The 144,179-nt window shown below is 43.0% G+C and overlaps 4 protein-coding genes across 6 annotated transcripts in view; 2 read left to right on the top strand and 2 right to left on the bottom strand.

Moving 5' to 3' along the window:
• Positions 1 to 46,501: 46,501 nt before the first annotated feature.
• Positions 46,502 to 82,495, bottom strand: mrpl23 (mitochondrial ribosomal protein L23). The gene is made up of 5 exons (XM_070830747.1): positions 82,361 to 82,495; positions 80,902 to 81,024; positions 71,860 to 71,942; positions 64,456 to 64,529; positions 46,502 to 47,577 (listed from the first exon to the last, which is right to left on the bottom strand). The coding sequence occupies exons 1-5, from the start codon at positions 82,378 to 82,380 to the stop codon at positions 47,413 to 47,415; spliced, it is 465 nt and encodes a 154-aa protein (XP_070686848.1). The 5' UTR covers positions 82,381 to 82,495; the 3' UTR covers positions 46,502 to 47,412.
• A 6,931-nt stretch (positions 82,496 to 89,426) lies between these two features.
• On the top strand, positions 89,427 to 108,502 carry LOC139201926 (SITS-binding protein). The gene is made up of 10 exons (XM_070831374.1): positions 89,427 to 89,897; positions 91,427 to 91,598; positions 100,901 to 101,108; positions 101,310 to 101,460; positions 103,803 to 104,000; positions 104,097 to 104,365; positions 104,485 to 104,621; positions 105,796 to 105,917; positions 107,845 to 108,024; positions 108,209 to 108,502. The coding sequence occupies exons 1-10, from the start codon at positions 89,427 to 89,429 to the stop codon at positions 108,380 to 108,382; spliced, it is 2,082 nt and encodes a 693-aa protein (XP_070687475.1). The 3' UTR covers positions 108,383 to 108,502.
• Positions 108,503 to 113,928: 5,426 nt separating this feature from the next.
• On the bottom strand, positions 113,929 to 134,053 carry cpt1ab (carnitine palmitoyltransferase 1Ab (liver)). 3 transcript variants are annotated; one of them, XM_070831343.1, is made up of 19 exons: positions 133,980 to 134,053; positions 127,622 to 127,786; positions 127,021 to 127,163; positions 125,937 to 126,108; positions 125,180 to 125,281; positions 124,870 to 125,007; positions 124,658 to 124,735; positions 123,498 to 123,605; positions 122,721 to 122,808; positions 120,469 to 120,664; positions 119,479 to 119,667; positions 119,278 to 119,383; positions 118,893 to 119,009; positions 117,974 to 118,138; positions 117,285 to 117,416; positions 116,997 to 117,149; positions 116,242 to 116,355; positions 115,985 to 116,077; positions 113,929 to 115,891 (listed from the first exon to the last, which is right to left on the bottom strand). In XM_070831343.1, the coding sequence occupies exons 2-19, from the start codon at positions 127,760 to 127,762 to the stop codon at positions 115,808 to 115,810; spliced, it is 2,319 nt and encodes a 772-aa protein (XP_070687444.1). In that variant the 5' UTR covers positions 127,763 to 127,786; positions 133,980 to 134,053; the 3' UTR covers positions 113,929 to 115,807. The 3 variants fall into 3 exon arrangements, with proteins under 3 accessions (XP_070687444.1, XP_070687443.1, XP_070687445.1); XM_070831342.1 differs by lacking the exon at positions 133,980 to 134,053 and adding an exon at positions 131,322 to 131,421; XM_070831344.1 differs by lacking the exons at positions 122,721 to 122,808; positions 133,980 to 134,053 and adding exons at positions 122,158 to 122,242; positions 131,322 to 131,421.
• A 183-nt stretch (positions 134,054 to 134,236) lies between these two features.
• Positions 134,237 to 144,179, top strand: part of LOC139200852 (USP6 N-terminal-like protein) — a 21,405-nt gene continuing 11,462 nt past the window's right edge. Inside the window, exon 1 of the mRNA XM_070829987.1 lies at positions 134,237 to 134,414. The gene's annotated coding sequence lies outside the window, so the exon portion shown is untranslated. The remainder of the gene's footprint in view (positions 134,415 to 144,179) is intronic.

The raw sequence follows: 144,179 nt of genomic DNA, 5'->3' as shown, positions 1-144,179 counted from the left end.
GGTGATTCACGAGCTGTCGAAGGAAACAATAGAAAGAGAGAAAGGTATGAATGGTGAATGGGGAGGTCCATGCTGCGGATGCCCACAGGAACCCAGGAGGTGCATTCCCATTCACCTTGTCGAGTGTGCGCTCATTTAAGTGTCTGTCTGATGTTATGTCACAAAAATGTGACGTACACGCAGCTGTATTGGCAGCAGCGCTATCGCAACCTGCTGCACTAAAGGGAAACAACAGCCTCTTTGTGAACATGTGTGTTTATGCGAGGTAGAGAGAGAGAATTTTGGCAGGCCTCATTACCATACAGCCCGTCTCTAATCCTGTCCTTCCTCTCTCCACCTATAATATGGCTGCATATCCGTTAGCCAGGCTACAGACGGAGAGGAATCCGCAGCGGAGGAGAGGGCGATCAGAGGGCGCGTAATTGAAAACACACAGAGACCACTGACTCAGAGAGCACAGCTACCAAGGGAAGGTGCAGTGTGTGTGCCCGTGTGCTTGTGTGTGTGTGTGTGTGTGTCGAATGCATTGAGTGAGAAAGCCCTGATGAACAAAGGTTTGAATTGCGAAAGAGATAAACTCACTCTGCGTGACATCTGACGAAATACTTTCATTGTTTCTCCTGCCGAAAACAAGTATCAAGTATCATGACCGGGAGGGCAAAGAGACACTGTTCTGAGACCTGCCTCATTAACTTACCTCGAGGTGCGCTCACTGAGAAAAATACACTCCAACAAGTCAATTCACATGATATGAGGCCCATAAGTCTGAGACATTTAGCAGTGAACAAACTGCCACTGGGTTGACACAGTTCCAGCTGCTGCAAACCAATTTTTACTCATTTTCGTGACATGATTGGAATCTCACTTGTGGTGTGTTTTGTTTTGAGACATCCTCTGAGAAAATTCTTTAATTTTCTAAAAACATTACTGAAACTGACAAAAAACTGGAAGTAATTATCTCAACTTGCTGAATAAAATTTGACTTGTTTCAGAAAAATTTGATTCTGAGAATAAGCTGGATATGTGTGTGTGTGTGTGTGTGTGTGGACATGTGTATTTGCATTTCCTGCGTTTCAGCGTCTTTTAACGCCACTTCACCCACGGCAAGAAGAGAAGAGTATTTGAAGACTGTTTATTCCCCTGAAAGGATAAAACAATGTAACCTTGTGCACTACTACTTGGAAGCATCCTGAGGCCTCTTGGAAAGATTTACTACTCAGAGAAAATGCGATTGATACCAGGGAGAACTTGAGGTTTTTTTCACCGAGGTCTGAAATATGCTCCCGGCATTCAAGCCACGAGGATGAAAAGCTATCGGACCAAGGAGCTAATTTAAATCGAAAAATCTGTGGCTATATGGTTGAATTCTATACTCCCCGTATCACATTTCAAATGACTCCAGTGCTTGAGTGCAATTCAGCGTTTGGATTGTTTGATTGTTTGGGGCTGTCTGGGCTCTCAGTCATGTGGCAGTGCTCCTCGGGACACAGGCCAAACTCATAGCATATGTTGGAAGGGTATGACAGGAGTTCAGTGAGTATGTGTTTTTGAAGTGTACACACACAGACACCCACACACTGAGAAATGGCCTTTGTTTGAACGATATGTATTTGGCAAGCATTCACACACATTCATGAATAATGAATGTGTGTGTGTTAGCGTCTACACAATGACACGCGCGCACTCACGCACACACACACACACACTCACTTTCACACACTTTGCCTCTTTGTCTGTGTGCTTTACACATACCTAAGCACACACCGAATTCAGCAAATAAACACAAACACTGAAGGCAATTTGTCTCGATTTTTGAGCTTGCCTCTTTGAATCTTCAAATAGAAAGGTCAAAGATTTTCGATACGTTGATCAAGGCGCTGATATCGTCTATCTGCATCATTTGCGCGAGCGGGGTTATGGATGTGTGTGTTTGTCTGTGTGTGGGTTTCCATCCCACATTGTTGCAGATTTCTGCCAAAGGCAGACTTCTGCCAAACACACGGCCATGTAAGGTAATTCACCCATCTTGGATGTGTGTTTTTGTGAACATTAATATCTCAGACATCTGTGCACGTCTGTGGTTCTGAGTTGGCAACCTCTCCAAAGTTTGCTGTGGACCCTGCGACATGATCAAAAACATATTTGTGCCAACCTTATCTTAAGAGCGGCTTTTATCCGCCATGCTGACTGCTGCTCTGGTATTTTTCTGTTTCTCATTCTTTCTCTCCCTCCCTCCTTCCTCCTCTTTTCCCTCCATCACCAGTCTCAAGGATTTCCTCTATTATTCACTTGTTTTCCCCCCCTTTACCCTGCTTTCCCTCTTGCTCTCTCTCTCTCTCTCTCCCTTTCTTCTTCTTGCACCCTATTTTGATTCAGGATGTGCCAGTTTGGGTGGTGAGGATGGAGCTCCCCAGACCCTGGAGGGGTATTGGAGCCGTAGGAACACTGGTCTCCGCCTCTCCATGCGTCGGCATTGTGAGCGTGGGCTAATTGTTAGAGTGAGGCCTCAAAGAGAGAGGACAAAAGGTCACGGTGGGTCACTTTGGCGTCCTAACATGAAAGGAGCTCCCAGTTTCAATGAGGATTAACCAAAAATTCCATTGACTGCAACACTATGGGAGCTGCCAGCATCTTATACATGTGAATTTCCCACCCATACGAAAGTGCCTTCTCTCCTCTCCTCTCCTCTTCTCTCCTTCTCTCTCTTCTCCTTCCCTTTCCTCTCCTCTCCTCCTCTCCTCTCTTCTCCTCTCTTCTCCTCTCCTTTCCTCCCTGGCACTCATGCAGTCACACACACACACGCACGCAGACAAACACACAATGCACACATCATTCAGTAGGGAGTTAAATGAGTTCAGTGTCGGCAGCACTAACGGTCAAACCCTGCCCCTTGACCCCATGGGTGCCTTTCATTGAGTCTGTGTGTGTGTTTGTGTGTGTGCGTGTGTTTGTTTGTGAGCGCGTGTGAGGGAATTAAAGTGTCTGTGTGTCCAAAGACAGATTAAGGGCCCCACGGCAGAGCTCATTTAGAGGTTAATGTGTCAGTGAATGAACTGAACGTGCATAGCTCAATGGTGCTATGAGGTGAGATCCCCAGGACACTGGCATGCCGTACCTCCGAAACGAGGCCGCTCGCTTGGGACGGAGTGGAGCATTACACCCTCGTGTGCACTGTCATGGAGGATGATAAACTGGGATCAAAATTCAGGCTTTTGTCTTGCACCAGATGATTACACTAAGGGTGAAGAATGGAGAGAATGGGATGGGTGAATAAAAGGGTGACAGGATGAAAGGGTTACTGAGCGGTGGCTGTGCCCTCTGTGTAAATGTACACTCATCTCTGTTCTTTACATGGTGCAGAGGCTGATAGCGGGGTGCTGCTTGACTGGATTGGTACCCCTTTCAAGTCATGGGCAGCGCTTAATAGCTACATTCCTGCCTGGCAGTAAAGCTTTATGTGCCCATACATCCAGTGGGTCATTATGACAGAGGCAAGGTCCTTATTATCCTCCATGTCATAATATCCCAACATGAACTTCAAACACGTTCCTCTGACTCGATGGGTCGATCATGCAGAGCTGAACCCTATTCAGGCCCATTCCTTGAGCCCTATTGTTTATGACATGTTTTTACATAGTTGGTGTAAAGGTTCTAGCACCTGATAGAGTGCTGACTAATGACAAATCCTCCAATCAAGAACAAAGAGGCTGCACCGTTATCTCTTCCTCCGCTGTGGTTTGATGTTCACTTTAAAACAAAACTCACATCGGGGTGATGGGTTTTTGGAAAGGCGCAATATGGATTTTTGAGCCTTTGTAATCCCAGAAGAAGAATCATGTGTTTAAATGTTATTCAGACGAAATTGGGTCATAATGTCGTCTTTATCTGATAATGAGTGATTCATACCTTAATTATATCTTCACATCATTTTTAACATTTGGTTCCATTATGTAAGAGAGAGGAGGAACCCCAAGGGGCCTCTCAAACATTCAGAAGTGCTGTGCTCACAATGAATACAGACTTCACAGACGTTTGGTTCTTGTGACAGTAATAGATTGTTTTCCTCTAAATTTCCATGTAAATCAGAATAAAATCTGGAAATTCTTCGCTAAGCCTGTTGACCTAAAGGCTCCGGGGACGTCTGCTCACATATGTATCACTGATTAATCCTGCAGACCTTCCCAAAAAATGTGAGGCAGAGGAAAAAAGAAAACACCGACTATCAAAAGAAAAACAAAGGTTTCCCATTATCATCCTCTGTGTGGCAGGCCAATGGTAGAAGTTCTGGGAAGTAGGAATTGCAGTAAAGCCAGTAGTCATGATTCAGTGGCCAACACCACATCAGATACAGAAGCATAAGTGGCCACTGAGTAATCATTACTATCACACATGCTCTACGCGCAAGCAGCCATGATAATGAAGATGATAAAGAGGATTAATTTTGATGCCAAAAGCTGTTGTTCATACAAAGCAGAGAGCCAACATGCAGAGTCACAGAAATTGGGGGAAATGTGTTCCCTCTGATACAGTGATGGACAGGAGTGATACTATGCCCCCTTTGTGCACTCCCAGGCCGTGTCGGGTGCAGAGATAGGGAATGGGGCCCTGTGAATCCATGGCACAAGGGAAGGCAGGCACAGAGGGTGAAAAGAAGGGGGCGGACCTGAGCGCCAGCATATGTTACTCATCAACAGAGAGAGCATGGTGATAATCAGAGCTGAGCTTTGATTACTGACTTTCTTACATTGTAGTCTGTGAATTATGTATCATTATGTACATTCTGTGTGTTGGGATAGGTGGCTTGGGTGGCTATGGATGCATGACTGTGCCATTCGTGCCCACACTTTTGTTCTTGATCATCATAGGAATGGCGCCCTCATGACACTCTCATTGTCAGCTATGCAAAACTACTATGCATTTCCAGTCTCTATTTTCCATAATAGACAATCTGCGGCCTTTTGTGATCCTTGTTGCTGCCTTTAGATTTCTTTATTTACTAACTCTTCAATCTGTCCACACTGTTTTGCAATTCAATTACCACAGATTTCACTGAATATAGGAACAGATGAGTCGTTGACAGTAATACAGAGGCACTCAATTGTTAAGAAATAGACTAAAGGTTTGGCAGAATATTTGTGAGGATTTCAAATGTTTTTTTTAAAATGACTTTGAATGCTTCCACGTCAAATGTTGTGAGCAAAGATTTTACTGAGCGAACACATGACGAAGATCAAGTGAGAGCATGACAGAATAACACAAGTTGAAAGAAAGAATGGCAAAGACAGACAGACATGCACATACAGTACACGCGCGCACACACATACAAACACACACACACACACACACACACACACACACACACACACACACACACCGATCCCCAAAAGGACAAACAGCTTTTGTTTCTGTCATGCGAGGCTCGGAGAGGCAGAGAGTGAGGCTTTATTGGAAAAAGGGCTGTGGTGTTTTCCCCTCCAAAATCACTAGGGCTCATTAGAGAAGACATTTCAGAGCTGGAAAGGACCACATGACACATCACACTTCAGACAGCTGACCTATTTACGGGGTGACTTGTAGCATATCTATAAAACACATTACAGCCCCGTCACCAGGGACCGGTCCATACAACTGGGGGAAAATATGAACTAATCATCTTCTGAGGTTACATACAGGGAAGGGAGGAGGGGGATGATTTAGCTGTCAAAGAGAGAATAACAGGAGCACCGCTCACACACATCAAACACACTTCGAACTCAAGTGACGCACACATTCACACCCACTCAGACAAACACACACTGTTATATTGTCACTGCGTATACTCCCTGTACTGAATGATTGATATATCCATATACTGTACTTTATATGTAAGTCTGTATGAGTGTGCAGGCTCCTGTTAACAGTCTCAACACCACAAGCTTCCAGTCAGCTCAGATGGCTTCCATGTGTTGTGTATCAGTGGTGAGAATTACCTTTTCCATGGTAGAGGAAGGGCAACCCGACGCAGTGGCATCCCCCAAAATGTCTCCTTCTGCGAAAAGCCACCATAGAAAAAGAAACCATAAACCATTCAGTTAGATGAGGTCATCCATTTTTAGAATGGGTTACCCCAGTGGGAAACACAATATTGCTGCGGATTATACAACACTGTCAGCATTTCTGCAATCATACTAAACAGCATTGCTAAAAATCAACTGTTTCTCTTGGGTTGTCACTTGGATTTGACGCTGCCCTGCGGTAACAAAAACACCTTTTCAAAGTACATTTCAGAAAATTGGAAAATATTCACTCACTGAACTGATATTCTGCTTTATCAACAAATCCCCAAAATGAACAGTTTCTTCATACTTTCTGACTTCCTACTGCCTTGCTGTCAACCACAGGCCCTTTGGTTCCTACTGACCACGCAGAGATATTTGGAAACTGGTCACAAATATAAACTTTTCTTTTGTAAAGGCCCAAAACATTGATAATAATGATTTCCTAAAAGAGCTGGGCACTGCAGTTTTTAGCAAACGTTACTCAAACAGGAGTAAATATTGCATTTCTTGGGGACTATTTTCAGCGGTGGATCAACACAAATTTGGTACACTTGTATGCACAGTATGTATGCGAACAGGATAGTGCTGGATGTGGGATTGACTCAACATAAACTACAGTGACCATGTCCATCATAACAAAGGAATAAGTAACACTAGTGCAGCTGCGGCACAGAGGAATACATATATCATGCTTTGGATTCGCACAGAACACCTGATAAAAGGATGAATTTAATGCTGATCAAGGTCAATATAGCAGAAACATAAGACTCTTTCAAATATAATTCCTGGTAAATTACTGGGATAACCTTTTACTATTCACACATACAGCTACATTCTGGAAAATTTCCGTCTTGCGCTTTTTCTCACATGCCATGTCAATGCCAGGATAGATGGGGCAAGAAATGTTCCAGCAGATGGCGGTAATGCAACACTTGTAGGTGCCAACCGCCATAAAACCACAGAAGAAGAAGAAGATGTGGGGGTGGGGGTGGGGGGGCAAAGCTGGAAGTATGTGTAAGACATCTTGTTTTCAGGACCGTGGCAGGTGAGGAGCTGTTTTTTTTTTCCAGTTCCAATATTCTTGTAATGTATTTAATATTCAACAAATTTGTGAGGCGAGTAATGGTTAAAACAGAGGGCCTGTATCCCTTGTTAGTTATCAAGTCATCCACAAAAGCCTTGGCAAGGCAGCTGTAAACAAGTCAAATACGTCATCAGTGGAGTCTTGTGACTGGTGTGCTGCACTCCATGTGAAGGGTCTCTCATCAGACAAACATAACCTCTCACATGCTCATCCCTGCAATGTTACTGCTTTCATTCTTAACACTGCCCTACCCGCAATTTCCCTGAAACGTTGCTTGGTATTGAGGTGGGAAACTGGCAGTACAGATTGCCATGAATATCGATCCCAGCTCCCATTCATGTGTTATCCCATGCAGGAAAAGTTGGTGAAGATTTCAGGGATAGACTTTTGGATTATATATATAATATATCACACTCGTGCTTTAACAGCTACTGCTGAGTTTGTGTCTCAGTGGCCTACAAGGGTGAAGTCGAACTGCACAGGTCCCATGTGTGAATATGTGTAACAGTGTAAATATGAGGCAGGGTGTTGCTGATAAAGGCTATGCGTGATCAGCCAACCTTTTCTCAGACAAAAGTTTTTTACTGTCATCTTTGATCAGGGACAGAAAATATTTGCCTACCCTCTACATATGTTCCCACAGCACAGAAGCAAGTACTATATGTTCCTATATATTTCCTTGTATCAGCAGTGAAACTCCATCCCTTCCTCCTGTCTCATTCCCACCTATCCAGTTCAGTCCAGTTGTGTTTTGAAAGGGTGGTTATATTCACTGTTATTGTATGATTTCACAGAACCTCTCCTCCCAGCCTTTGAAGTGGGGAAGAGCTGACCGAAGCTGAGTGATCCCTGCTGTAAGCCCCAGTCTGGGCAAGACCTGAGTCAGTCCCACCACCAGGACTCTTCCCTCTCTCTCATACCCATCCACATTCTTCCTGCTCCTTCATGCAACTGGAACAAATTTATGTCAGCTCAACAGATTTTCAGGGCACTTTTGAGGTGCACACAAGACTGCCGGCCTGTTGAAGTTGACCTGAGGGTATTTGTCCTGGTTGAGGCCTTTGAAAATAAACAAGAGGACAGAGGAGCTTAGTCTTGTGAAGCGGTGAGATTTCAGGGGCAGAGGAAAACAACAATTACCCAAGGCGTTATGGACATTAAGCGCTGAATGAGAGCTGTCCAGAGGTAGGGCTCTCTGAGTAAATAAGCACAGTGGGGATACTATCTGCCGTACTGTGGACATCGATGAAAGGGAGTAATAGAAAAACATAAATAAATTCTATCTGACTCTGCACTGACCTTCTTTGTCAAAGTGCTACCGCTGGGTTGGAGGTGTTGGGTTTCCATCAGCTAGGTTCTCTCTGTGTACTCCATTTTCACACCATAATTAAGGCCTCGTACTCTCATATAAAGCCTCAATAGTACAACAAAGGCCTCTTTCCCAGTCAAAAATGACCTGAGGTAGCCGAAAAACAATAGTGCATGTGTTTATAAGACAGTGCAGCTGCTAGGGGATGGTGTAGCAGTTCAACAATGTGCAACAGGATTGCAAAACGCTGTGTTTACTCCTCTTCCGCCCACTCATCGTGGCTGTTTAATTCCTCTACTCTTTCGAGGATTTGGCAACAGGGCCAGTGGACCCTCCAGTCTAACCTTGAACGGTCCAATGACCTTCGACTGATGAGCTCCCGCAGGCTTTAGATCCGCTGCAAGATAAAGTGCTCTTATGCATATTCATCTCCTCTCTTTTACTCCCTTTTCCACTGTTTATCCGACATCAGAGCTGACTGGAGCGCTCTCTGTTAACATATACGTATTCAGAATGACGATGATGTATTCCCTGCGAGTGATTTGAGTTCATTTATGAAAGAGTGACATGTGAAAAAACCTTAGTGAATAGGAAACAATTAGTCCAAAGCTGTGTTTTTGTTGGTCCTAATTAACACCACAGTTGATTACTTCACAAAGGTCTGTTTACTGTAAAAGACAAAAAAGCTGTTATTCACCCCTTGGTGCCCCAATGACCTTGTAAACAAACAAGAATTACAAAAGCTCTGGCAACCTTTAATTTCATGCCCGCCAACACAAGATGCCTTACATCAAAGCGATGCTGACAAAGTTTAGCAATTTTTCACAATATTTGACAATCACCACTCACTACGCATTTTCTGTTTTCTCCTATGAGCGCCAAACGCAAATGATGCCCATTGGCATTCAGCTGCCCTCCCTCTGCGTCCTGTTTGGTGTTGCAGGGCTTGCAAACAATTGTTGTGATTCTAGGAACTGGGGGATATCAGTGCAGACCAATTGGCCCTGCACAGACACGCACATTTAGCACAGCAAGGAAGAGCCTCTGCCTTGTTGCTCCTATAATGTCGTGGCTCACTGGGTCATCGGGAGTTCCTAATGACTCACACTAATACATCCTCTATCCGTGTATGTTCCATCTGTTTTTGCTGTGACGGAGTCTCTTCTCTCTGTTTGTGCCATCGATTGTGCCAGCGTTGATAGGGGATGCTTGTGAATAATTACCAACAGCTCCATTTGTATGAGAATGTTTTTTTTAAAATCAGTGGACTGAAGACTGGCTGCACTTACTGACCAGGGGATATTAAGTTATTAAGCTATTTTCAAATATGGCCCTAGAATTTAATAGAAATTTTCAACATTTACAGCTGTTTACACATCTGATAAATCTGATAAAGAATTTACGACAAATTGCACATGACTCATTTTCGAGTAACACAAATTGAACATGAGTCATGTGCATCAATAAGAGTTTTATATGAAAACTCTGACTCACAGGCGGCCTATATTCATTGTGGGTATTTAGTTTATTGTAATTTATTTGGCAATATGACAAGAGATATTTCTACTGTGGTCCTTGGTGTAAAGATTGCAAAGATGCAGGCATCCAGATGGCATCATACTACCAACAAACCTTATCATCAGTCAATAAAATCACTACAGTCATTGTCCAGAAAAAAACATTTAATTGGGATGTAAGCTCACAATTTCATCTCCCTTTGTGCAATCATGGTGTGCGTGTACGTGTACGTGTACATGTACGTATTATTTCAATGTGTAAAAGTGACTGATTCCAATTCGGGACCAATAGTTTATGATTAATACGATGATGATTGATAGATAGCTGGTTTCAGTGAATGGTAAACATCCTATATTTGCTATGAAAGCCTGTAGTTACTTCTTGGTGAGCAAGTAAGTTTCTGAAATTCTGTATTGTCAGTGGTGTTGGCAAGTTTTGAAACAATAATGTCAAAATACTGTAGTTTGCTGGTATGCAATGTGTTCACTTGGCTCTGTCTCTCATGATCTACTGCTCTCTCTTTCTTTCTTTGTTTCTTTTCTGTATTGGAATAAAATCAGCTTTTCTGCTCACTGGCCGTCCAACTTCTGCTGCTACTTCAGAGGAGTGAAATCCAAGTGAAGCAACTCATCTTGGGCCACACGCATTCCCACATATGTACTAAGACCTGCTCTTAAATATATAGATAACCAGTCATACATAGGTAGACACTGACTTGGACGCACACACACTCAGAGGAACCCGCTCACCTTAGCTGGCAGGACTGTGAGTTCCCCTCCAGAGCACGCACATTGTTGGCTGGTGGAGGAGCTGAGGAGGAAGGGCAGACGTGCTCTGGCCCCATCTTCAGTCTCCTTCAATATTTCATAAGGAACCTTTCTCCTGTCCCCTGGAGCCCAGCGGCCCTTCCCCTGCATGCAGCTTCAATTCTTTATTCCTCCACTGCAAACAGCTGTCACTTGTCTCCAGACAGGAAATAAAGGAAGTTCCAAAAACCCTTTTGCATACTTTTACAAAACTATTTGCCATGATCATTCATTTCCTCTGGGCTTCCCACAGAGTTACGCTTTGTGCCGCCTTGGGAGTCGGATAAACTGGTCAGATTCATGTTTGGCCTTCTAGCAATGAATGCTGTGGTCAGTAAACACACACAGTTTGCCTGGTAGCTCCATGCAATCTGGATTCATACCATTCCAGGCTAATGGGTGACGTGACTCAGACATGGGATATGATGCACCTCTCTGCACCATACTGAATCAGAAACAACACGTAAACCTGCGTGAAGGAGACGCTAGTTGAGAGCAATCGCGTCATTCGATTGCATCTAGTCTCGCAGTATTCAGACAGTATTTTATATTTGTGTGAACAGAATCTCTAAGCCCCATCTCTAAATGCTGTAGGTCTCTTAGAGGCAGGAAAAGTCTGAATAGACTCTGGGAAAAGCCGGAGTCACAGTCACTGGGTAAAAGGAGCTAACATTAGCTATCTGGCTGTGCAGCCAGCACTATGCTGGGAAATATGAATAGACATATAAAGACACATTAAATACAGATTGAAAAACCTACCAGGAAAAGTCAGGGTCCAGACAGAATACTCCCACATAGTATAGTGTCTTTCTTTGTTGTGGTAATTTATGAGTTTTCCCCCCTTTCTGTGATTGTAATGATGTCAACCAGCTCCATCTTGAAGAGTGACCATGTCAGGAACAGCGCCACGTCTCAAAGCCGACAAAGCAGAGGCCACCACAGGTAAGTCAAAACTCAATATGTTTCTCTGCAGAAAGTTTAGCTCTTATCTCAACTTCTACTTTGTGGAAGTTTGAAGAATTACCGTTCCAAAAGGAAATTATACTGCAAAAAGCACATTTGCTGCTTTATTTACTGCTTTTCTTCACCCAGGCTTCCTCCCCTTTGACCAGCTCTGTGTTTTTTCTTTGGCTCCAGGACCTTAGCAGGCAGCAGTGGCTGTTAAAACCAAATCCAGGCTTCAAAGTGTTCTTATAAAAACCTGTTGGTGTTACAGATACTGACATCATGTCTCTCTACAGAGTTATTTATTTTAATCTGTTGGTTTGAACAGGGTGTTGTCCTCTGGTTATTATTTTATTGTTAATAATTTAGAAAATATGTTTTAAACTTTTCAACATTATACTTCAGTCTCATATTAAACCACAAAGCTGAATTATAAGATATTGTCGATAATCCAAGAAAAAAATCTATACTAGTCTTGTTTTGGATGTGAATATGTAAGTGATTATGAAGGAAACATTTTGCACAATCACAGTCTTATATAAACTATGCTCTTGGTTTAAAGGATCACAGTGACTCAGCAGTTATTGCTGTTTCCTCTCTGGAAAGGTCCTGTGTTTGAATTCCTGACTGTTTCTCTGTGGAGGGTCTGCATGCAGATCAGGTGGACTGGAGAGTCTGCAGTTCTGTCTTTGAGTTAGACATGTGATGGACCGGCAGCCTGGTTCTCTGCTTCTTACCTAATACATGCTGAGACTGGCTCCAGCTTGGTGGACTGACCCAGCCCCACGTATCGCGCATTCTGTGAAATAGAATTTATTTCATTCTCTGACCAAGTGAGAGAACATAGTATTTATGGCGTACTTATGACAAACATCTAATGGTTTGAAATTGCTGTATGGTTTTGGCAGCAGGAAGAAAGCTTTATGACACCCGTGTTGAAGTAAAATGTCAGCAGACATATTTCATTTGATGCAAAAACAACCTCCATGGGCCTCTGTCTAATTATTCAGAGGACTTTTACAAGCCTTCATAAGTATGTTTGTGTTTCTGACGACGGGGAGTCAAGTTTTGGATAGTGTGTGTCAGACGGGGATTTAGGAGCAGATTTGCAGTAAAACCTTTGGGTTAAAACTGCAGAAACAGTCAAAAACAAACTCTGAAATAAAGCATATAAAGTGTTACCACTAACTTCATCCTTTACATATCCAGCAGAGTCAGAGCATCATTAGTACCCAGTCGAGTCAAGTCCAGCAGCTCTTCACCTTTAACCTCTAGTTTGGTCTCAACCACCAACTGCTCAACTTTCTTCATCAGCCACCACTTAACTTCAACTGTCTCTGTTTTTTACAGCTATAATATTAAAACATTCTGTGCATTTGCAGAATGATTAAAGGTTGACTTTTCATTTTTCACATTCATATATTTCCTGCTTACATGTTACCAGATTAGAAATAACAATCATTGTTTTATTTGTCATCGTACTGTGTTTTGTGATGCGAACAGTGACATTTTGAAAATTGATGTTGAAATATTTAACATCAAACTTTAACATCTTTCGCTGTTTTCTTTGTAAGACAGATCTTTCCACATTTGTGCTTTACACAAAACATAATGCACATCATCAGGAAGTGCTCCTTAGGTCTATCAGATGGAGTCAGTCTGTGTATTTGTCATCGTTATATTTCGGTGGCCTGTCTCCTCCAGGCTTCCTCTCCTTTGAGGCGGAGGGGGATGAGACACAGATACGCCGCCCCATAGAGGACCTGATGATCACAGAGATGAAGGGGTGAGAGACAATCAAAGATAAGAGAATAAAAGAGATGAAAAGATGAAAGGAGGTAATCGCTGCGTCACCAGCTGAATCGCACATTAGATGAGACCACATTCTCAGAAACGCCCAGCGTTATTAGGAGCGTGCTTCTCCCATCCAACTTTTCCCTCTGCACTTGGCGCCGCTCGCTTTATGCATCCCTGCACTCTTGGTGTGACCAACACATTTCCATGAGCTTCACACAGACCAAGTCACAGTATAAGAAGCACACTTGTGGCTGCTGGAGTATTCTGTGACGTAGATGACAGTAGAGGCGCATATATTATGCTGTCTCTGTCTGTCAGTCGGTCATCATGCTCCTCTCTCCCCACTCCAGACGCTCCAGGCTGAAGAGCTCTGTCACACTCAGTGTGGAGCAACAGGCGTAATGGTTTTAAGTTAGCATCTGTGGTTACAATCTATCTGGAATTTGAACTTATGCAGTGACAAGGTCACAAGATAAGATGTAGTGCGCTTGTAAATAACAAATACCATTGGTCTCAAGATGAGGGATGAGGTGACTGGTGACTGTGCGGCCAAGGAGGGGAAGCGATGGTTCAATGTCAAATCACAGCAAACAGGCCTCCTTTCTGGAGTAAACCTCCAGCCCCTCGGTGCGGAAACATGAGTCTGCTTCTGCTGAGACACGCCAGATTCACAGAAATCCTCACCGAGCGAAGGGACGCTAAAGGAGAGTGAGGTGAAAAAACAAGCAGGGAGTGAGAAAAAAGTGCAGGAATAAAATGGATAAAGAAGTGTTAGGGGAGAGGGATTGATTTCATAAACCCTTTACCCCCTACCCCATCACCCCGAGCAACCCTTCAAGGTTAGGCCTGTCCATCTGGCATGCTGACTATATAGGCCAGAAGGAAGGAAACGGCAGGGGAAGGAGGATGAGAGCAAGATACCTTCCCCGCTCAGCTATTATTCTTTGTTAACCAGTTTTTAGCACTGCTCAGCCTCTCTGGTGGTTTTCATTAAGAAAGGAATCACCTTGGTTTTGCCAGGACCCTTAATCAAAACCAGACGTGTTGGAGTTTTTAATTGAAGCAAGATGGACCTCCACGTTGTACACAACTGGCTTAATGTGACAACTTATCCCATCACTACAACAGTGTTTCCCAACGGACCCGGGAGAAAAACATCCCCTCACTGAGGGAAATCTTGGTTTTTTTTTTAATATCCCTCTGATTTCAGCGCATCAGCCTCTCCTTCTGCGTTACATTATTTGCATTGCGTTCGAGCCTTGTCTCTTCTTCGGCAGCTAATGTTATGTCCATTAGTACAGTACCATGGCGGCATGTGTCTGGTTCTGGCTGTTTTTGAAGCCTGAGCAGAGTGGGGCTTGGCAGTGGGAGAGTGAGGAACACATTGTGTGACTGTGTGTCCAGTGCTAGCCAGCTCTCTGGGCAGGGGATCTTGCTTTTAGCTGAAAGAAAACAAGAGTCTGAATGAAAACGACAAGCTCAGAGCTGAGGATGTTTTTTTAGCTACAGCCAAAGCACCAGTTCCAGTTCTTGCTGTAACCCTGCCATAAAGATAGTGTTTCATTCAGCTTTCAGTCTTTATATAACCAAGGCCACTACTGAGTTTTTTTCCCTTTCTCTCACATGTTGACAGTTCAGTTGAACCAAAAAATTGCACAGGGACAGATAATCTACCTGCTTCCTTCTCTTTCCCTGCCCCCTTTCCCTAATCCCCTGAGAGTGTTTGGATTACTTTGAAAAACAATATTAATAATTTGGAAATGTGGCTCCTCCGGCTCCTGCTGTGGGCTTTTCTTTCTTTGCTCATTTCCTTCCCAAAGCTCCCTTGATGTGGGGCTTGTTGTGCTGTTTTCAGAGGAGTGTGAGACCTCTGCGAGTTATTACCCAGGCCCCTCAACATACACCCTCGCTAACCTCTGAGACCAACACACACCGACGACTACATACACCTGGCTGGCAATGAATTATCTTTGGACACTGGGTCCAGCAGGATGATGGTAAAGTTGTCAAATGAAACGTCCCACTTTTTTTTTGTTTTTTTTGTGCTACGTTAGGTTAAAACACATGTGGGACTGTTTGACGAGATAGGATAGGATAGAGATGTTATGAATGAAGTTGGTCTGATATGTAAATCCAGTGGGCGTGTGTATGTGTGCCGAATGTGCGTAAACGAACGCAAGTAACATGTCATCAGCCACAAAACGTTTCCCACCCAGGCAGATTTACACGGGGCAAGTCAATGAACTGTCTAGCATTCAGAAACCAAAGTCACCAAAACCATGACCACAGGCATGAGCAGTATCCTCTGAGGCATGGATACAAGCGGGAGGAAGTGAAAGAGACTCCATATCAATGCATATTCAACGTAATTACCGATCGTAAATCAAAGAGGCAGCTCGCCTTGTCATCAAATAGCGGTCTTTCATCTGCTTGCATCAGATGTGCAGCATTCAATTTCTCCTACTATCCATCACTCCTTAATGTTTTACCCTTTTATGCTTCCTGATACACGTCCATCTATACATCTATCTTTTTATGCGCCCCTCCTTCCCCGCTCTGCCCAGTCTCTTCCCACTCTATGTGCTGCAGTGCAGCTGTGTGTGAGCAGTGATGGAGGGGGAGATGTAAAGATGGACGGAGGCCCAGAAGAGAGGGGCAGGGAACTGGCTGATTATTAATAAGACAGAGAGAGACGTAAGGGCTTCAACATGTCCCATAGCATTTCAAGCGGGGCAGAGTAAGTCGCAGAAGCCAATTAAGTCAGCCACAAGGAGAGAGTGTTTGCCTTTACAGATTGTTATTCTAACCACCCACCCCCGCTAGCATCCTCAGACCCTCCTCACTCTCCTTTGTACACACCATCCCGCTCCCCGCCTAAATTATTTTCCCCTAAACAGGTCGGCTACTGTGTGAGACATGAAACAAGAATGTTATTTTCGAGAAAAGGTTTTACCCAGAGGACTGAAAGCCGCACATTTTGGGAAATATTTGATAATATACCGTCATGTTTTATGATGATTAGCATAGCATGCAAGAAGACAATCATTCAAGGCTAAAGGACTTGAAGTAGTAAAAGGCAGCTGAAATATTGCAAACTCTCACTCAGTGAGTCATTCAAAACAGACAAGTACTCCACATGCTTGTACCACACACACAGTCTCTCACACACAGCCTCTGGTCCAACAGATGACAACAGCCACTTTTCTCCCCTTGATGTGTATGTGATGTGTATAACTGTGTGTGTGTGTGTGTGTGCACGCGCGCATGTGTGGCGCTTCAAAACATCCTTTTACTGGTTCCTTCAGGGATGGGAGGGAAGGGCTATGACACAGACAGTGATGAGAGGAAAGGAGGGGTCCCGCCATAACTCCCCAACATCATCCAGCAGTCTGCCCTGATATGGCACCGTGGGACCTTTCAGCACCAAGGAGCTGCATCCACAGTGATAAGTGCATAACAGACATGAGCAGTTTGATGTGCATCCAGATTCATCTGCAGTCTAGTGAGATTTTGATCAAAACAGGGAGTGGTGGAGAAGAGTTGTTGATGGCCTGGCCTCCCTGTGAAGCAGATAGGTCCAACACAAATAAATCCTAATATAATCCTAGTTGTGGTTAGACACAGCATGAAGAGACTTTTGATCTACCCCTGAAATAAAACACTACTGTACATCTGCCTCAGCGAATGATCAAACCCTGTGATGTTGACTAAATGCCAAAAATATCACGCTGACCACAAAAACGCCTTGTCAGTTTTTGGATCTTATGTTATCCATAGTGGAAGAAGCAGACAGGACAGTCTGTGGATGAACAACCTCTCATGACATGAAACACCCGCTTAAATGTAGTGAATATGTTAGCCTAGATTCCTTCTGCGGCTAGAGAGACCCTTGCTAACTCGGAGCTGTTAAAACAAACAGGGAGGTCCCTGAGCACAGCGCTTTGGACAAAGGTTAAAGCAATATCCCCCAGCACTATTCATTTCAGAGAATCCATCCCACTCACCGGCTTTGATCCTCTCTCTAACTCTCTGCCCCTCTTTTTCTCTTTCTTACCCTGAGCTGGTGAGGAGGTGGTTGTGTGTGTCTATGTGTGTGCGAGGAGAAGCAGAGTTCATTGCGAATCCTTGAAAACATCGTTTCACCGAATTCAACCGCCATCAGCGCCCAAACAGCACCGCGGGATCTTTCAGTGCAGAGAAAAGCCCAGAGCTGAACCTGCAATGATAAGTGCAAAATAGGCGTGAGCAGTTTGATCTGCACCCAGATTCGAGGGCGTACGTGTACTCATATGCCTGCGTGTGTGTGTGAAGTTCAGCTGCTGAAGGCCCCAAAGGAAAGCCTATCCCTCAGGCTGTTTACCTCCACCAGAGCTGTTTACTTGACCCCTGATGATTTAGATGCATAACCAAATAAAAACAGCCAGGGAAGTTCAAACAGCCAGTGACGCATAAAGGGTGCACGAGGTGGGACAGCACTGTGCTCGATGATGGCTCACAGCTGGACCTCCCCACGTCACCTACAGCATTAGAGATGAACTAAGTAGACCAGCTACTCATAATCTTATATCAAGCCCTTTTTCAAACACTTAAGAACTACTTGAACCTTTTATAAATCTTCATAACACATAATTCTTAATGTTTTCCATCAAAGTCGGTGGGTGCCGGCCAAAAAGTTAATTTCATTGAAGTTCAGCGATCATGGGAGTAGACTATGATTCATACATTTGCAAAGAGGAGCCTTTTGTAAACTAGCGCAATCTTCCGTTATGTGTGTACATATAATCATGTATACCACCCCAGGGGCGGATTTCATCATATTTCAACATTGTGAACATTTGGCCATTTGTACAATGTTGTTTATGTTTTGACAGGAGGAGCATTGTTGTGTAGCAACGGATCCATTTACATAATTTGTCGATGTTGTAAGCACTTACATAATGCCCCCATTCATTTGGATTGAACTGCAGCTCCCTTCAAGGCCCCTGGACCTGCAGACTACAGAACACACACCCATATGCTCTTACAGGTCTGTGGCCTCGTGCAATTTCTCACATATTAATCTCACATGCGGATACTTAGATGTACAGAGGAGCGGGATGCAAAATCTTAATTTTGAGAAAAGAGGAACAGAAGAAAAGAAAAGGACAGAGGACAGAAAAAGAAAAAAGATGTATGTTTGTATATGTTTTCTAAACAAAATAGTTGCAGTAGATGGCTTTAAGACATTTCTAATTCATTTAGAAATGGAAATGACTCTGGAGTTGTCCTATAGATGGACACATCTTTAGATGTGCATAAAACATGTAGACTCATGTTGCTGAACTTAGCCGAGGGAGCATATGCCAACACGTAATTTAGTTGTGGTGACTACTGCAGCAAGGGAAATATCTGCGAGAGTATAGTTTAGGTCATGTTCTCACATAGGATGATGTCATCCCTTTTAAACGAGCAGGCTTCACTTTGCACAGGTCACTTACACATTTGACCGCACACCCACACATACCCACATACCCAGTCATGTTGGGGCATGAGTCCTTTATGGGCACATGCGCAGATTTACGTGCATGTAAACATACAAACACACACAAAAGCAGACGTCTTAAGCCTGACTTATCCATCTCTCTGTTAAAATGGCTTTTGGGTATGAAGGTTATTTGTGGTCAGCGTAGGATTTTGCTAAATGCAGTAGCACCACAGCAACACTAGGTGGATGCGTTGTGCATTATCAGACCACGATGTGCATTTAATATCTACACAAAATAATTGTGATGACACTGGTCGGCGAGAGCGGGGAAATCCGATGCGTACGAGGCCGCAGGTACAACATTGAATCTCTACCAGCTGATAATCAAACAGCAGCGTGCCGTGGAGGTGCTGAGGTAAAGCTTTTCAATCTCTCCCCAGATTTCAGGGGTTGGCAGAGAAAGTACATCAATTTTTCCATTTGGATTCAGCAACAAGAAGCCACGTGAAATGTGTTTATTAGGCTGTATTGTTCATGAAGCTGTTGTTACACGTGGCATTTTCTTTTTACATGCCGCGCAGAACCATTGATTGAGGCCGCCATGAGTGGCTTTGGGCGCCTCGTGTGCCAAATTGAAATGGAGTGGAAACCACGCCCACTGTGCCCTAAGATAGAGAGCAGCAGTGGGAACAGTGGGTTTGCTCTGGAAATTCCACTGAATCACAACATACAAATTTGTCCAGCCGCTGAAAGAGAGACAAACAACAAGCTATAGATTCTTTATTTACTACGTCTGTTGTAAATAAATGTTTTCCTTCACTGGAAGTACTGGAGGGCGACGATCAAGGTGAGGACAGGTTATGCACTGCAAATGGCATCACTACGGTAGATAATTTTGTGTACTTTTACAACAAGAAGCAGAGGATTAGTAAACTCTTATTCACAGTAGAACCATCTTGGTGAAAACGCACAGCAGCCTAACTCATCCCAAATTTTGTGGTTTCAACACAGTGTCTCCTGCTGCCACTGTGTAGTTATATCTTTGAGGAGGTGAACGACATCAGCTGCGGCAGTACTTCACACGTCGCCTCTGCATCACCCTGACACAAATGTATAAATCCGTCCCAGGCTGTGGTAAGCTGCTTGAAATAGACGAATGAAAGAAAAGAAACAAGGAGGAGAAGAATAAAACCAGGAGGAGATGACAAACACATAGTTACAGATGCATTTACCAGCCCGAGGTAGCTCTGCTTCACTCTGATAGTATCCCACCATCAGGAACAAAGCACCATCAAAAATTATCAGCCAACCGTAGCAGGTGGCTAAATTTGGACATGCATGCGGTGGACACTGTGACGGTGAGAACCATCTTCACTGAGACACCAGGTAGAGGAGACGAGCAGTGAACAGCGTGAATATGATGCAGTTACGACAAACAAAAACACCCACACGATACAGCAGGTGATGAAAATGATGTGAATATTGATATATCGTCAACACTCTGCTGAGCCTAATGTGGTGCGTGAAATATGAGGAGGCTGGAAGAGCCACTAAAACGGTTTTGAGTTTTAAGTGTGTTGAGCTCCGTTCCATGCAGTGACCTTACAGCTGAATCCTGTGTAAAATCTGTCTGACATCACTCACCGAGGCTTTTCCATCTTACAATCTGAGCACTGTTTTATTTGGAGAATGTGATAGTCTCGCACTCTATTTTACATCCACACACTCACTCCTTTATACCATAATGTGCAATCACACAAACACATGCACACTCGCGCACGTACTCACACATAGGAAGTGTTCTCAGACAGGGCGAGTGAGTGATATTCCTGGTGTGGTTGAAGGGTGGAGTGGGAAACAGTGGACCAAACCTGGTTTAAAGTTAGAATCATGTTGCCATATGAAAATGATCTCATTTCTAAATTGAGGGAAACCCTGATGGATACTTTGGAACACAATACAGTGGCAGGGCACCCCAATGTCTCTGTCATGCATGATAATAATCTCATAACACTGAGTGATATGATTTTACAAAGACTTGGCACAGAGGGATGCCACATGATGTCAGCTTATGACTCCATGGCTCCTTTTTGGTGCCAGTGAGTCCTAATCACATGACATTGATGGATCTAAGCAAGGATTTCATTGCAAGGCTCCTATCAGAACACATATGTCTTACTACGCGTACAGTATGGATGTCTCGTGGCTGTTTTTACTCAGACTATATGATGAAGGAAGGAACATCTTTGTAATGGCTGTCATGGAATAAACCAAGAGTAATCAAGCAGATTACTTGGCTCTATATTGTCTTGGCCTTGCCAGCAGTGCGGCTTTTGTGCTGGTAAATATTTGCTGTGAGTTGAGTAGCATGGCATCGGCACATCACAGGGACATTCTGTGTTTCCCAAACATTAGGCCGGTGACGTCAGGAGGCCCTAATGATGTTTAACAAGCCCACCCAGTCCAGCATCACCCCATAAACAACCCTGATATACCCTAGTCCCCTGTCCAACTACTTTGGAGCACAATAGAACCCAACACCCACTTAACCCCGCCGTCCTCCACGTTACTTTAAGGTAACAAAAACAGACACCCGGCTCTGCGCAGCCTTTTGTAACCTCATTCTGACGTTCCCACCTTCACCAGGTTGCAGGCGAGGGTCTGTTCAGTGTTGGCCTACTGAGGGACATGGCTCAGCTGTTTTGATGAGGGGAGACTCTGTTTTGATAATTACAGAAGAAGAAAAACAACGGACTGAAAAATCCATAACATCACCACTGCAAAAGTGAGAAAAAGACAAAGCGGACACACCTTCGAGGAGAAAGACCTGAGTGGAGGCAAATAGGAAGAGGAGGAGGAGGAGGATGGAAAAGTGACAGTAAAAAGTCATAATTTGTGACTGATTAGCAACCGTTTCCAATTAGAACAGCAGAGGACAGGAAAACCAGAGGGAGGGAGGGACGGGGTCGGTGGGGTTCATTTCCATCCGGCAAGCCTCAGACACACACACACACACTCACAAACAAGAACTTGCATGGAGCAGAGTTTTCCAGCAGGAGCCCAATTTGTGTTTGGGCTCACTTACACTATTATATTGGTCCAGTATGATCTCAGCTCAGACTGAGGCTAAATGTCTGTGTCTGTCTGTTTGTAGGTGGGATTTTGTGTTTGTGTGTGTGTCTCCGTGTGTGTGTGTGTGAGAGCGAATGTGCCTGCATTTATGCACATGTGTGCATGCATGCATGCAAAATGTGCATGTGCGATATCCACGTTTGGATGTGCGGTGGCGGGCATGCATATATGTGAGTGAGTGTATGTGTGTTTGTGTGTGAGTGCGTGGGGCTGCCAGTGTGTCTGACAGGAGAGCAGAGGTCATGCTAAGGTTGGGATGAAGTCAGAATGTAATTATGCTTCAATGAACCAAAGGGGAAGTAATAAAGACCAGCTGCATGTTGTGTGACTCTTAAAGTTCCACTTAAAGCAAGCTGCACATTCTCCCTGCTCTCCCGCGCTGTGCTGAGAAGGGGAATACGTGGTATGTTAATGCTCTTGCCTCGAAAAAGGGATCCAAGGAGAGTTTAGAAAAATACACACATGCACGCACGCACGCACGCACACACACACACACACACACACACACACACAGACATTATTAAAAAGCACAGCGTCAGCAGCAAATAAAGAGATAATAAAAATGGGCAAAATATTTCCTCTCACATTCTAATGGGCGGGGTTGCCAAGGTGACCTGGCGTGCAGCCAGGGACGGAGATGGTCACTGAGTGCATATATGGGAGGAAAAGAGGGTAGGAAGGGAGGGCGACACACCAGGTGGTTTCACTCGGGTGATCCAGACCTGACTGCCTGTGTCAAAAAAAGAAGGGAAGGGGAAGAAAAAACATCAACTGGCCCGTCAAAAACAAGAGGGGAAAGAAGGGAGAACTTTATCTTCCCCTGAATGAGCCTCCCTCTTTTCTCTCTCCCTCCTGTGAATTTTCCCTCTCTTTTCTCTCCCTCTCTGTTTCACTTACATCCCAAATCTTTCTTGTTCTTCCTTTCTTTTTTTATTTTTCCCTCTCTCATCACCCTCTCCCCATCTGTCTCACTCAGACATGTTTTTGAGGGCCTGCCATCCATAGATACCGTATCCACCAACAGTAGCCCGCCAGTGCCTAGCGGAGAGCCCCTGGGGAAGGTGGGGAGCTGGGGGAGGGCCTCCGGGGAAGGCCTGCTGGATACGGGTTGATACGGGTGAGTTGCAGGGGAGGTCATGAGCCCTCCTACCTGATAACCACAGCAGCTCGATCTGGAGTCGCAGGGAGGCAGAGGCAAAGTAGCCCGTGCCCAGTACAACAACAGAGACACAAATGGGTCAGGAGCACCTGAAATTCCATTGTTGTTGATGGGTGTTTATCTCCCATTAAAATCTGTTGCATATCACTTCATATAGCTGGAATATACGGAAATTTTAATGAAATCATATTAAAGTGAATTGCTGTAAGAACTTTTATATATATCGTTCTCAATAAATTGTTACAAGTTGTTTGTTTGTTGTTTCAAGTTCAACAAAAGTCATGACGTGTGCAAACCTATTATTTTTTAACATAAAGTAACCCCATAAAGAGAGAAACCGGCTTCTACAGAGTTCATACACATGCTTACATTGTTTTGTGAGATCTTCTCGTAATAAGTGGCTTATGGGGTCCCATGAAAGTCTTTATGAGTTATTGAGAACATATATGAAAGCAAGCGAGAAGCACAGCTTGGCTCTTACCGCTCAGCTTGCTGGGGGAAAAAATGCCTGGATTCCACGAGCTTCCCGGGAAAAACAAGCAAGACTTTATCAGGGAAAGAACAAGTCACTGCGTCCTGATGTGGCAACTGGAGGCTGCTGTCAGAAGGGAGCTACGTTAACAGATACTCAGCAGTCACCAGTCATCCCTGAAACATGTGGTTCTTGTAAAAACAACCCCCCCCCCCCACACACACACACACACACACACACACACACACACACACACACACACACACACCATATGAACCCCTGCCACACTGCCCAATCAACAGGGAGCGAGAGATGTGTTTTTTCCTAAGGGTGTCCCCCATGGGTATGATGTACACGAGAGCGAGGGTGTGTGTCTGTGTGTGTGCACGAGTAAGACAGGGGCTGTTCATTATTTCGGTGTCAACGTCCACACTACAACAGTGCAACTGGTATTAATTTAGACGAGACTTAGTCAGTAAGTGGTGCTGTTTTTCAGACTTTGGGTTTTGTGCCAGTCAACTTGTTCAACTTAGCTATTAAATGGAAAAGTCTTAACATTGACATTATTGTTTTCATTTTTTTCAGGCATTTTCCTTTTGTTCTAGATCCTTTACAGAAAGACAGGGGTGACTGGAAATGAGGGGATTGCATGCAACAAAGGTCCTACAATGGACTCCCAGCCAACAGACCCACCGGGACGTTAACTCAATAAACATTTTCACTTTCTTGTCTTCTAGCTGATGCTCTTATAAAACTGGGATCTCAGAGTGATTGAAAAAGAATGAACTGCAAAAAATTCCTCTAATCATCTGGATCAAAAAATGTCAAGTCTGCTCCACAATGAGAAAGATCTTTAACCAGATTCCCATGTTGTGGCTCTATTTAAATATTCTCTCTGAGTAGTAAGTAACTGGTAACTCCAGCTATAACTAAGAAGTAAATATTTACGCTTTAAATGTAGAGGAGTACACGTATGAAGTAGCAGAAAATATTCAAGAAGTACTGGTGGTAAATAGTAATCTAGCCAATCTTATCTGCAGCATTGGCACATCATAAATTGTATTTAGTTTTTTGAATTTATTTCACACTGACTTGTAATGTAATACAAGTCTATTCTGCCAATAGGGGTGTCAAATGATATTTTTTCATCTAATTTGGAGGACTTGTTGCAATGTGCTGCTACCATGTAGGAGTCCCAACTTGAACAAATGATTAAAAACATTTTCATTGCGCAACAGATAGATTGTTAAAAGAGTTGTTGATGATTCTTTAAATAACGTTCAGATGAGCAACAGGTTTTATTGTTTTTCAGGGATCGCCTGTTTTTTATTTTTCAGAAAACCGGATGCTTCGTTCTGTGACTCAAAAAGTGATGGTAATAAATAAAGAGGGCGCAGTGGGAAATTATAGCATCATGATCTGGAGAAAAGATGCCTCAACTATAAATGTGTTCTGGTGATACACGTTTTGAGGACAGAAGGACACAATTTAATATATTTATGTGAAACAGAGATTTTATCTTAAGATCAGATGTCCAACGTGGTTACAAAGAAAATATTGACCGAATGCACTTTTCTGACCGTTATTTCGTGTAGTAAAATACCTCTGACAAACCTGAAAACTGGCCAAGCTAAATAATCCACCAAAGCCAATCGATTGTTTGACTTGGTCAAGTTTGTGTATTATCATCTTTTCATTGTGCTTAAATGTTTTCAGTGTGGAATTACTTTTTTAATCTATAATTTAATCAAATATTTTGCTGGACAAACTGTACAATGACCTGAGGAAATGGATATGGATAAAAGTAAATAGACGGGTATTGATATTCTCCGTTGCAGAAATTAGGTTTCAGTTCCTGCTTGAGGATCGGGTGTGACTCCGTGGTGCTGAATATATTTCAAAGGTTATTCCAAATATTAGGACGGAGAATTTGTCAAGGCCGGGGGAAGGTAACCAGGTCGCTGTGAGGAAGTGGAAGCTGACTGTTCAATAGTGGCAACATGAACTCAGCAACACTCGTGTCTGTGAGTTTCCATTGAACCTATGACACTGCTCTGAACACAGCAGCGTGCCAGAGAGTCACAAAAATACATTTCAAACTTAGTCTTGGCAGCGATGTTTCATTTCACAGCATTTGCCTGTCTAAGCACATGACAATCCAGAGCTGTGAACTAATAAACACATCCTTTTGGAAAACTCAACACCTCTCCTCACAATAGATCTATATTAGAAAAAAAAAACAATCCTGGAAAGTCAAACAACAGACTGGAGCAAAAAACACACAGCTCCTGAAAAACACATCAGGCTAAAAAAAAAAAATCACTGGACAAAAACACATCCTGTCTCATATTTAAACCTCTCTGACCCAGCAGCTGATAAAAGTACATCCCGAAAAACAGGCAGGTTGGTGTCAGGGTTGGCATCCTGGAGAGCGTGCCCAGGGAGGGAGAGGGGGGGGGACGGACGCAGCTGGGTCCAAAGTTGGCCTCTGACCCCTGGGCCACCCTTTTCTAAAGAGATGTCTGCAAAGCGGAAATCCTCTTCAATGGCCTCGGGAAATCAGACCGTCTGAGGAAAAAAAAACAAAGCACGTGACCTAAGCCTGTGTTCAAGAAGAGCTCTTTCAGACTAATAATGGCTGTGTGGCAATATGCATACACTTCCCCATTCATTTCAACGAGATATCTGTATTGGCATAGCTGAGGTGCAGCCGCTGGGGACTCTCAGCAAAAACGCACTGAGGGAGGAGACGCTAAGAAGCTCATCCTGCTCCCTGGTGCAATGTGACATCATCAAGTAGAGTCCTGCATCAGTAAGTGCACATACCAGGAAAAATACCTGGGAGAGTTTTTTTCAACTGAGTGGCCAATGCATTGTCCATGCTTGTTTTGAGAGAGAGGACGCATGCTCCTGATGATGAAACATGTCAGGACACACCAAGGTTGGACTGACGGAGGGTCAGACAGGCAGCCAGGTACATAAGAAACCACAGACACAAAACATCTGTAGGATGGATTGCCCCAAACTGAGGCTACAAGTCCTTTTTGAACTTTCACCCAGATGCAGGGGGTGCGTATTAAACATAAAGTATACACAACTGATGCTGTCCTTATCTGTGCACTTTCCATTTGCTCTATATCACACAAACACATTCACTCTCATATACAAACAAATTAAAGCATACAGAAAAGCTAATAATCCCGGTCCTCTTCCACCTAATGGGCCACATTAATCAAGTGTACACTGTATAAAACATTGTGCCGTTAAGAAAATCAGGGCCAAAAAACTTATTTAACAAATGGAGCATGTGCAAATTGTTTTCATCAACCTCTCAATTCGATGCAACCTTGCTGCTGAAATGTGTTTCACTGCATACATTAAAAATGCTCTCTGTATAAATTTGTTAGTATTTTACATGATAAATGGAAGCCCCCTGAGTGGTGGTCCATACTATAGTCCAGTTAAGATGAGGATACAGAGTGATGGAGGCCTAAAACCAAACACCGAAACCCCGGCGAGTCCCCCAACTCCACTATAAACCCTGTCAAAGATCTGTTTGAGGAGTTGTGTGTGTGTACATGTGTGTGTCCCACCCCACATTTTGGAAAGCTCTGCCAAACACAGATCCATGTAAGGTCATTAGCCCACCTCGGACGTCTCTGCTTTGTGTCTTAATGGCAACTTCCCAAACACTCAGCTCCTCTCTGCCAGGGCTTCCCACAACTCACACGAACACACTGTCTCATGTAGACACACACACGTTACACACACACACAGACACACAGACACACACGCGTAAAAACAGAACACAACTTGGCTGCCATAGTATAGGAGGCCTGGAGGAGCCCAGACATCAGTCTATAAATAGTGGTTGGTCTGATTGTGCGGTGCCCAGGTTGAGGAAAAGTTATTTAAACTGACTTTATCTATTTGTTGGCATTATTCCTTCTTCTCTTGCCTCGATTGTTTCAAATCCAGTATTTCCTTTATAGCTGGGTTATTTTTGTATCAATATAGAATCAAATGAGCATGGTATGTGACCCTTGCCCAGCTTGTTGATTTGTTTTTTTGCAGCCCCAACATGTGTCAGCTAAACCCTCCTGCAGACCTAAGATGGACAGAGGTCTGCTGCAGGTCTGATGCTACTTGACTCTCACATTAATGGGTTCTTCGGTAGGAGTAGCCATTTAAGAGCCTCATGTGAGGCACACAAGAAGAACACTTATGTAACCATTGCTTACCAGAAATATTAGGGATAGGAATTCATTTAATAATATTGACGCTTAAACATTATTTAACTGAATCCCTGAGGAGAGGGAGTGTACGTATCGGAAGGACATGAAACTAAACTTAACTTTATTTGTTAATCACATATTTGTATGTAATTCTATAAGTTGGCAGCGATGTGTATTGAAACAAACTCCAGATGTGTTTAATGGTGACCAGAGGTGTGTCATATAAATGAGTCCAATGCAGAATAGGCATGCGTTTTGTAAATTCACCACCCTGCCATCTGAACAAACCCACGGCACACTACTTGTAAGTTAGCAGCGAGCTTACGATAAGAGTCAAGTATCTCGCAGCGAGAGACTCAGAAATTCTAAAGAGTTGGTGGAGACCAAAAAAGAGCAAAAAGGGCAGTGAATACTCAACTTACATTGGTCAGGTGCCCAGAAACCTGACTGCAATAGGATGACAATGTTTGCAATGTCTTGGCAACTTTCAGTGCCTGTTAGTGCTAATGATTGTCTTGGGTTTTGATTTAAATGGACATATCGTTTCCAGGTCAGTTCTTATTTCTGTTGCTAGACAATAGATTTGAAAAAAAAAATGATATGATGGTATTATGCTAAGTAAAGTAAAACTCTTCTTGATTCCATATGTTTATTTATGTAGCCTACAGCTTAACATTGTTTCACATGCACTCAGTAGGTGCACATCGCGTTAATGCCCTGCACTCTTGTGGCCTGAAGCAACATAACACCTCCTAGCATCACTCTTTTTAGTGGACAACAGTTGGTCACTGCCTTTACAACCAGAAGTTCAGAAGTTCAGCTGTTCATTGTCGTCATTGTGTATAGTTTGAAATACAGCAACGCTAGCCTTGAGAATATTCAGATCCCTCTGTTTGTTTATTAGACTTTCTCCTTTTGAGGCTTTGAGAAGTGCAATAAATGGGGAAGTTATTGGCACTAAAGGCGCATGCTGGACAAAGAAGTTGACCATCTTGCCTTTGTTGCCTTCTCAACTTGCCATTTTGGTCTTCAGATCTATTTTTCAAGAATACACAACCTCAGGGAATACATGAACGATGTGATACTGGACTGACCAATGTAGGCCAGACCAGTCAGTTCCCTCATCTGGTCCAAAACAGCCACAAATACTCAGAGGAGTCCAATAAAAAAAAAAAAAAAAAGAAACAGGACAAGTGTTTGGACAGTCTTTGTGTGTGGCTTAAGGTCTCTGTGTGTGTCCTCACAGTAATCGGGTCCTGTAATACATACTATTGTACTGCTCCTCTTGTAATGTAGTAGGAGCTGGCCACGTCACTATCGATAAGACAATCTGCTCTGAATAACAGTGATAGCAGGAGATGAGATCACTTTCTGTGGTGGGTGTGGGAAGGTTGTGTTCTTCCTTGACATTAGACTATCGAGACAGGAGCCTGCTGTTCCTAAAATTCCTCAATGTTCACACCTCAGTCCACAACATTTCACTGCCGTAGCTCAGACCAAATAGCATCATGCATGTACTGAATCCTCGCTGTGTGGTGTGGGAGCGACTGTTTCTGTTTCAGAAATTATTATGGCCTGAACCATACATGCTTCCTCAGTGGGAGATTATCCTTGATATAGAAAATCAACCCGTTAATCCACGAGTCTTAACAACATACCTATGCAATGAAACCAAATGGCAAAGTTGTTTTTGAGTGTTGCTGTATCAGAGTGCAGTTCTACACTCATCACCTGCAGTGAATTTATTAGACCCCTCCATGGATGAGATCAGCGTGTTTAAGGCAAGGGATATGTCGGGTATTTTAGTAACTGAAATACACACACAGATGTACAGTCACACACACAATCATTTCCATGCACGCTTCCACAGACATACACAGCATGGACACACAGAAAAACACACACACACACACACAGTATGACTCAGGCCAGCAGAATGTGTTTGCTGCCTGCTCAGCTCTCATCTAGAAGCTCCAGACATGAGATAACGTGGATCCAATGATGACTGTCTGTCTGACCAAAAGAAAACGGCCCCCTGGGCTCAGCCCCGTTACCTACTCCGTGGCACACACATACACACAAGTGGCACAAACACAGCAGTAGACAAACAACCCCCAGCCAGCTACATGGCATAGTCCATCTACTGTAATACCAAACAATCACATTAGGCGGCCTGTGGTTGATCCGTTGCATATGGTCGAGAGGAAATTTACACACAGCGTCCATTCATTTACTTAGCTGTTTATCTATGATTAATCAGGGTACTACATCCTGTCACCCGCCTACAAAACAAGTCATATATCTGCAGGCTAATGGTCCGGCACAGCATTGTGTAATGTTTAATGTCTGCTCCAATGGATTTATACATGTATAGATGGAGGACTTTAAAATGGGAAAGGCATATGAAAGTGGATCCCATGAAGAGCACTGGAAATTTGGACAACATGGAGGATGTCTGTTGCCAAGAAAAAGCCTCAGTTTCATGTAAACGACACTTAGGACTTGCATGTCAAGATATTTGGGGATCCTTTGCATGTGATGCTTCAGCTTTTGCCACAGAACAGAAACCCTTCTAAGATCTCAGAGATCTGCCTCGCCTGAGGCACACATATATACAGAAAGTGCTTTTGATGGCAGTGCATTTCAAGCCATAGCTACAGTATATACTGTAAAACTACACACAAGCACCTATGTTCCTAAATCACACGGATACTGTACAAACCTTACGTATGCAAGTATCCCATTACAGATATATCCATGTTATTTCACCCTTTTGCCATTTTCCTCCCCGGCCAAATGCAACACAGTTTGGAAACTCAACATGGATCGGTTCCCATCATTGCCATAGTTGCCATTTTCATAGCCTTAGATTTTTCCAGAGTGGAGAACTTCTGTTTGTTTTTACTGCTACTGTCAAACATTCAGCTGCCCTGCAACCTGATTCATACTGCCGAACCTGACAGAGCTCCTTTGTATCATAAAACTGGCGCACCAACTGTACATAGTACATACTTCACACACACACTCACACACGAATACACACCTTTACCCGAATTTATGAAAATATCCCCTCCCATGCATTATTAACAAAGCCATCTCCTCAAACATACACACACACATATACACTCATATACACTCATAAGCGCACACACTCCTGACCGTAAGAAGGCAAGCTGGTACTGGTACTTTACATCAGAATTTCTTCCAGTCCGCCTTGTCGGGAAATAATAAGTAGCATTTAACAGGCACAAAAGGAAATAGAGAGAGAGAGAGAGAGAGAGAGAGAGAGAGAGAGAGCAGCCACCGTGTCCACTCACACAAAGAGTGTGTTTGAGCGCCAGCGTTGCAGATGGAGCAAGTGAGTGCGCAATAACAACGCTGATGACTGATATTTCTTTAACACGGGAGCCTATTCCTCCTCATGGAAAAGAGCAGAAGAGGAGGAGGAGGTGGTGAGGTGGCTGGGGAGAAAAAACACTGTATTCACCTGATGCCAGACCATAACATCATGACCCAATCCCTGTTATATTTACTGGTGGGGAACACTCGGTGGTGCAGGAAGCAGCTATAACATTGTTTTTCCCTCCTGTTAAAAAGCCTGTGTTCTAGTAAAACTTTGGGGGGCTCAAACCCACAGCTCCCCTCAATTTGCTTCCAGGGGGAAAGCTGAGTCACCTGAGCCTGCCTCTGCCCTCCAGCTCTCTCCATCTATCTCTCCATTTTTCTTTTCCTTCTCCTTTCTTCTCTCCATCTCTTCTCTCTGCCTTTGGAGGTAACCACAGAGTACAGAAAAGCTGAGCCAAAAGACATTTTTATTGCAAATGTACTAACTGTAATTGATCCGTAATGTAGCCCGCAGGAGAATCTGCTTTCACACTCTGCAATGCCATTAAATGGGCCAGATATGTATAAAGTGGATATATACATTGAAATACAAGCCAGGGTCCATTATAATTTTGCCTAGATAGTGCTGTTATGTAAGAAGGTTGAAAGATTTGGAGACTGACAGAGAGCGAGGTCAAAGAAATACAATAGAGTCCCTCTTTTATGAGTCATTTAGTGGGTCATGGGCTGCCTTCTCAAGATGTCATCAACACAACAGAGGGATCTTTCACACACACGCAAAGAGATATTATGTTACAGGAACAACAACTGAGAACAGAAGGGGAAAGGAGGAAAAAAAAACAGGCCACGATCATAACAAGGCCAAGGCAAGATGGATCTGTTGTTGTCTGGATGAGGACATCGCAGAGCAAACTTTTTAATTACAAATAGATTAGACCACTGTGATGTTGTTGTGTGGTCTCTGTGTAAACTGCCTCAATATTTTGTTTTGAGACTTGTGTGGATTCCTTCCCTTTTGTTTGTCTTCAGGAGACCCAGGAATCTCTGACTGCGATGAGGGCCAGCACCACTTTGTATACAGGAAAGAGAGAGAAAGCACCACTTTGTATACAGGAAAGACAGAGAGAGAGAGAGAGAGAGACAGAGAGACAGAGAGACGGAGTGAGGGAGAGGGAAGGTGGGCCAGTGCGAAGGCCCGAGTGTAAAGGCATCCTAAACTGCACTTTTGAGCAGCGCGACTTGCCAGGATGCTACACTAACTGTACAGTTATGCATTGAGCAAGGCGCCAATAGCAGTTCCAGTCACTTCAGAACCACAGATGAAGTGTCAGACTGGAACCACGGCATGCAGCATTAACAGGGCATCCACCCCCCTCCCTTGGACTGCCTCTGACTCGGGTCCAGCTCCCAAGGCTGTGGGCTGATGTTGTTATTGTTGTTTTTCGTGCTGAGAACAGGAGTCTCAGCCAAAATGGACTCCTGTTACAATAACAAGACCTGGAGGGCCCCTGCTCTCCTCTACACAGGGCTTTATTGGTACAGGGGAGCACCAACAACAATGTCTGTGGACAATCAGCAACCAATTTGCTGAGGGGCGGGATGGGAGATCGGCCAGTTCTTTACCTTTGTCTTTCCTCAGTCACTGTTAGACAATCATCTCTGCTCACTTCCTCTTGTGTGTCATCCACCAGCTCATGGGGCCATATGGAGACGTTACAGGCTGTCTAACATGTACAGCACGCAAGAACATTCTCGCCTATCTCAGCCATCAACATGGATGAAAGGAAACACACACAGAATAGGCAGACACACATATAAAAGAAATACATTGACATATACATATACATTGGGGGTACATACACCACATACTTAACATACATCCTCAGAGCATAAAGGTATCATGATGTGCAAAGTTCACAGTTTGATTCCTTGGATCAATGGAATATAAAAAAGCAAATCATCATGAACATTTGTTTCTTTTAAACTTACATGAATGCATGTAACAACCAATGTAAAACTTCACAATCTGCACGGCATATGGTGCCCTTTATCTTTAGACCCTCAACTCGGATAAGAAAAAAAAAAGCTTTTAAAAAAACCCTTTTCGAATCCTTAAAAAAGAAACCTCAAGAAGAGTGACAGTACAGATCCTTCGTCCAGGACTGACAGACATGCAATAGTTGTTATTGTGACAGAATGGACCAGCATACAGTGACAATGGAGGCATTCACTGTGGAGAAATCAAATGACAATACTCTGGCGGTCATTCAACTTAAATTTTGTGTTTTCATTTTTGCATGTCCGCAGTGATACTTCTGTGGAGCTGGTCGTTGTTTTCGTCCCGTCTGAATCTGCTTAAACGCCACTGAGAAAGTGACCTGCCTCGCTCTAAACTCAGTATGTCCTATGTATGGGCAGCAAAAGGGAGTTTTCTTGTGATCCACTACTCATGTCAAGTGCTATATATGATTTTTTTAATATAGAAATCACAATCTGAATGGAACGTCCATTGAATCCCCTTTTGAGTTTGCCATACCAATGATGTCAGGTTTTGCGTATGACAACAGCCTACATATCGCAAATGCAGGTGCAGATTTTAGAATGTATGGTGCTTACACGCCAAATACACCTATCTGTACGCAGGCAAACACTCAATATTTAAGGACTCTGCTTGGGATCGGGAGCAAAACGTGTGATCAGCTGATGTGCATCACATGACACGACACTGTGTGTCAGGTTGGTCACCTGTTACTGTGATTGTTTGTTTCATGAGATGTAGTAAACTTCTAGCACCAAATGCGTTGGTAGACGTACATGCGCCTACACCGCTAACAGAGGCACAGGTACCAAAAGGCTCTTGAAGACAGTTACAGTGCCACAAACATCTAATTGATGGCCTTGTACTGCAACATGTTATTTTGAGTATAAATAACTGTTAGGATAACTACAGTAAGTGCAAGCTTTCCTGAAACATTGTTGACAAAGGGGTTACTGATGCCGAGGTTGGGGATTAAGGCGGCAGTGGAAGCCCTCAGACCCCGCTATGCCCCCACATACTGGGGAAAGCCCACTCATTCCATCAAAACTATTTACATAACTCCATGGAGAAAATTGGCCCGTAGCAGTTAGCTTTTCCATGTGCGCCACACAGTAGAGATGCTGTTACGATAATTGTCCTCTAACACGAGCAGAGGGCATATACGGTACAGTATTTACAGTAAGAAAATAAAGACAGGAGGGATGGAGAGGGGGAGAGGGGAAAAAGGGAGAGAGAGGGAAAGTGAAAGAAAGAAAGAGAGAGAGAGAGAGAGAGAGAGAGAAAACTGCTGATCAGGAAAGAGAGTGGGGTTCCACGGATATTCCCCCAACACAAACACATCCAGTGTTGATTTTTGTCATTTTCTTGGCTCTGTGAAGCACAGTAGTTGGCAGAACAGTAAGCTCTCTGATGGTTTGTATGACTGCCTGTCATGGTCTTAGAGGTGGCTTCCCGCTGCCTCAGCGTATGCCCCTTCCCTCCCTCCGCGGTGACCCTCGCCTCTCTTCCGTACTTTTCCTCGTTCACTCGTCTGCCATTCCCTCTCTGTCTCTCCTCTCCAACCCAGTTTAAAAAAAACAAATTAATCTGGGCCCAGTTGTGCTGCCTGCTACACCTACTGCCCAGCTGGCATCCATTGTTTGCAATTAGTTCCAAGGCATGTGTTTGACAGCATGCGTTACTTGTATACGTGCAAACTTGCTTGTACATTTTTGCAAGCATGCACATGTGTGTCAGGGTGCAAATGTGTGCACACATCCCAGCATAAACACATTTTTTTTTTTTGTGTGTGTGCACATTTTATGATCAGCAGAAAATTAGGCAGCCTGGGAAAACCATGGAAGGACACAGGTCTGAGCAGGTCCAATTATTAAGAACAATCCATCAATATGCAGAGCAAGTCCTGGAGCAGGCTCAGCAGAAAAACATGGCAAAAAAAAGTGAAAGCAGGAAAAAAAATGCGGTTCTTACGAGGAGGGAGAGAAAAATCTGTCTTTACAATCCCCCTGTTTCGGCTTGCCAACTTTCTGCTGGCTGTTGGTAGTGCGGAAATGAGAGCGTGCTAGATTCTCCCCTCCCGAGAATAACACAAACCCCTCAAAGCTCAAATCAAACACACAATCCACGTCACAGGAAACCATTTTGAAGCGTAAAACCTCCCAATGGGAGCTCCATTTGAATGCTGCGGGTATGCGCTGCCTTGCTCGCCCCCTGTGCCTCCCCCTTTCTCCCCTCCCGCTCTCTCAAGGCTTCAACCACAACCTAACCCGAACCACACCACCTCTCAGACGACAAGACTCCCTTTCTCTCACTCCCTGTCCATTTCCCCCTTTATTCCTTCCTTTCCTTTTTTTTCTTTGTTGTTCTTCTTTGCCCCCCTCTCTCTCTCCCCCTCTCTCTTCTCTCTCTCTCTCTCTTTCTCTCTTCCCCTCTCTCTCCGTGTCTGAGGAGTCTATCATCAGTCCTAATTTCATCATAAACAATAACTATGTGATAGATAGATAGATAGATAGATAGATAGATAGATAGATAGATAGATAGATAGATAGATAGATAGATAGATAGATAGATAGATAGATAGATAGATAGATAGATAGATAGATAGATAGATAGATAGACACAGTTTAATCAGGTTAGGGGTCATGAGCCAGCCCTCTCTGTTCAAGTACTCAAGTGACCTCTCCTGCCACCAATATCCCACGCCCACCCCCCTCCATCTCAAACCTCAACCACAACCTCTCGTACCCCCATCCTGCTCTCCTCGCTTGTCTGAACCACCTCTTCCCCTCTCCCCTCACCCCTTTTCCTCCTCTTTGCCTGGCAATTGAAACGCAGAGGTCAGGAGGGCATATGGGAGGCAATCACAGTAGTTTGTTTTGGCTCTCTCACCCCCACACCAAGTCCTTGGCTGTGCAAAAGCAATGCCGCCACCTTGCCTGCTTGCTGCCTGGGAAACAAACACATCCTTAATCACCCAGGGCCTGTATCCGCCAAGGCCACACTAGTTGAGCTCTGTCTGACAAGCTCAGGCCAAAAAAGTTGGACTCCATCTGATGAACTCAGGCCATACAAGTCAAGCTCTGTCTACTGAACCCAGGCCACATTAGTGGCAGCCAGACAGTCAAATCCAGGTCGCACTAGTTGAGTACCCTTTGCTGAAACAGAGCCAGCGAGGACATACTCTTCAAGCTCAGTGTCTGCTCAGCCCAGGCCACTCAAATCAAGCCCTGATGGTCAAACCCAGGCCAGGGAAGGCAAACTCCGTCAAGTGAATCCAGGCCACAAAAGTCCAACCGCGCTGCTTGAAATCAAACCAGAAAAGGTTGATCTATCTTTGGCTGGGTGAGCAGTTCTGTCATTATGTGTTGGCTAACAGAAGGATTCTATGACGTAAGCACTGCGCAGCTGAGAGCTGGCAGTAAAACGAGATGTAACACAGCAGAGAGGACGCTTTAAATAAGAGCCAGTGGCGGGCAGCCATTTAGACCAAAGATGAGTTAGACGAGTTGTCTTACGCCATCCAGCCATCCCTCCTAATCCTCAAAACCAAAACCTATAGCCACTAAATCTCACTCTATTTTTCTCTCTGTCCATCTGTCTCTCACCAGTTCACCCTCTCAAATATGTTCCTAACTGCTCTTCCCAACCGTTAACTGCTTTACCGCACATTCACCCTTCTCTCACACGTACATCAGTCACGAACATCCTCAATGTGAGTGACCAGGATCAACAAACTGAACGTAGTCAAGTCTGAGAATGTGTTTGTGTAACTGTGTTTGTGTATAAACAATAGGGGTACTAAAACCCAGGCAGACAATGAGAGCTAAGGCGGGGCCTCAGATTAGTGTTATAGTCTAAACCACAGCATTCTCAGACCTTAAAGAATCTCCCTTTTGGGATATCTTATTAGCACGTACTGTGTTAGCCCTATACACACACACACGTACACACACACCATCACCACCACACCCATCATGATACGCTCTGTCTCCATCAGGACGTCAGACAATTAACCTCGAGCTTCCACTCCATGGATGATATAAAGAGATTAGTGACCCTGCTTTGATTGTGCGTAGTCAGAAGAGACTTGTGTTAAAGTACATAAGATTTCATTGCTTGGAGGAAATGAATCCACTCAATCTCTGAGGCTCATTGTTCCCATGGTCTCTCCTCTCCTCTGTTCTCCTCTGAACCGTGTATCAAGTCGGAGTGACCTGCGGGCAGACGCAGAGCACTGATAGACCCACTGATCCCCATCCAGCCCACCGTGCAGCCAGGCGGCAGCTGGAGCGCTGAGCAGGTACACGAAGCGCTGAGACCAGCCGGGACTTCCAGGAAGTTCAGCATCAGGGATCAGTCTGTGTTATTGACTTGGCACAGCCTCTAACCAGTGTGATTCCACCAGTAAGAGTTTTAATGACTGCACAAGTGCACATATGTGTATGTGTGCAGATCGGGGCTCTGTAATCCAGATGGGTGGCCAGGCCCCAGTTGATTTCTGTTATTCTGTTATGACAGTTGAACCCATTTGACCCATTCAAGCCTTCTCCTTCTCTCTGTGAAACACAGGAATACAGCATGCGTCACACCAACTCTTCACACTTTGCTCTTCTGACATACATATCGCTATTATTACGTTGTTTAAAATGCAAATGTATGTGTTGAACAGCTGGCAGGGACGGGGACCACCCAGCCAGTGGAGGAGCATTGTGTTGACAGCAGACGAGCTGAAATGGAGTGTCACGAGAAATTCTTCCCCTCTTTCAGACAGACGGCTGTGCGTAAGCCTCACAAACACTACGCCACAAAAAAACAATGCCTGATAGCCCCTCCCCCTCTTGGTCACCACAAACAAATCTTTGAGCGCAAACACAGATCAAAGACGCTGCCACAGCCCGTTTAGTGATGGAGGCTGGCATGTGCCATCTTCTATTGTCAGGGCTTCTAATTGATCCTAATTGATGTTGTGGTATGCGAAGAGGGGAAGGATATCAGGAGGAGCACAAAAGTTGGAAAACAGCATTCAGCTTTTATTAAGCACCAGTGCTGCTGGAGAAGCCAGAATAAGACATGGCCGGCTTTCTTGACTGATCCTCTGTGTCCCACTGAAAACCAGCGGACGAGCATGGAAGCAATAAAATGCTTCACGCAAACCAGACAAGGACAAGATGTTGACAAATTCTACAAACAAACAGTGGTGGAAGAACAGTTCAGAGCTGTAATTAAATTAGAAATACCACAATAAAAATTACCAGTTAGTGGTTATTATACAGTATATAGAAATGGAATGTGTATAGATAGATAGATAGATAGACAGACACAGTTTAATCAGGTTAGGGGTCATGAGCCAGCCCTCTCTGTTGAAGTACTCAAGTGACCTCTCCTGCCACCAATATCCCACGCCCACCTCCCTCCATCTCAAACCTCAACCACAACCTCTCGTACCCCCATCCTGCTCTCCTCGCTTGTCTGAACCACCAGTATACAGAAAGGTCCCATTCAGGTTATTATTTTATTATACAATTAATCATCACTGAAGATATTATTTAAGTATTAAGTATATTAAGTATAAGTATTTTAATGTTGCAGCAGGTTGAGCTGAAACTAGGTAACTACTTTACATCCTGCTGGTTACTTTAATTTAATACAATGCATCAAATGTAGTAGAATTACTATGCATATTATATGTAAGATTGTTTATCTGCAAAGCAACTAACAACTAGCTGTTAAATAAATGTTGCTGTGTAAAAATACAATCATGAAAACATGCAATACCTGAGCAGTGGTGGAGGGTAACTGAGTACTATGTTTTTTCTGCTGCATTTTTAGTGGCCAATAATACTTATACTATATTTATCTGTTGTAGTGCACAGTTGCAGATACCACTTATCTTAATATACACTGTTGCCCATGGAATAATTGTTCAATACCCCCAATTTTGTTAAAGCCTGAATACACAGTTTGCAGAGGTTAATTGTGGTTTAAGTTTCACTGTGATATGTTTGGAAGAGTTTGATCAATAAAGTTGAGAAGATATACACTTTATTTATCAAGAATAAATCACATTGTCACAATCATTTCATGAGAAGAGGTAAAAAACATTTTATTCCAACTTTATGGGCAACAGTGTATGATGTATTGACAACCAAATGGTATATTAGTGTTAAAATGTGTCCCTTTTGACGTGCATTAATGCATCAGTAATAATAATCCAAAAATAAAACATATATTACAATACATATTAACTTTATACTATAAATACGTAATTACTTTTGATGGCTTGACATTTTCAACCATATTTCTGCATGTTTACTTAAGTATCTAAATCTAGTAGCTAATCAGCTGTGTAATTTTCTAAACTCTAATAGTCTATTTGAGGATTTTCAGTCAGGTTTTAGAGCGAACCACAGCACAGAGACAGCACTGGTGAAGGTTACAAACGACCTCCTTATGGCATCAGACAGAGGACTTCTCTCTGTCCTGGTCTTGTTAGACCTGAGTGCCGCTTTCGACACCATTGACCATCACATCCTGTTACAGAGACTGGAACAGTTCATTGGTATAAAAGGAACTGCATTAAGCTGGTTTAAGTCCCATTTATTAGATCGATTTCAGTTTGTACACGTTAACAATGAATCCTCTGTCCACACTAAGGTTAGACATGGAGTTCCACAAGGTTCAGTGCTTGGACCAATACTCTTTATCTTATATATGCTTCCTCTTGGTAATATTATCAGGAAGCACTCCATTAATTTCCACTGTTATGCAGATGATACACAATTATATTTATCAATAAAGCCAGATGAACCCAATCAGTTGGCTAAACTTCAAACCTGCCTTAAGGACATAAACTCCTGGATGAGCAGCAACTAAATTCAGATAAAACTGAAGTTATTTTGCTTGGCCCCAGACACCTCAGAGACAGCTTTTCTACTAACATAACTGCTCAGCTCCACTGTGAGGAATCTGGGAGTCTTATTTGATCAGGATTTGTCCTTTAACTCCCACATTAAACAGATTTCTAGAACTGCCTTTTTCCATCTACGTAATATTGCTAAAATCAGGCCCATCATATCCACAGATGATGCAGAAAAATTAGTACATGCATTTGTCACTTCTAGGTTGGACTATTGTAACTCATTATTATCAGGCTGCCCCAATAAGTCGTTAAAGGCTCTCCAGCTGGTCCAGAACGCTGCTGCTTGTGTTCTGACGAGAACTAAAAGAAGAGACCACATTTCTCCTGTACTGGCTTCTCTCCATTGGCTTCCAGTAACATCTAGAATAGAGTTTAAAATCCTTCTCCTCACCTACAAGGCTCTTAAGGGTCAGGCCCCATCATATCTTAAAGAGCTTATAGTACCCTACTACCCCACTAGAGCACTGCGCTCCCAGAATGCAGGTCTACTGGTGGTTCCTAAAGTCTCCAAAAGTAGTGCAGGAGTCAGAGCCTTCAGCTATCAGGCTCCTCTCCTGTGGAACCTCCTTCCAGTTTGGGTTCGGGGGGCAGACACCCTCTCTACATTTAAGAGTAGACTAAAAACCTTCCTTTTTGACAAAGCATATATTTAAGGGCTGGCTCAGGCCTTAGACCAGCCCCTAGTTATGCTGCTATAGGCTCAGACTGCCAGGGGACTCCTATGGTGCACTGAGCTCCTCAATTCTCTCTCCTCCTCTTCCTCTCCATCATTATGTCCCATGTCAGCCAAATGTCTGCCTCTAACTTGCTATCTTCCCCGGAGCCTTTCTGTGCTTTCTCATCCCTCAGGTTTCTATGGATCCTGGTCCTGGTCCTGGTGATGTGGTTCTCTGCTTCATGAATCACTGCTGCGGATCGTCGGACACTTTTCAATAGTATCATACTGCTAATCTTTTAGTCATGTTGCTATTGCTAGTGCTATAGTCACTGTTAGTACGTTGGTTGCTGTTTGTGTTGTCTCTCTCTCTCTCTCTGTCTCTCTGTCTCTCTCTCTGTCGAACCTCCTCCCAACACGGACCCCTACAGAAGCCGCCCACATTGAGCCTGGGTCTGTTCGAGGTTTCTTCCCATTAAAGGGGAGTTTTTCCTTGCCACTGTTGCTCAATATAACATCTGATGCTTGCTCATGTGGGAATTCTTGAATCCTTAATTTTGAATTCATGAATCGTTGGGTTCTCCCCATGCTAGCGTGGGTTCTCTCCGGGTACTCCGGCTTCCTCCCACAATCCAAAGACATGCACATTAGGTTAATTGGTAACTCTAAATTGCCCGTAGGTGTGAGTGTGAGAGTGTGTCTGTCTGTCTCTGTCTCTGTATGTGGCCCTGCGATTGGCTGGCGACCAGTCCAGGGTGTCCAGGGTGCCTCTCGCCCGAAGTCAGCTGGGATAGGCTCCAGCTCCACCCGCGACCCTGACGGATAAGCGGTATAGAAAATGGATGGATGGATGGATGGATGGATGGATGGAATCGTTGGGTCTCTCTCTAATTAAAGAGTTTGGTCTAGACCTGCTCTTTATGTAAAGCGTCTTGAGATAACGCTGTTGTGAATTGGCGCTATATAAATGAAGATTGAGATTGATTGATAGTACCTTCTTCCACCACTGTTAAGGACGTCAAAACTGCATAAGCCCTTCAATCATAAATGAGATGACAATTGATTAATCAACTTCAATTCTGAGAAGCTTCTTCAACAAATGTGGAAATGTACATTGAATGCCGTAAATTATCACAGCAGTAGAATAAAACCCCATCCTTTACAAGCCTGACAGGCAGAGTTTAGTTTGTTCACAAAAAGCTGAAAAATGCGCAGAAATCCGTGCATGTTTTACATATACAGACATAGAAGACCATCTATTGCACATTCATGCCATTAGAAAATATTGATTATTTGTAATCTAAGCAACAATAAACAGCTGGTCTGCTGGTTTCCTATAGCATCCTCCTTCAGTTGTTGCTCCTGGCTCTAAGCCAACAAGTGCATTGATGTGAGTACAGTATGACCATGTATATTCTGTACATTGAGGGGCCACATCAGGGTACATTTTATGTATGTGTGAGTGGTTCACAATGAGCCATGAACATGAGCATCAAGCGCGCATGTGTGTGTGTGTGTGTGTGTGTGTGTGTGTGTGTGTGTGCCTGTAGTAACTTCTTGGAAAAACGGAAGATCTTAACATTTCTTTTTTTATAAGGGTGTATACGGTACATGGACTCACACTGAAACAGACACACATGTACACACACACTTATGGGGTGACAGAGTGCACTGGCTGAGCTCAGATGAACCAATGGCAACCTGGGGAAGGAGGAATGTGTATGGCGCTGGTCCAAGAGAGGCCGTCAGAATCCTCCGCAGGCAACCCCGGTTGTCTTAGTGAACACAAGTGTGAGTGTGTGGGAGTGTTTGCGTCTGCACAAGAGGCTGGTAGGGGTAGTAACTGTGCAACCATATGAGTGTACGTATTTTACAGACAGTTGGCGATGAACCGTGCAAATATATGCAACAAAACCTTCAATATAAGCTTTCTTTTGTTATTAGTTGAACTATATAAAGCTGTCTCTCTCTTCTTGGCATACAGTCATGCACAACCATCCCTCCCAGGGTGGGCCCAATGACCACATAATGATGAGATAGAGCATAACGTAACCTTATCAGCAGCGTTACTGTGAGAGGCTTGATCTAAATTCCTTAATAGCTACAGGAGCATCTGTAAGTGAAGAGCTCCCTTGCAAGTGGGCAGTTACTACAGGCAGCAAGGAGGAGATCTGGCCCAGAGGGAGGCTATAGAGAGTCAGGGAGGACACTCGCTGTACTGCCACTCATCCAACTAATCCCAAAAATACAGCATGATGTCATGCGGATTGCAAGCGTGGACTGCAGTAGCAGAAACAGGGTCATGTGTGCACTTGACTAATGCACAACCCAACAAGAGAAGAAAAAAAAGGAAGAGAGAGGAGAGAGGAGTAAGGAGGGAAAAAGGAGGAGAGTGAAGGGCTGTTTAAAATATTCAACCCCCCTTCCATTAACTAACGTGTAGGGATGGGAACACTGTACATCTCACGAGAGAGAGAAAAAAGGAGGGAGAGGGAGTTAGAGAGAGAGAGAGATGGTGCACTGTGGGAGTAGACCTCTTTCATCCAGTAGCCCTTGAATCCAGCTCAGCATTTTCTCAGTGATGTCATCTCTTTTCCACTCTCACTTCACCCCCTTCACTTTCTCCCTCACCTCCATCTGCTCTCTCACTCCATCCTTCCTGGGCTTTCTGCGTCTCACACGCACATGCTCGCACTCCCTCCCTCTGCACTTACGCGACGTGTGGTGCATTACAATATACGATGCATCTTGTTCAGCACACATAGATCCCTATAAATCTGGAGCTGCCTACAGTCATCCCGAGTTCAGCTGGAATAGGATGTGCGGGGGTCGCTCGTTTCGCCGCATACCTCTCCACCCCTCCATCCTCCCGTTCCCTTGCACTATGGCCACACAGCATCATCTGACAGGCAGGGAGAACACTGTGTTAACAAACAGGGAAATGGCTGCCAGCTGCATGGACAGGGCCGGACAGGGGGGAGCACATTGTGCATGCAGCTTTTTATTGGGTATGAAGAGAAGGGAGAGGCATGGGGAGAACATGGGAGAGAGGAGGATGATTGGAGGAGTGAATGTGGCATTAAAAGAAAAAAAAAAAAATTCTTTGAAGCTATTTAGCAGTCATTATTTTTTACAGCAGTGGAGTTTTTTCAGATTATTTACAGTGTAGACAGGTTTGGCCAAAGTGAAGAAAAATGAAAAAGAAAAACTGCATGAGGGGAAAATTTTAAAACACCCTGACGAGTCTGCACTCAGCTTTGAGTCTTTAGGTTTGAGCTCTCTGCAGGAGGGAGAGAGAACGATCGGACCAGTCTGTGCCAGCAGGGACTGGTCCGATCTGCTCTTACAGGAGCTCCAAACACCTACTCACATAAAGTGCAGCTCCTCCGTCAACAAATTCATTGTATCACTGACATTATTCATCTATTTCCTCATAGTCTAATGTTTAGTTTAATCTTTTATCAATCATCACACGTTGCTTTACATTTACAGTATTTTTATTCACAAGTAATTAAAAGTGCTTTTCCAAGTACATCCACTCTAAGGATTTAAGACCATGTAATTAAAAGGGACTTTAGTCGAATGTCTATCTACCCCCTCATGTCCCATCACCAAATACAAAAAGTGTTTTTTCCTTCTCCAGCTCCAAAATACTGGATCAAGTGTCTGGCTCTGCATTTTCTGGATCTAATGTGAAGCACTGCAACATGAGAAAACACCTGACGGTCCTCAAAGTCTGAGTCTTAGTTCATATTTTGCAGCCAGGATGATGCATCATGGTCTGTCTCCAGAGCTCACTTAATGGCAACACACTCACCACAACACCAGACTACCTCACCTTATAATTAAGGAGCTTCCTGCTGCCATCGCTGAAGACAATGAGGCCGTGGCATGGCTCCAGGCTCCAGCCTCCAGCCTCCAGCCTCCAGCCTCCAGCGCCGCTGGTCATCTGAAATACACGACTCCTGGTGATTTTTAAAAGAACACCTGGAAACGACAGAAACAACTGCAGCTATTCGTCACACATTAACTGTTCGTGTCTCCCAACTCTCCAGGAACTCAAAACTATATAAATGGCATTCATCGCGCCTCAGAGGTTTTAATGTAAATGTTGCATTTTGAGGTCGACCCCTTTTCTCGACTGAAAAGAGTAACAATCATCTGTTTTATTCACGTCCAAACACTGCATATTTTTTTGGCCGGCCCCTTCACAGATGTTATCACTTAAAAATGAAAGTCTATCCTTCTTTAGCTCATGTGGCATTTTTATTGATTAGAATAATGTCCCAAATTATCTTGTCAGCAAAATTGTCATCAGGGGGCAAAAACAAAATCATATCGTCATTTTATTTCCAGCAGAATATAAATGATTGAGAAACACATTACTTCCCTAAACGTATGAATCACTCAGAAGCCAGTCTGACAAGAGGATATCATGTTACAGGGTATGTCTCGATCTCTCCGACTATGACTGTCTGTGACTTCATTTGTTTCACTTGTCTCCTCCCCCCCCCACCCCCCCATGAATTTCTGTCATGTTTTTCTCTTCTTTTTTTTATCAGCTAATAAGTCGTTCCTGTTTACTTGTTCTCTATAAAAGCTAAAATGACTAAGAGACATTTATCTGTGTGAGCAAGAGATGAGCTCATTAACCAAGTGTGCCGTGTCTGTCTGTCCACTATAAAATGTCATCTTTCTGACTAAAAGCAGCAGCATCCCAAAATGTTCAAAACACTACGTAACGTCCACTGTAAGCAGAGTAATGCTATCAGCACCTCAATGCCAGTTTAATGACAGAAGAAGCGGCAGCAGAACGTATCGTATGCAGAAGTGTGTGTATCTGACTTTAGAATCACAGGGTATCCCCATGACAAGGAACAGGAGGAGAACAGGACTGATTTTTTTCTTGGAAAAAAGCAGCACTTGATTTCCCAACTTTCATGTGGGGTCTGTTCAGGCCAAGAGGAGAGCAAGAACAGGAATTTGGTCTCCCTCTCTGTTGGTTAAGCAGCTGTTTCTCTGGAGGTCCCGACTGGGCAACAGAGAGAGAAGGAGCGGAGAAACAGGAAAAAAAAAAAAAGTGAGAATGAGGCAGACAGAAAAGGAATGAAGTGGCTGTGTAACACGAGGCTTTTCTTCCAAATCAGATTGCTTTATAACAACGCAGGGGGTGAGTGGTTCCAGGCAGCAGACAATGGGCCAACAGGATCAATATTGACATTCTCCTTAGTGATAGCTGAGTTGGCTGGGTGAGGTCAGGGACTGGACCTTTGTATTAGCCAGCCAGCATTAGTGGTCACGGCTGGGGGACACTTACTGTAACCTTGGCCTCTCAGCATAATGGAGGGTCTGAGCGAACTCAGGAGAGGTCCCTCCCCTTTATGGGCCTTATTACCGTAAGAGAGCTCAGTCCTCCAGTGGCCCGATTCGAACACAGATCATTACTTTGTCAAAACAGCTACCAGACCACGTTGGCACACGCGCGGGCCAGCTTGTGTGGCGAACAGCGTCTCGAAGTGCCAGTTGTTGGGCGCAGCAGCCGTGGGAGATGAGGCGAGGAGAACACAAGAAAAAGTAAAGCAGAGCACTTTTGGACAAGTGACCGTTTATTAGTTCTTATTCCAACAGCACTTACAATTAGACCGATTCACTGGCAAGTCCCGCGTGCTAGGCAATCACACACTCTCTCTCACACACACACACACACACACACACACACACACTCACACGCAAACACACAAACACTGGGTACAATCTTCTCTCAGAGTTATGGCAAGCGGTGCTACCACAAAATAATAAAACACTCCAGCAAATTCCATATCGTTGCTTTGCTGAAACAACATCTCAATTGTTGTTTACCTAAAGTGGTCAATTAATCCAAGGCAAACTCATAAAAGAGGAAAGGATGTGGGTTGTCCAGGTAGTCTGATCCAACTGGCTGAGAGTCAGGGCTACTAGGGATACCACAATATACCACTCCTCAGCGTGGCAGAGGAAGGGGGTGTAGGAGAGGGACAAGGAGAAAAGAGGGACAGCAGAGGAGACAGATGAGAAGGAAAGGAAACTCCGGAGGAAAGAGGAGAGACGAAGAAAGAGGAGGTGAAGAGGTGCTGGTGCCAAAGAGGAGGAGTAAAAAGTGAAGAAGGTGGAACTGGATGAGTGGGAGGAGGAAGGAGGGGAGGTCATCTGAGGTGATGGAGATTCTGTATGGTGGGCTGGTTTCATGAAAGATGGAGCCGGGCCACTCTCCTCCTCCTGTGATTCTGTTCTGGCTCGGGTTACTGGACTGGAGCCTTGCAAACTCACTCACACACACCGAGCACATGTCTCCAGTCTCCCACACACATGCTCATTCCTCTTTGCTACACACTTGTGAGTGTTTCTTACAGAAATAGAAGTGACATCACAACAGTCGGACTGTAAATCAATATATGTTGCTCGCAGTGAAACACCCACGCACACATACGAGCACAGAGTCTCCGGTCAGTGGGCTGTCTCAGAGTCCGAACCACTCGGTGACCCCTCCTCTCCTGGGGTCCAGTTTCTGCCTCTGCTTCTCGTCCTCCATGAACTTCCCCTGCAACTCGTCCACGGAGCCCTCCTCCGGCGTCCGCGATTTGTCCAGGAAGATGTCAGGGAAGGTGAATGTCTGGCCCTGAGCCTGGGATGCAAAGGCAAATAAAGAGCAAGATGAGCAAAGAAAACAACATGTCCCTGCCCGGCAATAAGAGGAATTAGGCGTTTATTTTCTACTTAAAATCATTTTACACACCACTTTTTTGTGCAACAAAAACACAAAATGTGTTAAACTGCATTTTCCTTTTCATTGCAGAGATGAGAAGAAGTGAAATACTGATTTGGAATTCAGGACACAGTTTCTCCCTCTATATTCCTCTTCGAGTTACACAAACACTCCCTTTCTCCCTGGCATTCAATTTCTCCAACTCTCTACCACATTTAATCTCTCATCTCTCTCCATTTTTCTGGTCTTGATTTATTCAGAGGGAGAGGGTGGTATCCATTATTTATTCCATACCAACCCATCTCTGGCCATGGCTAATGCATCACTGGTCCAACCGTAGTCTGTGTCAGGCCACCATAGAGTACAGTACGGCCCACACACACACACACACACACACACACACACACACACACACACACACACACACACACACACACACACACACACACACACACACACACACACACACACACACACACACACACACACACACACACACACACACACACACACACACACACACACACACACACACACACGTGTGCCTGCACGCCCACACACACACAAATAAAGAACAGGTCAGTTTGTGCAGGCATGCACACATATCCATAGCCTATCCCTCTCAGCTTCTCCCATGGACACATGGCAACAAGAATTCGCTGTTATCAATCTGATCTGGAGCCAAATCATTGCTGTCCTTAACTGACTCAGCAACATATAAAGCCAGATCGTAACGTCTGATGATAAAACTGCACTTACATGTGCCATTTCTGGGTGTTTGGATCTTGAACTAGTCCTCACAAACGCTCCCAACGTCATCACTGACGTTGCAGTTTACAACAAACACAAGCTTCCACTTCATAATGACAAAAAGTGAGATGTGATTATGTGACACGTAAACTTCTGAATTATTTTACATAGAGGCCTACCACTATAAAATGAATTGCTTCCATGAACAAAATTGTCAATCAACTATTCTGTTTAAATATGTGAAATATTTTGCTTGGGGTCAGTGTGTAGGCGTAAAGGAATGGTCTGGCTCTGATGTGAACGTTACTTTGTCTGTCTCCAACCCCCAAAATACCAAGAGAAACATGCATATAATTACCACATAGCATGGTTTAATTCCCAAAGGGGGAGACAACATGAGGCTCACTCAGCCAAAGATGCAGAAAGGAGCTGGCTTTCTCTACTCCAAAACATGTCCCATTCAGACAAAATACAGCAGGAGTCTTGGGTATCATTACTTAATGTTTGGGCTGGTGAGTGAATAACTGTGTGAGCTCAGGTGCATGTTTGCATGTGTTTTTATCAAATAATAGATTAAATAAATGAGGACTGGATGGTCGGTGAACTTTATCACACACATGAAAGTGAAGAATAAACATCAATATTAGCCTGCATCAACTGTCTGACCTGTGAGCTTAATCAAATTGGGTTTTGGTGAGGCTCATCATTTTCAGTTTAACCAAGAGAAAAAAAAACAGATGTTAAAAAAAGGAAACTGGTTTTAAACTCATTTTCTTTCTGGCTTTATGTCCCAAAGCATCCAACATTTGCACTGTTTTCTGCTTTCAGAGGACACAGTTAACAGTTAAAGTTTCATGCTAAACTGACAGCTTATAACATGCTTCTGATAATAGAAAGTGGAAAACACAAATCAGCAGCTGGACAAGTCAATTAAATAAATAAACAGTTAACATACACAACACTTCTGCAGCAAACAATTTTCTATTTCAATTATTTCCATCTAGATTTCTGTTTTATTATGTTTTGGTTAGTTACTTGGTTCATAAAAAGGCAAAAAAGAGGAGCCCAAATAAACCACTGCCAATTTTCTTCTCACAGTCCACCTTCCACCAGTATTTCTTAGTTACTGAATAATACTAATTTGAAGGTTTCAGTGAAAAACAAGACAACCCATGGGGAGAGACTGGCTGAATTTTAGCCTACTACGATCCAGAGGTCAGTGCATGAAGATATTACCCACAACCCACTCTTTATGTATGCCAACTACAATCTTGCCTGACATGTCCAATCTGACAATACTGGCATGACCAGGCATCTAACTACATCCAAAACACAACTATTATGGAAACTACTATTTTGGTATGATACTTTACACAGACCTGAATTCATGTTACTCTCTAAAACCTGGCCATTTGAGTCTAAACTCTCTGATACCAGCTTTGAGGAGCAGCTGGAGCAAAACATGCACAACCTTCAATCAAAAGAAAAGCCACTCTGTTCTTGTGTTCTTGTCTTGCGGCAACGCCTGTATTGCAAACTACAGGAGGTTTTCTAGAGAGTGCAGTAATGCAGGAAGAGAGATGAGAGTGCAGACCCAGCGAGGAGGAGAGGGCTTAGTCAGGCACAGGCAGAGAGCTGCCAAACACCAGAGAAGCACCTGGAAACCGACGGCTCTGCCAAGACCCTCAGTGTCTCTCTGCCATCGAGGAACGCAGAATCCAGAACACAAACACTGGAACAGGCCAAGGGAAGCTTGCTGCAGGAGTAAGAGGAGGAGTGGGGAGGAGGAGGAGGAGAAGGGAGAAAGATGGGGGTAGACGATGTGAGGAAGTGACTGGGGGAGGAGGAAGAGGAAAGTCGGGGTGATGGAGGAAGGGGTCTACCACAGTGCTATAAACACCAGACCTGGCAACGGGAGGAACAATGAAGCAGTGAGCCAAACAAGACTTCACCCAATTTGAACCAAGCGTTGTCGCATGACAATTCCCAGTTATACGGCGCAGCGCTTGGACACCTTGTGTATACACATGGCGAAGATTAATACTGGCCTCAGAGAGCGCGATTCACAAAAACAACAAAGCCCTGAGATTGAAATCAACAAAGCGCTGAGACTCGTTAAACAAGTCTTATTGTTGGCAGCGGGCCGCACCCTGTGTGTGTGTGTGTGTGTGTGTGTGTGTGTGTGTCAAGCGTCTGCTGGACACATTTCCGCAGTTAGAGAAAGTGCTGGCAGAGAGTGTTCATATTTTTGTTTGAAACATATACATCGCACCACAGCAGAGGCAAAGCCCATGTCCCCTCTGTCTCCATGTGCTCCGAGCCAAAATGATCTTTCCTGTGTGTCTGTCTGCCTCTCTCTACTTGTGTACTTGTGTGTGAGCGAGAGGGAGTGTGTGCATGAGTACATAATGAGTGATTTATGGAGAAGGCCAAGGCCTGGCAAAAAAAGGACAAAAGTGGAGAAAGACAGTCAGGCATTATGTTCCTCCATGGGTTTTCTTTCTGTTACCTACTATGCTTCCTAGACGACAAATTGCGGGACTGGATATTTTCCTTCGCTCTGCCATCGTCCTCACCCACTCCCAATTGAATCAAGCTGCCATCCAGGAATATTGGGACGAGGCCCCACGCTGCTAGTGATGTAAACATACTCCTCTTACGCACACGAACAACCCATTACACCCACAGTTTCCCTCTCAATGGGAAAAGAAGGAGAAACACTGGGGGGGGTTAAGAGGGGAAGGCAAATGTTGTCATTGACTCACTACCAACCCATCTCACTTTCCCCATCTGTGTGTATGTGTATGTTTCCTTATTAAGCTCTAATTCAATGTCTTGTTCTATTCCAGGAAGTGTGTATTTAAGGGTGTCGGTCTGTCCTGTGTCACATTTGGGGACCCCTGTCAGACTTGTAACCAGCTGATTGGGGACACCTGTCAAATTCAGGGTCCCTGTATTGTTTTCACAGTGGTCGGATTACGAAAAATGCTTTGCGTTTTTATTGGCGTGTACTGCTCACTTACAGGATACGCCGTTTTTTTTTTTGGTGAAATGTCCCCAAATAAAACCTGGGTTCATGCGTGTGTGTGTGTGTGTGTTAAGTTATCCTGCTTGCAGCCGCAGAGGGAAGGAGAGAAAGAGGAGAGAGAAGACCAGGCAAGAGATGGAAAGAGACACACAAAGGACAACTGTATTCTATCTGATTGACCTTTGCTTCTGACCTGTGACAAACCGAACACGCAGTTGTAACTCAAAATACAGCCGTAGGGGGAAAAAAAACCTGGTGTGTGTTTGTGTGTGTAATAATTTCCCCTGAAGAGAAGAAAAAAAAAAATAGAAGAATGTTGAAAGAATGGACAAATGTGTGTCCGGCAACCTTTGGAATGCATGTGAAATCAATACAGGGAAAATGTGAAGGGGGTGACTCTTTTATTATTCATAAGCTTAGATTTAAGTATGAAATATGAAAGCCATAGTTGTTCTGGCTTGATGTGTTAAAATGTCTTTGATGAAAACAGGAAGGTGCCGGTGCACAGTGCTTTTCCGACCTGGAGCTGAATAGAACATTATGGCACAGTCAGCAGCTGAGGACACAAAAGGCTGATTCAACCTGCTGCTCTGAGAGTTAAAACATACGGGACACGGCTGGACCGGACTGGACCAGAACCAGCTGCGGGACCAGACTTTGCAATGTGACAGATGAGATACACATCTGTATTTAAATGCCTCTGAATGGGCCGCACAGTCAGAACCACGCTGCAAATCTCAAATTAAAAAAAGAAGGAGACAAAAAGGAGGCTTTCAAAGATGATTACTTAAGCCCATTGTAGTAAGTTTGACTTCATTTTCCAATATCCAATATCCACAGAATAGTATTCATGGTGTCAGATTTTATGTCCTCTGGAATGAAAGAAGTTTGGAGCAAATCTTTATTACTGTGAAGCCTGTTTAACAGCTGTAAAACTACTCAGGAGACTTCCATTCAGATAACCTAGACAATTTAAGAATTTAATCCATCAGAAAATGCATTCTAACCACTCTTTTACGACCTGAGATCAGCCTTTCGTTTGTGCTCTCTCAAAACCTCGAGCACCTCGAGTTATTGTGGAGCTAAATAAGATGTGACTGAAGGGTGGGGGCCAAGTATACTGACTTCTTGGATGACCAAACTTGACCGAATTAAAAGAACAGAGGAGCTCTCAATGTGGTCACAGAGAGTGAAAAGGCTTTAAGTGGTCTGAAAATGTGAAACTGAGCCATTCACACTGGCCCTAAGAGACTGTGAGACAAACTACATATCCCTCTTTTTGACGAGAGACAATCCAAAAGGCATCAGAAGATAGAGCCATTCACAAAGCAGTCAATAAAAATCAACCAGATGTTGGCGGTTGCCATTAGGACAGGGCCAAATCTGGGCCGCACATTGAAACGGAGAGGTGTTGACGACGCGGTGAGAAATCTCATGAGGCTGTGGCTCATGCGGCTGCGGTGGCAGCGTGGTGGGGTAAACCGTAGCAAAGCACAGAGACATCTTGAGCACTAGTGGTGGTGGTGTGCGTGTGCGTGTGCGTGTGTGTGTGTGTGTGTCGTCGTGAGAGAGACAGAGAGGTGTTCATTTTGCGGTAGAATCTATTTTGACCACACGGTAGGAGAGCCTGGCAGACTACAGAGGGAGAGACCACAGTGATGAGATTACCAGGATTAGAGCTGAGGGCAACCCCCTGCTGAGCGTGTGGGTCATAAACGAGTTTGTGTGTTTGTGTGTGTGTGTGTGTGTGTGTGTGTGTGTGTATGTGTGTGTGAACCCTGTTTCTCTACGGAAACACTGACCAAGCTGCATAATTGTCTTTTTCAGCAGATGTACACCTGATGCTGTGAGTTGCGAGCCACCATTTTCTACCGTTGGCCAGTAACCAGCTCCACTTGACCAGACTGAGGACGACACCCGCCTTGCTCAAGGGCAACTCCACTAGAATGAAGGGCATTCTTTTCAAACGGGCTTCAGCAGCCTGACTGTAGATTTTGAAAAGGTGTGATCAAACCTTTGTGAGTCTGTTTTCTTTGGTTTCAACCACAGATGAAAACTTTCTTGCATTTTTCTTTTCGGTTCATTTTAGTTCAAGCTGCCCAGTTACGAATGAACCAGGGCTTGTAAACAAAAGTCAGATGGACTCACAAGTAGCTTGTTTATTGGACAGAGATTTGGCAACCTGTCATCCTACAAGATTACAGACTTTGGCAGCCAAAGAGCAATGGGAGGGAAAAAAAACCAAATCCGATTCCAGATCCTTTAGGTTACACTAGGTTAAACGTTGTGGACTTGTCTTGGTTTTTGCCATAATTTAGCATCTCTGGTCTTCATACAAGATAAGAACAAAATAGCTGACTACAGTGATGTGTACAGGCTGTGGTTCGCCCTTGGTTCATTTTGTTATGCTAGGCTTTCCAAGCATGAGTAACTGCTGGCTATCCGATGTCAACATCCGTCTCCTTGTACCCATAAAATCATGGGAAGAAATGACCAAACAATAGACAACATTTCATGAGAATGTTTTTTGGGGTCGTTTCTTGTAGTTAGTTCAGATTACATTCCCTGTTCTCACAAAGTGTACCTCAGTTCACTTTAAAGTTTGAAACTTTAAAGAAACTAGGATTTGCTTCCGGAGAGTTCTGGTGTGGTGCCTACCATCCATATGAAGTTTGTGTATTTCACATAGGACTGGAAGACAATTCAATATCATCATTTATCTATTTGCTCCAATTATACTGTTGTGATGATTGTCCAAGCATTGCTTGCTTTGACAACAAAAGCTGTTATATAGCAATACTTTAATGAGAGCAAAATCAGTTATTGAAGTCATCTAATATGGGAAAATACAGTCATGATCATTTTAACCAATTCACCCGGCCTGGTCACACTGTATTGCAGTACATCCAGGGTTTGAAGGGATTTGTGTATACTAACAAACCCACAGTATTGGCTCTTCCTCTGACAGGCTAAAGACAGAAACCTGAGTTTGCACTCAAGTATTTAGGCCAAATCTACAAGCACCCACAAATGCAACAGACTTCAGCCATAACAGTCCAAACATGCTTGGTGTGAACACACTCCAACTGTTGATCTTAGCTTCTACATCCACCCCGACAGAAAGTCCTGTGTTCATACTGGTGACCTCTACTACTTTGGTTTTTCAGCGTAATATTGCATTATCTAGGAGGGTTTTTTAATCTGCAATCACAGAGAAGAAATAGTCAAAGAAAACTGGGAGAGGCAGGAAAGATGATGGAAGAGGGCAGAAGAGGAGAAGAGATGTAGCCTGATGATTGTAAACAGCTCCCGCTGCCAGGCCCCTGGGTGGGCCACACATTCACTCTCACTTTATCTCATTGACACACAGACACAGACACAGACACACACAGACACACACACAATCTGCCCCGCTGTGCCTCTGTCCAGATCTCCTGGTACAAACCATTCCAGGAACAGAAAAGTGAGAGACGGAGATGGAGATAGCATGAGGAGAAGGGAGGGTGAAGGGGTGAGGAAAGTCAATACCAAAAGATAAATAAAAGTGGACTATTGGGAAAAACAGTGAGGTGAGAATGAAACAAGAGAATACAAGGAGACTAATTTACATTGCTTTCAAACTTTGTTCATCCAGGTAAAATAGTGTTACAAAGTCAGGTGAAGAAGTCAAACTGATGGCAAGAGACTGAGAGGCATGAAGCAAAATAAGCTGAGAGAGAGAGAGCAAAGTGAATCTCTCTGTAGAAGACAGATAAGTGGCAGTGAGAGTAGACCACTAACCAACAGCATCCTGCTGTGGGTTGGGTCAGGGTCATGACCTCGGCCCTCCCTCCAATTACAATGACATCTCCTCCACAGCCCGGCAACAGCCAAATAACTTGGTCAACTTTGGCCTGCAGCAGCGTATGTTTGTGTGCCTCTGCATGTCCTTCATATTAATGGCTGTTACGATCCAATGGTTCCCATGACGGAGACAATATTTTGGACAGTGTTTACAGACAATGTTTTGTGTGCATAGGTGTGTACTTGCACATGGGGATTACCAATTGCTTGCCATATATCTTAATCAGAATTCAGAAGTTTATTCCATCACCCAGCGCTGGTGATGGAAGCCCACCTACTCATCTCTGACTGGCAGCTATTTTTTTACTTTTATATATAGCCATGAGATCAGATTTTGAGGGCGAATGTTGTAGCCTAAGGCGGGGAACAAAATAATGAACACAATACATGGGATGTTATGCTAATAGATCTTTTCTTATTTCAACAACATTCAATCAACTTATTCTAAAGCATTTTATTTTCCTTACTGACACAACAGTCACTCCTCAAAATATAGACAAATATCTTTTAGTAATTCTAATAATTTTTTATGACATTACTGTAATTTTGTAGTTATGAATGTGTTGAGTGTAACTTTCTAACGTACTAAAGCTCCTCTTTGACACACTGATCAGCTGAGGTCATATTCTTTATTGTACATTAAAGCAGAGCCTTTTTCTGACAGAGGCTGAGAGACTTCCTGGGTTTGGAAAAAAAGCATACATTCAACCTGTGGCATGCAAATAAAATACAACTAACATCATGACATCATGTTACATACTGTTGCAGAGCAAAATGCTGAAATGTCTGGCTGCAGTAAAAGCAGTGTTTTGCCAGTTGAACACTTCTAATGTGGAGCAGCTGCGATCAAATGTTTACATTAGCATAATACAGCTCTGCTACAATGGCATTTGGTGTGAAGCTTATCTAAGTGCCTGGTTGTGTCAGATTTGGTAACTGTAACCAGTGAAAGCTGTATTGCTGTATCTGTGCATGCTTTGATTGCTGGAATAGAAGTGGATTCATCTGACATTTTCATGATAATCATGCTATTGTTAATGTGGTCACACAGCGAGAAAAAGGACTCAACTTCAGATGCATCAAGATGCGCAGAGACTTGTATGCAATTGTGAGTTACCTTTAGGTCCCAAGCCCTAGTGTGTGTGTGCTTTGTGGGATAAAGAGCAGGAGTCAGGTGGGTGGGAAAACACAGACTCTGGTGTCAACTGAAAATACTTAAAGATCTGACACAGGGACCCTCTGACATACTAGTACAAGTCGTCCAGTGATACATATGCGTATACTTCTGCCCAGAGACAAACAGAGGGCAGTGTGTGTGTGTGTGTGTGTGTGTGTGGTAGTTTCATGTCTGGGCATGTCTGCTCCCAGCCTGCTACTGGAGACATTGGACCCTGGTAACAGACCTTTCAGGAAAAGATCATCACCATCTAAATACACACCCAGCCACCCACAAAGACGTTTATATCCATCTGGCCTTGAACTGGACACTCTGAGGATAACAACAACAACAACAACAACAACGGTAACAGCCAAGAATAATAATGATCAACAAATCTGTTCATATTAGCACTATGACTGAATCATGTCAATGATTGTCATAGTCAATCCAGCCTTGGCACCTTAAAGCAAAATCACACCTAAACCTCGCCTATCGCAGCTATCCACCCCCATAACACAAACATACACACACATAAACAGCTGTTCACCATCATTATCCCCTCCATCTATGTCATTCACCCCCCCAACCCCCACGATGTACCCCATTTTTCTCTCGCCAATGCATGTAAACAACCCTCACATACCCTCCCCCCCCAATTTCGAGCATCCCCTCCACCAACCCCGCCCCCTCTCTGCTCCAGACCCAACTATCTAGGCTACCACACACACACACACACACACACACACACACAAACAGATAGACCCTTGCACAAAAACACACACACACACACTCACTCACCCCTACATGCACATGCAACATAAACATCCAGGCAATGCCCCTGCCCCCTCCCCGACTCTGAGGAATGTGGGGACCAGCTGGTGGAGAAAATAAAAAACGAAGAAGCATACCAAAACAGGAAATGCATCAGCGGGGGCCTATCAGAGGGCTTTATCAGGCCAGTGGCAGCCCCACTGAGAACCTGGGTGGCGCCGCATGCTGATTGGCTGATCAAAGTGGCAGTTGTGTCATTACAGGTCAGGAGGTCAGGGGTAATCAAGAAAGGTTACGAGCATGCACGCTCGTGCATGCGTGTGTGTGAATTGGGTGTGTGCTGCCATGGCATATCTAAATAAGGGGAACCTGGAGGAAATGTGTGAGGAAATGAGGGTGATGAGGGAAGATGCTGCAGAGGGAGATAAAGTAAGAGCCAATAGAAAACGACAAAAAGGAAAGAAACAGAGAGCGATCTGAAGACGGAGAGAAAGAAAGACAGAATCAGATCTCCAGATCCAGCTGTTTGGTCGTACATCTGAACTGTGCTGTTCATTTGTTCTTATATTACGCCAGATTTCTGCACTGTTCTGCTTTTGACACATCTGTTCTGCTCGTCTCTTTTGGATCTCTTGATAAAAATCACCGTTAAACATTTGCTGTACATCTGCAGCACAGTTTCGTCATTAAAGCTTGTATCGTCTGAACTGAATTGTGCGTCAAACGTGTCAAACGTGTGAGAAAGAAACATCAGAGAACCTCAACTAAAGCCATTCAAAAAAAGGTTTGCGTGTGAGATTCCAAACCGGATGGTTAAGACCCTGCTCTGTTCTCTATAATTCATGTTCTCTCTCCACTGAGCTCTTATGAAACCTACACAGCCACACACACTCGCACACAGCCACACAGGATTTTACTTAGGAGTGAATTTTCCAAATCAGGAGACACATAGGGAGATGGGGGCCCTTTCAGCTTGATTGCCAGGAAAAGCTTCTCCTTTTATTAGGCTCACCACCAGCTTACGTGTACGTGTGTGCACACACATATATATGTACACACACTAATTAGTGTATCAGCCCTCTTCTTCCTTCCAAAGATTTATATGCCTAGAATGCTGACAGATACATTTAAGTGAAAGTAGTGCTGCGTGACTCCAGATAAAAAGAGCATCAGGATTTTTTCCACTTCCTTTTTTCCTCTCCCAATTCTTGGTAAAAACTATTTAATAAAAATACTGCCTCTATAATGTCACTGTAGCTATAAGAGCTTGATGGACATGCTGATGTCACTGTGATGCACCGAATAAGGCTCTCGTTAAAGATGTTTGAGCAGTCAGGGAGCAGAGATTTTCTGTTTCTGCTTTACTTGGCCTTGACAGCTTCATCATATTGTGTTTTGTGGTGATATTTAAGGCGATTGTATACATTTGTGGTCTTTCAGGGTGGATCAGAACATTGCTTTTCAAAGTCCAGTATGTGCTTTTGACTGTCACCATCGTCTCTGTAATTAGACACAACAGAATATGACCTTTTATCAAGTATGAGAACAATTTTGCCAGAATGGGACAAGAAACCTGCTGTTTCTCACAAGCGTCAGCGTGGTTTTATTGACATCAGACCAATTGTTTTGATTTTTGAGATTTCTTTTTTTTTTTCTTTACAATGATACTTGTCGCTAGTCACTGTTGGTTGTGGATTCAGTACAGTTGATAATGACTAAATTTAGCTTTCAAAAGCACAACATCAATCTACATTCCCCAAACAATCTTCTTACATTATGTTTACTTAAAGTTTCACGGTGGTTTCTTAAAATGAACAAGACAATACCAAGTTATTTAAAGGTTGTCTTTAACTAATTACACCCACACCTTGTAACATAAGGGAATATCCTCTGCTGTGAAAAGCTGAACTTTAAATTTGAGGGACAGCTGCATTGTCCACTCCTCCATATACTCTGATATGTCTTGTTTTGAATTACATTACTTTCTTTACAGGACGACAAACATAGCTAGGCCACTGAAAAGCAGCCTAGCATACAGACTAAACATTGTTGTGCAAGATTTCCAGGTGGTATGAAGTGAAATTGCAATTTTCATATGATGAATCGTCAAGCCTTGTGTGAAAGAGAAAAATGAGACTGAATCAGAGGGGGAGACACAGCACTGGGGGAAAAGTGGCAGAAGTTAAAAATGTTAATTGGCGTGATAAGCAAGGGTGAGGCAGCACAGGGAAGGGAAGGAAGCAGAGCGGCGGACAGATAGACAAGGCTGTGTGAGGAAAGCCTGTGTTTGCGTGACAAGGTGGAAAGGAGGAAGAGGGAGGGAAGGAGAGCGGGAGCCATCATGATCCAAATAGTTGAAAATAATAAAATTCCACACAGATAAGCAAGATTTCCCCTTCGGCCCGCCTGATTCAGCACCTCCAGCTCCAGAGAGCCGGGGGTTCACTCAAGAGTGGAGAACAGGAACGGGAGGTGGAGGAGGGGGAGGAGAGGGGGGTGGTCACGGGGTTTTGCAGACCCCCCATCCTGTAGCCCTCTCCACCACCACCACCACCACCACCTCTCAGTCCAGCCAGATTCACACAGTCAAATATATATATATACCCACCGCTCTACAGGGTCTATTGTTAAGCAACAAGGAGTCAATAACAGATAGGAGATAAAAGGAGGCTAGTGAGAGAAGCTGAATAGCAAAACGTTGCCATCTAGTGTCAGTGAAACAGAGGGGAGAGTCAGACTTGGCCACAGGTTCTCATAATCACTCTCAATACAGCTGTTTCTTTCTCTCTCCCTCTCTCCCTCATTTTCAGCTGTGTCACAACTCCTCCATGTTTGCCACTCAGTCTCTCCCTCTGTTTCTCTCTCCCTCTGTTTCTCCCTCTCCCTCTCCCTCTCCCTATCCCTCTCTCTCCCTCTCTCCGTTCTCTTTCACCTCAAGTGATGCCTTTCCCGTGGATCGAGCGGGGGTGGAGAAAGCGACAGAAAGAAACACGGGAAATGAGCAATTTGAATGAAGCTACCACTTATTCTACAACTGTTGGTCCAACCCCATATCTTGTTTTGTTCTGTGGTCGTCGGGCCAGGACATTGCTTTGGGGCACCACTGACTGGTGCAACTGGTTTGCTGCACTGCTGTCAGTGACCAGGGCCCTGGAGAGAAAAACATGACACCTTATTTAATGCTTTTGTGAAAACTTGGCCACCAGGCACACAGACAGTAATGAACAGCCACTAGTGGCTAAAAGAGCTGTTTGTGTGTGTGTGTGTGTGAAAGAGCACTGCTTTTTGATATGTGCAGATCTCCCCATAAGACAACATTTTAAAAACTGCTAGGACAGCACGACATTTTCCAGATCTCATTAGAAAAAAAAAAAATAAATTCAAGTTTGTTTGTAAGTTAAGGAACACATGAATGTGACTTACAGGCAAAAATTACTTAAAAGTCTGCAGAACTTGTAACGTTAATGTAAATGACCATTTTATTACACTTAAAACTTTTAAGATATGTGAAAATGTGTCTCAGCTGTCCACAGACATTGAGAACTAGATCGTGACTGCTATCAATATAGTGACATCATGGGTGTATGGGTAAACAAAACTAGCTGCTCACTTCATGACAACTAAAGGTCGGCATCGTGACAACACCTTGGACCATCTGTGTGCCTGCTCTCCCTTCTGCTGCAAAGTTTTCACTCATCATCTACTTTCGCCTTTATGCAGACTCTCCTCTGACTGTGTGAAGTGAGCTTTTGTCTACAGATACACTCTGCTGAATGGAGCTTGTGTGGGATTTGTACAAACACACCCCACAAAAGGACAGACCTACGACGATGCTTGCAGACTCCCAGTGAGCCCAGATGACTGTTGATGCACATGGACTTCTAATCTCTGTGTGATTTCATTAGGTGTACACACGCTGTCAAACAACAGTTAACTAGCGTGGATTTTTATGCTAAATGGTTGCAAACATCCCACAGGTGCCTGGACGTGCAAAGCGGTGCCCAACACGCAAAGAACACAAACTGCTGCTCCTCCCTTCTGACCTCCCCTGAAAACAACTTGAGGAAAATGTCTGAGATTCCTTTCTTTGCACGGATACCATCACAGCCTTTCAAGAAAATGATGGAGAACCTTCACTTACCAACTAACAAACCACTACTGTTCAATCAGTAAATAAAGTTAGGAACATGCCCACAATGTAATATATGAAACACTTTTAAAGCACTGCAAAGCAGAACTGTAAATGAAATTTAAAAAATAAATAAATAAAATGATTAAATAAAACAGGTATTTTCTGTAAAATCCTGTAAGCAATATTAAAATAGAGTATGATGAACAATCTGACCGGCTGTAGACAATCTGCTGATTGTTGCTTTTATAGCATATATTTGACATTTACAGCACAATGTGGCACTGAGCTGGATCATTCAGAAATGCTCAGAGTGGTCAGGCATCCCATTCATATATTCAGAGCGTCACCCTCCGGGAGCTTTCAACGTGCACTCTGAGCACTCAGCCCACTGAAGTGCTGCATCTGGCACTAGCCAGCAAAGCTCGCTTGCAAACTAGCTGCCACTCTAAAGAGAGAAAATAACTCCTCCTCTGGCCAAAACTCACCACAGCCTTCTCATTTACATGCCAGACAGAGAGTACTTTATCGTAAATGTTTGACTGACAATAATGTTGCCGAACAATGACTGAAAACACTCAAAACTGACTACAATTTCAGAAGTGGAGTGCTCTCTCTTTTACAAAGGTTTCAAATGGAAGCAGGGTTTAACTGCAAATGGTGGCACGGGGCGCTTCAGCTGTGAGATGGGCCACGAGAATTTAATGAGGGTAAACCACGGGGTCTGACATGCATTATGAACATGATCTACTGTCTTCTTCTCTACCAGCCACATTCAAGTCAACTTTGTGTGTAAAATTTTATTACACAGATGGTATAGTGAACCAAATAAGAAATCTAATTACCTACTGTATGTGAAGTAATGTCGACAACAGAGGTCAAGAGGTAGGATTAGGAACATCAGCCCTTTACTGCATCAAATAGATGGAACAGTATGAGGTGACTGCCAAAATCAGAAAACATAGTGAAAAGAGATAGCCCTTTTAGAGTCAGGTAGTTCTAGTGGCACATAAAAGCAGTCTGACTCCATACACACCAATCCCATTGATGTGCAGCCAGACTTAAAGCAGTCTGATAGACTCAAGATTTTTCATTTTGTACTGCTGTTTTTGTCACTCCCCCCAAACACACACACACACACACACACACACACACACACACACACACACACACACACACACAAAGAGCCTCTTCCCCCTCCCCCTGATAGCTTTGCCCCGTCTCTGGACCTCCCTGCTCTGGCATGACTCCATCATGCCCTAGTCACCTCCCCTGTATGAGCCCCCTCACACACACAAATACACACTTTCCCACACACAGTGTACATTTCACACATGCAGACACTTCTCTTCCCCTGTTACTGGGGTCCCCCTCTAAGCCTGAGGAAAATGGCCGTCACGGAACCCCGCTAACGGGAGGCCTCCCCTCAACCACAAACTAAGAGTAAGGAATGAGAGAGAGAGCAAACGTATTACTGCTGCAATATTAGCTGATGGAGGGAGCAGGGGGAGAGAGGGGGATGAGGGAAGGATGAGGGTAGAATGGGGGGACCGCGGTGTGAGCATCGACCCACAGAACACTCTCCCACATGTGGAGTCAATTAGGAACAATCTTGTTTTCTACCCACCGCTGCAAAAGAAAGGAGGGTTTTCTGGGGCTCTGTGTGTGTGTGTGAGTTTGTGTGAGTGTGTGTGTGTACACAAGAGAGAGTGTGTACATAAGAGAGAGAGAGAGTGAGGTAGGAAAAGTGAGTTGAGAGAGCATGTTTTTCCGAAAACCTGCCAGAGAAATAGGCCGGATATTCGGTTTTATATCAAGCCATTTTAAGAACTAAGAGCCTGCATCTCAGTATTTTTGCCCGCTGTTCACCATCAAATGACTTCAGAAAACCGCGACGTGATTGCAACTACAGAACGACTGACACTCAAGGAAAATAATCAGTCCTCTAAGGCTCAGCATGCATGAATGATGCACATGTCACAGCTGTGTGTGTGTGTGTGTGTGTGTGTGTGTGTGTGTCTTGTTCTGCATCCTCACACCTATCATTGTTGTGTGCATCTGGTGAGACAGAAGCATCACTACTGACTCCGCTAGGAATTCCAGACGCACACAAAATCACAGGCCACTTCCTTGGTGTCAGACAAGAGGAAGTCTCCCTTTTAAAAGATTCATGGCTGCTTCCAGTGCGTATCCTCTTTCAAATTGTCGTGTTTAGACAATTTTCATTATTCATCCGTTTCAAGATTGATGGCTCCCAGTCGGGTGGGCGGTGCGGCGTAAACAAGCGTCTACACCACTGTTGATTTATCTGGGCAAGATCAAAACGGCAGGCACAAAACAAAGGCCCCTTGCTTTTCGCGTCTGCATCAAAAGCACATTAAAAGAGTGACTTTTTTTGACATTTTGGAGGGAGGTTTGTTTGATTTCAAAGAGTAACAGACTTCAAACATTGGCAAGACATGTAGGGAATGGGCCTTCCTGACCCAAAGCTCACCTCAAACATAGGTGTGAAGGCAATGGCCACGATGCAGTTTGAGTCTGTACTGACATGCCACCATTAGGAGCATCACTCCAAACGCAATCACGTATACTATACGTGATTGCTCACATTCCATTTATGGCACAACACACAAGCACAGAAAGGATGTGTATACCAGATGATAACCATATCTCAATTTTTCTCTTATAAGTCTGGTGTGTGTGTGTGTGTGTGTGTGTGTGAGTGAGTTTGAGAGACCACCTTCAAGGGCCACCTGCTCCTCAGGACTCCATGGGGGAAACATCAACTAACTCGTCTCACCTCTCTCACGTGGTGAGTCCCCTCCCCATCAAAATTAGCCCATGACACAAAAGCTGAAGGCCCCCAAAATGCCTTTTTCCCCCTGGGTGCTGTGTTTAATATTGCAGCCGTCTCCACAATTAGAAAAAAAAACACAGAGGGATGGGTGTTAGCAAGAGAGAGAGAAAGTTATTGTGGAGAGGTCTCCACCTCCCACTGTGTACTGGACAGGAGTCAATGAGCTAATGCTACTCAAACAACACACCAACCACAAAAGACTGTGAGTAGGAGGATGAGTGTATATGTGTGCGCATGTGTGTGTGTGTGTGTCTTCTCACCAGCTGAACGTAGGCTACTTTATAGTCAGGCTGCTTAACCCTCTGGTTTAGGTGGTTCCTCTTCTTGTTGGAGCCTGAGAAACACAGAGAAATAGCAGATATTGCATTTGTTGGCAAACAGTAATGAATAAACATGAGCAAATTCTGGTAGTGAGACAGAACACAGCCCTTTATGAATATGGTGTAGGATTGAAAAATATGTTGACGGGCAATGGAAATTTGGTAGAGACTTTGCTATACTGTTTCTACTTGGGTAGCTCGCCCTTCATGGCAACTATTTTATAATCAATTAATCGTTCAATCCATCTTTTTTTTTTAGCAAAAATGGTAAATGTTTTGATGGTTCTAGCATTTCGAATATGAACATTTGCAGCATTTCTTTGTCTGAACATGACAGTAAACAGTATATTTTAAGTTTTGGACTGTTGGCTGAAGAAAACAAGACATTTGAAGGCGTCAGTGAGTGCTCTAGGATAGAGAGCTGATCAAATGCATTACCAAATGAATAATTAATGAAAAAATAACCATCTGATTCATTGATTATGAAAATAATCCTTAGCTTCAGCCTTGAGGCACTATCCTGACATGTGTTGCAATTATCACATTATCCACTGTATAATATAATAAAATATAATAATAATAATAAGCATGTTAAGTGAAATATACACACTGACGATGCTGCCACAAACTTAAGAGAGGCGCAGACAGGTCAAATGTCAAATTGCATCATGTAATGTCCCATGGTCGACAACTCAAGGCAGAACACTTAAACTTAAACATGGTTGTGATTTGTTAGAAGGAAGGAGAAGGACCAATTCAGGGACAGGCTTCAGGAGACCTTGACTTCCATTGTGTGTACTCTGCTGTCCTCCCTTGGGAATGCATCAGTGACTAGTCCCAAAGGCAACTCCTTTCACTTTAAAGAGCACGTTTCCATTCCCAATGCTGGGCTGACTGGAGCGCCATTTCCTTCCTAGAGAAAAATTGTATTGTTTTTTTTTTTGTCCCAGACAATGTGAGTAAGCACTAAACTTGGCGCCACTGACATATGAAAAGGTTCCTGAACCTGAAATCACCAGCAGGGGCATGAGGAAAGCTCACTTTCTGACTGAGGAGACTAGCAGGTGTCAATACCAGTGGGTCATTTGCGTCAATAGAAAGAGTCTGGAATGAATGATGGCATAAGATAATGAGTGCCTCAAAGGTCATCTTAAAAGATAAAAGGCTGGAGATACATGGAGTATTATTCTCTCCCAAGAACACCCCCCATATGGGACATGTGGGGGAATTGAAAGCCGTGGTACAGCCTTATTCAAGGAGCTACTTCTCCACAGAAGTGTTGTTGATGTTGGTGGGAATCTGAATCTCTTTACAGGTGCCGTTTGTTCCTCTGTCTGTGTGAATGGATTTCACCAGACCCCTTATGGCTACAAATAGCTTGATGGCGTTGATGAAATTTGAAGTGCCAATACACTCAATGACCTGTATGTTAACAGCTCTCACACTCTGGCCAGTAAATATTACAGTCCACCACATACTATGTGCAAGGCCTCCCCTTGTTAGGCATGAGGAAAGCATCCACGGGCCAAAAATATCTAGGCCAACATTCACAAATAGAGGGTCTGTAGAGAGTCAGGCCATCTTTTGGGTCTAGAATGATCAGAGGAGCTTGCTGCATGTCAACCATTGAGGAATGATGCTGCTGGCACACACCTTTCTATCAACTATCCAAAAACAAGCAGCACGTATTGCTCCATGAATGAATAGTCACCCCTGGTGTTGGATTTGCTCATGATGAATGACTGACCAAAAGAGCAGCAATGTGGTGCTTACAAGGGATGATCAGGGGGTCCCATCTTGCTGAAGTTCTGATTCAGCACTGCTACCTCTGACTCACAGGAGGTCATCTGTGTCAATGACTGGATTCAAAGCTCCAAGGGGACTGTCCTGAGGAAGCCTATCCTCTTTCCTAAGTCTCCTCCTGTACTGTACAGACGATGGTGCACTTGGATCTGCAAGTGTGTATGCCAGTGTTCAGCATTAATGTTTGCAGTAACTAGTCTTGGTTGCTGGACTATTACAGAAATGAGCCATCATTAAATGACACTCTGTCATGAATTAAACACTGCCCGGTCGCCAGGTTTCTTTAGATGATACACACCAAAGGCAGGCAAGTACCTACGCTTTTCACCTTCCTTGAGAAGAGGTGCCACTTCAGTGTGTTCATTTTTAAACACCTCCCTTTCTCTTGTGGTTCCGCTTGAGGGAGGAGAGGCGGTTCAGAGCCTGAGCTTTATGGCTGGGAGAAGCCTTGGTGACTGGAATGGCAGTGGAGCAACCCAACTGTTGCTGCCGTCTTTCTTGAGGCTAGGCTCCATTATTTGCAGGAAAAAGAGGTCTTCTAACAGAGTCAGCCACTTTGTTATCGTGACTTGTCTGTTGGAATACTGTGGCACTACAGTGGTCTTTTTGTAGCTCTTGGTAAGTTTCTCTCTGGAGCGCACCGCTGTATCGTCCAGACACTGTCATATTTCTCCCTCAGATAAAAGACACTAGGGCAGCACTCAAAGATGCTAAGACATCCACATTCCATTATGTTGATGGCGAGTTCATTCAGACTGACAGGCTTGTGAACACCTCATACACAGACATTGCCTACTATCACCCACCCCAAATCAAGTTTCTGGGTGTAAGGTGCAACATGAGGACCATTCAGTTGTTTGTGAACCTAGTGGGCTCTTATGATATCTCAGGAGGAGCATGATTTGTAAGTGAGCCACTGACTTCAAACACTGCTGGAATTTTACAGAAAGAGGCTAACATGCAGCACCTAGTTTTTAATATGAGTGTCTTCTCTTTTTCCATCATCCTTAGATGAGCATTTAAAAAAGTGGACTACTACTTATGCTGTGAAGTGACTGCAGTGTTCGCATCCGGTATGAGTTGTGTTATCTTCTCTGCAATGCAGCACTGCACAAATGCAGTAATTTCACTGAAGTGTCCTCTATGCATGCGTGACGTACACCTATCTTTCACCAAGATTCCAGAGACAGTATACAAGTTTGGCCATATGTTTATTAGTTAGGAAATGGTCAAACTGTAAATGATTACAGGGCGTACAGTTACTCAAGCTGGCTTACACTCAACAATAGGCTAAACTTGCAATAGAATTTCTATAATAACTGTGTAGTACTGATGCATGAGTTGACCCACAATCTATGGGTCCCGCCGGTTGGGTAGGTTTGGGCAGATAGGTCAAAAAGAAAAAAAAAGACGAAACAGCGTTCAGAGTGACTTATTAATAATGTACACTGTGCACAATAGTCCACCTCCCACATTCTCTTCCTGCCTTATGCTGTCACTCACCTCCTCTTTCTCTGTAACTCTGTCTCTCTCTCTCTCAAAAAAAAAAAAAAAAACACACACACACACACACACACACACACACACACACACACACACACACACACACACACACACACACACACACACACACACACACACACACACACACACACACACACACACACACACACACACAGCTTTAGCATAAGTGCTGAGTTTTTGCCCATGGTGGTATACAGTTTTTACTGGTCAGGTCTGGCTCAAATGGTTGAAGCATATTTTTGCAGGTCGTGCAGTGTGGATCACAATGGGTCGGGTCAGTGTGGGTATTAAAAAAACCTGACTTTTGAATTACTACTGTGCAGGATATGATTAAGAATGTAAACTGAAATATGAATACTGATAATGCTGACACAAACTTAACCCAGCAGCAATCAACCACACAGAAAACCTCTTGTCACCAAAAACCATAGTGACTCTTAACTATCAACAAAACATATAACAGATATTTTACTATACATTTTTACTTATTTCCCAATGTGTACGCAAGGTGAAGCAGACCCTGATCTTAACCTCTTCCCCAGCTGGCGATGATGATGACATCATCCTCTCTCCTGTCAGACCTCTCCAGCTCTGGGAGACAGGGAACTCTGGGAGATGCCGAGTGCATGTTTGTGTGCCATCATTTGAGTGAGTGAGTGAGTGAGTGTGTGTGTGTGTGTGTGTGTGTGTGTGTGTGTGGACACACAATCAGAATAGTGTGAGTCTGGCTTCAAATAAAAGGTAATTTTACTAAACATATTTGCACTTCACACAGGTACCTCAACCTTTAGGACTGTCAATGAAGGATAATGACCAGAGCATCAAATGGCTCATCTCCACCTTGCATGCAATCCTCATAGGAAGTGTTTTTTTTCGTGTCTTTGATGTGCTTCTCACAGAACGGATGCACCTCCATTTTTACCATCCATAAGAAATTCCCTGAGATGCACAAGTGGCGCACATCTCAAAGGCTCCCATGTTTTTTTTTACGATAAGGGTCTACTTTAGTGGTGTTTTTTGAGATTGTATGTTTCACTAGATGTTTCACAGCTTCCTCACACTTGCTGGGCGGGCGGGGGAATCAATGAACGAATGGGTTAAATACAAACTTTTGATTTCTTCCGCTGAAGCCAACATGAAAACTATTTTGGCTCAGTAACTTTCTGCTGTCAGTCAGCCTGGTGAAGGCAGATCAACCAGCCGCTGTCCACTCAGTTCCCAAGAGATGCTGCTGACAGACACAGGGCACTGTTTACAGAGGACAAAGTTAGTATGGATTGGACGCAGTGCGCAGACGTACCGCTCACGTCTCACTCGCATCTCGCTTCCTATGTAGATTCCCAGTTTGAGCTCTAATCTAAATGAGACCCTGGTGGTCAAGTCAACAGGCCCTCTGAGTAACTGCCATTACCATGGGAACGGTTTATGACATGAAAAACAAGGGAAACATTCCGCTATAATGAGTCATTTGTGTGTGTGTGTGTGTGTGTGTGTGTGTGTGTGTAGTACATGTAGCTAGTAATCACTAGCTAGGCAGCCCACTGCTCAGGGAAAGCCCTGAGCAGGGTTGTAAAACACCTCCCCCTCCACGCACCCCAGGCTAACTGGAGGCCCCTGTGTGGGTGGGAAACAGAGGTAACGAGGAGTGTGTGCCTCTGTGTGTGTGTTTGTGATTGCTGAGGAAACCCACAGGGAAATGCTACAACCTCTGAAAGAGCAAGGTGACCTGACCTGTCCGCCACAAACAGAAAACACACAAGACACACACACAAGACACACACATGCATGTGCAAACACACACAAGTGACACACAAGACACACCTTGAAAAAGTTACAAAATGTATTTCTCTTGATTCTCACAGCTCTTTCCTAACACACGAAAAGAGACACAGACAGAGCTTTCATACAACACTCGCAAACGCAAGCACAATTTCTCCCATTTTGAGATTGCGGTTTGGCAGCCAGCTATCATGTTACAAATCCCAGGCCGGAGGGGTAACCATGGCAACTCCTTCCAAAATACCCCTGCCGCCCATGGAGGGAAGAAAGGGTCGTTTGCGCCCCTTGCTCTCCTCTGCCGGTTCCCGTCTTTATGCTGCCAATGGAGTGGAACTCCTGACGCAGACAGGGATACCTTCTCTGACGCACCTCGGGATCACCGGGGGCCCTCAGCCGCCCTTTCATCCCTATCCCCCTTTTTCCCCCCACAGCTCACCGCTTTCCTTCCACCCCTCCTCCCGAGGGGCTTTCCTTTTCCCCTAGCTTTTAATGACACAACCCTAATAAACAGCGTTAATGGGTCCTCCACACTGTGGGCCAGGCTAAAGCTAGGCGCCTCTCTCCTCCTCCCACCCTCCATGTCTCATTCGCAGTCTCTCCTCCAGAGGTAGAGGGGGCTCCTCGTGGCCCTTCAGGCACAGCACAGAGGGGGGTCGTGCCTCCTCTTCTCAGCTGATCCTCAGCATCTCTCCACCTTCAAGCCACCTATGTGTCCTCTCCTTCTGCTCTTCCATGAACTTGTAAATTCCTCGCCTGTTAGGAAGCTCCCAAATAATATAACCCATTTCCTCTCTCAATAAAAGGCAAAAGTATTATTAAGTCAATGATATAAGACTGTTGGCTCTATGATCATCCTTGACGAGGAGGGCAGGAGGGGATGGGGCCCTGAAGCTGCAAGTTTGTAAGGAATAGTATGTGTTTGTGTGGAGGGAGCGTGGGGTGTCCTGGGACAGCTGGAGGCTGGAATGCTGCAGCAGCAGATTGTCAGATAAGCAGCTGTGTGTGTTAGAAGGAAGGAGAGCCAGGCACGCTAACCACTACCGCAACTAGCCGCTGGAAAACACTCCCGCTGCTGCATGTCAATGGGAAGGCCATCTACATCGCAAGCTGAAATTGCTAATTGCTGCTAACCACCTTTTACAGTCGCCAAAAGAGAATCAATTTGACTTTATCCTTCCTAAAACAAAAATCATCTTTCTGTGTATTCCATAGACCGTAACCAAAACTGAATTTACAACTTTGTCAACAGTTAAAAATGGTTATATATATATATATATATATATATATATATATATATATATATATATCTCAGGACAAAAATTAGTAATAAATTCTCACATTTAAACTCTTGGAGCATGAACATTATATTAAAGATCAACTTTAAATATGTGTAATGTATAGTTTGGTTCAAATTATTATTATGAAGTTACTTTTTTTCATCAAGTTATCAAATGAACCATTCCTATACTAAACAGCATTTGCGAAAGACAAGTTTAATACATGGTGGAAGTTAAGAGCTTAGCATACCGAGTGTGTGTGTGTGTGTGTGTGTGTGTGTGTGCGTGCGCACACGCAACATTAGCTCGATTTATTCACAACAGCTGCAGTACATCTTTAGGATTTTAATATGGATGAAATGTTTGAGGCTTGGTATTGCATACCATGAATCAAGTGTTTTCATCGCTGCCTTAGCACCCGCTCTCTCAACAGTTTGGATGGGATCAATGTCTTTACATAGATGTACAGTCATGGTGTGTAATGTTCTCCCACCATTTGCTTTCCATCCCGCCCAACTGCAGGGTGGAGTCATCATATCAAGCCTGAGAGAGTCAGAATTAGAACTGCTGCATACACTTGCCCTTACAGGTGTGCATGATTGAATTGAATTGAACTAAAATTACAGAAATAAAAAAATAAAATTACAGAAATAAAAATTTCTGACTGTGAGCATACTCAGAGAGTATCATTTGAATAAAAATCTTACATGTTAAAGAAGAGAAAAGTATAGAAGTATCTGAATATTAGTTCACTAATGAATCTTATCCATCTAGGAATGTTATGAGAGAGGGAGCGAGAGGATCAGATATGATTGCGAGCTACTTGGCTCCATTCTGACATTAGACATATTGGTTGTTAGGGCTAGAATGGACCTGTGAAGAGCACTTGTTCAACCACTCCAAGTTCTGTAAATGTGATAGCCCTCTACATGTGCTTGCGCAAAGTAGTGAAGACACTTACCAAACTGTATCCTGGTGCGGACTGCTCCAACAGGGACTTCATAGATCTTCTCCAGGTAGTTCTTCACGTCACACTTGGTCATTCTGTCCAGACATGTCCAGAACAGTCAGAGAGGAGCAAAACACACAAACAGGGAGAGAGAGCAAGACAGAGGAGAACAGGGGTTATGCAAGGCATCCAGCATCAGTGAAAGGAGTGGTTTGAATGTGTGTGTGAGACGGTAAGGGAGTGAGAGAAGACATCCAGCACTTGCAGCTGGATTATTGTCCATCAAATAACACCACATTCACTTAACTGACATAGACATAGAAATGATACAGCTTATTTCCATACTGCATTCCCATAAACTGTTATATCATCTACTGTAACGGACAGGACACTCCCCTATAAACCCATATTCAGCTTTTATTTTCTGGACCATAAAGTGGAGAGAAGACAAATGTGAGTGTCAGTGTTCATCCAATTAGCTGTCTGCGTGTATTGATCGAGCCCGGTGAAACCCTACACAGGAAGTGGGCCTGGCACCAACTGATCCGGTGGGCCAGCCAAGCTAAAGCTAGCCCACTGGGCAGCATTTGGAACGCATTGCTCCGACCAGAGGAAGAAGGGCTTTTAACGGCAAATCAATCTAGCCAATTGGATTAGCTTGGTAGAGAGCATTTCCCAAATGCGCCTGACAAAGTGCTTAATAGCGACGCTGTGGTCTGACATGAGTGCCTCGGATATGGCGTCTTCTATCATCTCATATGTTTCTTTGATAGAACAGGATAATGTAATATTCACTATTTTTCAGAGGAAATAGCACAGTACCTTGAGCTAGTGTTACAATATTAACTGAGACAAACATTTGCATGAGAAAATCCCATCTGTGAACACAAAGACTCTTTGTACTCTTTGTTGTAAGAATGATGTAATATTTGTTTCCATGCTGTACAAACAATTGCTTTTTCCTCTATAATACACTACTTTTTGGCAAAGCTGACACTGATACAGACCTAGAGCACTTCAATTTGACCTGCAGTTCTGTGCATGGAGAGAGGTAAGCTTATATTTACAATACAGCAGTAAGTATTTCCACGTTTGTTTCCACCATTACAGAAAAGGTGAATGGTTTGATGTGGTGACTTTTAAGTATTACAGGTACAAGTAAACACCAACTTCAGGCAGCTGCCTTTGATAGACAAGACAACTAAGCACTCCCTCTCAGAGCCAGTACTGGTCGAGGACCACTGGAGGTGTCAGGAGTTTCTGCATCACTATGTGAAAGAAAGTAAGTATAAACAAATGTGTTAAGGCCTCTTTAGTCCTATTTGTCTCTCTTTACCTCGTCAACGGGAGAGAGATGTATTTCCTAAGATATGGCATGCAGATGCGCCTTTCTGCTCCATTTGCACCCATCTCCTGTTCTAACCCCCTTCTCACAGTGTGTGTGCCAGAGGGCAGTGAAGCAGAGCGGAGTGACCGGGGGTACTTGAGATCAAGAGAGGAAGAAAGAGAGAGTGATTGCACTAAGAGACGGCTTTTCCTAGAAAGCAGGGGCAGGGAAGTGGAAGAGAGGAAAGTGGCTTGGGGACTGTGAAGTCTCCTCAGGATCATTAGCAGAGTGAACACTGATCCTGATTAATGATCTAAATCCTACTACTTTTACTGCTCCAATTATCCAGCCACCACAAACGCAGAGATCACATATATGAAGCATGTGCAACCACAGTCATGTCTGTCATCTCTGCGAAAGATGCCAATGCATGTACAAATATACTCAATGAATGGGTGTTGGCAATGGCTGAAATGGCAAATACATGACCTAAAGCTATAGGTTGATGCGTTTTGAATAAGTAGTCAAATCCAAAATGTAACAAATATAAAAGAATGTCCACATATATAAATTTAAATATATACTAAACATTAATAGATTTACTTTGCGTTCACACACAAAAATACTGAACACTAGATTTACCGGGGTTGCATTAGATTGCCATTTTTCTTGGCCTGAGTCAAAACTGACTCCATTTCAACTACAAACTGAAATCCAGACTGAGATAAAGCCTTCAGCTGAAAACTGAGGGGAAAATGTCAAGTTAAGCGTGTACATAAACAAGGCTAAACTTAGACAAAGGGTGTGGTGCCTCCAATAGTGATGCAGGCAGCATCTGATCATCATCCCAGTATAACCACCCATCTGACTCCACAAGCTAACCTTTCACACTTCTGCCTCACAGGAAGAATGAAAACCTGTCTTCAGCAACTGCCAAGGCTAAAGGCATCGTTCCTCAGCAACTGGTATATATTTATACACAAACACACATGCTACAAAGATTCCTTGCCCTAGATGATGAGAGAACTCCAAACACAAAACTTAGAAGGGCATCAGATGACGCAGACGATGGATTAGCTTAAATTACGGTGCGTTGTTGCGGAGCAGGTTTAAAACAGATACACCGGCATCATTGGCAGAAAACTATTTAAAAAGTTATATTGTCCTCCATTGTCCAGGGGGAGTTGTAGATGGAAGACCTACAGTATATCTGATATCAGATGGTAGTGAAAGAAATAGGTCTCTAAAGGGATGCAGGCATGGATGAAGAACTAGGGTACACTTGATGCCTTTGTTTTGCCACACTGTGACGTAGTGACAATTAGCAGATTTGTCATTCTGCTGATTAACCCACACACCTGTGTCAGCTGTTCTCAAAAGTAATGCCTTCTTTGCAAAGAATCTACATGCTCCTGGATATTTCCTATTTTCAAATGTGGGTTAACTCATACTCAGCCAAGGAAACCAGTTCCAGTCGTTTAAGGCTGTCCATTTACACCTGTGCCCTGAAAGCATATGACAGAAGTAGGTGAAAGGGCACAGTTATAAAAGTGGAAGACAGGACAGAGGTGGCTTTGACAGTCTTTGACAATAAGGATAGTGATTGTATTCTCAAAGCTCAGAGACCGCTGCATGCCACTTGTCTATTAATGTGCTTGTGCTAAAAGACCATCTGCCAGGTGAATAGGTGGTGCCTCTGTTGTACATAAAGGATGCCAGCCACCCATTAACAATGATCTTTAACCACAAATGACACACAAAAATCTTGACTGAGAGGTTTAGCAGATCTGGATTTTGTCTGAAGATGCTGAAAACACTCTTTAAGACTAATGTTAAAGAAAAAGTGGTCTAAGACGCATACACGAAACATCCTCAGTTTGATACCAGCTAAGTACTTTTGATGAATGTCATCCCTCTCTCTCTATCTCTATGGTTTTTATGAAAAAAAGGCACAACCAGCAGTGCTGTAATTTCTGAACACAATTTACATGACATACTTTTGTTCTGAACATGATCTTATTTTGAAGAACATTGAAGATAATTAAGAGTTGTGAATAAATAGTTATTCTGTAGTCAGGAATATAATGGTTAACAGTTGAAGTACTGTCACCATGCTTATAAAGTATGTCACTCTACATGCTGACTATAAAGAACAATTAATTGGTAGACATTTCTGTGGGATGGATCATTTCTAATGGTATAACCAATCAATAAAATCTCCATGTATGCAGACGACTCAGCGATATACAGTGACTTCACTGTCTTCAACTGATGAATTTGTTAATGCTTTACTAAAGGCAAATGCAGTAGGTGGTGAAATGGGTGGAATACCAAAATAGTTATAGTTAATAATTATTGTGTTTCTAATAATATTGTATTTGGGTTTAAAACAGAACCTGTAGAGACATTGTATGTCAACAGTGTTAGCGTTGAACTGAAATTCACGAGACTACATTTTAAAAAAGGTAAAAAAGGTAGCAAATTATTAACAGGATGACAAAATGAGAAGTGAGAAGAGATCTATCAATTGTCTCATTTTAGGACAGTTTATTTGTCATTAACCTTTGCAACTCAAATATGATTACATGAAATCCTTCACCAATGTACAATATCAAGAAAAAATAACAAAGCCAGGTTCAAAGTTTCACTCAAAAACACAACTCCTGAGACATCGGTTACCTTCAAATTGATAACATAATCAAATGTGCGTCATGAATATGTTTGTGTTATTGCTGAACTCAGTGCATTGCTGCCACCTGCAGGTTTGACCCATAACAACATAATAATGACCCATTTTCACACACTGGGAAGGCATACTGATGTCAACATCTTAACAACAAAGAGTTGTTTTAGTGGTGGAAAAGTGAGCAACTGATTCAATGTTAAAGAATATTTAGCAGGTAGTTTCGTTTCATCTTTGGTTAGGATTAATGGTCATCACGGCGAGTCATGTTTCAAAAATAGCGCATATTGTCCACTGCATAAACTAAATGCCATGCCATGGTCCTTGTAAATTAGTAATCAGAAAGAATTGGAGTGTTGCTGTTATCATGCCCTTCTTGTTTTAAGATGAACATGGCTTTGTATAGGGATGATTCAGTGACCAACATGCTTCTTGTGGCTACCACAAAACCTCCTTGGAAAGGTTGCTTGTTTTAACAACTTGACTTGGCAAACCAGTGGAAAGCTTTTAATGTGGCTCCTTGTTTGATAGAAAGTGGGCTACATCTACATTTGGGCTTTTTATGGTCCCTTTTTGGTTGGCAGATCAACTTTAAGTAATACAGGGGAATGGAAAAGAAGAGGATGCTGCTACAAATAGAGGTGATGCAAAGTTGCAGGCGACAGGCGCTTACTTCAGTTTGGAGGAACCTCAATCCCTCAACACATCATCAACTATCTGGCCTCTTTTTCCTGTAAGCAAGTTGCCTTATGTTGCCCTGAAAAAACATTTATAAAAATGGTGCCTGCCAAACCCCTATTAAAGCTGACACAAATGTTAACATGTTGACATAATTTGCTGTCTGAATTGGTTTCGCATCAGTTAATACAGCAAAATTATGTTACGTAATTAAGTAATGGCACAAGTGGAAAATATCATGATGCTATTCATGTCGAACTCAGAATAAATATGTTAGAAAAGAGGAACGGCTTTCGCTGACTGAAAGACTTAACTACAAACTGGTCTGAAAGGAGTTGGAGCATTCCTCAATGGCAGACAGCTAAACTGTCCCTCTGACATGTTAACAATATGTGTTCAAAAAAGTCTCTCAGACTTTATTTCATGTGTAGCCTTTATTAACACACCATAGAGTAAATATCCAAGTTAAACCTTCAAGTCCCTACACACACACACACACACACACGCACACGCACACACACACGCACATGCGCGTACACTACATCAAAGTGCACTGTGTCAGAGCGGCTTAGTGCTGAGAATGAAACAGGAGAGTTGTTTTCTGCGCACATGAAAGGCAAAAGAAAGCCGCTCCTCATTGTCAGTCTGCCCCATTGTCAGGTTTGAGTCGAGATACGCACACTCACTACTTGAACCCTCCCACATACACAGACAATACATGCACAGAAGTTGCTCAACACTAAGTATCAAGATCATGATAGCAGACTTTGTTCAGAGGTAAAGCCATTGAGGAACCTGAGACTTGAGGAGAGAAGAGACAGTTGAGAAGTTGAGAGTATAAGAGCAGCGTGTGAAGGATTAGATTTATTGTTCAGGTTTTGGTCTGACAATAGAACAGAAATAGATCAAAGAACAGGTCACCAGGAGTCACTTAACTCCTTACAGAGAGACAGGTCAGAAAAGACCCGGCAGGTAGTTACATTCCTCTACTAACTCACTAAATGACTTCCAATGACATAAACGGAAGTTAATTAGCATGAAAAATAACCTTGAGCCACATGTTTATGAAGTGGAACAGGTGACTGCCAAAGCCATCATAACATTATGATTTAATAACAGGTACTGAACAGTTGATAGAGTGGACAGGTGGACGGAAAACTTGAGCTGCTGTGTAGCAGGGTCAGTCTGCTCATGTCTGATTACAGTGAGAAGCTGCAGCATGGTCTCGTTTCATAGTTATTAGACAGCAGAGTAGCATGAAATGTGACTGAGTAGAGGACTGAACACAACGTTCAGCGTTCGTTTCTTTGTGTGCGCGTCAGCGCTGGCCTCTAGCCATGCCAGGTGAGGCACAAGGGGTGTGTGTGTGGGTGTAAACCCAGAAATTTGATGATGTTCCTTCTGGAGCAGAGAGGAAATACTAACATAGCACAAAAGGTTTGAGAACAATCAAAAAGACAAACAAATGCTTCCCCTCCAGCAGGTAGAAAGAGAATTATGAGAGAACACAGCCCAGGTGTCTCAAACAACAAGTGCCAAAGAGGGATTGGTTTTGGACGCGTTGCAAAGCGTTGAAGAAAAGCACAATAAACAGCAGAGCCCAGGGTGGGACAGAGGGAGAGGACAGAGGGAGACATGCGCAGATGATAGCATGTGAGCAATATTGTAAACAAGCAAGAAAACTAGAAAAAAGCAACAGAGAACAAGACAGACTACCATGGATATCTGGCTCCCAGGTGTCATTGAGATAAAGGCCACCTTGTGTTATTATGCTGAGAACGCCAACGTTACTACTTCTCATTAACAGCTGCTCAGCACTACAACTTACCCACGCAAACACCGCCTACCCTCGAGAGTCAGAACTACAACAATAACTCATCAATAGGCTGGGAGTAGGAGTGATATTTGGTGTGTGTCACCGTCTCTCCATGTGTGTCAACTTACTACATTGTGTGTATGAAAAGTAAAAAATAACAGTGTTTCAGGCACACACTGAGGCCACAGCAGCATATCAATCAGCCATGCACCTCTCCCAGGCATCAAAGACAAAAAAACCTTACACACCCTTACAAACACACACGCACCCTGCACTTACCCACTTTTGTGCATATATACAAAGACACACAATTCTCACAAACTGACTCACCCGCACTGACAAGCATGCACTCAGTCAGACACACACACACACACACACACACAATTACATAAGCACCCTAGGAGTTTGGCAGAGAGGAGGCAAGAATCAGAGTGGGAGGCCAGGCACCTGGATGAACAGACTATGGTCTAAACCCCACCAGAGACTCATAGATGATCTGCCTCAAACTTCAATTTTTCTCCCCAATGTGGGCTCTGGCCCTCTCATCGCCTGAAGAGCACTACTAACCTCAGTGACCTTGGCTCGCGGAGGCAGTCAAAATCAGCTCATCGCTACTAAGTGCTGACTGGACCTAATGTTGTGTTTAATGACAGCATACATGTTGTCAAAACCCACCAAACTGACTCTCCGTATGCATGTATAAATGTGTGTGTATATATGATCATTTTTGTACATATAGTGAAGGACCATTCGTGTAGGAGGCAGTCCAGGGATGGAGTATATAGCATACTCCACTGGACATGAGTTTGGAGAATGACCAAGAACATTTTGCTTTCATTTTCTGTGTAGATATTAATATTGGCTCCTCTATGTTAATAATGTTTGAGGTCTTGCAGTTTACAACATGGCCCTGAACCTCCAATGTAGAGCCAAACTAGTGCACTTTTTACCACACATCCCACCCTGCTGCCCATGACAGCCTCTCACATGTCATCATCGCAACTGAGCTCATTTAAGACAACCATGAGGTGGCAAGAACTGTCTACAATGTTATGGACTGACGCTGTCGATTTCTGTTCTTGAGGCTGTTACTCCACCTGGTGGCCATGACACCCAACTCCAGCTGCATAATACTGGTCCAGTTCCAATAAAAACAATTCATCACAGACTAAAATGTGAAACATATGTTCATTACATAATAGGTCTGGATGGCATTTAACTACTACAATAGTTTAACTAAAGTAACAACCTAAAATAACTTTGATGCCAAAAAAAACAACTGATTTGTAGTCTCATAATAGTAAAATTTACCACCCATACAGGGCATGAGCTTGTTTTTCTTTTATTCTTAAGAAGCAGAGTAAATTTTGCCATAAAAGTTGGAATAGTTACTGGGATGCTATTCTTTATCCTTAGAGTGTAATGCGTGCAAGTAAAGTGTTTAACATTTGAATTGATGCAAGTCTACAAATCAAACCTTGGAACTGTAAGGAGCTGCAATTGTGGGCTGTAGCAGAATCTGAAGAATCTGAAGATATTGTGGCAAGGAAACACTAAATATAATTGTCCATGAACATAAAATTGCATTAGATCAATCAGATCAGACTTGACAGTTGTAAGGGTGGTGTATAAGCAAGTGAGAAATTAGCTAAATTTGGGCTGAAAAACTGTACATTACAAATAAATGGCAGAGATTATTGGATGCTGATGGTGGCAATTTGCAAGTTAGGATTATGCATTAACTAGATAATCAAATAATGAGATATGTATTGATCCAATAAAGATCTCACTATACACGCACATCAACACATAATCAATTACTTATTACCATATAATAATAGTAACAGCAGCGTACAACACTATGTAACCATCAAACAAAACATAAACAGTGCATTTTGTTGAAGTACATAATAACAAGCTGTAGGTTGAAATAAACAATTTTCAGTCCCAGTAAATTGACAGCTTCTTCCACAAGAATGTCATTGTTTTACCTCACTTGTGTCAGTAATCTAATAGATGCATAACACAAATATGACCTTAGTCACGTAAAATATGTCTTTCTAATGGTACCACATACAACATAGGGTTGAAATGACTCAATTTTAAAAGCATTCAGCCACTACATCTCACCCTACCCAATCCATCTATGTGCACTTACAAACATAGTGTGTAGAAAAATTAACTATTTGCCACCCTTGCACAATGGCTCAATGCTCTCAGTGTGACTGGTGAAACAGTTATTTGCTTGGTTGGAGCCAACAACAATTTCAATAAATAACCACTGTGGTGTGTGATGGGCATTTTTCACTATTTTCAGCTGTAAGCAACTAAAAATACATTAATGGCAAGCATTGCCATCAATAAACTTACTGGTGGTATTTGCACAATCACTTCTGAACAGGAACCAGATCTCATTTGCCATTTTGGATTATACTACACAGCCTGACAGCTCATAATATGGGACTACATAGCAGTAGAGTATTCAGTCTTTGTATTTCCTTTAATGCATCTCTATACAATGACAGGGAAGATCTGTAAGCAAGGACTTACTCCATTGGGATGCGAAACTGGACAGTGTCAGGAGGCTGCTCTTTTCCCGGCCTCACCAGAGTCAGGAACCAGTTGGGTCTGAAGATCCTCAGCTGAGGGTTTCCCAACTGGTACAGAGGGTATCTGCAAGGAGAGGAAGACGCTTATCATCTACAGTTTAATTCAAAGACATCGTGTATCATTTCCTACAATCGCACTAGCAGCTGGGAAGATGCAGAAGTAATCATGCAGATTTGTGTGGTGCAAAAGCAGCCATAAAGCAGATCAAAAGAGAGCTGTGTAATGAAACCCCAAAGGATGTGATCACAATTTGTGGCTTGCTACATGTCATCCAAACCATACAAACCACCCTCTGTGCCTTAATGTGACGCCTGTCATTGCAGTTGTATGGAAGTATCTGGATTTTTATTTGCTAAATGCTCCATTATGCTCACCAGCTACTCAAAACTTTGTCTGCTGCTTGGTGTTGGGCAGGAAGCGCACAGAGGGTTTATCAGAGCTTTTCGACTGAAACCCCTATGAATTATTTTACTATCTCTTCCCATAAGGTGTCCAACTCAAGATGACAAGTTTGATATTCAAGAGATGTGTTGTCTTTCTTAAAAATGGTTAGCAAGGAAAAATCTGAAAGAAAAACAATGGCACCAAGACATTCCTTTCAGACAGTAAAAAAGGTGCTCAGAAACCCATGGCCAGAAGAAAACATTACCAACACTACAGGTGCACCTACTTTCAGTTTAACCTCTAATTGAAGTGGTTTATTAAGTGGTACTGTTTGCTTGCTTGTTTGTGTTATGCCTGATTGTCTAACTGTCCTTGTCATACTTCACTGTAGCAATACAGCAAATCCCAGATATAAGCTATGAATTTAGCAAGTACTCTTTTATCATTACCAATCCCCAAGCCCCATTGTCAAGCCAGTTATATTTAACAATAAAGCCCAAAATCACAGACCAGAATTGAGATCAGATTTGCCTCGCAATGCTCTGCAATCTGTGCAAAACAGTCTCTGTCCTCATTGATTAAATCCCTCAACAACAATGACATTATTGCAGGATTTGGGTAGCACACAGGTGAGTTACTTCACCATCTACTGACCGTGACAACGACCTGGGTGTCATAGTAACCCGCATAGTTACTGTGCGACGGCACTAGCTGAATGCTAACGGCAGTGTGTTTTTAGCATCGCTGGCTAACACTGGCTACTTTATCGTTGCACAACATCATTAAGGTTCACTGTGAGCACAAAAGTGACGGAATGGCACACTGACCATGTGAAAAATAAATCAAAACAACGCGTGCAAACTGCTACATTCAGACATACAGGGCAGCTGGAAGACTGAGGCATGCTAACGTTAGCTGGATTTGCTAGCTTGACTAAGTGCCAGAAAAGCGGACTGACTAAGGTTTAAACTCTGAGGCGCCCCTTCGCCTTTACATGAAAATACGTGACACTTACAGTACTCTAGTTACTGGCATCACTGGAGCGGTCTGTTGTGAGACATAAGCTGCTGGGGTCAGCTACTTGTTTTGTAGTCTTTTCAAGGTTGTCAAACAGTACACGTGCAGAGATGTACTTCCGGGTAAGGCTTGCACGGCGCAGGCGCACTGGATTTGGTCCATGTCCTTGAAGGAAACTTCCAAAGACTGCACCACTGATGAATGAATTAAAATATGTTTGTTTTTTTTTATCAGTGACAATCCCTTTTATTATGCAGTGCCGACAAGTTAATCCAATGATAATCAAGTAAGCCTGCTAAAAATTCTCCAAACTTACTGATTGCTCCAAATTTCTCCAAATTGGTCAAAGTGCTCTGTGTTGAGTGTTTGGTGGATGCATACATCACATCATACATGTTTTTTGCTTTAATGTCATCATAAATACACCTTCTCCATTTGTACCAGATGCTTTATTCTCCTTCCTGAATGACAGCAGAGTTCATATTTCTTCTCTTAAGAAATGGGTTTCCAGTTTGGTAACATCAGTGGTGCGTGTTTTCTCAGGGCATGTATGATGAGACAGCAGCAGAGGGAGACCTTGTCCCATGTCTCCCTGTGCCCGTGTGTCTGACCTCACACCCACTGCGATGCGCATGAAGTGAGGGTAAGAATGATTGAAGGCCCCCTGAGTGGAACATGAGTCCCTGGCTCAGCTGGTTCAGACCTGGCAGGAAATGGACCACACTGACAGCCCACACCATGCCAGGGAGGGAAGTTTCCATCAGTTAAAATGCCATGGAGTGTGTGTATGTGTGTGTGAAGGCAGCTGGAGGGAAGTTGGGCATTTGATCATTATGCAGATGATGTAATGTTTACCAATTGGCACAGGTATTTATCACACTGTATCATAATGTCCTGCCATCAGCCATCCATTTTAGGTTTTTTTTCAATAAAAGAAATGCTCACTGTGATCAGATCACCAGTTGTTTACTTGTTTGTTGCTTTGGAAGTGGTTCATCTGACAGCTGAAATTGGAGTGTAATAGAGATTCATAAAGGAGGTGAGGTGGAGGTGGGAAGGTTTCTTTCAAATTTCTTTCAAGTGTACCTGCCACAGCATATCACACACATTAGAAGATGGATTGTTCAATAAGATACATTATTGAGTGGATCTGAACTTAACTTAAAAAGTCTACGATTCAACATTCATAGAGTGTTTATTAGTCTTTAGTATTGTAGAGAACACTTGTTCCAATAGCATTGCATTGTCTTTTATGCATGGCATACACAATAGTTTGTAACTAGACAGCTGTTGGATCAACCACAAATATCTTTTCTCTTTCTTTCATAATTATTGTCCCTGCAGCATGTGAACATGTATGCTTGAACCTGAGATTTTGTGAAACCTAGTAACATGAACAAGTCGTGCATGCTCTGTCAGCCAAAGCAAACACAGGTTCTGATTTCTAATACTGAAAATAATGAATGGCTTTCCCGAACTTACCAGAATAACTGCCAGTGTTGGCAGCAAAGGACACAAAATAGTGACAAACCTATTTTAGAAATATAAACTGATAAATCATTAACTATGTATAGAAATGAGGAATATGCTCCATTCCTGGATTATCAAACAAGGCAACTGCCCCAATGCATCAGACTCTCAGAGGCCCCAAATGCCCGAGGTGGGGTAAGAGATAGATGGTAATTTATCAATGGGGACTCAAAGGTGTTCAACTCACTAGGTTTTGAACCAGGCTTTGAATATCTGAATGTGTCTAAGTGCTTGTGATGACAAGATTTGACTCCATCTATACAATGATAGAGACTTACATTAGCAAACAGCCAAACGTGTTTGTTGCTTAAGCACCTTGCAGGAAGCCATGTCTTTGTGTGTGTACATGTGTGTTATGTGAGTATGGTTGATTTCCACATTCTTAACCCTTAGACCTGGAGCTCGCTCTGGGTGCAGTAGCAGTAGCTGCGCTCATTACCTTAGTCAGGGTGCCAATGCGTAGCAAGGCTCCAGCCAGTGCAGACCAGGCCAGGACTAAGGGGAGTGGAGGGGGCCAGCAACATGAACCGGTGCAACCTTCAGCCAAAGGTCCGGTCTCACACTGTTATCCAACTCTGCCATTTATAGATGCGATTCAAGCCTGTTTGTTAATGCACACAGTTTTGCTCTATGATGGAAAATAAAAGTTAACTGCATTATCTAATTTCAGTGGTTGCCATAAGAATACAAAACTGATTAATGAGGTTTTATTGCATTTCAAATGACCGGGGCAAAAGCCTCTGAGGGTTCTGCTGCTCTCATTACTTTTTAAATGTGCACTTTCTCAAAATGAATGTTGCTTTTTTTGCTTAAGGTTTAGTTTTGCAGAAGTCATATTCTGGTTAATGGCCCTGGCTGCCCTCTAGATCTGTACTCATTTGGACATGTAAGGTTAATGTTGAGTTCAGTCAGCAATTAATTATTATTCATTTTATTTCTGACACTCAGCAGTGCCCACAGTGTACTTCCAACTTAATGAGACTTAACTCACACCACCGCCACCTTTGTGTGTGTGTGTGTGTGTGTGTGTGAGAGAGAGAACTGGAATGACGGTTCAGGTCTGGGGCAGTGGAAAGTGGCTGTTTGTGTCACAGTACAAAAAGGGAGAAAGTAAAGGAAGGAGGAGGGAGAGCTCTAACAGCAGAGGTGGATAGACGGAAACAGTATGGTCTACAGCGGGATTGTCCCGCCAAGACATGCGCTGGGGCCGCATGGAAACTTTCCCCTCCGACTCTCAGGCAGCCGGAGGAGAAGTTGTCGGTATTGAATATCCTAGAGAAGAAAAAAAGGAAACGGTAAATTGAAGATCCAGACGTGAAGATGGAAAAGTTTGTCAGTTGAAGTGAATAGTTTTGCATGTAAGGGGACTCACTGTTTTAGCGTTTCCCTCAAAAGCCACTTCATCCTTCCATGAGGAATGGACCATCCTGATGCCTTGAATCATTTCCCCAAATAGTTGCTCGGCTAAAGTATGTGATAATGACAACTTCAGATTTTATATCATACTTTATGTGCAAAACACCCAATCCACAGAGTATGTGTCAACAGCAGCCGTAGCACCTTATCTTATTGCATGGAGAGCTACAGAGCAATGCATGAAGAGCAGGTACAGGAGCGTGATGGCAGACAGAGAGAGCAATGAGTGAGAAAACTTTGTGAGTCTAGATCTGGATCAACAGTGGCCTGTTAACTTCTGCCATCACAGGCGAGGCTCACGCAGTAGGCTCGGACTACAGTAATGTTATGTGTGTTATGTACCACAGTCAGGGATAAAGCAGAACTGTGTCAGGGGAGCCAATTATCATTTTTGGCTGCAGTTGTTTAGAAAAACCATTCTCATCCCCTGTTGACAGTTTGTAGCAGATGTTTCATGCATGCGATGCAAGACTGTGGCCTTCAGTGGCTTGTTATCTATCAGGGGTCACTGAACAAGTCCGTCGATCTATACTCATATTTTTAGCTGTTTTCTTTGCATGACTATGTGAACAGCAAAGTCTATCAGTCAGTCAGTCCAGCAGCTTGGTCCAGACTGGTCCTACTGACTTGATCCTCTGGCTTTTTGAGATATGGCTGCAACTGCATCCTGCAAAACTAATGACATTCCCATCAGCCTCAGCTGTACTTTTTGTTTAGTGCTAGTCACCAAAGATTAGCATTGCTAACACGCTAAACTAAGATGATAAACATGGTAAACAAAACCAGCTACATATCAGCATGCCAGCATTGCCATTGTGAGCATGTAAGCCTGCTGATTTTACCTCAAATTACCTCAAAGCACCACTGGGATTAGCCTCACACAGCTGCTTGCATGACTGTAAACTGATGGAGTTGTTATATCATTTGAGATTAACATTAACATTTTACATTACTTTTACTGTATTGACAAAACAGTATTTATAGGCATTTTCATGTGTTTTGCTGTGTTGAGAAGAACACATAATTTCAACATTATTTGGTCCTCGAGATGTGAAGTGACTGATTAACTGATTATAAAAAGTTTTCAACAATTGCAACTTTGAAGCAGTAGGTCGACTTGACACACAAAACATAAACCATTAGCCCCTCTGCCCCACACCTAATTAAACCCTTGCCCCTTTGCCATCAACACTAAATGAGTGGTCAGAGGTAGTGGCCAGTTCAGGTCAGATTCCTCTGTTTTTTCATGTCCCATGTTCACACTCTTGGAGGGAGCGGGTGCATGCCACGTAGCAGTCCTCTGCCTATTAATAGCGGTGAGGGATGCGTTGGTGGCAATCTGGATGGCGTGTAAATTTAGACCCTCCCCCCTGGATGTTCCGTTGATGTCATGAGCCCGACCTCTGACCCTGGGGCCTGGCTGCCGCAAGGCCCAAGTTGAACTTGAATTTCAGGGGTCTGAATGCTAGCATGCAACCACCTATTCGTCTACAGCACATGTACATGCACATAAATGCACTTGTGACATGCAGCGTCTGAAACAGTTTGAGGCAAAGAGCTGTAAATAAATACATCACCAAAGATGTTCTGTACTCGTGTGCATTCTTTCACTGTTAAACAGCTTAAACTCTCTGACACCTGAACTGGCTGTGATGCTTCTTTGTCTTTCATTCTCAAACTAGTTTGCGTGCAAATAGAGGCAATATTTGTTTCCTGCAAGAAAGAAAGTAACAACAGAATCATTTGTTTCGTTCTATAATGAAAGCTTGGTGCTAAATCATCACAAAGTCACACACAATCACATGCTGATTTCCAGAGATTTTGGAAGTGACTACAGTTGGAGTGGGTCGATTTGGTAGAGCGCTCACACAGGTTCCCACAGCCTTATCCAGTGTCTCTGCCACTGCCAGAGTTATGTGATAGATCGGAGGGGGCTGACATGCATAAACGAGGACGGGGGCAACTGATCTTCAAGGTATGTCAGCCGACACTCTTGGGATATCTTGTGCACAGCACCGCGGAAGACCTTATCCTACAAACATAACAACATTGTTCAAGCCATGATTCCTCTTGTCTTATTTTTGGGTCTGATAAAGTTGTTGCTGGATACCAATAGAGCCTTGACCATGTTACAGTAAGAACTGTGTTGAAATAAATGGATTGTGGCACTGAATTAAATGAGTCAACACCATCTGTATACAGTTTAGGTTTCAGAAAGTTATGACAAAGGATCTGCTTCTGTGAGAGGCTAATAGTGGAGCGTTGCTTTGTATCGCCCATCCACACACACTGATGCAGCACACACATTTATAGTCAAGCAGTATGGCTTAAACAGTAGTCCAGCTATACTATGTTGACATTATAACTCCAGACACAATGGATGTTGACAGTCCAAATGCCAACGAATGCCACCTTCGACCAATCACACCACCCCTCCGCTACCCTTGAGGCACTCATAAACAACATTCCTGCCCTCAAGTGTCTTCTGCACAGCACATGAGCCATACAATCCATTATACCTCACATAACCTGTAATATATTTTGATATAAAACCAACAATATATTTTGAATCCACTGCAGGTTCTTCTGTTGCTTCAGATTTTGTTTTTCTTGCTGTATGTGATTCCTTTACAGCACAAGCAATTAAATGCCTGAAATGTGTTCGTGTAAAACTAATTATAACTCCAACACGCATCATAACAAGCTAGAAAAATCTCTGTTGCTCGTAAAATGTCGGACATTGCATGTGGGTTAGCCCTTTGGCTAAAGTAGTGGTGCTGCGTATCAGGGTTGGTCTGTCTCACTTGCAACATGTTGAGATGCAGAAAACTGAATTGCAGGGAAATTACACTAATAGACAGGCCAGAGAAAAGGTCATCTGGATTGAATAGCAGTAAATTCATCTCATCTTGATGATAGATTTCTAGTTATTTAATTTTCCGGACCTGAATGAGAGAATATTTTTGTAATGTGTTGACTTTTAGGCTTTTTTTTGTCATAATCTATTGGTCTATTTCACTGTTTAATAACATGTAATACATCTATAAGGAACTGAGGTTTGGTTTGACGCCAATATTGGCTTTTGGGAAAGAGATTTGTGTGGATTTTTGAACAACAAACTATAAACTATAATGGCAAACATAACAATTTGTTATGGTTAGGGATATATGGTTATTGTGAGCTACAGCATGTAGCACTGGCTCTGTAGCTTCAGCAGGGATGTTTGCTAGATGACAGGTGATCAGTGTAAACTTTCCAAAGCCACCCTAACCTCTACATGCTACCAAATCCCTGGATTCATCTAAATCCTGGGACAGGTGGAATAATTTGACTATTAAGCCTTTAACATGTAGCCAGTTTAACTAAACGCACAGAGCACGAAGACAGCACTGGTCTTAAATATTTCACTTTCGAGATAGTTGTGATTTTAAAATCAATTTCAGACATCACCCTTTGCTCTCTTTCAAAATGTTAAACACCACAAGATCAAAAGTGGATACGGCTAGGCAAAACTGGCCATGCCCAATTGACGCCCCTGGCGGTCCACCAAACCACCGGATGACAAGTCTCCACAGTCTTTACGCACGGAGAGCGCACAGGGATTTTGCGAGCACGCGTGGGGGTCCCTCTCTTCCAGTCTGTCCGTGGCCTCCTCGCCCCGGCGGGCAGCTCCAAGACTCAGCCCCCCCCCCGCCCCCCGATCCCCCTTTTCCCTCTCTCTACCTTTCCCCCTGAAGAAACAACCCGGCGTTACGTCAGAAAGTGCAGGGCAAGCAAGACAGCGTCTTAGGAGCTATTCGTAGGCATTGGTGCCAAACCCGGCTTGGGGCTGCTCACGAGCTCACTGCAGCCAATGCAATTTATAAACCTTACTCTTTCAAAACAGCAGCAGTATGTGGTAAGTCAATTATTCATTCATACTGTTTTATTTCCCCGCTGGGATTTTTTTTCTCACAGCTTTCTTCACATGACAGGTCTCTGTTGCTGGCACAATTGCGCAAAAACCCTGTAGCCTCACTGAAAACACCATGACATGATGAAGCAACAGAGATTTTTGACGCACAAAGATTTCTGCAGCCTTTTTTTTTGTTTGATTCTTTGCTGATCTCAAAAACAACATGCCCCACGCTCGAAATAGGAACCCTAGCCCCATCCCAGAGGTAACATGGGACACGGGATTGAAGGAGATGAACGAGACCTGGAAAGGAGCTGTAGCCTGTCTCGGGGTGGCCGTCTTCTTTGTCATGACCATCGGGATCATATATTGGCAAGTGGTGGACCAGCCCAACAAGAACTGGATCCTCAGGGGCACTTTTAGCGGACTGATCTGGGAGAGAAGAACCCACTCGCTGGTCATACAGACCCTGACGGAGGACAAGACCTATGTGGAGATAGACGTCGGGAACGTGGGGAACCCCGACATCGAAGTTCCCTTTGTGAGGAACTTGTGCTGGCTGAATAAAACGGAGTTCTGCTATACGTGGGACTCAGTGGCCGAGGTGAAGATCTCGCTGGAGGTGAATGAGGAGACCGAGACGGAGTGCTACAGTATGAGTTGGGCGCCGGTGCACTGTCATGTGGAGCTGAAGGTAAGGTATCTCTCAGCGTGCAGCCAAGAGCCAGCGCGCACCAAACACAGTCAGAAACTTCTGAAAATGCCATTTTACGCAAAATGTGATGCGCAAAAAGCAGTTGTGCACGTGGACTTTTCATGCCTCAGCTTGCAGGGCACTCAGTGTTGTGCATGGCTGATGTGACACCGGTGCAAAACAGTGTAAAACACATTCGCCAAGAGGGCCACTGTTCACTTTTAAAATCTGAAAACACATTAAGAAAAATAAGTAAGTTACACTTTGTTGATGAAGTGATTGTTTTATATTGGTGATCGACCTAAATTGTCCTGATATCAACCACCACCTGTTCATATAAATTTGTTGAGAGACTGCATTGAAGATAAGTGGAATTACCTGTTTCAGATTAAATAGGTACTGGCTAGAAAACAGGCTTTTATCACAATGGTTTGTGTATAATTCAGTGCCAGATAAAATACTGCAATTTATGTTTAATTTTAATCATACCATTGTTTTGTTTTGAAATTTAATTTCTGAACATTGAATTAACAAAATGTTTCAAACCAAAAACTGGTGTTATGAGAGAGAAAAAAAAAACAATTAATTTCTTTCCATTTTTTACAGCCCTGCACTAAGCAGAACACATTTCGTGTTTAATCTCCTTCGTCACAGTTGTTATTCTTTTTTACATGCACGGCACTTACTGTACTTTCCCCTCCAGCTTAATTATCAAAGGCATTTAACTATTGGGATGTTTGGGGAGGTTAATCTGTCCCCACTGGAACATTCCTCGCCATAACTCCCTGTCATGTGGCGCGACAGCTCACAGAAAATCTCTCCAAACTAAACTAAGCTTTATTTTTCTCATTTCTAAAATCCTGCCTGGTGCCCTTCAGGTGACCACTTGGCACTTGATTGCGAACTCCTTAACAGAGCCCGGATTTGCTGACGTGAAATAAATGAGCTCCCGTTTTGCGCGTTCGTCCCCCACGCGTAAAAGACGCTTTGAGGAAGCAGAAGCTTTCTCTTAGAAAACACTCCGTCATCCAATCCCTCCTGCGTGCGATGCTTTCTGAGACAGTCTCATGTAGCGACCATCACATGCTACTCAGTACCCTGCACTTCTGCACTCAAGACACAGTCACTTGCACAAGATTCATCCACATCCACAAGCACATAATGTGACAGCATCTAAATTAAAGTGAATTAATGAATTTATAAAACATTTGTCATTTACTGATAAGTTTGTTAAAAGCATTTCAGTGATCTTATAAAAATGTTTCAAGTATTCGTTAAATCTTGGTGATGGTATAAATTTGTGTTTGAGGGCGTCAAATGTTAAACAAACAAAAAAAAAAAAGCATTTTGTTTTACTCTCTATTGTCTTTTAATTCTCACTCCTACCAGCCTATATTTCCTTTGTCCAGCCAGAATTAGTTTCACATGTGTAGATGTTGTTTCAGTCTCCATGAATGTAAACCTTTATCTTCTATATCTTTATCTATGTGTGTGTGTGTGTGGCTGCATGTGTGTGTGCATCCTCTCAGGACTGCTTCTCCATGACCAACGTGTCCTGGTACGGAGGCGCCAGTGTCCGAGGTCAGACGTGGCCGATCAACGATCAGAACGCCACCTCGCAGCCCTTCGCTGTGAGTGACCTTAGGGCCAACCCCTATGGCTTCGGCTCTCCCCTGGAACGCTACTTCCTGGGCTCATCAGGTGAGGGAGGTCATACTTGGAGTGAATCATTTGTATCAACTGAGGTTTACTGTTTGTGGAGAGCATTTCGTCAATAAAAGTGGAGTTGACAGGTCTGTTGCAGTAAGAAAGGCCTTTTCAAGGCTGTAAAATAACAACAGGTTAAGGCTGTTTTTCCACGCTTGCCACTGGTGCAGGGTTTGCACAAGGGCTCCAGAAATCTGACCCCACATCAGCGGGTATACAATGTGTGGCGTGAATCCCAGGGCGTGAGGGAAGCCCTGTGGATGTTGTTGTGTTTTCTTACCACCCCCCTCATGCACGTGTTTGTTTGTGTTCGAGCTGAGAAAAATGGTCAGACCGCCTCCAGAACCAACATTCCCAAAACACACCACTGACTGAACGGTGCGGCTGTCCCACAAATAGAGTGTAACACAATACTGTCTGTGGCATCTCAGTTTATTAATTTAGAGATTAGACTACAAAGGGAAGTAAACCACCTTTAGCATCTTAAATTAACTCTTAGGGATACCGAGGTAATTGCCTTTTGTTTCTATTAAAAGTGCAGGTTGGATGAAGGCCCTGCTGACTCTTATAACTCACCAGGTTATTTTGGGGGTGTTAGATTTTATCCTGGGGGCAAAGGGAGGAGGCAGGGACCACTGGCGGATGTGAATGGTTAATGTGACTGATGAGGAACGCGTGGTGTGTGTGTGTGTGTGTGTGTACATGTGTGTTTGTGTGGTAGCGGGTATAGCATTAACCTCTGGGACTTTGCTCTCAAGTTGTCTTTGTGTGGGGTTTGCTTACTGAGCTGCTGCTCCAACTAACCAAAGGTTTTACATGAATAAAACATTATCTTTTTACAGACAGTGTTGAAAGGAGAACTGCAAAATATTGAAAAATCCCATTTTATACACATGCAGATTGCAGCATGTGCTTTTTTGGGGCATATATTTAAACTTATTGAGTGCTTAGTGTGTCAGGGAATATGTGCAAGTGTGTGTGTGTGTGTGTGCCAACCAGCGTCTAGATGAGGGTGAAGGCTGTGCCAATGAGCCAATGAGGTGATACAAACAAGCATCTATAATGACTTCATTGATTGTTAGCAGTGGTCTCACACACACTCATTGACATACTGACAGAAGCAACTGCACACACACACACACACACACACACACACACACACACACACATTTTGGGATGTTACGTGACACAGTGGCAGGCTTAACAAGTGAGGGTCACATGACTTAAATCCCTTTTCCACCTTATGAGAGGAGCGGTAATTACCAGGACCTTGTAACCCTTTGTTTCTCTGTTTAACTTTGCACCGGGAAAAAAAAAAAAAACAGATGAGATGCGATCCCAATGAGGACAACTGTTTGAACGTTGCCAAGTAACCACTCACAGACACACACTGTACATAGCCCCAAACATAGCAAACTGATGCTCAGCAATGACAACAATGCCTATTGGAGCATTAAAGGTATCTTTAACATGATATCTTGCTTTAAAGTTCATGGATGTTGTTGGATTTACATAATGTGCACTCAGAGAGAGGTGATTTTCTCAAGATGTAGAGATGTATGATGAAGATGCATTGAAATTTAGCATTTAGCTTTTTTCCTATTTAGGGTCGGGTGCAATTTATTAATGATGAATGATTTTCAATGAAGGTGGACGGGGCACGTGCACCCGAACACTATAGGCTTCACACTTGGTTAATGTGTCGAGAATGTGTCATGTCAGACAGGACACAACCTAAAGATAATGTTCATGCGTTTGCCTCATTTATGTCACCGGTACATGCTTAAGTATGTGCTGTGTTGCAGGCGGCAAAGAGAGGTTTTCTTGAACTGCACTGAGGGTTTTCCCTCCACAACGCAAACTCTGCATTTTAGTGATTCATCATGAGCACAACACACCATAAACTGATATGTGTCACTTGTTTGTCCACCTCCTCAGAGCACTGCACATGGCAAGAAGGTATAGCCACCTTTCATACTCGTACGAACAGTTTTTATTAACTGCATATAACTGTTTGCTTGCCTGTATGTAGAACACAATAGAGTTTAAGTTGAATTATGGCAATAATGCCAGTATGAGTGGGGAGTAATTAGTAGCGTCTGATTCTAGTATCTGCAAAGGAATAAGGGGATAATTATTATGTGCGCTTATACACATCAGGCTGGTTGGTTATGGTTCATTATCACACACACTTTCCCAATTTATGTAGTGAATACAATCAGGAAAATTGGAGAAACGTTTGGCACAGACTTTCATGGAAAGTTCAGAGAAAATAAACTTATATTTGCTGTCTGCATAACTACACAACCTCAGGAGCGCTGCTGTTTCTTCTTGTCTTCATCTAAAAACATCCGCATATGCAAACAGCCGCATCTGCCATGTTCTTCTCTCCAACCGCCCGACAGAAGGTGAACCTGAAGCATCACGTTTTAAATAACAATAGATGACTGCAGCTGCAACGAACAGCAGGATGTGGTGGAGTCACAACTGTGTTGTTGTTGTTGTTGTGGTTAATAGTGGTGGAAAAGGAAACAATTATAGCAGCTTTTATGGAGAAAACAAAATCCATAGTTATGTGTGGATCATTATGGAGAACTGTGAGTTTATGCAACCATGTGAAGATTTAATCAGATTATTGATTTGTTCCCAGCTTTGGCAGCAAGACGTTGTCATTTTTTGCACGTAAATTGGCCGAATTTAATTAAATGCAGGACTAAGAATCATTTCCAGCACATAAAATAAAGACAATATAGTTTTTTTAATTTTCATTAACGTGTCTTGAGTTAACTGTTGTGTAAAATTTCAAAGAAAACCCAGAGGCTGAACTTTCACTACACGTCTACAAAAGTGAATTCAACTTAAATATACACTGAATATTTTTACGTAAGACTCTACAACTTCAAGCTAATAATATTTTTTTTTCCGAAAAAGCTACTTTGAACTCTCAGAGCATCGTGGTTGTAACATGATGAGAGGAGCTGGGTTGACTATGTTTGCCTCTGGTCCCAAACAAACTCAGTTTTGATTTGTGGTTATGATTTCACCTAATGTAATCAGCCCACTGAATTCACAGTTTTACTCTCACAAGTTCATACAAGAAAGCTGCTGCACTTCTCCTCTCAGTCGGGCGAAAGAAAAACTGCAGCGTGTTTGTTTTCCTCAAAACAGATTCACAGAAGGCAGCAGCCCAGCGGCAATGAAAAAAAGCCACCACGTCTTGACCATTTTTGGTGAATTTTATTACTAATTAATGGACTGACAAATCTGCATTTTAACATAAAGCCTTCATCAGAGCTATGATGCAGCCTTTTTTTCTGAAGCTGCTGCCTGAAAAACAAACACATTGCAGTTTTAATGCAGCGTGCAGTTCAGTAATATTAGTCTTAATGGCTGTGTGAACCCGCTGACCGTTTTGTGTTGTACATGTGAGGCGCTGTGTGCACACGGGACCTGTCTTCACTGACCCTAGTTAGTCATAGGGGCACATTATAAATGCAGTAGGGAATATGGAGCTGTGACTGAAATTACTAACCTAAGAGGACTCCTGGGGACGGTTAAAGAGCAAGACACACAGGCTGAAACAGAGAACGACCGACTGCATACTGTAGAGAAAAACCCTGATATCAAACAGAATCATGAAGAGACAGCAAAAAGAGTGGCAAAGTAAAGAAGCGGTAGAAAAGTTAAGCAGAGTGACAGGAGAGAAGATATATGTGACTGTGCAGTGAAGTGACATTTGAGAGTGTTGCCAACTGGAGGAACTTGTCATAGCCCCACCTGTCTTTATCCATACAAAAACAACTGGGCTACTAAGAACAGATTAGATATCACTGAAGCCGCATCCTGCATTAAACACATAAGAAGCGACTCAGGGGGAAGTTGTCCCAAAGCTTTAGGGACTTACTCCTACATTTACTCTGATGACTGGAGGTCTTAATGATACAATTTACACAGGGTTTAGCAAGCAAATGTAAGCAGAAAATACCCTTGGATAAACTGTCGATGAGCAGATACGTATACTTTGAAAAATAATTGCTGTACATGTTCAAATCACGAACAAGAAGTACTGTGTCCATGTCTTAAAATAATAAATTAAACAAACAGAACTTCATAGAAGCCTTTATTTTGGCTCTACAGTGTCTATTTGAAAGGAAAATTGTCCTACACCGAATAAACATATTTAAATTACTTCACTGATATATGAATCAACCTTTTTTTCAACATAATTTTCTTTAATCTTAATTAAATCACAGCTATAATCTATTAATCTATTTCTATTTGTTAAATAGAAAATAAGGCTTTTTGTTTATTAGTGTAATATGTCATGACATAACTGAGTCAGTTTAAGTTGTAGTTCTTGCTACTTTATAGTATTTAGCTAAAATCCCAGTGCTGCCTGAATGCAGCTCTGCTCAGGCAGAATATTTTTGTAACACAGCTGTCAGCGTTTTGAATGCTAAAGCAGGTTTATATGCTAAGTAGAAAAAAGTTTCACATTTCTTTCAGCAATTCAATGACGGTCAGTGATAATAGTAATACTAAATGATTTATGGTCAGCACCTTTGTTATTATCATGTGGGAAAATAGTGAGAATGAATTGTAAAACATTGCTCCCATTAATTAATTAAAAGGAAAGAGATACATGGGATTTCTCTCAGTGCAGGTATTAGAAATGTGGGACTTTAGCACAAGACGAGCAAAATATTTGCCTTTTTAGCCTTTTTTGAATAAGAGAGTGGCGAAACTATCTACAGATACTGCACGCATATTCTGTACGTTTACATCAGATAACTGTCGTCAAAGTTTCCCCAACTCATCTTTACAAAAAAGGCTTGAAAGGATCCTGTTTGTTTTCACAGCAGGCTGTATAATAAGTGAGCTTGTGATAACTCTAACTGTATAAAATCACCGAGCTCTGGATCCAATAAAAGTAATTCATCTACTGTCTCTTCATATCTGCTTTTTTCCATGCAATCATTAATGAAGTGAGCATCTGAGATTAGCATCAGATATAAAAGGCTCATAGGACTCGACAGCATCTCCTTAAGACACAGTGTGTGTGTGTGTGTGTGTGCAAGTTCGGATGCTTTCTCTGTCCTCATGTCTCCGGTCTCTCTCCATCGCTCATTGTAGTATAATTTTTTTCTCCACTTTGGCTCAATATCTCTTTATTTCTATCTCTGACTCAATCTTTCCATGTGGGATCCAAAGAAATTATACTTTATTGGTCATTTGTTGTTTGGTCTCTCAGAGGGAACCAGCCAAGCACAACAGACAGATAGGAATAAAAGTTATATAACCGTCATGGATTTTGATTTTTGTCAGATAATGATACTTAATCAGCTCTATTTGATACAAAAGAACCATATAATGACAAGGATGAGAACAAAAAGTAAAAACATATTTCCATTATGGTGTTTAATGGTGAGCAATAGCAAAGGAAGCAGGATAACCGCAGGAAAAATAATATTATTACTCAACAATTTGAGCAGAAAACATCCACAGTAAAGAAGTTTAAAAAATGCATCAGTGGTAGATGTTTTTGTTACTTTATTTTTGCATTGATGAAGCCCATGAGATGTGGCTGAAAGCTTGTGAAAAAGTTGATAAATGGAGTTTTTTGTCAAAAGACCCAACAGGTTTACTTCCAGGCCGTTTAAATGCACAAAGTGGAGACAACTTACCTAAGCACAGCAAAGGTGGAGTAAATAGCTACTGGTTGAGTATTTCTTTAGCGTTTTCTTTGTCTTTATATCAACCCAAGTTCATACAAATATAGAAATGAATGCTCAGACATTCAGCTTGCATGTAGAAGGAAAACAAGCGGCTCCAAAACATATCCCTGTGTTACTCAATAGGTCATCAGTGGTCCCCGGGCAGCTGCCCTGAAACCTCCACTCTCCCGGACAAGAGGTGAAACACTTTGACAATGACTCACTTAGCCAACTGAAGCGTTGTTAAATACAAGCTGTCATCTCCTGTATGCGAGGGCTACTGTATGAAAATCACCCTGCAACATTTTCCACAGTTGATCGTCCACCTAATACTTTCCATGAAGGACAACAGGCAAGAGACAGTAGAAAGGGACTTTTTAAACAGTCAACAGCTTCTGTCCACTTGCGTTATGCATCGGCTCGTTCACAACTTTCTACGTACACACAGCTCATAATCAGTCTTCAGTTTCATGGATCTGTTCTGTTTCCTTTCTTAAATAGTGACCTAACTTTTAATATGCTTAAAAGCTTAATAAGCTTTTAATATGCTTAAAAAAAAATCCTTCTTTCAGAGAGCGTTTCTTTATATGAAATCAATTAAGTTGTTTCAAAACATTAGCACTGAACTACTTTAACTTTGCATTCAGGACACGTTTTTAATGGTGATATTTGCTCAGAACGCAACGTCTCACACTTAAACAATAAAAATGATTGATGACAGAAATAGAGCAGAGAAAGTCTCCTTAGAGTTTCATTATTTTTTCAATAAGTGGAATTGGAAATTTACTACCGTGGCAAGGTCCCAGTTTTGTGGCCATCACTTTCTTGAGGTTGGGCACAGAAACTAAGTTTCCATTGTTAAGGAAATGCATGCCTGAACTAACACACACTCTCACGCACAGGCGCACACACAAAGTTAGCTTTTGCATGCACCTTTTATAACCCCAGTCAGGTCTCTTAAGTGTGCACAGGTGTCATAAATACCAGTATAAATATGACAGGTAAAAGAGTGCAGCCCATCTGGTCCACAGCAGCGGGGAGTCAGTCAGGCAGTGTTTTCCCCCAGACCAGCCGGTCTCCAAGGACCTAGACGCCACATTAAAACCTTCCTGACCCATCAGAAGGTGCACGGGGTCACCTCCGCTACCACCTCCAAACGCTCAGCTCAGACTGAGCGAGAGGAAGTGCAGAGCCTTTATGGTCCTATAAGTCCTGCTCTGTTTTTCTTTAAAGTCTACAATTTCCCATTAAAGAAAGTGTGTGTGAATGTGTGCGAGAATACACGTATGTTCACGTGTGTGTGGGGAGGCGATCCAAGGTTGCTTGATTTGTGTGTTCACTCAGCGGCTGTAAAACGGAGGCATGTGTGTGTCAAATCATTCAAATCTGCCACATTAACTTAATTCATTTTTAGCCTTTTCCTATCTGCTGCTTTGAAGGTGGTCGGTCGGTCAGGCATATAATTTTGCTTTTGAGAGCTAGTGGAAAATATTTCAGGGGAAGCTTGGAGTGTTTAAGGAATTGTTCTAAAAATAGGGTCCCCCCTCTCTTCCCCTTTAACTCCTGGGCACCCCACCTTGGCTGTAACTCAAGGCCCTAAACCTGCTTCACTTTCCTTAAATACACACTTATTGATTCCTGCTCCCGTCTGGTAAATGCATCTAGAGACAGTATTCAGTCAAAGGTGGATGTTTGTGTCATACGGCGCACTGAACATTTACAACCACAGTTAGTTCATTTTCAATCAGGAGTTCCCCCATACTAAAAAATGCACACCGGTACATGCTCTGAGTCGAACCTATATAGACCCATAAGAAAGGATTTAGTATATTTAACATTCAAATCTACACGTTTAGTCAAAGATGGAATAAAAGGCACAGCTGGTTTTGACCAGACTGTCCCATTTCCTTGAGGCCCTACAGTGTCATTTCCCATAAAAATTAAATATGACTCAAGAAGTCATGCTTGCAAGCTTAAACTCCACTTTCCACCCCGTGTGCACTTTGGTAAAACACACTGTTTGCAGCCTGCTGTATCTGCACATCATTCTACGAGGCTGCTCGGTGTCTGGTGTACTCTGGTCGCCTCTATTTCCACTGCCTGCATTCCACTTCCATCCCTCCATAAAGCTACAACAATTTCTTCTCTGCCCCGCTTTCTGCTCCGCAGTAAATATACATGATTGACACACGAATGGCACCCTGTCTTTTTTAATTTTTTTGTATTTATTCTAGCTAATTTATTCCATAGCGGGTTAAATGTATAACTGCATATCCAAGCAAAAATCTACGTTTATCTGCTATTATGAGTCTGTAACAAGCAGTTTGGTGGTGACCTAATACCTTGTGTGAGGCAGCTGAGGAGTTACCAGTATCTCTTTGACATTATCTGTTGCAAACACGTGACAATTACCCTGAGGTTGAAGGTTTGTCACCAGGCGTTATGCAGTACTTGAATACTGATCTCTGAAACTATTAATCTGATTATAAACTGGTACATGAGTATCCTGCCTGCTCCTGGTCCCTGCATGCATGAGAACAGTAAGCCCATTGAAACTAGAGAGGGTGGCTGAAGTGAGCCAAGCTCTCAGCCCAGGTTCTCAGACTGGTCTGCCTGCTTTGGAAACAGGTCTCGCACCTTGCATCTGTTCACTGATCAGATCCAAATCCCAAATCCCACTTTTGCTATTTTGAGCGGATTGTGCAAAAATTGGAGCGAAGGCTTGGGGTCACAGTCCGGGTTGAAGGATCTGATCGATGCTGGCTGGGTTCTGCTGGCCTGAGAGGGGACGGACCCAGAGCAGGTCTGACTAGACAGAAGAGGAAGGTAGTTAAAGCCGAGAGGGAGAAGGTGGGAGTCAGGACGAGTGAGAAGTGGTGAGGATAGGGGGTAGGGGTAACCTGAGAGGAACGAGGCATTCCTTACAGGGCAGCTACATCTGCGGACACAATTATCTGCTTCACATAATCTTATCATTTCACATGGCCTCTGAGAGGCCTTCGAAACATACAGCAGGCGAGAAAATGAGGGAGTCCCTTCGTTAGAGAGTTTTAGAGAGCTAACGCTGAGTATTTTGATTGTAGGCGTTTCTTCTTTTGTCACAGAGAGAAAGAATAAGAAACGTACTGAACAGTTGATGGTGTTTTATAACATTCTGGAGCAAATCCTGAGTAAAATCAAACATCCATCTACAATACCAGTGTGACTTTCCATATGTATCCTGACTATCTAACAATTCTTTCATTGCTGCGTAGTGTAACCTAGTTGCCAGCAGCCCCAGGGCAAACTCATCTAACCGCATACTGTTATATCTCATTCTAGGGAGTATTTTTCTCACATCTGAGTGGGGCAATATCAGCTGACACAGCCCACACTCCATCCGTCACGCTCATTCAGGTCTCAGTAACACTCTAGCACTATGTCATATAAGAGGAATCTGCAATGAACTGTCTCACCTTAGATCAGTTTGAAGTGAAACATCGTATTTATCTGAGCGGAAACAACAGTGAACAGGTTTCTGACGATGGGCGATGTGATGAACTAATATCTTGTTCCCTCTTCCGTCTGCTTCCCACCATGCAGGTGTTGCGGTGCTTGTATCTCCTGATATCCCCCTGCAGCTGGGGGTGGACAGCAGGCAGCAGTTCTGCCTGCAGTCACTGCCCAGCATGGAGCGTCTCCCTTTACAGTACACTGTGTGTGTGGGCCACAACGTGAAAGCTGCCCACCAAGAAGCAGTGCAGCAACTCTTCCAGCACAGCAGGGAGCTGCCCAACATGAAAGCGCTGTGGTTAGTTCTGTTTAGATTAAGATTAGAGGAGATGAGGATTTCCTTGCCTGGTTTCCTTGTCAGAGGAGGGATTCTGGGGTTGTCATAATACCAATAAATAAAGCGAGCATTAAGTGAAACTTTGTTGGTGTTCAGGGAGTCATAAACTAAAATCCATGCAGGTTCCTCAGAGCAGCAGGTTCTGATCCGTGTGTCCTATAGGTTGCCGTTCTGGAAGCTGCTCGCCAACATGGAATCAGGGCCGAAGGTGGAGAGGGAGCTGAGGACCTTCTCTAATCGTCTGAGGAGACACCAGCTGGGGGAGGGAGTCATCAGCCTCAATGAACATTCCACCACCCTCCTCTCTGAAATGGTACGTGCTCATCGCTGCCTGCTTCGCTGTCTCCACCACCAGCCTCAAAAGCTTCAGCAAACTGGAGATGGTTTTTTTTAAAGGCAGACCAGCTCTGGAGGTACAAAAAAATAACCTCAAACCAAATAACATCATCAGTCACAGCAGAATGAAGATGACAGTCAAGAAGTTAATCAAGAGACAGACTCAATGTTCATCCTGCTATGTGAAAAAAATGACATAACATCCCATCTTTTATTTCCTGTAAAACAGTGCAAGTCTCTTCTGAGCCACCAAGGGCTAAAAAACAGATCAAATAAGCTCCCTAACAGATATCCTGTAGGCTCAATTTTTCCCCTTTAAGTTACGGCTAATAAACTAAATAGGGAAGTAAGATATGATTTCATGGGATCTTTCACACTCTTCATTTATATTTTGAGATAAATATGAATACTCTCTTTTTCTTTCTTTCTTTCTTTCTTTCCTCTGAGATATTTGCACTCATTAGACGTCTACACAGGAATATTCTCTACAATGTGAACGGCACAGTGGCCTTCTACTATGTGCATCTCTCTCTCCAACCATCTGGGCTGTGAGGCTGGTGAGGGTTCATTGGTCAGAGGCTCAGAACTGGTCAGGGAGAGAGATGAAAGAGTTTTCTTAAGTGGATCTCCAGAGCCCTGTAGACAGGCAGGGAGCAAAGGAGGAAGGATAGGTTCACTGAAATGTCACAATATAGAAAAAAAGATAGTTTGGGGCTTTGCCAGAGTGTGGACCACACTACCTGCTAGAAGCTTTTTGAATTATGTCCATAGGCTTGTAAATGTGACATATCATGCTCACCTGATATATCTCAGATATTCTAAACTTATGTAGCTATGATTTTGTCCATATGTGGTGTGTTTTCTTGATAAATAAGGGCAGGCGATGTTCTCCTATCCTTTGGTGTTTGTTATCGCTTCACATTTATCGAGTTACTTTCCCCGAACGTCGTTGGGAACCGCCTGGAAAAAAGACCCCCAGGAGCACAGTCAAGTGGATCTAAGTCAATACCTGGTGATATTCCATTACAAAACAAATATAGCCAAGAGGAAACAAACAAAGACTCTCCCAGCAGATCTCAGGTTGCTCTGAGTGTTGTAACTGTGGGACGGCGAAGATTTGGGTGTGTAGTGATTAGAGGGGATCTCAGCCAAGACTAACTTGAGTAGGTGATCCTGACACCAGCTTGATGCTGTGATCTGACCCGGACCATGCAGCACAAGAAGGAGAACAAAATCTGACTGTCACAGAATTCAGGTTCAGACATCTCATTATATACATATATATACACATATATATACATATATATATATATGTATATATATACTCACAGTATCAGATGGGGGGAAAGGATAAAAAGAGGGGGAGAAAATGGGAGGAGTAGCACATGTCAGTCGATGGATTCCATTTGGTGAACAAGAGTTTCCCTTACCCACAATCTTGAGTTTTCTGGTACATCAAAGATATTAAACACCAGTTTTGTTGGCTCTACGTCACCCAGTTCCCGTCCATAAGTGCTATAAAGAATCAGCCAAGCGCACAGCGCCGCACGGAAACTTATGGAACTTGAAGTTGTCCGTGAAGTGTAAGGTTCGACAGAAGTGTGACTGGCAACAATGATCCTCTGTAAAAACTAGGCTTCTCTTTCTCACTCCAGTTTTACAAGTATTCATAAATTATCAGTCACAGTGCAACCTTTCTTTTCTAGTTTCCGTATAACTCTGGAATGAATTGCTGGCTTTGGAAAATTTGGGTTATTAATAAATTTGCTATGCTCCTGAGCTTATTCCCGACACACTAAATAAAGCTTTTTGCGAACCTAATTTACCTAATTAAAAAAATGTTTTGACCTTTTTTGTGTTAGTTTTCAGTCTTTTGCATTAAAAGTCAGGGGAAAAAAAGGCAGAACAAAAACAAAAATTCAGAAAAAAAAACTGTTCAAAGACATTACATAACATGTGCTAATCTACCCTTTCTTCCCACAGCAGGTTCACCTCCTGGGGTCAATCTTTGTGTTCTTAAAAGGTTTTTTTCCACGATTATGTAATCTGAAATGTCTCTTTCACTTTACCAAATGAATTCCAAAGGATTACAATATATGTTAATTGGTTCTGACAGAGGTCACATTGTCACAGCTACTAGCTTGCACAGCAATGATCAAATACAAAGCTGCTGTACCCAATATAGAGCTATTTGTTATGCCAGTTCATGAGCATTTTGGATATCATATTGATGAATTATTTAGATGCCGTTTAGGCAGATATTGATTTGGTTATTCTTAAAAGACAGTGATCATAGTGAATCTCTCTGTCTCTCTGCAGGACCATGACTACCTCAACAGCAGGAAAAGAGGGATGTCCAAGAGACTGACCAGGGACCTCCCACTTGTCAAGCTTCTTAACATTTCCATCACCCTGTCCCCTTTCCTGGGCGTGGACACCACGCAGTTCCACACCTCCCTCATGGACGGCACTGAGGCCTACTGGCTCAGTCTCCCCTCAGCCCCTCAGGGACAGCTGGTGAGACCCGAGTGAAGCGCACTCATCGTTCTGTTAATATAATGAATAACCAAAACATAAAATGATAATGGTGTGAAAAATAATGCTCTCCTTCAGATCCCTGTGATGAGTCAGTGGCGAGGAAAGTTCTGTGTAAAGCTGAACATCACTAACCCAGGAGCGGTGAGCTGGTTCCTGGAGAGAGTGGGGTCCCTGCAGGCCCACTTGGGGATGGAGTATGTCATGCTGGAGGGGGGCGAAGGGAATGTGTTTGAGGAGCAAGCCCTGCGGGCGCCGCAGGCTCTCGGTGGAGACAAGTACATCAGCCTGCTGGCCGACATGGCCACAAGGATAGGAGACTCCACCATTGTGACAGCAGGGACACGGTAACCATGCATCTAATCTTGTTTGTAGGATCTATCAACTACAACTTTCACCCGATATCAGCTGCCATTGTTTGCAGAGAGAGATATTTTATGTTGTTGTGATGCGATTTGTGTCTCAGGTCGAGCCACAAGCCTCTGTTTGTGAGGATGACCCCCTTGGAGTCCGACTGGAGCCCAATGGGCCTGAAGGGCATCATTCCCTCCCTACTGCACCACACTCTGCTGGGATACAACTTCCTCATTCCTGATGCAGTAGGTAATACCACAGTCTATGGGTCACGTTTCTCACCTCTAATAGTGTGTTACAGTAGCTAATATTTTATTTATATTTAAGATCTTCACTGGTTCACAAAAAAACAGACAAAGAACGCATCTGATCTCCTGTTTTTTGGCTCCAAAAGTATATTCCTGTAATATTCCAAATTCCTGTGATGGCAGTCAAACAGCTGATGTCTGCAGGAAAACTATTTACTTTGAAGGAAAGAAAACAGAGTGCTGTCAGTACAAAAGACAGAACAGATGGCCCAATGTAAACGTGCGCAGACTCTCATGAAACATGGCAGACCGTTAAACTATTGCTATCATACCTCATCCATCACTGTTTGTGGGCGGGAGGATCGCACAAGGATCTTTCTCATTTTCCGTCACTATTTTCACTCAGTCAAGCCCATATTATAAAACACCACCAATCACCAAAACAAAGAAAGTCATTTTAATAATTTTCACAATTGTCAGACCTTCATTCTTATAGTAAATGTATACGTCTTTGACAAAATACGTTCTTTACATTTACAATTTCAAGCTTTTATGGCAAAGTGACATAATGTAAATAAACCAAATTAAAACAACTATTCAGATTTTTGATCACCTGAACACCAGTATTTTAAGGTTTTGTTTAGTGATTTCTTAGGAAGTTGGCAGTCTGCAGTCATCACTGCTAGGTGGTACACACATTACGACTGTTGGTGTGACAACTGTTGGCGACTGGTGTTGACAGTCGACTGTGGCTATCAAAGGATCTCATCCAAACTCTGCAGCTTTTTCCTCCTTTTTTGGCCTTTTCGGCGCAAATTGCACTGCATACACAGTGTGGGCTGCTGGTTGCCGTCCACGTTTGTTTGGTTTGTTTGGGTTGTCTACCACCAGATCTCCAGTCAAAAGTCACCAGTTGTTCTGTGTGTTGTCTGGTGTTTACTCAGTCATAAGGTTGATGTTCCCTCCTGTCTGTGCAAATCAGTGCCATTTGGTGGCCCTTTAATGTGCGGGCCTTGTAGGCTTTAGTATTATTCTCCCACATCACCTGACTATGATTTCCTCCTGGATTTTTTTAACCTGATAATTTCAAAGGCCAGATTGAGACTACAGTACCAGTTCTCAACTGTTCAACTAACCGTCTCTCTCTCTCTCTCTCTCTCTGTCTCTCTCTACAGGTGGCTCTCTCTCTGGAGACCCGGTCACAGATGAGGAGTTGTTCATCCGTTGGTTGGAGATTGCCGCCTTTCTCCCTGTTATCAGCTTCCACACACCGCCTTGGGTCTGCGGAGAGGACCGGGTAAACAAACCACAATTTGCTTCAATAAACTTACAACCTAACACGCGTTACAGAGCAGTCGGAGCATCTCGTGTAGCCACTCTATCACACTCTAAGCAAGCAACTCTTTCCTCTTTAATGCACTTTGATCCACCCTGTGCATCCCCAGGCTGAGGTGGTGGTGTCATTACATCTGTGCCACCCACATTAGATTTAATTACAATAGCTAGAACGTGGTAGGTTCACATACTTTTTCCAGACTTGATAACAAGATTTTCACTTGTGAAGATCTACAGCGGCGAGCTCGAGTGAAGTGATGTGCGAATGCTGCCAATTAGACGTTCTAAAAGGGAGTGGAAGATTATCCTTCCCTCTTGCAGAGTGGCTAGGATTGCTTAGGAAAAGAGCTGAGAGAGGGAGAGTTTATTGACCCAGGAGCCTCTTCCTCAGTTTTGAGGGTCAGGGCTGAGAAGTTCCCACCAGTGTGTCTGCAGAGATCTGGTCTATCAAAACTCAGACCTGGCGCTGCCCCCAGCAGGAGAGGCAGGACTCGACCCTATCCCTCTCCGCTGGAAATCAGGAACGCGCCGTTCGCCGTGCATGACAGCCCGCAATCTCAGAGAGTCCGGTGACCGATATCGATACGTTGAACAATGTGGGAGCCAGGCCAGCCACAGGGTGAAAGCTATTTTTCCCCTCCCCGGCCCTTCCCTTCCCTTCTTCCCTCAATGGGAGCGATTGCTTGGCCCCCTCCCGACATCACCTGTGGTTAAGAGTCCATCTGTTCTGAATTACAATCCCTCCTCCAGATTTACGGCTCAGTCTCACTCTAGAGAGCCACTTCAGCAGGAATGATAATGAATTTGAGGACAAGTCTTGGAAAAATACTTTATTGTAGCAATTAAGATTTCCATGAGTAATTGACAAGTGTGACAGAGTGGGAGTGATCAACAGGCTTTTTTTTCCACTAGGAGGGGACTGAGGCAGAAAAATATATTGGTTGTGACTTGTGTTTGCGTGACAAAGATAAAAATAGGCCATTTGGACAGCTAGACGTTTGACAGCAGCAATGTTTTCCATTTTGGTCTCTTGTGTGGCCTCAAAAACCCGGATGAAGTGAGACTGAAAGGATATTTTAGTGGAGAAGAGGCTGCTGCGTTCACATGATATAAGAGCCTCTCTGTTTTTTGTTTTTTTTAAATCAATGTTTCACTGTAGCTTAAATGTGGCGCATGTTAATTTCCACAATGTGTCAGTCACAGACAGGTCACAGCAGCGATCACACTGGAATCATATAGCAATAAAACCTCAAACCCACACACATGCCTGGCTTCTCAATTAGAGAAAGGATCCTCTCAAACCCGGGCTGTGACTTCAAGCTCATTCCTACAAATGTTCCCAATCCCAACTCATAAAAATACATTTTTTATAGACGCGGTCAAGTTTTGTTTTTGTCATGGGACACTGAAGAGGATGTGACCCTTCCAGGAATGCCGAAGTAGTTTGGCCAGAGGGAGACAGGAGAAAGACTTGGACAGTGTTGAACCATTAAGTCAACAATGAGCTGCACGTCTGGGTGTAGAGATGGCACAAATTTCTTTTGCAGACCTCATAGTCAATATTATTCTTGTCCTGAAATCCCTGAGGCAGATGATTTAGTGAAGGAAATGGCTTTTTTTGGTCCGTTTCAGTTTCTCATTTGCTCTAGATTGCCTCTGGATTTCTTCTTTCTAGACATAAATAATAGACATAAGAGGTTCTCAATGAAAATAAAGCTCCATAAAAGGGCAGACAGTGATTGACTTCATAAACTAGTGTTTTATGGAAAAACTCCTAATTATGTCATTATTATACTCCTAAGTGCACGATTATGCAAAAAATACAAATAGATTATATCTACAATCATCCTCATTATGTTTATGTTCTTCTCCATACTGGTGACCCATAGGTGCTAAATCTAACTCGGACCTACATAGCAAAGCACCAGAGGGATGTGGTCCCACTCATAGAAAAGTATGCAGAGGAGTGGCGGGTGACAGGAAACCCCATCTATCGGCCGATGTGGTGGCTCAGTCCCAGCGACCCCATGACCTTCACCATCGATGACCAGTTCCTCATCGGAGACGAGGTGACTTAATGAGGTTCTGATGGGGAAGGGATTGAGTTCCCACCGTCAGCATCAGATGTACTTGGCGTCCCATAACATATGAATCAACCCCCCCGGCTGTAACCTGATGTCTTGCTAATTAAGCGTACAATCTCCCTGACGTCTGGATTTGTTCTGCAAACCTCATGTGTATGTGTGCTTCCAGGTCCTGGTGGCACCAGTGGTGGAGAAGGGGGCAGAGCAGAGGGATATCTATTTACCTGATGGGGGCTTCCAGTGGCAGGACAGCCAGAACGCTCAGGTGTTCGATGGGGGGACGTTCCTACAGGACTACCCTGTGCCCTTGGAGGAGGTGGCCGTTTTCTTACGGAGAAGCTGAGTCACGTGACCGATCCACCAAGTCACCTGACTTATCCTGTTACTGTTTTGAATCAAATTCTTTTTTCGTTTTTTTTTTTTTTTTTTAAATACTTGTGCTGTTCTCAACTTGCACTTTTCCACTAAAGACCATTGACCCTGTCTCGAGACCCTGTCTTGAGATGATATGTAGAAAGATTTTTTTTTATACTTGCACTTTACAATTCAAAATTATTTGTTTTTTTTTTTTTTTCCTTTGTGACTTTTTTCTTCCTTTTTTTTAAAAATGTTAATTGGTTTTACCTCTTGGCTGATTTGTTTCCGGACTTTTTGATCTGTTCTGCTTTTTTTTTTTGTGTGTGTGTATGTAAGTTCTGTGTGTTTACATACTGCATTTCTACAGTCTTTAAATTCTCAGTTGCTGCTGGCTCTCTTGATAAGGAGGAACAAAGCAAGCCCCTTGTTTGCTCATGAAGAATCTGAATCTTTCAAGAAGACCAAATGAAGAAATAGAAGGACGAAGGAAAATGGTTGAAATGGCTTTTTGGGGGGAAATGCTTATTGGGAAGAAGTTAGCTCACAGAAAGCTTCGTACCGAAACGCACCGTGGTACCGTCTGTCTTGCTCACTCATCGGAAAGGCTTTTACTTGAACTTATCAGGCCAGCGGGCCGATGTTTTATGAATGTACCTCAAGTTATGGTTTTTCACTGCTTTACAGAGTCATCAGACACAACAACCTATCACCCCTTAGCACTTATTCTTGGAGTAGTTGACTTTAATTTATCAAGGTACCACTCTGTTGGAAATGTCTGAATGTCCCTTAGTACTGTAGGCCCGATGACACTGAGGCCAAGCCAATGTAATTGTAACTCTGGCTATATATTTGAATTTAGATTAGATTTGACCTCCTTACTAACCTGCTGTAGTAAGGGCTTTTAAACGGGCTGCACGTTTTCTGTCCGATGTTGCGTTGATGAGCTCTTTCATGGGTGCCAAAAGCCTTGTTGACGACACCGCAGAGGTTGACAAACAGATCTGCCATGACAGAGAGACTGACACCGCACTCATGTCTGTACGCGTAAATATAAAGACATAACCCACTGCTATGCTTAGCACACCTGGAAACACGGGGGAAACAGCAAGCCTGGTCCAATGGCAACATAATCTGACTGCCAGCACCTCTAAAGCTTTCTGATTATAAAGTTAGATTTCATTTGTTTCATCTCTACAAAAAACACAATTATGAATTCTGGTGCGGGACTACTTCTTGGCCAGAAGCAGTGTCTTAATCCCATTTACCAGATACAGTATACATGATATCGGTATCAATCTTCCCACATATGTCTTGGCAAGAAAAGCGAACGAGTGTATTTCTCAAAATGTCAGACTATACCTCTAACAGGATGACGTGTGGGAAAGAGCCTCTCAGATCCCAGTACTCATAAACACGATGCCCTTGTATGTGAGAAATGTCTGCTGCAGCCATCTTGGATTGATCAGAAATGGTTGAAAGCATTACGTGACAGTTAAAGTCACAGAGGTGCAGAGTCCCTTCGACATGAAGCCTGACAAGTGATTTCATTTCTGCCCTCGTGTGCCAACACTTTTCTTACTCTTTGGACTGTTTGGTCCATTGCTTTGCTTTAGTTCAGTAGCGTTACTTATAAAAGAGGTTTTATATTTGGTTTGAGCCCTAACTAAATGCTTAAAGCAAATGAAATGCAGATGAGATAGTTGATTTTCTTTTATTATATACAAAACTAGCCCACGAGGAAAGGTAACCACCTTTGCACCATGATGCATTGCTCTATGTGTTCTTTGGCAGTGCTTTTCTTTATTGATTTGTTCTTCACCAGACAATCTTAACTGGCCAGCAGTGATGATACAGACTCTGAAACCTTATCACTTAGTGAATGCTTTACCACTAAACTGATTGTGTAACTATCAAGTTTACTGTATCAACTCAAACACTCAGGTCTACTGAAGCTTATCAGATCACCAAATGTCTTAGTGCAACGCAGTATGTTGCGAACACATTGACGTCTTAATCTCTCCTAAAGCTGAATGTACAATGGACAAACTGTGATTTCCCAACCGAGCCTTTCGTGTGAGGAGCTTTTCTATTTCCCGTTCTAATGCTTTTATGGAATGCTGTGGTGCGTTCACGTACAAGTTGCAGGAAAAGCTTTGTGTGTTTGTGTTTATTCCTTCCCTCTACGGACTGAGCGAACCACGTGCCTTAATATGCCACTCTTAAATCTGGACAACTCGAGTGTCTGGATTATTGCAGTATCAGCAATGTACATATTACGATGACTGTGCCATTACAAGTGTTTTTTTCTCTTCTGTAAATCAGAGAACTTTTGAAAGACAAAATTGCAATAAAGTTTACATTTTCTTACTTCACATCCATGAGTAATTTAGTTTTCTGTTCTGTACGGTCCCTGTAAGTCAGGGCCTTCGCCTGCCACCAAACGATTGTGGGATAGGCTACAACACCCCCAATCACTCTAAATGGAAATACGCGAATGAATATTTCATCGTGTAAATCATTTTTACTCGTGGTATTTCATGTCCGTGTCTGCTTCCACATGTGCGTGCTCCTGTGTGAGTGCATACGAGTGTATGCAAGGCTCTGATCATTAACACTTCCCTCTGTTCTCTCTCCTCATGTCAGAAAGTCTATGTCTTTATATCTGTGGGGCTGCTGACGACTAACGTCTCAACTACTTCCACTTAAACCTAATAAAAGTTATTTATAGCTTTGGTGAGCACGCGGTGGGAGAGATTCTCAGGGGAATCACATTCAGCTCAACCTCCGCTAAGCTTCTCCTCCTTACCTTCCTCTCCTGCTGCCCCTTGGCCGAGCTCCACCTTGGGGCCCCAGGCCCTGCTCCTTTAGCACAGTTAGACAGGTGCAGCCGGCCACAGACATGCATGGCCCCTCAACGCCAACCACCGAGCTCACCCTCTCCGTTTACACCCTCGCCTTAATCACTTAGATTCACATGGCACTTTAAAAAAAAATCTGAGCGCCGTTCTCAGCCAGATAAAATTCACAAGACATGCTAGTGTGGCTCCATGGTTTGTGAGGTGGTGAAGTTACAGTGTCAGAGGCTTGAGGGGACTCTGCTTCAGAGGACAGAAGAGGTTAGAGAAGTGGAGTCAGGTCATTTTGTGACCAAAACCTTAAGTGACCTTCATCAGTTGAATTTAATACTATGTTATTTCCAGAGTTCAATGTAATTATATACAACATTTTGTTATATTTTCGACATTGATCCTTTTTTCTGAACACTGAAACTCCCTCCGTGAAGTCCACTTTAATGTGAAATCGTGGCACAATAACACAATTCCTTCCAGAAATCCTGCGGTCAAAGACGTCCACCCTTAAACTAACATTTAGCAGCAGGATACAGCAGTCCAATTATTGTTTTCCTCATTCACTAAATCAAAATGTAACATTCAACCCAATTAGTTTGGGGCATAACGGAGCCTTACGTAAGTTGTCCAGCAGTGCAGGAAAAACAAATTGTCCTGCCAAAACCCGAATCAAGAATGACACGAATGATCTACATACAGTAGCTGCAATGAGAACAATGTTATTCTGCACAGTTAACAAGTACCAGTGATCACCATCAGACCGAATGGGAACATCCCTGCTCCTGTGTGAATGATAAGCTTATAAAACAGGATAGGCAACACTGGCTCCTCTTTTCTTTGAGGGTGTTGTGGAGCAAGTGGCACATGAATTTAACTGGTGACAAGCAGAGGCCGCTGATCTCTCCCAAAGTCTACTTTTAGAAAGTGCAAGTCAAGGTTTTAGGTTTCAGTGTCTGCTCTTGAGTGAATGGGTTTTCCAGCTTGCCAATTAGGTATACAATTTAAAGGCTTGCTGTTCAGGAGCCAGTCAGTTGAAGACTGTTGATTATGCTGTATGGATTTGTCATAGTTTACGTGCATGCGTTGGGTTTTGAATAGATAAGATGCTACATTTCTCATCAGCGATGTCTTAATGCACAAAAAGCCTGGACACACTTAGTGCATTTGATAAAGACATAAGATACAAAGATATACAAAAGTCTAGCTTTGAAAGTGATCCTTTTTCTCAAGTGGTCAAACTACAGGCTCCCAGAGAAGATGAGGAGTAAGCAAATCTCAGGAATGCAGTCTTGAAATGTTAGCCTGCCATCGGAAGCCTAGAGCAGGGTGACATCGGGGCGGGTGCACCATTGTGGAGGTGTGTGTGTGTGTGTGTGAGAGAGAGACTGTGCATAAGTGGTGGGCAGGAGCTAGAGGGAAACTGTCACATGTAATCACTTCCTGCCCAGGCCCTCCTTGGGAATCTGTCACCTCACGATGCCTCTAAACATCTTCCGTTTAATTCGAGTTAATAGCTGAATCTGCCCCAAGCAGCCCCGGTGGAGGGACGTATCAATGCGCTCACAGACAGAACTGGCTCCTGGGTGCTGTCCACTTGAGCCCCAACACCTGGCCCGATGGTGGGCTAGAGCTTCCTTTTGATAAACAGCAACGCTGAGCTAAGGAAGGAAAGATCTCATTTTCACACCTGACCGGTTTCAGCGGGTTCACAAATTGTCAGAACTAAGAAGAACTGATAAACATAGCCAGGACCCTTGACGCAGGCGAACATTGGGCATCCAAAATAAACATGCGCTAAACCATCGACACAGTGTAAAGTAGACGACCTTTGTGCCTGACAGAGGCCATTTCAGATTTCTCACCTAAAGCCATGGTGGTTGTCAGGGAAGGAGAATCATTCAGGCTAATGGGTAAAGAGCGCGGGTCATAATACCACCAAGCTAAACACCCCAAATTTGGCTCAAAGTAAGGGGCTAATGATGATTGGTCATGCTAGTGGCGTGGATCTAGGCATGGAAATGTTTGTCAGTCCACCACTTTGATCCAGACTGAAAAATTTCAGCAATTATTAGACAGAACATTAAGATTTTCTTCACAGTCTCAACTCAGGTGTTCCTGTGATAGTGCCACCTCGAGGTTGGCTGTTTGGGTTTTCAGTGAAACTAAAGGGTGGATCACCATGAAATTTCATACACACATTCTTGCTCCCCTCTGGATGAATCACGATGACCCCGATGGTCCCCTCACGCTTCCTGTAGTGCCGTCCATCATCAGGCCGAAAACTGAATTTGTTTAATAAATTTATGTCCAATCACTTTGTGTTTACTGTTGATTAGCCAACAGGTTTGCCTGTGGAGATGAGCAGTGCATTATTATTACACATTATGCTGTTGACTTTTTGTTGCTTTCACTGTTGTTTAATCTGACGATTGTTTTTAAATGCTCCTCACGATTTCCTGCGGCCCAAGTCGACATCTTCAAATTGTTTTGTAGACCCACAAACTGTATTTTTACTCTAGTATGACAAAGATATTGTATCATTTCAGATTTATCCAAAATTTGATTGTCTTGTTGTGGCATTGATGGAGGCTAATACAGTGCTTTTCTACCCCAATTTATGAAATGATTTAAATGGCTAAAGAGAACAGACTGTAAGCCAGAGATCACATACTCGGAGGTGATGCAGCTGTCTGACATTCACTTTATTGTTAAAATGTGTTTTGGTATATCAGCTGCTTGTCTCTTTACACATTTTTAAATTCAAGGCAAACATATACAGCTTCATCCTCAAAAACCATGCAGCAGTGTAAACATGAGGTCTACCGAGATAAAAAGTCATACGACTACAACATACTGGCAAAATGTGTGATAACAAAACTGTCATGTCGAAAACAAAAGGAAGCATTTTGTCTGTCTCATCACTTAAATCAGCAAAGCTTTAACTTAGTGCTTATTAGTCGCCACATTCAGCTGGTAAATATGGATGTTTGTTTTGTGAATAAAGAGGTTAAAACATGGAAAAAATAAATAATATGATGAACTGACAACATATACAGAATAACAGAAATGCACTCCTACACACAGCAGCCCCAATATCTGCACTTCCTAAGCATTACTCAAAGAGAAACATTGATTTCCTACTGTACTGCTGAAACCTATTAAGCGATTCGGCACCTCATCTCGACAGTTGCAACACCACTACGCTTGTGTCCAACACTCGTCTGACAAGGTAGTTAGGAGTTGGTTAGTTTGAACTGATGGGCCAGTGATGGAGTGCAAACCAGGTTTCAGTACAGTTAACTCTAATTTACCAGTAGAAACAGGAAAAAAAAGTCAGTGTCCGCCACGCACTGTCAAGTCAAATTCAACACAATGTGCAAGTGAGATTCACACCAGACACACACCCTGTCCTTCCAATCCCTCACTTCCACAGCAAACTTAATGTTATATATATATATGTATATATATATGCTACCCTCCAGCTCGTTGGGGTCACATAGTTTTGTACTGCATCTCATTTTTTTCTTATACTGTACAACATGAGCTGTAGCAAGCACTCGTGAATACTAGGCCAAGTTAGTAAAACCTGAGTATGAAAACAACAGAGACGCGCGCACACACACGCACACACACACACACACACACACACACACACACACACACACACACACACACACACACACGATCTTCCTACGTTGCTGCGTCATGAAATCATAGCAGCTAAAAAGCTAAAACACATTGGCTGTGAACTAGAGTCAGAAGGGCAATGGAGATCCACTGTGTTGGTATCCAGAATCACACTGATATGAAGTGTCTCTTTCCAGATCGGAGCTGAATATTTTTAATTCTTAAAATGAGAGGTCGACTGATTTACTCCTGCAGGCTTCCGTAGCTGTGATATTACTGGATACAACTGGTCAGCCTGGCAAATCAGACTCAATTCTCAATCAACATGCAATTTGCTGATGATATCTAACATCAAGTTTGCTGCTTTGGCCCGTTACACATGACTCGGGTGCTGCAATTTAGGAGACCGGAGAACAAAAGACCTAAAAAAAAAAAAAAAATCATAGGATTTTTGACATTGGGACAAAAACTAGTAAAAATATTGCACCATCTCTCAACTTAACACATGATTCAAATAATGGATGATGCTACTGAACAATCCTTTAGCTGAAATGTCTCTTACTGTGGAAATACAGACTTGATCTCAGACTACAGTGACTCTAATTTTCTCCTCCCTTTCTGCCCTTTTTACATTAGTGGGTCACTAAGGCACCGGTGCGTACAGTCCTTTAAATAAAAACTTTGATCTGTGCACTCCCTGTGCCCAACACACACCAGAATCTCACCTTGCCTATACATACAGTACACATAAACGCCTCACACACATATCGACAGAGATGTTTCCAAATACCTTTCAATCATCCTTATTTCTGAAACATCGATTAACTTAAAAATAACCCCAAATCCAACATTTGATTCTGTACAAGCTTCAGGAAGAATATATGTTCTGCTAAAAACAACGTCTCGTGCTGATCCTCCACCTATGGAGAGGACAGTCACTTGGTTTTCTTGTCAAGCTGGAAGAGATCCAGCATGTCCAACATGGCCTGTCTGATGTTGGTGCCGAAACGGTGGGAGTCCTGAAATACAGCAAAAATAGCGAAATAAGATTTTAACAATTCTCATTATATTAAGAACAAGGAAGAATTTAAACTAAGAACCAGTGAACTTACAGTTTCTGGGCTTGAGTGTTTGCTGGAGATGTGGAAGTTGATGAGGTTCTCACCAACAATGATGTAAGAGACACCGTAACCGTCGTCAGCCACCTTAAGGACAAAGGAGGAAAGACGGAGGGAGAAATGTGGGTTTGATCTCAACAATTTCAAACCACACTTCCAAAAAGTGGGAATTTGTGACATGTACATACAGAGTTTTTTTTATTCTTTTCCTTCTCTTTAAAAGTTACTCTCAGGACTGATGGAGAACTTACCGGCCCAAAGCCACCTCCGGAGGACACATACTCAGGGTGTTTGACCAGATCAAAGAGCTCCAGCTGCTGCAGAGGGGTCTGACTGGTGGACAGCCTCCACGGTTCAGACAGCACCTGAACAGAAAGGTAACAAACATTTAATTTACTGGTCAAAACAAACTCGTGCTGTGCTCTTAGCCCAAGTAACATCTGTATCAAGTCTAATGCAGATGCATTTTTTCAAATTATTATTTAAGTTACTGAGGGAAGGGGAGAAGTGGCACGTGTTGTATAACACAGTGATGAGCTGCATTTAAAAATACCATGACAAACGTCAGTGGAAGGTTGGAAAATGCACAGTCGCCTGCACAATCTACTTCAGAGAAAGTAAGTAGACGCCCAGTGTGAAAGGACTGAATGCGCCTGTGTGTTTTAAGAGCCAGTTTCCTGAACAGGGTACAAATGTGATTGGAAGTGAATCTTAGTCTACAGAAGTGAATTCTGGTTTTAAAAGGCAGTTTTCTCAAACAGATCTTTAAAAATCTTCTTTAAAAAAGATACACCTACACATATATACCACTCCTTCAGAAGTTACTTCAATAAAAATTGTCTGTTGTAACTGTCGTACATTCAAGACCAGGCTTAATTTACTTGCCTTAACACAGTCTGATAAACTCAGGTTGATTTGTTTTATCAAGGCCCCGTCAGCCCCGTCTGGCTGAGACACAAATTAATTTAGCTCAGGAGAGCAGAAACCTTATAGCAACATCTTGTACCTCTTTGAGGAAGGCAGAGTCCTCTCCCAGATATTTGGAAACCACATAGAGACAGAAAAGGTGGCGATCGATGCCTTTTCCTGTCATTGCCAGGCGGTACATGTTTTGGTGCTTCTCTGCTGCCTGTTTGAGCAACTTGAGGCGCTCTTCTCTCTGTCAGGAAATACATAAACCGTGAAGCATGACAAACAATGTAAGAGCATGATTTGTTGTCACTGGAGTAACACGTGCTGACTGAGAGTAGGAGTGTCACCACAGGTGTGGTGTGCGGCTGCTGTCTAGCCTCACCGTCTCATCTCTGATCATGGAGCGGACAAAGGCACAGGTCTCCATGGTGCAGGAGCGCACAGTTTCTGTTCGGCCCTCACGGAACAAGCGCGTCATGGAGGCTTCGTATGTCAGGCAGAACTTCCCTTTGTCCTGGTGACAGGCAGTGAGGGGCAGCATTTAAAAAAGAGAAACCTCCGGAAGTTGCTTTGTAAATTTGTAATGAGTTGCCAGTAGATTTTTGAGTTCTTGAGTCTTACACAAAAAGTCAAAGACTTTTAGGAGGCTTACATTCACACTCACATACCAGGAAATACCACAAACGAACATCCATTACCAAGACAACATAAAAACACATTACACACTACAAAGACATTATCCGTAGCTAAATGCCAATTAGCGGCAAGTGTAAACATTTCAAAGATGATGATTGCTCCTTTTACATGTGCTTAAACTGCAAAATGAACAGCCTCAAACTAAAGCGGAATAATGTTTTGGTTAAACCATTAATTGAAAGTCTTAAATGTCATGTTGGGTGGCAAGTTGTGACTGCCCTCTGCTGGAATTTAAGAGTGACTGGACTGTGACTGGATGTGACCAGTTGTCATAATAATAAGCATAGCATGGAGAGGCCACTACATCACAAATGAATTCAAGTGCTGTTGAGTCATAAAAGTTTGCTGAGAAAGTTGTGGGTTGCATATATTTACCCTGTAATGGGCCAGCTGCAGGGCGATCTGGATGAAGGCATCAGGGCTGGTGCGGCACTTCTTAATCAGACCCTTACCGAAGTCATTGAAGGGGAAAATGTGGGAGTCCACGTCATCAGCCAGAGTCCTGGCCACTGTCAAAGAGCTCTGGATCATTTCCTGGCACTAGAATAAGTAATAGAGTTGTATGTTAGACTGAGCAGATGGCAACATATTTTTATAATCATGAAAGCTCAGATTAATTAAATGTTTGTCAGTACTACAGACTAAGACCAATTACTACACTGTCACTTTTTAAGTTTCAAATATACAATATCCAACGGCCCTTTCTCCACATCTTTGGTTTGAAAAAATTAATACTAACACTGTTGCACATAATTCAAGCTACCAGCAGAGGGAGGCCAACCCCTATGAATATCAAATCATCCACCAAGTCCACCTCTCTGACAGGGAACAGGAACAAGTGAGTGCTGCACTCTTAAATGATGGTAACGTTAAAGAACCGACAATCACACGCAGTGATTGGCCATCTGTGTGAAGCAGGATTTGAACTTCTCTCTCTCTAGCTTTTTTTCTTCATTATTTACAAGACTCGCTAAGAATGTTGTTTTTGGAGAGAGTGTCTGAAAGCGTGCACAGATATATATATATATATATATATATATATATATATATATATATATATATATATATATATATATATATATATATATATATATATATATATATATATATATATATATATATATATATATATATATATATATATATCTCCTCCTCCTCTCTATGATGGACGGCTTTTCTCCCCATTTTTGAATGTGGCCATTCTAAACAGCTATAAAACACCTTTGCCTTCAAACGTGGTCACAAAACACTATGTAGGAACTAGTTCTTCTGGGAGCGAAAGCCCATCCCTTACCTCAGCAGGGATGTCCCACTGCAGCCTCTGAGGACCTGGTAGGTTGGGGTGAGGCTCCCCACAGCAGTGACCATCCTCAGTATATCCAAGCCTAATGGGGTCCATGGAAAGTACATGCTGCAAGGCAGGGTCAGGTTTTATCATGACTTCCTCAAGACAAATTGGCTTTTCTCACATTTCTGTCTTTATGGACACACAGCTTTGATGGACACACATCCCAAGAACATAAAAACATTGCTTTCCACTCCACTGTATTCGTTCAGTTTGTTGAGTTAGTTACATTTACTCCTTGATTAACACAGAGGTGCTGATTTTCATAAGTTATTACTTGTGACATTATTTGAGGCTGATTTGCAAAACACACATAAAAACTACACTGCTGTACCTCCCACAGATGGCCAATGATCGGAGCGTCTGCCCAGGAATGCTCTGCGTTCAGTCCCATGGTGCCGTTCTTGAAAACTATCAGGTTAAAGGACTTATCAAACCACCTGAAAGAAAACAAAGAATAAACACTTCCAGTTTATTTATAAATGAACTTGCATTGCAACAATAAACAGAACAATATCATGTTAGTTTCTCCCACCTGTCATGGCACTTTCCGTGCAGCAGGGACTTGGCATAACTGTCCAGAGACTTGACTGGGTTGTCTTCATCGAAACGCTGCTCGGTGTCATCGAGGGTCACAAAGAAGGCTGCCTTCTCAATGGCATCCAGAGATTGCTTGTTCTTACCGCGGCTGAAGAAGGTTTCACGAGCCTTTGCCCATGGGGTCCTGCAGAACGTCAAATCACATCTTTTTTCCCAGGCTGCTCTGAAACAAGGCCTCACAGGAGTGAAGCTTACTTGCGACAAATGCGCACACGTTTCTCCTCAGTGTCTGTAATGTGTGATAGCGAGGCACACAACTTTTCTTGCACTTTTGTGATCACTGCCACACTCTTTCCCACATTCACAACACTCATGTCATCTTACAGTCAGTTATGGCACATGAGCAATGCAACGTCTGAGCCGACATGTCCGATTGCAGCTTATCACAAACGTCACCACATTTGTCGGCAGATAAGTAACATGAAATACAGTCCGGACATGCCCTGGGTATGTTTGAGGTTACTTAGTGTTGGCATCACACGGTGTATTTATTTGCAAAATATGAGTAGGCTTCATATCTTGGGATACGATTTGTCTCACCTCCTGCTATCTAGTGTTAATGTGTTTTTAAATCTGCTGTTGATTATGCTTTAATGCCGTTTCTTTTTACTGTTTTATGGTGTTACTTTCAACCATTTTACTCTTATGAAGCACTTTGTGACTTTGTTCTGTGAAAGGTGCTATACTAAACAAACTTACTTACCATTTTTTGTCTTTTTATGAAAATCTGATGATATATCATATTGTACACTAACACTGTATGACTGTTTTGCAGTATGTAAATTATTACCTTACTAAATCAACCTTTGAACACATTATGCTAATAAATGTCATATTTCTTTACATCCTGTTGTGCTATAATGCATAATACACATCGCGTGGCCTCATCAACACTGGCTGCAGCTCCCTCTGTATTGCCACCCACCTTTCCCCTGCCGTGAGCGCAGGTAGTTTCTCCTCTCCTAGAACGGGCTCCGACTTGTCGGCCAAGATCCTCTCCATCTGCTGCTCTATCTCCCGTGGCAACAGCAGCCGCCCATCATAAAACATCCACACCTTATATATGCGTCCCTTATGGTACACAGCAATGTGTTTGCTCTCGTTCATGTGCTGAAGGGTATCTGGGAGAGGGGGACAAATGGTAATGAGAGAGAAAGAGAGGAAAAAAGACAGTTGGAGGAATGTTTGGGGTAGATTTATGTGTTTGTACACATATCTCTGTGTGGTGTGAAAATAAAGTGTGGATGTCACAGCATTTAATTACTGTGAGCAATACAAGTGTTAGTGATCAGTTTTTGCTCCCAGTGATAAAATGATGTGATATCCACAACATGGCTGGTCCTTTTTTCTGAACAACCTTCTCATGAACTTGTATTAATTTGAAAGGCAAAAAACAACTGATTCAAAGTGATACTACATGATGGGAGGGACTATCCAGTTAAAAAAAAAACTAAAGCAGCTTGAAATGGGAGGTGCAGGAAGTGAGATGAAAAGGGAGGGGGCAGTGGTTTCGGAATACAATCAATTGAGGCAATGTTTGTTTGAACAGTACTGTGCTCCACCAAGAGAAGCCGATTCAAAAACATAATTTGACTCTATGATACAAAGTTATGATATTAGTGCGGTGATGCTCACGGTGTTCAAACAAGCATTGTCCTTGTTACAGGCAAGACAAAGGAGAGGATACTTACATTAGGAACAACAACCTCTTCACGTCCAGGTAATACTAAAGCCTACTGAGTTTTCTCTCACAACAAAGGCACCTCTAGTAACGTAAATATGATGATGGAAACTGACGACTGAGAAACTAGTATTCAAATAAACTGGTTTTGAAAATTGCATACTTGCTATAAAAAGTGCCATAATCTGCATTATTTTTTACTGACGCTCCATCTATGCATTACTAGGACATCTCTCTGTTTCCAAAACTCCCTTATACAACCTGACGGGTAAACAAACTCACACCACATTCGTATTTTCTTGAATTCTGTACAAATATCACTTTTAATTAATTCAAAAGTAATAATTTGTCAAAAAAAACTACTTGCTGACCACTTTCTACTTCTCTCATACATTTCAATTGATTTAAAATGAGTCAAAATTCACTTCTGTCTTGTATAGCCAGAGATACAAGCAGCCTGTTGGGACACCAGGTGTCTAATGTTTGCACATATTGTGCGTCGTGCATTTATATGACATCACAGCTCAAGGTCTTGGCCCTGAGGCCTTTAGATTTGGGCTTTCATATTGGTTATAGGCTGGTTATTGCTATAGTGTTATATCGTGCATTGCAAGTCGTTTCCACACGGACCGTGCATGTTACATATCATATCTTCAACAAATGAACATAACTTCCCAAATGTTGTTCTTGTTTAAGTTTGAAAAAGCCAATCACTGTTTGACATTTCCAAGTCTTACCATAACACTATCGCTGTTTTGCCTGAGTCTGAAACTCAAACACTGGCCACATGCAAATTAGTACTTGGATGTGCACAGACCAGCACACATGCATCAAGGTGGTCAGCTTATTTCTAAGTCAAACAGGTGGACAAGTGTCCCAAGGAGAAGTACAGTAGGAGTAGTGTGGAGGAGACGGCGCTGCTAAAGACTCTACCTGTGTCTACACCTGGGACACGACTGGTGTTGAACATACGCTCGTATTGGGCTGAGCACATGGGAATAGTGTGTAGGAGCATGAGCTGAAAAGCAAAAGGGGAGAGTCAAACACATAGAGATGACAAACTAACTCACTAAAATCCCCAGAGAGCAGCAGCAGCAGACACACACCTACAGGGTCACAAGCATGAATGAAGTGAAGAGGGAGCAATGAGGATTGGGTTGATAAGCAGTCTTACGGAGCAGGAGGGACCTCGGGAGACTGCCAAGGAAGGAGACATGAACAGGGTCCAGAAACCAGTGGTCTGCCATCTCAATGCCACCAGCAAAGCCCTGATATTTGTAGTAAGATCTGTACTCAAATGTTGATACTTGCGCTTAAAAAAAAAAATCACTCGAATCGATCAAATCAAAAAACTAACAAAAGCCAATGAGAAATAGAACTGTTTCAGGGCTGTGCTGTTGAGAATGAGCGTAGGAGTCAGGGTTTCCGATGGTTGCATAGCTAGAGTCGCAGGGTGGGGGTGCAGAGGGCACAGCAAAGATGTGCCCTCCTCTTACCTGTCTCCAAACCAGGGGTGCGGGTGGTGTTAAACATCCGCTCCCACTGAGCCGAACACAGAGGAACCTTGTTTGCCACCAAGTATATCTAACGCAGCGTCCGACACAGCGAAGGGACAAAACAGTAAAACAGAGACAACCGAATGTGAGTGTGTAACAGAGCGGGCTCATGCATTGTTGCTTGTATAAATGCATACAATCAGTCTTTGTAAGAGATCAAAGTGTGTTTATGCAACATATTGCAGTATGTCAGGACTGTGCAAATGTAAAAAAGAATTTGCACTTAAGCATCATGCAGGAAAAGCACTGACAGAGGAGCAGGAAGAGATGACACTGCTGTGTGTCAGTTAAGTCAACAGCACTCGTTAAGCGTTTTTCACTAAGCCTTCAGAAAAACGCCGGTAATAACAGCTGTACTTCTAACAAAACAAGCAAAAAGCACAGTGCATGGCTCATTCCAAAGTCAGAGAGAGCTGGGGACAAAATCAAGTTTCTGTATAATCATTGGTAAGACATTGGATAACAAACTTACTTTAGAGTACACAAGAAAGAGTTGTGAAAGATAAGCAGCTGTCATTGTAAACTAAAACAAACGCACTGAGGTAAGAGCTATTAATCAATAAATCCTAAATGAATAAGTTAAACATTTACATAGGATTGATAAGATCAAACGTGTAATAATGGAGTTTATATCACAGCTTGCACAAAGTCTACAAATTACTCAACACAGTGTTTCCTTTTCAGTGAAACAGGGAGACTGAGGAGCTCTCTACTCACTGGTTTGATCTGGGCTCTGTCCAGTTTTCTCCTGTAGAGCATGATGGCATGGATGGCATTACCTGCCCTGGCAGCCTGGATGGAGGTGGGGAACACATAGAGGAAATCCTGGGGGGAAAAAAAAACAATAAATCAATAATCAGTCCCATTTTATCTGTGTTATACTGTAGCCTGAAGCAGGGGGAAACAGAAGAGCACCCTGAACACAATGTGATCAATCCAGAGATTCTTTGTTGTTATTTTGGTCTGCCTCTTTTGAGAGCAGTGTTTTTGTGATTTGGCTTTGTAAGTAAGAACAGGAATTCATTTTTTGTGTGAGCTGCAAAAGACACATTTCAATGCTGCTGGCACGTTAATGTTACTATTCATACTATCTACTTGATAACTGCACACAGACAAAACAGATCCACTGTACTGTGTCTCCAGGAGCAGTGACTCATGCCTGCCATGCCGTCATGCAATCAAACTGCCCACAAAGTAAAGACACATTAACATTGACCGTATTTACAGTAACTGTAGCTTTGCCAGCCAAAATGCTGAAAGTCCCATGACTGTAAGGCTGTGGCTGTAATGAGTTCCCTTGAGACACTGTCATATATTTCTACACACAGACGCATGATGGGGTTTGTGCCAGCAAGTGTGAATCGTTACTTTACAAAGAAACACATATGCTACCCAACTGGGCACTACAGATCTCACAGGCCCAAACTGATGCTTTTTTTGGCTTATTTTTCACCTCACTGAAGATGGTATCCTTCTTGCTCTTGTGCCTTTCCCTCGCCACATCTGACTAGCGCTGCTCAATGGTTTTTTCATCTTATTTTCATTCTGGTTTCATTCTGCGGTCATAATGCTGCACAAGAGCTCATGCCACTTACAATGTCGTATATTGAACGAATGCCAGATGGTGTGCCTGGAGGTGACATAGGTCACACTGCAGCTCTAGTGACAAATTATTTTAAGATTACACATTAATGGTTAATAATTAAAGAGAAAATAACCTTTGTTTATAACTCTCTACTTTTAATGGTTGTGGCCACACTAAAACCAGTCTCACACTCACATAGTATTGACAATCAATCACTAAGCTTATTGCTTAATCGTTGAACAAAAGGCTTGGCCACTGTTTGCAAACAGATACTCAGATGGAGATGTCTTACCATGGCATAATAGTTGCTGTTGACCATGATGGGCCCACGACCTCTAAGGTAAATATATTCCTCCCACCAGTCACTGACCTGTGCAACACAAAAGGAGGGAGGGGGGACATTTTTGGAGACACTGAGAAGGTAGAAGACATTTCAAGGACCCATGCAAGGTCCAAAACTGTGACATGAGAGCGAAGAAGAGAGAGGAATTCTGTCTAACTCACGTAGTTGGAGGCCCACCAGGACTTGAGTTTGAGGTACCACTGCAGTCTGGGTCCCAGGTTCTTCTCAAAGTCTTTAGCCAAGGCCTTCATCCGTTCATACTTCTCATCATCCATCAGTGGGTGCACTGACTCCAGGTACTGTCAACCAGAGAAATGCTTGGTCACGAAGAGAGAATCAAAGGCCCCTCGATTTTAGACAATACAATAATTGTCTTTGGTTCCAGACCAATAGCTAGAACCAATATGATCATTTGGGAATATGCACGAAGCATTGGTTCAGGCAGGAAGTGACATGACAGGTGGAACCTACCCTGCTGCAGGTGTCCTTGACAGAGGGAAGAGGTAGCCGTGGCAGGGAGTTCTGGAAACTGTACAGCATTGGCTTCCTGCCAGAGAACACCTTCACTAATAACTGGACAGGCAGAACAGATAAGGGAGAGAGGACAGGGCAAAGGGAATTTTTTGTTACACTTTGTTTCACCTGGAAACCTGCGGGGTATGAAGCAAAGTGCAAACACGTAATCAGTGAGTTAAACTAAAAGGACCAAAGTAGCGCTTATATTGTGACATGTGTCTTTTAAGTAAAAAATAAATTGTAGCTGTGATCACTGAAGTCATTTGAATTAGGACTTTTCTCCAGGAATAGTAAAACCTTGATAATATTAAGCGTTAACATGAAATACCCTCTTTTACAATATTCTTTGCATTTTTCAGGTCTACACCAACAGGAAATCAGTGCACAGTAGCCTCAAATGAATTTGCCTCAAATTTGATAAGCAAGTGCACAACAATGTATCAAAACTTAAATGCAGTTCACCACCTTATAGTCTAAAATGTTAACCTTGCATCATTTAGAATATTCCCTTTAAGTACGTTGTTAACCAGAATTGTGTATCCATTAAGTTAAAAGAGTTAAATAAAAGTTTGTCTGTCTTCTCTGACAATGTACTCCATGTGACGGGCAAAAGCCGCATTCTTTACTCATGGGATTAAGGCTTGCACCAGGGCATTCCTGTATGAATCTTCTCTAAAGTGAATTGAACAGAGGAGCACATTCATAGTCTCACCATCCACACACGAGTCGTCCAGGACACAGAGCCGCGGTGTACATGCATCCAGCCGTGCCACGACAACAGGCACTTTAGGACATTCCTCATAATCATGATAATGGTGACCCACAAGCCTGTGCCCACCAGAACTCCTCCAACTATCCTCTGGCTGTCTGTGGACATATATCGACTGTGGACAGAGGCAGAGAGACATAGGATAAATGACATGCATTGTTTCCCTGTCTTGAATTAATTTGACTCTGACTTTGGACTGTATCAATGGTCTGACAGGGATAAGCACAGACACACACACACACACACACATTTTAATTGATGTCAACGGTAAAATCCTACAGCTTTATTACTCAGCGTCACTGATGAGATGTTGGATGAGAAGTGGCATGGCTTTTCTGTAATTTCGGTCTTTGAAACAGTGTAACACCAACAGGTGCTCTAAGCTTACACAAAACATTCTTTTCTGGAGGTAATAACCTTAAGCACGCTGTCATAAACAATGTCCTTGTCTTGAGGAAAAATCCCCAGCATTGTTGATAAGAGAGGCACTAAAAGCTCCATATTGGCAGAAGGTGTTTACTTAACATCAGTAAATATGATCAACGTTGTTAGCAAACATAAAGACGAGTTGTAGTGGACATTTGGAGCAAAATTTCCTATTTGTTAGCACATCTAGAGCTGCAACTAAAGGAGGTACTGGAAAAATACAGGCCTGTGTTATTTCACATGAATACCTGAGCCATGTGCATAGTTGCTTAAAGATAGTAAAAGATTGATGACACTGAGTCAATTGCATTCCAGGGGGGGTACTGTCACATGTTGGATTTTTAATCACAGTTAATCATTTGTTCCATGCCTATTATCTTTCCTTGCCAATCTCCTACTACAGAACATGGCCATTTAGAACTTCTACCACTGCGCCAATAATGAATTAATTAGGAACGTGGTTGTGTCTAGAAATTAATACAGCTCTTTGATGTTCCATATTGTTCTAAATGGCCAATAATGGTGGAGGTTTTTCGGCTGTCTCTGTCTGCTATTCGCCGTGTGATACTAGCAGAGCGACTCATCATATCCGTGGACTTACCTGACGGGTATGTGTTGGCCCAGCTTGGCAATCAACCCCAGAGAGGGATCCAGCTGCTTATATTTATTGTAGGACATGTAGGACACAACCACCACCATGAACCCAGCAGGGCTGCCAGGGTACACTCCAGTCATTATCCCATTCTGAGGAAAGGTAAACCAAATGGGGGGGGGTCACAGAGAGTAAAGAATCTATAAGGATAGTGTTTATAAAATTACTTAAAAACACGAGAGTTTTGTATCCTGTTGACATATGGGAGATATCACAAACTGCAGACATGCAAACAAAAGAGGAATGTCTGAAAATGCTAGCAGGTCTTTGGGGCTGAGTGACACAGTATACCTGTTTGTAAACAGACAACTAGGCCAGAGGTTAGGACACAAAGAACAGACAGGAAGGTTACTGGTACTGTTGGCTATTTGTGTGAGAGAGGGTGACCTTCTAGTGTGATGCATTACTGGTGCCTCTATGATGTAGTCTATTAACTAAATATTTACTGAGAACAACAAACAGTAACTCAGTCAAAGTTCATCAAAATGTCCCCTCATACTGTACAGACACCCTCTGGACTTTGCTGTCCCACACGCCTAACCCCTCTCACCTTGAAGCGAATGAACCTTTTCTTCCAGGAGTGGAGGCCAGAGAGGTAGATCTGGCGTAGAGCTTCGTGGCACAGCTGTAGGTCGATGCCATCTGGGGTGACGGTGAACTGGAAGGCCACCGCCTGGTGAGCTTCTGCCATGGTGGCTACTACTGCACAGGGTCACTGAGGGTGAGGAAGGAGCGGGATGATTGACAAGTGAAGCAGAAGTTTCAAGAGGGTTTATATCTAACGGAAAAGGCAAAGTGAAGACAGAGCTCAGAAACACTGACCCACCCACATCGTGTTCCTACAATGTTTTCGCACTTCATGCTAAGGTGGACGGCATTAACACCTGGTAAAATCATCACTAAAGGTGGGGTAACATGGATCCGACTTCATGCACAATCACATCACAATAACACAACAACGTTAATCACCACATCCTGATGTCTGGATGAGGCTGAAGATGACTGTTAATCTGAATATCAGAACAATATTTCAAACTGGGCAGCTCCTGGAAATCAGTGGTTCTTATTCTTCGACAACACTGCAGGTTTCAGTTAAAGGCTCTTTGTAGGGACAGCACTCTTACTGGATTGGACTGGACTGACGTAGAGTTAAATGGACAACTGCATTTTTACTCAAAACCAAAGTATATATGGTTTAGAAGCAAAACTGTTACAGCATTTTGAATGACTGTAATGGACATTCACTCTTTGTGTCTCATGGCTGTGGTCTTGAGTCCTGTACACTAACTAAGAGATGAGACTTAGTTATGTTTGATGGTCTCTGTATAATCTTGGTCTTATTTGCAATTCTACTTAATTTTGATTCTGTCTCAGACCTAAGGACTGAGGTTTTTTTTTTCTAGTGGAGTGCAGTCACAACTGTAGCACACCCATTTAATTATGCCTCAGAGAGATATTTGCTGTCTGTGTTGCTGTCATGTGCGATGAAACTAAAGGGCATTTATGAAAACAAAACATGCATCATCATCACAAGTGGTATCCTAAGTACAAAGACTAACCAAAGTGACAACGTTTGGCGGTTTTCCTGCTTTAAGAATACTTCATACAATGATTTTTAGCATTTTAATGATTATAATATATAATCTATCTAATCTATTTTAGGAAATATCATGTGTAAGGGGATGTCCTTCATAAACCAGCTCGATTGTGCATGTTTTGTATTTAGTTACTATATCAACTCACCTGGCTCCTGCAAGCTGACACCATAGGAGGCGGCTCTGTTGTACCACTACCACTCATCTCTAAACTGGTTAGGCAGGTGTGGCACCGCATTCTTTACTAAACGAAAACTGGTGCTACAGGCAAACTTTTTTATTCCAAACTAGAGGCTCCATTTTGCTATTGCATGTTTAAATAATATTAGCATGCAATGTTTAAATGTAATTATTTTCAATGGAGATGGAAGGCAAAAAGAGTGTGGAGACAAAGGAAAGCTTAGTGGGAGATGATTTTAAACCTGCAGAGGTGACTATGTTTATTCACTGTGCTGCTACTATCCCTCTTCTTCAGTAGTGGAAGACTTAATACAAAATACCCTCAGTACAGGGAACCTGTTTAGCCTTTATCAAAGGAGAGTCTGATAAATTAAATAGATGATGTGCGATTTAAGATGACATGATATCCTATGACGTGTTGGAGACACTAGAATGACATCTTTTGGCATTTTTTAAGTTATCCTTGATGAAGTGTTATGGACTTTTTCTCATTGGAAGTGACGTGACCTTAAATGGTACCCCTGATATAAGTGATTCCTTTCAATATAACGAATATGACTGGGATTAAAATCAGAATATTCTTCATGGTTCCAAAGGCCTAAAAAACATGTCTCCATGTAGATCTAAATAAATGAAGCCTTAATTTGACCATGACTGACACAGGAGCCCAGCGGTGTGTGTAAGCTACAGGCCACCACCTGGATGAATTCACTGTAGCTGTGACATTGAGAGGGACCTGCTGTTTCCAGTTGCCTTCAATGCAGTCGGAAATGCAAATGCCACATAAGCACACACGTAGCAACTGCCTGAGACGAAATAGAAAGCCTAAAACTGCCCATTGATGGTAAAAGTAATGTTTTCACATTAAGCATGGCACTGCTTTGCTGTGTAAGGTTTCCACTGGCCCTCTTCTAAGACTGCAGAAGCGTTTCTCCTGCAAAGCTCTGCTTCGTTGAAAAGCAATGTGTTTTTTTTCTTTGCAGAGTCCATTTTTATCTCATTCAACGGGAGCACTCGGAAAACAGGACACGTTGTTTCTACGTTTTTTAGTAATCGGAAAGGAGCAGCATCCACAGAGCAGCGTTTCAGCAGCCTGTCCCCTCCCCCAGCTACTTTTCCAGCATCACATGATCCACCCTGTGCTGCAGAAACTAGGGGAAAGGTCGCGGCGCTACGCCGCTTAGATACCGGGTGAAACTGGCAACGTAGTACTCACAAATTCACGTAAACCGGCAAACATATCCCTTTGTGTCTATCATGAAGCCACCCAACATATCTCGTTTATTTAGGATATTATACAGTCGGTCCATTTGGACATTTTAAAGCAGATGCACAACCCTGTCTGGCGTGAATTAATCACATCAACTGCCCCCCGTCTTCATGAACTTGGCGTCGCGTAACTGTATTATGATTCGGACCGCAAACGCCACATCATGCACCTCAAACAGAGTCTCTGCTAAACACCTCAACATCACACTCAGGTCCGTTCACGACACATATGTAGGCTACATTTTCTTGAGGTATTATATCAAGTGTCCTGCCCACGTGGTCTGTGAGAAATGGGGTCACTAGTGTGCACCCCCCCCCCCCGTGTCAATCTACTGTATTCTGTTTCTTCACCAAAATGAAGAAGCCACATGAAAAGAAACACAGCCTGGTGTCTCTGCTTTTATGATGCTCTTACATAAAGGACACTGTGACAGACCAACTTTTACTGACCTTCACTGGCAGGGGACATCTCCACACACATCTACCTTTAATACATTTCTCATGTCCTATCATCACACATCATAGGCCGCTGCCAGGTACACACATTGTATTATTACTGAATAATAGAGCCGCATATCTATTGTCACAGAGCTGCCAGGTGGTTTGTCAATGAATGACCTTTACTTGGACTTTTGCCTACATTCATGTGGTGCACTACACGGCAGGAGTGGGCACTTGATCTCTACCTGGATCACAAGACTGCAATACAAAACAAGTAAAGTCATGACAGGTTCATGTCTAATGCGGACATGCGGTAGAGGCCTCTTATATTCAATACATTAAAACCAATTTAAAACCAAGACAGTGGCTGCGAGTCCATTAAACCATTTTCCTAAATATTCCGACTTTAGTAAGTCAAGAATCGCTTGTAAACTTCATTTGTGAGTGCTACAGGCCATCCGGGCACACAAGCGGCTACATGACGGCGAAGGTGAGCAGATCTACAGCCGGTCCGTCATGTAAACACCGCTCAGCTCTCCGCACCGCGCCGACGAGGAAAAGCAACAAACTGACATTATCTTTAAATGCGCTTAGAAAACGATAGCTCCCAGGGGTTGTGATTAGCTTGTCGAGGTTTTTTCTCTCTCTCTCTCTCAAACCCCTGCAGCCATTTTTGCACAGCTACTTCCAAAACTGCAGTCTCAGAGAAGGAGAGAGACAAGACTACGCTGAGAAAGGCGCTGAAAAGGGAGAATTGTTACTCACCAACCCTTCCTGACAGACTGGTGGAGCAGAGCTTTGTGTTTTGACGAGGATGTGGCAAACGCCTGGCTGTCGGCGGGGACTGCTAAGCTCTCCGCATGAATGAGAGTGCAGACTTGTATACAAAGCCTGCCCCTTTTGGTGGCCTACAGGACACCTAATTCGAGGAAACAGCGCCATCGCCAGGGTTGTGTGGGGACATCATGTAACACATGGCACCACAGACGCCATGAGCGTGTCACAGTGCCCCAGGTGTACAGGGCATGGGTGTGATATTAAAAACATCTGCACCGTTTAACACTGTCCAGAAGGAGCGGGAAGTTTGGATAAGACGCTCCATCATAATATGTATCACAACACGAGATAAAATAGAGCACAATAGTGTGAGAAATACAAGTACAAAATGTTTGTGGGTAAAATGACCTGGTTAATCCTGATAAGTAATATACAACTCATCCAATTGCTGAAAAACATTCACGATAATGGTATAATACAGTCAGAGATATTAGAGGGAGAGGTATCAATACAATCTAATCAATCCCCACCCGTATTCACAGTATATGTTGTCATGTCATATGTCATATGTAGAGTGCCAGCATGTACAATACCAGGGCCCACAGTACCTCAATGAAATGCAGCCATGTATAGTGCAATTAATCACTTCCCCCTTCCCCTGTGGTTGATCATATGCTTTCTCTGATGCTGTCAAATGCTTTTTTTTCTCCTGCTGCCAGCAAAGACCTTAACTGGGAGGGCTCTTGTTAGCTCTGAGACCCCTCCTCCTTTCACATAGGCTACTAGTGAGCTACTCACAGTGTGTCACTAGTACCAAAAAAAAGAAACTCAACCAAACTGGAGGTACTGCTAAAGGGACCTGTATTGGGGCTCCTGGCTGGAAAGAACTGTGGCCCTGCGCCACCCAAGTGACCCAGATCTTGCTTCACGGGCCTTCACGGGTATACTGAGCCTGATGACCTCATCAAACTCCCAACGCTGCCATATTCAACGGCAACCTCAAATAAAAGATCACAGCCATCACAAATGAGTGAAAAAAGCCATGTGGTTGTGTGCTGTCAGTGTCACTATTGGTTCCCAGTATCTATCATCTACAGACCTTTTTCACAGCAGACATTTTGACATGTCAGCGCAGGTTTAATAACACCAATAAAGGATCCATTTCAATAAGGTATCCCAGTTTCAGGGCTTTGTTATTGTTCCTGCTGCCCCAGGCCAGTCAAGACTTTCTTAACTGACCTTTTTCACAGCACACATTAACAATGGCTCTGTTATATTTAAGTGTCACAGAAAGCCATGACAGTGATACAGTGACCCAACATGCACAATGACGAGGCCCTGAAACCAAAGCAGCTAAATGGAATTCAGCCATCATTAATTTTTAATATATACACCTGAGCTTTTTCTACCTAGACTTGTCACATTTCTTCCAAAAAAAAAAAAAGGCCTATAGTCAGACACAACAAATCAGTTCAAAATCAGAGATAACCAGCTGCACAAGACTAAAGATAAGTGCAGACACAAGGAGGGCACTGTTACACACTGTTGCAGACCATGGTTCAATCCTCAGGCACAAGCAATGATCAGATGACACATTTTAATTCTGCATTGATGGCATGACTTGAATTCAGAGGGACCTAAGAGTGAAGACCAACACATCTTAAGTAGAAGATATCTGAACAGAACAGAAGACAATGTTGCACCTGCACAGGTTCAAAGATTCCCCTGTTCTATTTATTAAGGGGACACCCAGCGGCACTGTGGGGTGATGTCAACAGGTCACATTTGTGATACCACAAAATAATTTAAACTGATTTGCCATTAGAAAACATAAAACAAAGGAGCACATCTCAAATGTCCCCCTACAGCTGAAGGTGACACAACCTTGCCATGACTGCCACTGCATAATCAGGCGAGACTGTTTCACCACTGTGCCTACTGCTGTGGGATAACTAATGTGACACTATTGAACTTCCCAAACTAGCCATCGAGACTCTCAAAGGGGTCCACAGATGAATATGAGCAGCCACAAGATGATTGATGGGATAAATGAAAAATAGTATATTGCTGTTACACAAATTAATAATTGTTTTTTCTGGCTTTTCCCTCTTTTTTGGTTTTTGGTTGTGAAATAGTGGATATAATCACTTCTATGGGGGTCCCAAAGGATTCATGAGTATCAGCTAAATGAACAATCTGAGGAGGAAAAAGATTATCTTTGTTAGTTTAAGTTCATATGGACCTGTGATCATGCAAATCAAACAGATGAAACATGCTGCAGCGTCACCTGCATGTCTAGTGTTCATCCAACAGAGGGCGGAAGATGATTGAGTTTTTGTCATCCAATTACTGAAGATGCTGCTCACCAGCTTGGAACAGTTTGTTTTAAAGTTAAACACTCATTACTGATTCCCTCAATAGCATTAATGCATCAAGCTACAACAAGCTGGCGTCAACGTAACATCACCCGTGAACACAAACCACCGTCCAGCTACCGGTGACATTAGCTCATGGCGTCAGTCAGCGAGAGCAGCGCAGCTTTAAACTTCCAGTGTTGAGTAAACTAAAGAGAAAACAGCGGAACCTTCTCACGGTGTCAACGTCCCTGTCGTAACTGTGAAAAGCCCGGTGAATATGATGACTTACCGTGGTTCAGCTCAGTTCCCCGCACATCAAACACTGACCATCAAACTTTCCGGCAGTGAAGGGCGCGCTTCCTCCTCGCGCCTCCCGCGCCTGCGCACGTGCGCGTGCGTCGTGCTGTCACCGGTGCAGCGCGTGCCACGCAGCTGCAGCCGGAGGGAGGAGGAAGAGGAGGAGGAGGAGGGGGAGGAAGAATCGGAGGAGGAGGAGGGAGTCCGTTTGACCAGCGTCTGTTTGAGCGCAGGCAGCAGACAGTCGGGGACAAGCCTCCAGCACAGTGACAGCGTCTGGGCGACGGCTCCCCTCTGCAGCGAGGGAGAGAATGAAAATAGTGGGTTTCCTTTCTACTTGTAGGTACAGAGCGACAGAAGAAGAGGAAGAAGAAGAAGAAGAGGAAGAAGGGAAGAAGAAGAAGAAGAAGGGAAGTCACTCCGAAAGGTAAGCAGCGACCACGGTTGGCTACTGCTGAGTGTTATCGTCTCTACTACTGTTTACTCTGAACTCACTTTACAGTCATTGCAAACGCCAGCATGTGGCCTGGGTGTCTTTATCTGGTCCATTTTGTGTTACTACAACTTGTCCAACACACACAAACACTACAAACCAATACAGGAGGCAGCACCCACTAATTATGACGGCTACTCCCGCGTACACCTCTGTGCTTGGCGCTATGTGGTGCCCCCACGTGCAGGTGAGGTATAGAAAAGATTTCTGATGGTTGTTCTTCAGGGGACACTTCACTCCTCCTATTGTACCAGTGGATGGTTAGTCTAGCAGACCCTCTGTGAGTGAGCGCCTCTGTGGGGGAATTTCTGATTTAGCATCACCGCTTTCAAGCTGTTAAAGGACACGCGAGAAACGTGCCCACAACGAGGGACCTTCCAATATGTGTTTAATTTTCTTGTTATCCACTCCAACAAGCAAGTATGTGCTTCCTGTTTGATTGCGACGTCTGCGTGAGAAACCGGTTCTCAATCAGTTTCAGTCTTTCCAGCCAGTTCCGCGTTTTACTGAATGACTGCATGACAGGTATGAGAGAGAGAGTGTCATGATCAGAAACTGTACTTGTGATCGAGATAACATGGTTAGTGTTTGATTAGAAAAAGGGAGGCGAAGGAGAAAACAGGTCTCTACCCTACACAGCCCACTGCACCAGACCACAGATGCAGATCCAGCTTTCAGATGTAGGCCACTTACTGGTCTGTATGCCATGCCATGCCATGCCATGCCATGCCATGCGTGGTCCCCTCTGGAAGGTTAACTGGGTGTCTCACTGGTTCATACACGGGTGGGGGAGGTTACAGACAGTCTGAGAGAAAGATCTCCTGCAGGATTTAGCTCTCATCCCCTGTCAGATGCCTGGTGGTCTTTGTTCTACTGGCATCAACACCCTCATTGTGTTTTTGTTTTCAGTGTAAGGTAGCAGATGTGCATGTTCCCGATGGTGATGTTGTCCCTCCCCATTTCCCCACATTGTAACAATGCACTGTCATTAATTTGTGTGCAGCACTTTTAGTGAAGGAAGCTGAAGGAGACTTGATGTTATTGTGTGAATGAGCTGCTGTGTGTTTATGCTCATTCATGTTTGCAGTCCTCCGACGGTCATCTTATTTCTTGCTTAGCTGCACATTCACACGTCCAAAAGCCTTTAGCATTGTTAGGCCTGGAGCACTTTGTGTTTTGTATTGTTGCTATGTCCAGCCTGTAATGTGTATGCCACATTGTGTGGCACATCTCTTGTGGTTTGAAGAGGAAGCCCCACAACAGAAAGGTGACAGCTCGAATGCAGTACTTTTTTTTGGGTATGGGTAGCATGTGAGAACCTCCTAACCCTCAGCATTTCTTTCTCTCATTCCTCTGTGATGTTGCTCAAAGTAAAGTCTTAACTTTCTGATTTGTTGGAGTCGCATCATCTCTGAAGAGCATCTCCGGCTGCACTGTTTGACTTTGACGCTGTTTGAAATTGATGCAAACTGAACTTTGTAGAAAGCGTTCAGGCACTTGAATGTGCTCTTGAACAATGATCTGACTGCCCTCTCGGGTGCCAACAGGATGTGAGCCACGTGTGAGGCAGAGCATGTGAGTCCTTATTTTGATTTTATGCCTGTGAATGAGCCTCAGTCAGCAGGCAGCATTTTTTTTAAAGTATGCTCAGTGTTGATAATGAAGTATTTTTCATTTTTTATTCTGTAAATTAGCAGTTATATCACTTAAAGGCGTCAAAATGCTTTGATGTAATTTGTCTTTTCTGGATGAAAGCATTGCAGCCACATTGCAAATAGTAAGTTTAGGTATAGTTAACAAAACTGGAAAAACATCATTTTAATTCAATTAATAGTTTTAGTATCACTTATTCTTCTAATTCAACGTCCATCTTTGGTTCTCTCATATCTCTCTTCAGTCAGCAGGCTGCATGGTATTCTGTTTTGATAATATTATTTCAGTGAAGAGGCATCAATAGCTTGTTTGTCTGCTTGAATGGCGGCTTTATGATAGATGTCAAAGGCCTACAAACGCACTAGTGTCACAAAACGCACCAGATAGTGAAGCCTTTTGCCAACCCTACAGAAGACAGAGGGGCTTTAGCCACACTGTGTGACTCGTGAAATGTTTTATCAGAGTTTCAGTATTGTCTTTTTGTTTGGAGGAAACCCTCGCAGACACAACATTGCCAACTCCACACAGAAAGGCTTCAGCTGCCCAAACACACTTATTTACACTACCGTACTGATGATTGTGACTCTTGGTACATTTTTTAGGATATTCATACACAAGATATGTAGACAGTAAAGAAGTATTGTTTTTCTTCAAACTGTTTTTGAGCATCAATCATTTAGGTAAAGTAAAATACCAAAATGCTCCAGGGTCAAGCTTTTCATATGTGATCATTTTCTGCTTTTCTCTTTTTAAATCATTGTAAACTGAATATGTTTGGGTTTGTGACTGTCTGTCAAACAAAACAAGTAATGTGAAGATGTTTCTTTTGCATCTGGGAAATTGTGATGAGCAATTTTCACTTTTTTTCTTACATTTCATAGCCTAATGATTAATTGGTTGCAAAATGACAGCTTAGTTGACAACTTAAAGAATTGCTATTTGCAGCCCTGCTTGCCACAGAGAGTGATGATCACATTGCACAATAATGTGCTGGTTTAGAGTGAGCCGGAGACCAGTGCAGCATTAGCAAGCGCTGAGTCTGTCTATAAATTAGCCTGATCCTAACACTCACTATCGTTGGTGAAATTGAGGTCTCGCTGCCGTTGTGATTGTAGATCATCAGTTAGACTGAAAACGGCTACACCACAGAGGAGATGAGTGATCGCTCTATGGGATAATAGCCCAATAGCTGTTTGTCTTTTGGCATTTGTTTAAAGGCTAAATTGGGCTATCTTGGAATTTCCCCTCCACGTTTGTGTCTTTTTTAGATGCCACTTCAGATTTGTTTTTGCTCCAAATACTTAACCTCTTTGTGTTGTTGAATCATGGTGGAATTATAGTTCCTCTCCAGTGTAAAGCTGATCCCCTTCTGTATACTATAATCCTCTGTTTCTGTTCTTGTAAACATAATTTGAACATGAAAACTATGATAGCCAAATCACCAGTGGACTGTGCATCACAGGGCTGTGCATAATTTCTGCTCAGCTTTTGATTCAAGACTAGCTGACTCTAGCCGTCTTTTGGTTGGGCCTTACTCATTGGGTAACACACACACTATGTGTTCACCTTTCTGAATTATTGAAAAAGTTCGGCATTGTGAAGACCAGCACTGTTCTGTGGTGCGGCGTGGAGTTTGTAATGGCATACACTGAGTATCAGATCTGCTGCTGTCATGAGCTTATTTATGACCTGGCTATTTGCATCTTTGTACAGTCAAGGAGGTTTTTATTGCAGAAAGATTTGTGAAGTTAGTGAGGATATTTTTGAAAACGGCTGGGTAAAAGATGGAATTTAAAAATAACATGACAGTCAGTGTGTGATTGCATAACCTCCCTAAACATTGTGCATTTCCCTTGTGTGTTCCTTGACCATGCATTATTTATTGTTCCACTTCATATTCAAACATGAGTTTTACCAAGCTTTTACCATGTAATTGTGCTAGTAATAGTACTAGTTATATAAACTCGGGTTGAGAGCTTTCCTTTGGCTTTACTGTCCGGACTCCATCCTTGCTAGGAAGAGGATCCATTTATGAGAATGTGGCTTTCTCAGCAGGGTCCTGTGGTTTTGTGTTTATGAATACTGTTCCCTTGACATTCCAGTCCTCCGTACCACCCCTTGAAAAAGTGCTGCCACTCTGGGAAACAAGGCCTCTCTGGCTGGCCTGCTACTCCAGCATTTAAAACTTTGTGTGGTCATTGTTATATTTAGACACCCCCCCCCACCCACCCACCATCCCACCAGGTAATGGGGGAGGCAGCAGTGAGGACCAGAGACTCTTCTCAGGCTGGGTCAGATGCAGGGTGAGGTGATAGAGAGCCCCCTTCCTCAGCTTGTTATTTCCTCTGTTAAGATGGGGGAAAGGTTAGGTCGCTTGGCATGGTGGGTATTGTCTGTGAATCTGTGTTCTGTGTGCTCAGCTTTGGAAAAAATGATAAGGACAGAGTGACAGTGGTGATACAGAGCGGAGGAGGACAGAAAAGCCCCAGGGGAACAACTGGCTATTCTGAGCCTTGTGCTTTTCCCCAATCCCTGTGCTCTGGATGTTCGCCCCTGGGTCACACAGTCTCTGTGTCGCTGCTATTTTCTGTGCATAAACACAAACACTACAGCCATACAAAAGAATCAGAAACAGACAGAGGAAAGAGAGGCTCAGACAACAGAAAAGACAAGGAATCTCTTGTTGAGGAGATTTTGCGACTGGCCGTCAGGGCTTTCCAGCGGTTTTCTCTCATTGACCTAATTTGGTATCATTCTTCTCCCTGTTCATTAGTTGATTTCCTAGTTTATGTGGTCTCAGTGGTCGCTTCAACCCAGTCAAGAGTAGATTGCATTAGCACACTGTTTGTCATGCTTTGCTATGAGTCAATAGCCACTATGTACACGTCCTGAGAGGAACCACTGGGAGTAAGGGTAAACAATTGGCCATTGTCCATACACCATCACACCTGCAAAACACATGTTTGGTTGCATGGGGTTTTGACATTTTTACATTAGTGTCCTTGTTACACTATGTATCTGGACAGTGATCGTACTGAAGTGTCTGGGTTTTACTCGTGTGCACACCTCGTTGTTTTGTATGTGGCGAATGGTCTTAAAAGATTGGAGCATGCTTGAAGATGGCAAACAACGTCAAACTTAGCAGTAGGACGTGCTTTTTTTAAACCAGTTTCTCATCATTGGCTTACACTAGAGCCCCCAGCCTACAGTTCAGTCTAGCCTGAGCAGCTTCACTGCATCTCCGAAGTTCCATCTGGACTCCATACCGTCCTTTTAAAGAAAGGGACGGCTGCTGAACATCTCGTTCCAGGCTGCTTAGATTTCCTGTGGGGTGACTTAGTGATTTCTTTGTCTCTTCTTTGTCAGTTTTATAACTTGACTTTACAGTAAGAAATCTCTAGCTCAAATATAGCATCTCTGATTCATTTCACAGTTGCCTTGTCCCTGCTGAAAATGGAGAACTGTCTCTTAGAGCTATCTTTGCTATTCTCTGCTTCTTTTGGACACATGCAGGCTAACCGTGCATGCACACACTGTGTGCCTGACACCCATTAAAAACTGAAGCTCTGAAGCCATCTGGGATCTCAGACTTCTTCATGTGGAAATTGGAGCCATGTGGTTGCTTGTTAGCCACCTTCCTTTTCTTAGCGGGAATGATATGCCTGTTCCCCACAGTCACCATGAGCCTACGGCATGAAGCTAATGTAATGGCAGGGATAATAGCAGAGAGCATTACAGGCTATTCTTTGAAGTTACTGCAGTAAATTGTATTAGTACTGATTGAAGCAATCACTGAAATGATTATCTTTGTCTTGTTCACATGGCATGGGTCAAAAGATGAACAAAAAAACAGTAAATTTAATATGTGTTATGATACCTGACGAATGTCTTGCATAGACACTAACACTCACACACACACACACACACATTTAGAAACAGTGTAGATGTCATGGGATTTAGTTATACTGAAGACAGACAGATTATGACTCAATCACATAAATGTGACAAGGTTTTCTGTTAGTTGCCTCTTAGATTAGAAGAAATCCCTTGATGTAGCACTGAATGTCAATTATTTAACACTTAGAAATGTAAATTTTAAGGGCCCTCAAATTTTTGAATAATCACCATGTGGTGGTATTTTCTTACCTGTCCTTAGCACGTGGTGGGTTGAAATTTCCGATCGATCTAAGCATGTGATGGTTCATAACACAACCATAAATGACAGATGCGTCATAGTAGAGGCACGGTATGGGACTATGCTCTGTGAGGTTAACCAGGTTGAATGAGTGCATGGCCCAGTTTGTGTGATCTCAGAGACGGAGCCTCCTTTGGCTGACCACACAGCACTGACTAATCATTCAGTGGTGCTACAAGAGAACTAAACATCTGTCATCGTCTCCTTCGTCACACACCATCAGCACTTTGGGGTGAGGGTTTGAGTGCCAGCCACAAAGAAGATTTTTTTTGAAAATGTTATCACATCTAATAAACTGGTCCCTGATTGCAGCGCAGCATGTACAAGTTAAGATGAAACCGGATAGAAGGAACTCCAACTGAGTAACTTAATTTCAACTTCTTTCTGTCCTTTGTTCTGTTGGTGTAAACTTACCACACCCTGTTGCAGTTTCACTTAAGGGCTCCAGCTGAGGATGTCTACCCACTGAAACACACATACTGCACATACACACACAGTAAATACTTACCTTTACCTTAACCCAAACTCAATCAGTCCAGTGTAACTCGCTGCTCTGAGTTTCCAGGCTCCCACAGTTGCTTCGCTGCTGCCAGACTCCTTCTAATCTCAGGCTTTCGTTCTGACTTTGCTCTTGTATAATCCTCTGCCTTAAATCTGACTGCTACTCAGATTAAGATTGATTTTAAGCCAAAAGAGAGATGATTATGGATCAAGGAAAAGTAGAAATATATTTACAAGAGGAGGGTAGAAAGTAAACAGGTGCAGCAGAATGTCTATGTTAAGTGTCAGTGTAAAAGTCTCATTTAAATGTAATGTTTTTGACCTGTAAGGTTTTCACGCAGAGCTGGCTTATAGTTGTATTCACTATGAATCTTTATAATATTACCTAATAATTCCACCTCATAAAAGTCTAGCTATATCTGGCTTTAACATGACTCTAGGGTCTTTTCTGAACTAAACATAGTGCAAAGGTGCATGGATAGAAACAGGAAATTTTGTAAATGAGTCAGTAAAGGAAGTTTTGACTGCCGCATTTCTGCCTAAAGCTGTTATTAGCTGGGTGCCATTCGCAAGGGTTTGCAAGCCTTTTGTGGTTACAACATTGAACCGAGAACTTATATAGGCAGGCTGGATTTAGAGTCCTATGTCATAACAGGAAGTGATGTCAGCTAAGACCCAGGCTCAATGTCGTGTAAGCAAGCAGGTTTTCAAAATTAGCCATACAGGAAAGTGTTTTTTCTCTTCATACTCTAGCCCACATTCTCTAAACTGGCCCACCTACCACTTTCTCACCACCTCCGCTTCACTCCACCTACATTATGAGAGATGTTTGAAAGGACTAGCATTTGTTTTTTAAATATGTGAATAATTCGCCCTCAGCTCCCCCAGGTGTGATGTTTATCTGTATTTGATCTCTCCTTCACTCTGTGACCTTTTCTGTTGCTTACTCACTTTTTTTCCACCAGCTTCCATCTGGTTGACACCCTGATCCCCGCCATAACTAGCCACCTATCCTGTTGCCACTTGAAAAGAGCTGCTCAAAGTAAATTTCTTTCAACCAACCGCAACATGTAATGTTTTTGACAGGGTGCACATTGAGGAGCGGCCTCAGCTCTTTTGGTGACTCACAAGCAAAATACCAGTGGTGTTAATGTGAACTGACCACCATGTGGTATTACTCATGTCTTTCCTGCTGACTACAAACACCAAGTCTGGATAATTTGAGGCTTTGTCAGAAAATGCTTTCCTTAGTTGGAGGAAGACCCATTTTGTTGTTGCGCTCTTTATGCAGTTCTCATTGAACCTGTTGTTGAAGGAGTGGCGGTCACTGGTTTCCTTTTCTTCCTGACCCCAACACAATACTATCAGCAGTCTGGAGACTCAACACAGGAAGTAAGCAGCTGGGACCTAAGGATGAAGCGTAACAGACCTTTCACACCAATTTACCTAATCAACGGTGGTTTAAAAACCGCACCAAACCGCCAACTTGTTTTATTCCAGGACCATCTTGATAGTCCTGTCTTCTCTTGACTTTAATTGTTCACCTATGAATTGAGAATTGTAGCCAGGAAAAGAAAATAAGATGATTACCTGGTGATTTTACCTTATATCCATTTGCTAGTAAAATATTTTCAGGTTAACAAGACTCCGAATTTAGCATTTACAGGCAGCATATAAACATATAATAATTAGTTTATAACACTATAATGTAGTTGTATGCAGGTATTAGGACATTTTTAATGTATATATTAATGTACAGTATTTGTCAACGAATAGAAATTCTCTCATGAATGCTTGTTTCATTTGAACTGTATTTCAGTATATTGTCATTCCTTCTCTATTCACTATTTTTAGTACTGTGTATCGTACCTTACAATAATGTTAAATATCTGATCGGGTGTGTCAAGTTATGCGGTAATAGATGGATAGATAGATAATGGCACAAAAAGGCTTCAACCCATTTTTTCAAGTCATTTTTAATGTAAACATTTTCTGTAGTTGATTTCCTCCATTGCTGGAGAGGGCAACGACATACAGAAAGTTAAGGTTAGTTATTAATTCCGTCTTTAAGCCTGATCACCGCAGACTTTTAAATTAAGCCTTCCCCTAAAGTACTACCACTAGCAGCACCATACAGACTGCTTACTCAGCTGTTCAGAAAAATATGCTGACGCCTCAAAAAGCCTGAAATAGTTTAACCTGAGATGGACGAGAAAAGGGAAATTGTAAAAAGGAAAGCGTAGAACAGCAGAGACCATTTGCTCAGTGGTCCAGTTTCACTGACCACCTGTCAGATAAGAGACTCAGCTGTTGCTTTGATGGAGAAGACTGGATGCTGGGGTTTTGAGATCAGGTTTTTGTGGTGTTTGAGAGACCTGGTACCTAATGAAATGGAAATGGCACATCAATATAACCATCTTTAATGATAAGTCCTGAATGTAGGAAAAAGGTAGATGCAAAATAAACCATAGCTTCTGCCATATTTTATTTTTTTGTGTAGAAGGCCCTATAGTGCATACTTTGAATGGATATTTTAAATGTTTAGTTTACACCGCTTCACACAGAGTTAGTCTCTAAATGAAAACTCTGGACGGTAGGTTTTTGCAATTTTACCCTCAACTTTATTTGTGGTGGTTACATCAGTGTATGAACTGGTCACTACTTATATTTACATAATGTCATGAGCACACAATGTTGATGTTACTGCGAGTTTATCTTATGCTATGTTTAATTTTTGCACAAACAAGCTCCATATTGTAATTTGATCTGTGATGCACCCCCTTAACTCAGTGTTCAGTGTGCCCACTGCTCTGGCATCAAATATGTCACATCACTACAGACGAAAGGTCTCTTGGTCAACACAAGGCGCTGTAGGGAAATCTTAAAGGGTCTTTGTGTGAAGTGGCAGGTGCCTTCACACCTGTTATTGCAAGGCATGTCAGACATGCCTACTGCCTGAGGATTCAGCCGGCGACACATGCTGTCAAAGCGTCAGTGAAAGTATTCCTCACACAGCATTCATTGCCTGTAGAGTTTTCCTTACAGCGTGCGACCTCACCAACCAAAAGACAGTGTACTTCAGAAAAGCACTGAATGGTTCTGAAGTAAATCATGTTGGTTTTGGACTGCTTGTCTCTGTAACACGCTGAAGCTCACTAAGCCATTTATATCTCTGTTGATAGTTAAAGACCTCTATTTCCTTGCTTGTCTCTTCAAAGACTTAAATGTTGCCTAATTTTCTTAGCTTGGGCATCCGTCCCATGACAGTATTTAAGGTCGCAGCATAACAAAGGCCTTGTTGTCTATAGTATAGTAGCAAGTCCTTAACCCTGATGCTTAAATGACGACAG

Source organism: Pempheris klunzingeri, chromosome 5 (assembly GCF_042242105.1).
Source record: "Pempheris klunzingeri isolate RE-2024b chromosome 5, fPemKlu1.hap1, whole genome shotgun sequence".
Taxonomy (NCBI): domain Eukaryota; kingdom Metazoa; phylum Chordata; class Actinopteri; order Acropomatiformes; family Pempheridae; genus Pempheris; species Pempheris klunzingeri.
Note: the sequence above shows the minus strand (reverse complement) of the source record. Positions and strands in the feature narration are given on the sequence as shown.

Coding starts and splice junctions, on each gene's coding strand:
- mrpl23 (XM_070830747.1), bottom strand. CDS start 82,380: ATGCCAGTAACTAGAGTACT. Junction 81,025..82,360: donor ATGCCAGTAACTAGAGTACT/GTAAGTGTCACG, acceptor CTCTCCTTGCAG/ATACCCTCTGTACCAGTTGG. Junction 64,530..71,859: donor CCGCACCAGGATACAGTTTG/GTAAGTGTCTTC, acceptor TGTGTTTCTCAG/GCTCCAACAAGAAGAGGAAC.
- LOC139201926 (XM_070831374.1), top strand. CDS start 89,427: ATGCCCCACGCTCGAAATAGGAACCCTAGCCCCATCCCAGAGGTAACA. Junction 89,898..91,426: donor ACTGTCATGTGGAGCTGAAG/GTAAGGTATCTC, acceptor GCATCCTCTCAG/GACTGCTTCTCCATGACCAA. Junction 108,025..108,208: donor AGTTCCTCATCGGAGACGAG/GTGACTTAATGA, acceptor GTGTGCTTCCAG/GTCCTGGTGGCACCAGTGGT.
- cpt1ab (XM_070831343.1), bottom strand. CDS start 127,762: ATGGCAGAAGCTCACCAGGCGGTGGCCTTCCAGTTCACCGTCACCCCA. Junction 119,384..119,478: donor CACGGAAAGTGCCATGACAG/GTGGGAGAAACT, acceptor GTTTTCTTTCAG/GTGGTTTGATAAGTCCTTTA. Junction 119,010..119,277: donor TCATTGGCCATCTGTGGGAG/GTACAGCAGTGT, acceptor CCTGCCTTGCAG/CATGTACTTTCCATGGACCC.